General features: G+C 38.3%; 1 protein-coding gene across 2 annotated transcripts; it reads right to left on the bottom strand.

Moving 5' to 3' along the window:
• Positions 1 to 41216: 41216 nt before the first annotated feature.
• On the bottom strand, positions 41217 to 118988 carry BBOX1 (gamma-butyrobetaine hydroxylase 1). Of its 2 annotated transcripts, none has more exons than XM_033862647.2 (8): positions 118476 to 118988; positions 111987 to 112243; positions 110659 to 110773; positions 92435 to 92633; positions 66326 to 66431; positions 61132 to 61328; positions 43457 to 43623; positions 41217 to 41724 (listed from the first exon to the last, which is right to left on the bottom strand). In XM_033862647.2, exons 2-8 carry the CDS (start codon positions 112203 to 112205, stop codon positions 41564 to 41566), a joined length of 1164 nt encoding a protein of 387 aa, XP_033718538.1. In that variant the 5' UTR covers positions 112206 to 112243; positions 118476 to 118988; the 3' UTR covers positions 41217 to 41563. The 2 variants fall into 2 exon arrangements, with proteins under 2 accessions (XP_033718538.1, XP_033718539.1); XM_033862648.2 differs by having other exon boundaries at positions 111987 to 112240.
• Positions 118989 to 144179: the final 25191 nt, after the last annotated feature.

Here is a 144179-nt window from a genome sequence, read left to right as displayed (position 1 = left end):
AATTAGTGAATGGGCTAACAATATGAGTTGTATAAAACAATTTGCTCCCACTAGTTTTTTAAAGATAATACCTGATACTTGTTCCTCATGATATGGTTTTCAAAGGATGTTTGCCTCCATGATCTCATCCGATCCTCCCAGCACCGTGTGTGTCAAGTCAGGGCCTCCTGGAAGCAGAGGTTAAGATGAAATGAAAAGTGCAAGAGATTTATTGAGGGAAATGTCTGTGAAAGGGCTTGGATAGGAAGAGCCTCAGACTGCAGTGTAGCTCTGAGTAGGTCTCTATGGGCTGACGGGGACCTCCACGGAGGAATCCTGTGACAAGCAGAAATGGTCTGGCTCTAGTTCACTGCCTTACTCAGTCACTAGCTAGAAGCAGCCTGGGGAGGGTGTGGCCCTGGCGTGAATACTATCACAGATGCTCAAGGTGCAGCTGCCGGAAGTTGCTGGCTAATTGTACTCCTCCTGGAAGTTTTTCTTCTTTAAGGAAGATCTTAGCAGCAATGCTCCGTGGCTGCGACACCCTGTGAAGTAGGCAGAGTAGGTACTACTAGCCCTATTTTAAAAAGGTTTCAGATAATTAAAGACATTCAGTGTGATAATGGCAGATTCCCAGGTTTCATGGTTGTCTTGTTAAGCGGATTTTTAAAGTATTTTTCAAAACCCTGTTGTGATAGATGGTCTTTAAAGATGGCCACCATCTATTACTTCCATTGCTGTAGGTCAATCAGCTCCTTGCATCCAGCTCCTCTCCTTGAATCTGGGATGGCTCTATGCCTTGTTTTGAATGCAGCGAAGTGTTGCTGGGCAGGTTTTAAGAGGACAGTCAGCTTCTCTCTTCCCTCTTAGAAGCCAGATATCATGTATACAGTTTGACGGTAACCTCATTCCAATTATGAGGAAACATCAGACAAAACCAAATTGCGGGACGTTCTACAAAATAACTGACTAGTACTTGTCAAAAAGGTGTGAAGAGCATGAAAGACAAGGCTGATGCACTGTTACAGGTTGGAAGAGACTAAGGAGAAATAATAATTAAATATAACGTGGGATCCTGGATAGGATTCTGGGATAGAAAAAGATCATTAGTAGGTCAACTGACAAAGTTTAATAGTGTCTGTAGTTTAGTCAGTAGCATTGTACCACATTAGCTTAGCTGTGGTCATGTATTAAGGTTAGGGGAACCTGGGTGATGGGTGTGTAGGAACCCTCTATACTATTTTTGTAACAGTGTCAGAGTGATCTGTAATGTATCAGTAGATACCTGAAACACCAGAACAGAGGCAGCAGCTCAGATCACTCCAGCAGGGTTCTTCTTGAGTTGCGGATCTTGGAAAAAAAGTACTGAACTCAAGATTGGGTAGTCGGTGGCTTTTCTGTAATGTCCTCTGAGGGGGGCAAATGATGTTTGGTTTACAAATAACCTCTTCACTGGTCTATTTTGAAGCTGAATTTCCTATTCTTCTGGTAACCCACTAATTTAAGGCAAGTATCATAAAAGGCATCTTGTGTGACCTCAGTTCTTGGAGATTCATCACAAAAGAAAAATGTTTGGTTAAATGTTTGGAAAATAATTGCACAGTTTACTACTTCTTGAAGATTATCTATGAATATTAGTATGTGAAAGGCTCTGAGAAATTCTGCAGTAAAGAAATCTATGCAACTATTTAACTTAGCAGTTATTCTCCAAATGTAACCAACCACGGGATCCTAAATGTGTACATTCAAAAATTTTCTTATGGAAGACATTTTAGGGATGCCAGATGAAAGCATTGTGTACTGCGAAGGATTTCAAGCAGCAAAAGTGAATCCCCTTTTCCTAGAAGGAATAAAAAGGAGGCTGAATGTCAAGATTACTCTAAAAAGTTCTCTCACATTAAGAGATAGTTCAAATTTAGTAACCTATAAATATTCTTTCCCACTTCAAAAGTCTGTCAGTCAGTGGAAGCATGTGCGTTAGTCAACAATCTTAGTAATAAAAAGCAGAATCCACTCTGGGAATGGGATTTGTTATAAGACATTAATAAGTTTCTTACATTTACATGAGGGCCAGGAAACTTGTTTTAATGTTACACAGCTGGAAGAACATAGCAAGGAGAAACTCCCGGCTGCAAAATGAAGTCATCTAGAAGAAATTCCATTCCCAGTGATGTCTGGCTCTTATCATCTGAGATGCCAGAACCTTAATTATAGCTACCCAGAAGGACCAAGTACCCCAGATATGGTCTCATGGAGTGTGATGACTACACAATGTTACTCTACCTTGTGTCTCTTCTGCTTTCCAAGGACTGAGTGGATGTATTTCTTCATAGACTATGTCATATGAGTACCCTAGCTGCAAAGAATTCTGGGAAATGTAGTTTCCTCCACTTTCTGCAGTTATTGTACAGGAAGGCATATGGGAAAGGTTTTTGAACACGTATTGGGTAAACCAACTTGCAGTGCGCTAGATTTACTCATTCTTCGTTTGGCATATGCAAACATGAGATTGGTTTCATACCGTGATTGTCATTATTTTCCATTTCTACTCAGGCCATAAAACTATTAATAAATTCACAGATATAGAGAACAGACTCGTGGTTGCCAAGGAAGAGGAGGGTGGGGGAGGGAAGGATTGGGAGTTTGGGATTAGCAGATGCAAACTACTATGTAGAGGATGGATAAACAACAAGGTCCTACTGTATAGCACAGGGAACTATATTCAATATCCTCCGATAAACCATAGTGGAAAAGAATATGAAAAAGAATATATATATATATATATATATATGTATAACTCAATCACTTTGCTGTATAGCAGAAATTAACACATTGTAAATCAACTATATTTCAATAAAATTTTAAAAAACTATTACTAAAACATGAAACATGGTAGCAATAATAAAGTCTAGAACTGTAAAAATGATAATTATTGTCATAAAACTAAAATAATAGTACTAAAATAATACATATAATATAGTATTAATAACAAGGCGAGTATTGTAGTTGTACTAAAATTCAAAACTATGGTAATAAAACTCAATGCTAATAAAATTTATTACTAGAGTAAAATAAAATTCAGTATTGTAATGGCAATAAAACTTAATATTCTTAATAGACTACATAATATGGATCAAACCTCAGTATTTGAACCTTGTTTTTTTCCTCTTAGTGATTAAGAACTTGGATTCTGGAAACACAGTACCTGGCTCTTCCCTGACTTTCTGACATTAGGTTAGTTAGGTAAGCAATTTAGTTCTCAGTTTCTCATTATGAATCGGAGGTAAGGAGAATTGAATGAGAAAAAGCAGGAAAGTATCCTGCCCACAGTAAGCACTCAATAAAAGTGTTAGGTTATAAGGGGAGAACTCGAGGATATGCAAATGAAACTCATTCTCTACTTCCCCAGAGACAGGAAACCTGCCTCTGTAATCTAGCCTTCTATGATTCCCTGATTATCTCCCAATTGGCTATCTCCTGCTGAGTTACCCACCATAATTTAAGAGGATGTTATCATCTACTACCCAGTTGTGGACTGACCCTTACTTTCAAACATGGAGTTTGGGGCCTGCATTTGGTCACAGAGCCACGAGGTCCTTTCTGGGGCTTTGTCTTTAGGAATTAGCCTTCCCTCAAGCTTGGGGGTCTGCCTGTACCTTTAACTACCCTTCCTTGGTTGTGGTTTTACAAAGAGAAACAAAGGCTTTGGAGCCACTCTTGGTTGGATTCAAATACTCTCTTCATCTCTTTTTAGCTGTGTCACCTTAGGCAAATTATTATTATTTTTTTATAGAATCTAATTTGTTTTATAGATAGATAGGTATGCTTCTCAAATAAGCTTTGCTGCCTGGTAAAGGAAGCAGCCCCATTGCTCTTAACAGAATTGTGCCATCACTGGGTGTTTTCCTGTCTAGTTTTACCACGTTTCGTGCTCACTGTGAAATGTGCTTCTGACGCTTCCTTCCACATAGTGTGGGCAGAAACTGTTAGAGTTTGGAATTTCAAATCATGGATGTTCATGGGGGGTAGGTGGTGTGATAAGAGAATTATTTCTTTAAAAAAAAACTAAACTCAAACTTCTACAAGTAAGAAGGGAAGAGTTCTGAGAAGGAATCACTGGAAGAGGAAGGACAATTTTCCAAGGGGGTTTTGCCTTTGATGAACACATCCCACTTTTAATCCTGAAGGCAAATTATTTTACCTCTCTGAACCTTGGGTTCACATGTAAAATGGTGTTAATAAAACTCTTCTCAAAAGCTTGTTATGAGAAACAATAAAGGACGCTGGATGATATCTGGCACAGTTCTTAGCACAAAGCAGGTACTTTGTAGCCAGCATCCCACCCCTCTCCAAGTCCTGCTCTCTGCTCTGCCCCACAGAGCCATTATTCTTTGTTCTACTACAGTAATATGCATGCGGTGGGAGGGGCTGGAGGCTGGACCTTGACTTTGTTCTGGCCCCGGAAGACCTCTGGATGTTGTTGTGATTGTTGTTTTAGTTCAAGAGAAAAAAAGTCAGATTGTTCCCTGTGTGTTTCTCCTCCAAGAGGTGGAACTCAGCTAAAATTCTGGGAACAGAGCGTTCAGGTCAACGGGGTTCTGCTTGAGAGGTTTCTCTGTGTTTCTACATTGAGTGGGTTGTTCCGGGTCTCTTGTTTGGGCAGATATATACTGTCTCTTTACTTAACAGATTATTAACAACATTTTCCTCAGGGCCCTAGACTTCATAGAACTTCTGAGACTCTACATTGCAGCTTAGTAAAACTGTATCATCTTCATATAATCTCAATATAAGTATTATCACAGTGTTGGCATTTACTATTTTGGTTGTATGGCAGAGAACTCAAGAGATTGCATTTTGTTGTTAGACGGAGACATCTAGGTTTAAGTCCTAGGCCGATATTGAAAAAATTATATCAGAGCCACTTGGTATGACTTGAAAGGGTACGCTAATACCCCCAGCTCTTGGGTGGCTGGACGGCCTAGGGTGCCAGGACCCAGGGATAGTTTCTTATGGCTGCCAGTACCTACAATGTGCGGTACTAATTGTATCCTTTTCTATTTGTTCATTGATGTGATGAACCTTGGGTTCCTCATCTGTAAAAATGATGATAATAATATCTACCTGACAGGATGCTGTAAGGATTAACATAATTAATATTTAAAAGTGTTTAAGGACAGGATCTGCCACATAGTAAGTAATATATGTAAGCAATTATTGTTATTAATAACAATATAGTTATAATATAGTTATGTAACTGTTATCTATAAGAGGGGTATTCATGAATACGTATTTTGTACTTCGGGTAATAATCTAATACTATGTTATTTTGATGAAATTGGTCCAGCTTTGGCCATTGCAAGCTCTTTCAGTTTGACTTCTGTTTTTTTTTTTTAATATTTTTAAAAATTTTTTAAATTGAAGTATAGTTAATTTACAATGTTTCAAGTGTACAGCAAAGTGATTCAGTTATACACACACACACACACACACATATATACATATATATATATATATATATATATATATATATTCTTTTTCAGATTCTTTTCCCTTATAGGTTATCACAAGATATTGAGTATAGTTCCCTGTGCTATACAGGAGGTCCTTGTTTATCTACTTTATATATAGTAGTGTGCATCTGTTATCCCAAACTCCTAAATTTTGACATGCCTCCCCCCCCCCCCACCCCTTTTGGGTTTTTTTTTTGAGCGCTTATTTACTTTCTGCCACTGCAAGATTCTCCAGACCCACTTTGTATTTCCCCTGCCCCACCTCTGGAATTGGCCGTTCCACCGAGGAGCCCTTGTTCTTTTACTGAAGAATGGTATTTGAAACCAAGGTGTGAGGGCTGGAGGAGCCACTGGATTTTGATGCAAATATTTCTGCTCTCCTGTTAATGTCCGTTAAATGAAACACTAAGTTGAGTTGGTCTGAGAGGCCCTGTAGGGCAGGATATAGGCTAATAATATCAAGCCAGGGTCCAAGAAAGAGTATTTACTGGAGCTTGAGTATCTTCCAAAGCGGACGCTGCTGAGGGGAGTCTGTGGAAGAAATCGAGCATGTTTTTGTGGCCAGTGTGAGGCATGATGGTTGTGTAGCAGTGACCACCTTCTAATGATTCCTCACTTGTTCAGTATTGGTCCACGTCTTTCATTCTCTTCCAACCACCTGCTGCTGTACAGTAAATTACTCCAAAAGTTAGTGGTTTTAAACAACGATTATTTGATGATGTCTCTTGGTCTCTGTGGGTTCATGATTTGGGGAAAGGCTCTGTTGGATGGTTCTGGAGCCTTTCCTTAGGTTTCAGTCACTTGGCAGCTGCCGCTGGAACAGGGGCCTGAAGCGGCTGGGGACCACTCAGGTATCTCTCGTCCTTGTATCCCTCCTTCTTGAGAAGTCTCGGGGCTTCTCCATGTGGTCTCTTCACATGAACTAGTTTGGCTTCCTCACAGCATGGGAGCTTCAGAACAGTCGGGCTGCTTGCACACTGACTAACAGCCCTAGTGCAGGTACTTCAGTGGACAAGGCAGAGGGAGCCTCACCTTTTCTGAGCCAGCTTTGGATTTACTATCATTGCATCCTATTGGTTCTGAGTCACAGACGACGCAGATTCAAGGGCAGGGGACGTAGACCCACTTTCATTGGGTGAAGTCACATTTTAAGAAGAGTCTGTGGAATGACATGGTTTTGGTCATCTTTGCAAAAAAAAATTCTGCCACACATTCACCTCAGCTATGCTGCCAAAAACTCTAGCATTTGTAAATGCCATAAACTCACAAAAGCTGAAAGTTGCTGCCCTAAAATCGACGGGTTTTTATCTGATGCCTTTCTGTATTTCTCTCCCTCTATTTTCACACCTTCACGGCTTCTTAGAACTCCTTCCACACCTACTATCATTCATCTTCTTTCCCATGTCGTGTTTTCTGATTCTCCCTTAGTGGGCATAAAGATTTCCTTTAAAAACACTTCTGCTTTTCGTGTGGCTAAAAGGAGGCATGTCAAATAAAGGAAGCACATAAATGGAGGGGAAAGACACAAATGAATAATGGGAAACACAAGTAGAAACAATGATGGGGAAAACAGAGTCAGTGATGTTGAATGATACGTGAGAGCACACGAAGAAGACACTGAAAAACACTGAAGGGTGGAAGTAAGGAAATACTAAAGAACAGGGAAAACTGCACCAGTGCTAAGAATTGTCACAGGCATGTTATTTATAGAAGAGTGAACCTAGAGATCTGGGATGGTTTGGGGGGGAATCCTGAAACCATCAAAATTGTGTACCAAATTTTATACACACACACACACACACACACACACATAGAAGAAGAGGGTCCATAGCACTTGGAACGGCGAAGTGGTATGTGGCCAAAGAATCTTTGAAATACACTGATAGAATGTCAGAAGCTCAGGCAGAGAAGGACGTGATCACAGTCACATGCAGGTAGGAGGGGGGCGGCTCTGGAAACCTGAGGTCACTTGTTCAGGGCTATGAATCACATACGTCCAATATGGTCGCCTTTTGGCCACACTCTGCTTCGCAGTCCTGCGAGGCACCATGCTGACCCTACCCTGAGTGTTTGTGTATCTACTTGTATCTCATTGCCCATTCATTCATTCTCATTCATTCCTTCTCCTGTCTTCCTTACTGATCTGTATCCTACATCCCCACCTTTAGCAATTGCCATAGCCCACTCTGTTCCGCAACTGAACTTGTCCTCGGCACACCCCAACCCAACACACACACACACACACACACACACACACACACACACACACACACTACATACTACAAACACAATACACACTCTCACAGCTTTGCTCCTCTAGGTCGTTAGAAATCACTTTTCTTCTATGTGCAAAGAGGTAAACTGGATGACATTGCCGTGCATGGACAGGGTATGACAAAATCGAGAGGTTAAGAAATCTTCATTTCTTGGGGATGGAGGGACAGGGTCCAGTGGGTTCAAGGGGAACCCTTCCAGGCAACAAGAGAGAAATCTATTTTTCTATTTTCAACAAGTTTGTGCAAGGAAATTGTGTGTGTGTGTGTGTGTGTGTGTGTGTGTGTTTGGGTGTGTGTGAGATCAAGGCTGTGGGACAATTTCCAGGGCAAACCACTAGATGGAGGTCCTGCCTAAAGAACACACTCGAAGGCCCAGGCACTGCAATCTGCAGGCTTCCTCCTCTAGATGGAAACGTGAGTTGGGGGCACCGGGTGAAACCCTAGTCTACCCAAAGGGCCCTGTGATCTTGTTTCATCGTGGAACACACTTCCTCTCAATCTGCTTCAGCAAGTCTCCATTTTCTTACTCAGAAATTGCTCCAAATATGGGTCATTTGGTGCCACATGGTTCATTACACTTAGACAACCATAAGAATGTTTACTTTTTCCATGCTTTATTCCTCTGAATGTCAGAAAGGCCAGTTTTGTCTTTTATTCTCCATTTTATGAGCTTTAAGTGCCGCCTGTGTAGCGTTCTTTGTTCCTTGAAAGGAAACCTTGCAAACGGAGGTAATTCTCTCAATATGAGAATTTTGAGTGCAAGCAAGGCAGTAAAGGAACTCAGATAAATCTGAAGGTAGCTAACCTCTCTTTCTGGGGGTTGAGTTGAGTTTTCATGACTGACGCCAATTACCCCATAGCTAAGGAACTCGGGACAGACTTTATTTTTATTGCGAGGATTACTAGAAGCAAGTGCACATTTATTCTGCAAATAAAAACTCCATGAATTTAAACATACTATAGATCGATTTAATGAGCTATAAATTCAGAAATATTTGACACTTTTTCCAACAAAAAGCTTCACACTTGAGATTTATGAGTGAACTGACAATTCACAGGGTCTGCCTGTTTCCCTTTTGTGTGTCAGGAGGTGACAACTTTGCACTTGACAAAGAGTGATTTGTTTTCTTGCTTAGCCTGATGGAGAACTAGGCTACATTAATGTTAGCCTGGGGAAATACTAGACCAAATGGCCTCTGAATCCCTCCTTGCTGGGCTGACCAAGGTCAAGGTGGTTGAAAGACAACTGCGGGCTGAAGATGTTTCTTTCCAATGTCCTCGGTGCTCAGGTAGGGTGTCTGCCACTGATCTGTCTCTCTTTATCTCGTTACTTCCTGCAGGTCAGCAGCAGGGGACATGGTTGTCAGTTGCATGCTCACCCCATTCCCTGTCCGAGACTGGGAAGAGGGCAGCAGTATCCTACCATCCCAGCCAACTAGACCAGGGCAATACCACCAGGATCTACCAGGATAACTTAAGCTACTCTGAGTTCATATTTAAAACATAGGAAACAATGCAGGTAATTGGTTACACAAGTGATGAAAGAGCTATGATGCCTAAGAGGGCAGTAAGGCAACCCAGAGATCAACAATAACAAGAAGTCATTACTATCCCCAGGCTGGAAGAGACAAAGAGAGAAGGTGGTACCCGATCCCAAGGGCTAGGATCACCATTCAGAACCTGGAGCCAGAGAAGGCTGACAACAGGAGCCTGAGCCGTGGGGAAGAGGCATACTCATCTGAGATGATACCCAAGGCAGAGCAGGATGGAGAAATACCCTGGCTTTTTCCTTCATTGGCTCTTCAGTCTCCCAGTAATGCCTCCCATTGGCTGAACTCACCATACGCCAGAAGTTGGCAAACATTTTCTGTAAAGGTCTGATAGTAAACATATTTGGCTTTGTGGGTCTTCTATCTGTACAGAGGTCTTCTACCCCTGTAAGCTCGTAGACAATTTTATGAAAAAATTCAAACTAAGATTATGCAAAACAAAGTGTTCAGTAGCATACTGTGTGACACAGGATTAGACCCAGGTGCATATTCTTAGAATAGTCTGTTCATTTTTTTTTAAAGTTTCACATTATCAGTTTAAAGAAGATTTAACAATTGTTGCATGTACACATAGGGTTAATTTATTTGCTTCTTTAGATATTTTCTCTCCTCCCCTCACCCCCCGCCCCTGCAAAAAAGATTTGCATCACCGTGTGATAAGGAAATATGTGTCTGCTCTGCTACATAGTTGCAGGCTCTCGGAGGACATGGCACCTGTGACAGGGCTCGTTTTCTGGTCCCTCCATCTGTCCACTGCCTCTGCCTCTGGACCTAGTCTCACTGAGGATTTGATATTCTATAAACACTTCTGGCTCCTTGCATGACCCTAAATATTAGTGTTTCCTTGAGTTCTCTACTAGGTTACCTTCTTTTCTCTTCCCCATCTTCTGACACAGGGTCAGTGTTCAGTAATACTTGTAGAATAAAGAGGGGACAATAGAATCCTCTTGTTTGTAGAACCTGAAATTCTTGTTGCCTTCCTAAAGGTGAGCAGCTATGGGGTCATGGAAATAGTCTTGGACCTGGAGTCTGGAGATCCAAGTTTTTATTCCCATTCTACTGCTTATCAGCTGCGTGATCTAGGCAAGTAGTTATATCATTTTGGATCTCAAGTTCCTCATCTGTTGTAGGGGGTTGATAACTGGAGTTGTTGTGAGGACTAGTTGAGGGACTGCTCCTAGCATAGTGGCAGCTGACCTTGAAAAGACTCTTCTCTTTTCAAGAGTACTGCTCTTCTGTTAAAAAAGCCTCAGTGTTACTTGAACAGGCCTCATGCTCTCATGGGGCCTCTAGAAGTCTCAGTGCTCAGACCCATATACCTAAGCTGTAATAGGATATACTCCTCCAGTACTGTGTGCTTTCCTGTCTCACCACCTGTGCTTAAGCACTTCCCTTGTCTTCAATCTCTGCTGATCAGAAATGCATGCCTTTATCCCAGATCTAAGTCCATTTCTTTTAGGCTGTGTTGGGTTTGCTTACAACAGACCAACTCCCTACAGAAAAATACTAGAAAGGGTGGAAGATGTTTTAAAAATCTGTTTTAAGGGGGCTTCCCTGGTGGCACAGTGGTTGAGAGTCCGCCTGCCGATGCAGGGGACGCGGATTCGTGCCCCGGTCCGGGAAGATCCCACATGCCGCGGAGCGGCTGGGCCCGCGAGCCATGGCCGCTGAGCCTGCGCGTCCGGAGCCTGTGCTCCGCAACGGGAGAGGCCACAGCAGTGAGAGGCCCGCGTACTGCCAAAAAATAAAAAATAAATAAATAAAAATAAAAATCTGTTTTAAGGGATCAGATTGTTACTAAAGTAGTCAGGACTCAAGGAGCCAAGATCCCAGAGAGAAAGGAAGCCCATGGAGGTGGTGAAGCATTCTAAATTGCCTTTCCCCTGGAGGTCTTCACTGATTTCTAAGTGGCCAGATAGAGAGGCAGAGAAGGCAAGAGAAACATGCATCTAAGGGGATGAGGGGAGAAGCAACAGCTGTTGGCAATCTTACAGTGCTGGTGCTGGGGAGATAAAAATTAGAAACAGAGTTTGCCATGGACTAAATGCTCCAAATAAAAGACAAAATCATAGGAGAAACTGAATGGCGCTTGGTAATATCTTGACTTTGGGAAGAATATTTTTGAAGGAGATTCTAAATTTTAATGGGGTATGTTTGTATTCTGTTCCAGAATGGAGTAAAAACAAGAAGGCCTATAAGTTTGTAGAATCTAAATTTGGTGACACATTCAAAAGAATCAGAGACAAGCTTTTTGATAACGGTTGCCTTATAATAAAATATTTATCAAATAAAGATGATTTAAATAGAGGCAAAAATAAAGTGCCTTTTGTCACATTTGGGCTGAACTTTTATACATTTAATAAAACATAAAATGTTGACGTTCTCTGTTTAGTAGATTTTGCCCTGAGTTTGCTAAGAACCTTAGCACCTGTAGAAAAAAAGTATTTTCAAATTAAATATATAACGACCTCCTGAGAAGAGTCAGTTAAAACTGTTATCAATTTAATAACCATAAAATGCTACTTTGAAGTTTTCAGACAATTTTATGAAAAAATTCAAACTAAGATTATGCAAAACAAAGTGTTCAGTAGCATATTGTGTGACACACGATTAGACCCAGGTGCATATTCCTAGAATATTCTGTTCATTTTTTTAAGTTTCACATTATCAGTTTAAAGATTTAACAATTGTTGCATGCACACAGACGAATGTCATGTTAACTTTTTAAAATGAATTTAAATATAGTTTTAAAATTAATCTATTTTATAGATCCAGTCATGCAATAAAACCAATTTGTTGATCAATCAATAAGTATTAAAAAATAATCAGACTCACTTTTCCCAAGAAGGCCTTTGTGGCAGTCAGGCTGAGAAGTGCGCTTTGTTGACTCTGAGCTCCTGACAGCACCCGCAGGGGAAGGTCATAGTCTCTCATCTCATTGTCCCCTTAATTCTAACCACTTATGGACAGTTAATCTCCACAGGAAGGGGATTCAAGCTCCTGGTTCTCAGAGAGAGACTCTGTATTGCACTTTATTTTAGTTTTCCACACTGAGAGCAGACAGCTAGTAATTCTTACTAACATCTCAGAAATTACCCACAGAACAGATTGGCAGGTCCCTGGAGGAGAAAATAGATTCCACTTTTCTTGCTTGGACTATGGGTTATTCCTGCAGATGTCAGTCTTATGCTTTCCAATTATGTAACTTAGAAAACCAGAAAGGATAAAACACAAAATAAATTGACTAGAAAACCAAAAAGAATACATTAAAACTACGACGAAAACAGACAGGAGAGAAGAATAAAATAACATTGAATCATGATAAGGTCTTAAAAAGAATGAAGATAAGGAAGCAGTATAAATAATAATAAAAACACAAAGTAGACCAAGGACAATGGAAACACAGTAAAGAGTTAAAATGAAAGGAATAAAAGAGTCAAAGACTAAATCAAGCTAAGCAGAGATAAAAGCAAGGACAGGTTTAGGTTTATAAAAAAGAAATCAATTTAAGATTGGATGTGAACTTGGCACCATAAGAGTTCTTTGTCTAGCCCTGCCATGTGAAAACAACCTTGGCCTTACTGGCTAAGCCAGACCTGTAAACTCGAGAGGCCTTGAAGGACTCCTTGGAAAGAACTCTAGGGCAGAGGGTCCTCAGGGCTGTGAGGTGGATGCTGGAATGCAGCTTCAGTCTACTACGGAAACCCTTCTCTTCAAACCTACTTGACTGTGTAGGTCACAGATCGTGGTGTGGTAGATGGTTCCTAAGAAAACACATCTAGTCCAATCACCTGTCTATAGAGCTGTGCACTAAGGCCTATATTGAAGAAAGAGGTGTAATTCCAGAGACGGGGCTGACTAGGTGGAGGTGTAGGGAACATTTCTCGGCCACGCCATTTGGTTACAAGGCCTGTCCAACTAAAGATCGTACTCTCAGCACCTTCCTAAATGATCCTTTTCCTTGTACCTGAAATTTAGGAATTGACACAGCTTGTTTGATGTTCCTGGTGGATTGGTTGTAGCGAGCTGAGCTGCACAGCTGAGATGGGTCCAAGAACAGGATTTTCTCATCAAAGACACAGGAAGCCCTGCTGGCCTGGTGTGAGTCAAGGCTGATGGGGAGGTGAGGAGTGGGGAGGATAGTCCTGCAGAAGCCTCGGCTGGGCTGGGTTTGCTGGAGCAGATGGAGAACGTTCCCAAAGGGGAAGAAAGATGCAGAGCACAGCACGATCCTGGGCTGGCCCCCGCTTCGCCCAGCCTCTCTGGTGGTGCCCGGGCATCTCTGCATAGCTGCCTCCGGAGCAGGGGCCACAAGCACAGAGCTGGCGTGGTGGGTCCGGTCATCTACGGTAAGACCCCAAGGACCTGCAGGTGTCTTCAGAGTTGTGCCAGCTCTGGCGTGAGGGACCGTATTCATTTCCTATTACTGCTTTAACACATCGCCACAGGCTTAAAACAGCACAGATTTATTATTTCACAGGTCTGAAGGTCAGAAGTCTGAAATGAGTCTTATGGGGCTAAGATCAAGGTGTAGGGAGGGTGAGTTTCCTCTGGAGGTTCTAGGGGAGAATAACTTCCTTGCCTTTTCTAGCTTCTAGGGACTATCTATGCTCCTTGGCTCCTGGCCCCTTACTCCATCTTCAAGGCCAACAACATAACATCTTCAAATCTCCCTCCTGACCTTCCACCCCCTCCCCTTTTCTCTCTCCTACCTCTGCTCCCTACTTTGACCCTCTGGAACCCCTCTTAGAAGGGCCCTTATGATTAGATTGGGCCCACTTGGATCATCCAGGATAATCTCCCCATCTCACAATCCTTCATTTAATCACATCTGCAAAGTTCACAGGTTCAGGGGATTAAGACCTGGATAAATTTGGGGGTCTTTATCCAGCTTACCATAAAAGCATTTATCCCTTGTCATTTCAGCAGGTGGCACAGTGTTCTGGAGAATCACCCACACTGAGGATGGCTGTCCTCCAGCCCCCGGTCCTCACGACTCTCTTGGTGGGGGCTGAAGGCAGATACTGCCTTGTGGCTTCATTAAATGATGAGTGATTGAGCCAGCTGCTTTAGGGCCAGCTTGGGGATCCACTTCCTGTTAGAATTCTCAGCAGCTTAGGCCCCTGGCTGCTTAGGGATAGGGGCACTGAGGGTCGAGTGTAAACTTCCTAGTACCAAACGTGTTCATTGCATAAAAGTATTCTCAGTCCTTATGGGTACTGAATGCTAGGCCAGGAAGCTGAACCTCACTGGTCAACAAGACTGATTGCTCTCAGATTTTATTGATTTTTGCTTATTTACTCTCTCCCCATGTGTTAGAATCTAGGCTGCATTAGAGCACAGATTTTATCTTATTCACTACGAAACCCCGATGCTCAGCTTTTCAGGGATATTGATGGTAAATTCTCAATAAATTTTTGCTGAATTAGAAAAAGATACCATCTTTGACTTCAGTGAACTAATAGTTTAATATGCTGAACTGGGCGGTGGGGGGGGGGGGGCGTTGGAAAAATCGCCCTGGGCCAAACCTGGCTCACCACTTTTTGTCGTAAGTAAAGTTCTGTTGGAACAGGGTTACACCCATTATTTATTTATATTGTCTTTGGCTGTTTCATGCAACGTTAGTAGAATTGAATGGCTGCAACAGACTGCATAGATTGTGATTTGGGGCTAAAATATTTACTATTCAGCGCTTTACAAAGAAAGGTTGCCATCCACTGGGCTGACAAATAAATAGTAACTGCATTGAGAGTAAAAACAGTGAAAGGAAATATACTGTAGGATGCCTTAGGAGGGCATAAGAGAGGCAACACTTTAGATATTCTTGAAGCATCCCATGTTTGCAGGGTCATGCCATTAGTGAGGCCTCTTAGGGTGTCGGTCATCTGTCCACAGTGGTTGTCATGGAGAACCCATTGCTTCAGCCTTCATGGTTCCTGCGCGTATGCTGCTTTCCCGTCACCCAGGAGAATCTTTGTTGAGGTGGGAACTCTAGTGTCTAGGATCCGGATTCCCAGATTAAGCCGTTCTGCTTTCCTTCTCAAGGTCTTTCCACTTTCTTGCTTTACTGTTGAGGTGTAGGGCTTGGATCCCTACGGTTCATAAACTTCTCTCCTTCCCCCCCAGTGTCCTACAATTGTTTCCTGTGACTTTATCACTTCTCTCTTCCCCTAATCTTCCAGGCAGTCTAACATAATCTAATTTCTTTAAAAGGTTTAGACATTTACAAAACACTTCAGCTTCTAATTTTCTTCCTTGGGAATTCCCAAAGCAAGAAATTACAAAGCTTGGTTACCTGTTTGGAACAAGCATTAGGCGGAAATGGCAATAACAAACAACAAATTGATATTTTAGGAAATTATCTTGCCTTATTTGTATTGCTGAGCAGTTTGGACTATATCCTGAAGGCAATAAATCTTAGATAAGAGAATGGTTTTAAGGAAGAGAGTGATAGGATTATCAATCAGGCTGATATTCAGTATTTAACAACCGGTGAAATGCAATGACCACTCAGTCTTAAAGACCTGTTATGGCAATACGGCTACATAATAGCTAAGGATGAGCTGGATTTGTGTGTTGTAAGTCGACCACAGAATAGATGGGAGGCATCCCTACAAGATTCAAGGGAGGCTGGGGAGGAGAGTATTAGACTAGGAGAGAGATGATGGAACCTCTACTTGGGAAGTGACAAGGGGAATGTAGGAGGGTGTGCAGAGTTTAACTCCATTTTAAATGTAGAATCAAAGGGGTTTAGGTGAGTGAGTGGATGCTGAGATTGAGGGAGAGCGAGAGCCATGGATTGATTGCTCCCAGGGCTTGGGCAATGGGATGGATGATGGAGTTCTTCACTGAGTTAGGAGACAGGGTAAAGAAGCAGGTATGAAGTATGCAGGGAAGATGTAGAATTAACTTGGCTGGGGTATTAGACCTTCTGGCAGCCTCTGGGGGTCTTTCCTTTAATGGCTTAGTGAATAACTTAGGTACTCAAGGAAAGGGAAAAACCCTTATGCAGGAATGGAAAAGATCTCTGCATCAAGGGTACCATTTTGTGCCAGCCCAGCTTAGGGGGCTTGTAATTGTGCCTACTGTGATGGGGACATAACTGTTGACTAAGTCCCTTTTTGCTAGCCTGCCAGCACTTCTGTATGTAGGTTTTGTTTTATTAAATTTGGAGCCCTCTAGTCTAATCTCTTTCTCCTTTGTATTAGGTCCAGATAGTTCTTAGGTGGTATTTAAGATCAATTTTAAAAAAAACTTTCCATTATGATTCTATTAAGAGTTATGTTTTCTTTATTTTTTTCCTTCAAAATAAGTTTTTATAAACCCTATTAAATACAACATATGCTGGTTTCACTTGCTGTGATTCTACAGAGAGATTTCTTGACAGTACAGCACAGATAAGGCACCTGGCAAAATTGGAATTTGACCTATATTTTTTCTAAACCCAAATATTATGAAAAAACCCTTTTCCATAAGGACAGGATCCGACAATAGTAAAATGGTTATTTTTAGGCTATCAAATTATAATCTGTTGTAGAAGCCAAGGGCAAAGTTATAAATAGAGAGTACTTTTTTATTTTTTTCCAGTACGCGGGCCTCTCCCGTTGCGGAGCACAGGCTCCGGACACGCAGGCTCAGCGGCCATGGCCCCACGGGCCCATGGGCCCAGCCGCTCTGCGGCATGTGGGATCCTCCCAGACCGGGACACAAACCCGCGTCCCTGCATCGGCAGGCGGACTCTCAACCACTGCGCCACCTGGGAAACCCTAAAAAAAAGAGAGTACCTAAAACTACATTTTCCTTCTTTCTCTCCTTCCCTCCCTTCCCCACCCCGTCCTTCTCTTCCTCCCCGTCTTCTTTCTTCCTATATCAGTAGGCACTGATGACCATACAGTAGCCTAAACACCTTCTCTACCTAGAATTCCCCAAATAGAAAATCAGGGAGTGGTTAAGGGATGCATTTATAAAGAGTCAAATGATGGAAACTGTTCAAAACTTTTCCAAATAAAATTTAGTTTCTGATTCAGTCCAGATTCTTCTTCATTTAAGTGGTTGGATCAAAGTTAGGACCTCTTTAAATAAAATATTAAAAAGCAAAATCTTGGGAATTTAACAATACTAGAGCCTGCTGTTTTTGTATTTCCATTAGACCCATAGCTAGAGGAGGACAGATGTATTGAACATGTAAATGTGCTTTTAGAGTTTATGTTTATTTATTATTTTTTAAATTAGTAAACAATTTTTAAGAGTTCTAAGCTCACAGCACAATGGAGTGGAAAGGACAGATCATTCCTCCTCACCCACAGCCTCCTGCACCGCAGAGTGCATTTGTAATAATTGATGAACTAACATGGACTTGTCATTGTCACCCAAAGCCCATAGTGTACATTAGGGTTCACTCTTGGTGTTTTACATTCTATGGGTTTTGACAAACATATAATGACATATATCCACCCCTATCGTATCATACAGAAAACTTCCACTGTCCTAAAAATTCCAGAAACACCTTCACAGACTCACTCAGAGATATTGTCTTACCAGTTACCTGACATCTCATAGCTCAGTCAAGTTGACACAAAAAATTAAGTATCACAAGAATATTTGCCTTAAGTATTTATATGTATTTGGAGGACATTAAGAAAGAAAGCTTGGATTTTAATTTACTCAGTTTTTACTATTTTGGATGCTTTTTGCTCATTCTTAAAGAACTGTGTTTTCCTATGCCATCAAATCTGTTTAGTCTGAAGAATTTATTGTAGTACCTCTTTCACTGTAGATTTGCGAGCAATCAATTCTCTTAGTTAATGTTATAAAAAGGTGGCTTTTTTTCACTTTCATTGTTGAAAAATGTGTTCATTGGCTATAGAATTCTAGATTGACAGTTTTATTTCAGCAATTTAAAGATGTTGTTCTACTAGTTTCTGGTCCCCATAATTTTTGATAAGAAGTTCATGGTTATTTGCATCTTTGTTTCCTTTTATGAAATATATTTTTCTCTGGTTGCTTTCGATTTTTTCTCTTTATCTTTGGCTTCAGGTGTTTGACTATTATATGCCTAGATGTGATTTTATTCATACTTATCGTGTTTAGTGTTTGCTGAGGTTCTTGAAACTGTGGATCAGTACATATATCCTCAACTATGTTTGGGAATTTTTCAGTATTCTTTCTTCAAATAGGTTTTTCTTCTCCATTCTCTCTTTTCTTCATTTGGATTAAAATTATCCACATGCTAGGACATTTTGAGTTTTTCCTACAAGTTCCTAAAGCTCTGTGCATTTTTTTTTTTTTTTTTTGCGGTACGCGGGCCTCTCACTGTTGTGGCCTCTCCCGTTGCGGAGCACAGGCTCTGGACACGCAGGCTCAGCGGCCATGGCTCACGGGCCCAGCCGCTCTGCAGCATGTGGGATCTTCCCGGACCGGGGCACGAACCCGCGTCCCCTGCATCGGCAGGCGGACTCTCAACAACTGCGCCACCAGGGAAGCCCTCTGTGCATTTTTTGCCAATCTTTTTTTCTCTCTTCTTCAGCTGGCATAATTTCTATTAATTTATCTTTAAGTTTACTGAGTATTTTCTTTGTTATTACCATTATGATCATAAGCACATTCAGCTAATTTTATTTCAGATGTTGTATATTTTGGTTCTAAAATTTCAGTCTATTCCACTTAAAATTTTTCTATTTCTCTGATGAGATTTCCTCCTTTTCTTTTTTTTTTGCAAGAATAAAGATTTTTTTTTACTGAAGTACAGACTCTTTTTTTTTTACTGAAGTACAGAAGTATAGTTGCTGTACACTATTATATGTTATACAATATAGTGATTCAAAAATTTTATAGGTTATACTTCATTTATAGTTATTATAAAATATTGGCTCTATTCCCCATGTTGTACAATATATCCTTGTAGCTTATTTTATACCTAGTAGTTTGTACCTCTTACTCCCCTACCCCTATATTTCCCCTCCCCGCTTCCCTCTCTCCCCTGGTAACCATTAGTTTGTTCTCTATATCTGTGACTCTTTGTTTTTTCTTATATTCAGTAGTTTGTTGTAGTTTTTAGATTCCACATATAAGTGACATGATACAGTATTTGTCTTTCTCTGTCTGACTTATTTCACTCAGTGTAATGACCTCCAAGTCCATCCATGTTGCTGCAAATGGCATTTTTTCTTTTTTATGGTTGAGTAGTATTCCATTGCATGTATATACCACATCTTCTTTATCCATTCATCTATTGATGGACACAGGTTCCGTCCATATCTTGAGATTTCCTCATTTTTGATTTATTAAGGCATATTTTCTTTTATCTCTTGAGCATAGTCATAATCGCTTTTTGAAAATCATTGTTTGATAATCCCTGAATCTAGGTCATTTTGGGGTTGACTTTTTTTTCTTACAATTTTATTGAGATATAGTTGACAAACAGCACTGTATAAGTTTAAGGTGTACAGCATAATGATTTGACTTATATTCATCATGAAATGATTACCACAATAAGGTTAATAAACATCCATCATCTCATATAGACATAAAGTAAAAGAAAAAAAATTTCCTTGTGATGAGAACTCTTAGGATTTACTCTCTTAACAACTTTCATATATAACACACAGTAATGTTAATTATATTTATCATGTTGTACATTACATCCCTAGTACTTACGAAAGTATTTACTAAATCATGTAGCAAGTTCTGGGAACACCAAGAGGTACAAGGCCAAGGAGTTGAAATCTGGACTTTAGAGTAGAAAGACTGGGTTTCTCTAGCAACTCTCCACCTGAGTCACCCAACGACCATGGGCAAGCTACTTAGCATCTGTTTCCTTACCTGTTAAGGATAATTTAAAAACATAATGTGGAATGCTAAGCAGTGTTTTTCACATTAGATGTACTCAGTATATGCTCGTTTCTCTCACTTTGTATGGCTCCACCAATAAGGGGGATTACATATATCAGGTAAAATGAAATAGATTTTAACAAAGGGTTATACAGAGGAGCCATGAAGAAGGACTATCTCCCACAGTATGGAAAGAAATGGGAGCACTTCTTGGAGAAGATATGTCCAAGCTGAGGCTTAGAGGATGAGAAGGAAGGACAGACTCAAAAGCACAGAGGTTCCAAAGCATATGACATATCTGGGAGATTGGAAATTGTTATACGTAGAGTATAGGGGTCATAGGTGGTAGGGGAAGGAATAGAAAATGTGGCTTGGATGTTTATTCAGGATTTTAGACTTCATCTTGAATGTAATGAAAAATCAGAAAATTTTAAAATAGGGAGTTGACGTAACTGTTATTTTGGAAAGGAAATTTTGTCATAGTGAGACTAGATGGTGGTGAGATTAGAGGTAGGGAGGTCAGTTAGGAATTTCTTATAGTAACAATAGCTACCATATACTGAGCATTAAGTATGGTATATTAATATAAGTATTAAGTATTTGTACTATCGTAAGTATTCAGTGTTAAACATTTATATTAAGCATAAGGATTGAGACACTGGGCTAATTTTCAAACGTAATGTCATTTGTTTCTTGCATAATATCTAATCTGCACAATAATATCAAGAGGTAAATATAACAATATTAACCTCCGTTTACAAGTGAGGAAATTTAGGCTCAGGAAAGCTAAGTAACTTGCCCAATGTCACACAGCCAATAAGAAACCAGGGTAAAGAACTGAGTCAAGTTCCGACTGATTCCAACAGTTCAGGTGAGAAATGATGAGGGCATGAGTTAGGATGGAATCTTTCCTTCTTTGTTATTTGAATAAGATATGGTTTTCTTAGCCTCAGAATCATTCTTCCTTCTTTCTTTCAATTCATTATATGCCACAGAATTAAACTGCTGCTCTTTAGTAACAATTGCTTAAGAACCACTGTTGAAAGAGATGTACCATTTATGAGAATTCCCACCTTCCCACTTCCTTCTCCAGAGGAAACCTCTGGAACAATTTAGTTGTATCTTTTTAGTATATGTATATATTCATACACATATAATACATATATTGTTTATATATATGTATACAATGGTTACTAAGCATAACTCATAGATAATCATAGAGCAATTTTATTTGTATTCCCACTGGTCCTTATCTGGGGAGCTAGTTCTTCCCCTGCCCTGGATGAGAGCACATTTAGCTCTTGTGCCTTCTCTAGTCAATTCAAGTCACAAAATACCATCTCAGTGTACTAATTACCATGCTAAATTCCAAGTCATAATACAAAAATCTGGCTTTGATTTAAAGTTGAGGCTTCATCCCTATTTCATCTTGGCCTTGCTTCAGGAAAGGAGGCGTGGTTGTTTTTATTCATCTTTCCTCATCTAGAACTTCTGCTTGTCCTCCCACATCTCACCAGCCTTGTCTTTCTGACTCCTTTGGGTAAGACTATCCTTTTCCTCACTTCTGACTCATTATTTGATATTAGTCTTTTAAAAATATTCTGCCAATCTGATAGATATAAATATCTCACTGTTGTTTAATTTATAATTTCCCAATTACTAGTGAGATAGAGTATCGTTTATATATTTATTGGCCAATCACATTTCTTCTTCTGTGAGCTGCTTGTTCATGTCTTTTTTACCATTTCCTTATTAGTAACTTTTAAGAAATGATTTGCAATTTTTTATATTTTTCCTATAATGTCATTTGTTAAATATTTTGCAAATATTTGCTTTTAGTCCGTCATCTGATTTTTGTTTTTTTGTATGATGATGTTTCTTGTATAGACGTTTTACATTTGGGGGAAGTCCAATCTTTTCCTCTATTTTCCAGGCTATCTTGTCAAGGAAGATCTTTCCTCCTCCATGGTTATAAAATATTCTCCTATAGTTCTTATTATATGTTCATATTTTGTGCATTTATCTTAACCCCATAATGTATCTGGAGTTTAGTTTTGTATATAGAGTGAGGTGGGGGGGGGTGTCTAAATTTAATGCTTTCAAAGTGGATGGCCAATAGTTTTTGATGCTACTTATTGAAAAGAGCATATTTTCCCCATTGATATGAAATGTCACCTTTATCACAAATAAAATTATAGATATGTTTCTGGAATCTATCTTATACCATGAAAGAGCCTTCTTTTCTTGTGTCAATACCATTGTTTTTGTCAATACAACACAGTTTGCTTTGATATCTGGTAGGGAAGAATCCCCTTTCCTCCCCTTATACTATTTTTAATGTTCTTGGCTATACTTACACATTTTATCTTTACATAAATTTTAGAATTAACTTGTCACAGTTTATAGATGATCCAGTTGGAATTATGGTTCTAATTGCATTTTATTATGAATTTATTAACTGGAACAGAACTGACATTTTTATAATATTGAACTTTTATATCCAGGACCATGGTATCTCTACAGTGTTCAGGTCTTTAAAGCACTTTAGTGAAGTTAACATTGCTTTTTATCTAAATCTTTCATGTTTGTTGCTAGATTTATTTATTCCTATATAGGCTAGTTTCCTTTTAAATTGTCTTCTCTAAATGGTACTGCCAGTCTTGTTTCAGCAAGATTTTACTCACCTCAGAGGAACTAATTTGTTTGAGTTATATAATATTCTGTCATGCTGAACAATATGGTAACATTAATTCTAAGTAGAAGAAAACATGCTAGATTTAGAGTCATGAAACATGAGATTGCACCCACCATTTATTATATGTAAATCATTTACGTATAATATATAATCATAAGGTTTTTTTTGGTTAGATTCTTATCTGTAAAATGGGAGCAATAATTTTAACTACACACAGGGTCATTATGAGTATCCAGTGAGATGGTATTTGGGAATATGCATTATATAAATGTAAAGGACTGTCAGTAGAAATCTTTTCACTAAAACATTTGGGAAAATGGTGAGTGAGTACACATTTTTATGGACTTAATAAGCTCTGGAAGATTCCTATAATTCAAATATCCCTGTATGTTACAATATCCTTTTAAGTTAAAGAGAAGTAAACTTGTCAGAAACCTTTTTCAAAAGTCCATTAGAACCACTGCATAGGTATATTATGAGAGCTTCAGGCTGTAAAATAGCTGTCATTTATTGAGCATCTTCTAGATCCTAGTCACAGCACAAAGCACTTTACACATATTACTTAAATCTACAAGGTAGATATTATTATCTTCATTTCAAAGATTCCTTCCTTCTTTCCTTTCTCCTTTCAAATTTACTGAAAAGTTGCAAGAATAGTAAAAAGGAAATCTGTATGAAGTTTATAGCAATACAATCTTACCTCAAGGAGCAAGAAAAATCTCAAATAAACAATCTAACACTACACCTAAAGGAACTAGAGAAAGAAGAACAAACGAAATCCAACGTTAGTAGAAGTAAAGAAATCATTAAGATCAGAGCAGAGATAAATGAAATAGAAACAAAGAAAACAACAGCAAAGATCAATAAAACTAAAAGCTGGTTCCTTGAGAAGATAAACAAAATTGAGAAACCTTTAGCCAGACTCATTAAGAAAAAGAGGGAGAGGACTCAAATCAATAAAATTAGAAATGAAAAAGCAGAAGTTATAACGGACACCACAGAAATACAAAGCATCATTAAGAGACTACTACAAGCAACTCTATGCCAATAAAATGGACAGCCTAGAAGAATGGACAAATTCTTAGAAAGGTATGACCTTCCAAGACTGAACCAGGAAGAAATAGAAAATAGGATCAGACCATCACAAGTAATGAAATTGAAAATGTGATTAAAAATCTTCCAACATGGGGCTTTCCTGGTGGTGCAGTGGTTGAGAGTCTGCCTGCTGATGCAGGGGACACGGGTTCATGCCCCAGTCCAGGAAGAGCCCACATGTCGCAGAGCGGCTGGGCCCATGAGCCATGGCCACTGAGCCTGCATGTCCAGAGCCTGTGCTCGGCAATGGGAGAGGCCACAACAGTGAGAGGCCTGCGTACCGCAAAAACAAAACAAACAAAAAAAAACTTCCAACATGGGGAAGGGTAAGATGGGATGAAGTGAGAGAGTGGCTCACTTATGGACTTATATATACTACTAAATGTATGGACTTTAGTATGGGATGAAGTGAGAGAGTGGCTTACTTATGGATTTATATATGGACGTATATATGGACTTATATATACTACTAAATGTAAAATAGATAGCTAGTGGGAAGGAGCCACATAGCACAGGGAGATCAGCTTGGTGCTTTGTGACCACCTAGAGTAGTGGGATAGGGAGGGTGGGAGGGAGATGCAAGAGGGAGGGGATATGGGGATATATGTGTATGTATAGCTGATTCACTTTGTTATAAAGCAGAAACTAACACACCATTGTAAAGCAATTATACTCCAATAAAGATGTTAAAAAATAAAAAATCCAACAAACAAAACCCTGGACCAGATGGCTTCACAAGTGAATTCTATCAAACATTTAGAGAAGAGCTAACCCCCATGCTTCTCAAACTCTTCCAAAAAATTGCAGAGGAAGGAACACTCCCAAATTCATTCTATGAGGCCACCATCACCCTGATACCAAAGCCAGGCAAAGATACTACAAAAAAAGAAAATTACAGATCAATATGACTGATGAATATACATGCAAAAATCCTCAACAAAATACTAGCAAACACATTAAAGTCCAACAACACATTAAAAGAATCATACACCATGATCAAGTGGGATTTATCCCAGGGATGAAAGGATTCTTCAATATACACAAATCAATCAATGTGATACACCATATTAACAACTTGAAGAATGAAAACCATATGATCATCTCAATAGATGCATAAAAAGCTTTTGACAAAATTCAACATCCATTTATGTTAAAAACTCTCCAGAAAGTGTCCATAGAGGGAACCGGCCTCAACATAATAAAGGCCATATATGGCAAACCCACAGCAAACATCTTTCTCAATGGTGAAAAACTGAAAGCATTTCCTCTAAGATCAGGAACAAGACAAGGATGTCCACTCTTGTCGCTTTATTCAACATAGTTTTGGAAGTCCAAGCCATAGCAATCAGAGAAGAAAAAGAAGTAAAAGGAATACAAATTGGAAAAGAAGAAGTAAAAGTGTCACTGTTTGCAGGTGACATGATACTATACATAGATAATCCTAAAGATGCCAGCAGAAAACTATTAGAGCTAATCAATGAAACTGGTAAAGTTGTAGGATACAAACTTAATGCACAGAAATCTCTTGCATTCCTATACACTAACAATGAAAGATCAGAAAGAGAAATTAAGGAAACAATAAATTACCTAGTAATAAACCTACCTATGAAGGTAATAAAAGACCTGTACTCAGAAAACTGTAAGACACTGATGAAAGAAATCAAAGATGACACAAACTGATGGAGAGATATACCATGTTCTTGGATTGGAAAAATCAATATTGTGAAATGATTATACTACCCAAAGCAATCTACAGACTCAATGCAATCCTTATCAAAATACCAATGGCATTTTTTACAGAACTAGAACAAAAAATCTTAAAATTTGTATAGAGACACAAAAGACCCCAAAAGGCCAAAGAAGTCTTTAGGGAAATAAACGGAGCTGGAGGAATCAGACTCCTTGACTTCAGACTACACTACAAAGCTACAGTAATCAAGACAATATGGTACTGGCACAAAAAGAGAAATATTGATCAATGGAACAAGATAGAAAGCTCAGAGATAAACCTACTCACCTATGGTCAACTAATCTATGACAAAGGAGGCAAGGATATACAATGGAGAAAAGACAGTCTCTTCAATAGGTGGTGCTGGGAAAAATGGACAGATACATGTAAAAGAATGAAATTGGAACACTCCCTAACACCATACACAGAAATAAACTCAAAATGGATTAGAGACCTAAATGTAAGACTGGACACTATAAAACTCTTAGAGAGAAACATAGGGAGAAAACACTTTTACATAAATCACAGCAAGATCTTTTTTGACCCACCCACTAGAGTAATGGAATTTAAAACACCAAACAAATGGGACCTAATGAAACTGAAAAGATTTTGAATAGCAAAGGAAACTGTAAACACGATGAAAAGACAACGCTCAGAATGGGAAAAATATTTGCGAATGAATCAATGGACAAAGGATTAATCTCCTAAACATGTAAACAGCTCATACAGCTCAATATTAAAAAAACAAACAAGCCAATCAAAAAGTGGGCAGAAGACCTAAAAAAACATTTCTTCAAAAAACACATACAGATGGCCAAGAGGCACTTGAAAAGCTGCTCAACATCACTAATTATTAGAGAAATGCAAATCAAAAGTACAGTGAGGTAGTACCTCACACCAGTTAGAATGGGCATCATCAGAAAATCTACAAACAACAAATGCTGTAGAGGGTGCGCAGAAAAGGGAACCCTGTTGCACTGTTGGTGGGAATGTAAATTGGTACAGCCACTATGGAGAGAAGAATGGAGGTTCTTTAAAAAACTAAAAATAGAATTACCATATGACCCAGAAATCCCACTACTGGGCATATACTCTGAGAAAACCATAATTCAAAGAGATACATGCACCCCAATATTCACTGCAGCACTATTTACAATACCCAGCTCATGAAAGCAATCTAAATGTCCATTGACAAATGAATGGATAAAGAAGTTGTGGTACATATACACAATGGAATATTACTCAGCCATAAAAGAACAAAATTTGGTCATTTGTAGAGATGTGGATGGACCTAGAGACTGTCATACAGAGTGAAGCAAGTCAGAAAGAGAAAATCAAATATTGTATATTAACGCATATATGTGGAACCTAGAAAAATGGTACAGATGTACCAGTTTGCAAGGCAGAAATGAAACACAGATGTAGAGAACAAACATATAGAAACCAAGAGGGGAAAGTGGGGTGGTGGGGTGGTGGTGGTGGGATGAATTGGGAGATTGGGATTTATATGTATACACTAATATGTATAAAATAGGTAACTAACAAGAACCTGCTTTATAAAATAATAAAATAAAATTCAAAAATTTAAATAAATTCCCATTTGATTGTCCCTTTCTTTTAATTTGTGAGCTTAATCCATTTTTTGTTTATTCTAATTGCAGTTAAATTGGGACTGATTTTTGTCATTCTATTTCATTTAAAAATTTTACTATATTGTCTTTTTATTTCTATTTAATTGAATTGTCCTAATGATGAATTCCCTAGTTTATTTTTGACTGAATTCATTCTGCTGTTTGTCTCATATATTATGGTCTCAATTTTAAGTACTGTGTTTATTCATATCTGTTATTTTTCTTAATATCTTTTTATGAATATTATTATTACTCATATTACTACTATCTTTCCTTATCTCCCTAAATATATATTTTCATGTTTATTTTAAATTATTAGCCATTTGTTCTGGCTGTTTCTTTAGTGCTGCCTTTCTTTTATAATGACCATATCTTCATGTGACTTATTATTTTATCTTGTGAGATCACATTGACCTAGGGGTAACAATTACACTGGAAATGAATATTAATGAAGGGCCACCGGTCAGGCCCTAGTCTGTGTCCACCTCAGTGAGTTTGAGGAGAGGGGAAGAAAGAGGGCTTACAACATAGCACCATAAGATCGTTCTTGTTTAGTGCCACTCTACCAGGTAACTTCTCTTTTAACTCTTAGGAAAAAATAGTGTGGTGAGGTTGTCAACACTGTAGGTGGTAATATTGCCAATCCTGGGGTTTTTAGAGTAGAAGGATAGAATCTGGCAACTGTACCCATTTTCAATATTCTTCATCTCATTATGGCTACTGAGCTGCCATAAAATCAAGATTTTACCTAGCTGGCCCCTGTGGTTGTGCTATTGCTGTAGATTTGGGTGTTGAAGGGACAGGCCATGATTTTTTCAAAGTAACAGCCTGAGAACAAGAAGAGAACTTTAAAGATTTTCTCCAATTTATCTTCTCACTGCTTTTCAGACCATCTTTGGCCCCAGGCTGCATTGATCTGTTTCTTATACAATCGGCTCAAGACAGTCATCATGCTCGCCAGGGTTTCTCACGTTTTCTTGATGATTCTGGGAATCCATATTTCCTTCTTATGTCTATGATTCTATCAAGTTTGACATTTGGCAAGAAGCCAGCAACAACACCTGCTGGTTTTCTATTCAGACAAAAAACTTGTAAAAATTTTTCTACATAGTCAAATGGCTACAATTTCTATTTTATAACTTCTGGGTTTTCAATGCAGATTGTGCATGCAGTTTCCTAGGTTTATTTTCAAGATTTTATTCTTTTTAAAAAATTAAAGTCATTTATCCATCTATAATTTATTTTTGTGGATGATGTAAGATTAGGATAGGGATGACTCTATTTTATTTTTCCAGAAAGACAGTCAGTTGTTTTGTCATCACTTAATAAGGTACTCATCCTTTTATTTCTGTTTGGCTATTTCAGTAGCAATACCATAATAAATAAAGTGGCTTTGTTATTAAGCTCTTGAATCAGTAGTAAATTAGCTGCAGTTACTCTCAGGACAGTCCTATCACCAAGGATGGGACTCATATCCAGCGTCACTAATGCTGGCTATGGCTCCCGATTTTAATTGGATATACTTACTGAATCATTTTTTATATGCCAAAATATTTAAAATAAAACTTGCCAAAAATTAGCTTTTGATGTAAGGGTCATCTAGTCTGGTTGGCTTACTGATAAGTAAATCATACCTCTTTCTGTTTTTCTTTTTAAATACCACATTGTTTTTTAAAGTTAATTTAAAAAGCTACATTATTAGTGGTTGCTGCTAAGGGAAAGCAAATGGTATCTTTGATTGTCTTATTTAAGAGGCTTTCCAGTTGGATCCTGGTTCTTCAGCAGATAATCCCAGTGGGGAACACCTTGGTGATGGCTTCAGATGTGGACTTCTGTAAACTTGATATCAGGTGTTCCTTTGGTTCCTGGGAAAGAAGGTACATTATTTATCACCACCAATAGTTTCAGTGGTATCCAAGAAAGAGTGCAGGACTTTCCAGAAATCATTAAATGATAGCTTTCACAAGGGTTTCATCTTAATGCTGGTTGAATCCCACATTTCAAAGACACTGCCTAAAATTTGAAAGCAAATTGTATGGGGGAAAAACAAACCACTAAATACGGTTTCTTTTCATGTGCATATTTATATTCATTGCATCCTGTTTCCATCTGACCCTGACCCACCACTGGTCCAAGAATTAAATCTCTCTATGTATGTCTTAACTCAAAACAACTAGGACTGCAATTTTGCCCAAGTGTATTAAAAAGGAAATGCTTGATTTATGTCTTAAAATGAAAACATATCTATATGAATTGCATCTTCTGTACCCTGCTTCCTCACTACCTAGCTCCTTACGATGATTTAGGTTTCTCTGAATATGACTTAACCTAGAAAATCTCAGATGGTAAGATCTTTAATTTTGCATAAATGTATTAAAAGGCAAACCTTGTGATTTGTATCTTTAAATACATAATGAACACCAAGCAGCTGGGTCAGCACACTGCTATTTCCTGGAGAGAAACCATAGCAATATTTGGGCTCATCAAGCATCATAGACAGTGATATTTTCCATATGGTCTCCAGAGAATGTAAAGCTTAGCTCAGTGCCGCTGCTTACATCATACATAAACAAGCCAAAACACCATTTTTGCATGCATGGTAAATGTTTTTTCATTATATTGATTTCAACAATTTGAGAACGTCTATAACCAATATCTTCCAGGCCATATCACAGTATGACATTTGGAAATGTCACTTTCTCCAAAAAGAAAAGGAAGGGAAATTTTTCCTCTCTTCTACCTACAAAGTGTGAAATTTGGATCATTTTCAAAAGTTTGTATCCCAAAGTGATACTCTGCTTGTTTATTCAGCAACCCTTCATTGAGTGTCTCCTGGGTGCCATGTATACTGTGTATTATGAGTATAACAATGTCCAGGGAGAAAAATAAACCCAAATAATTAGTTATTCAGAAAACCGTTGTATTGCAGCTATAGTAAATGCTTCCAAGGAAATGTTCAGTTTATAAAGAAAATGTGTGGTAGACAAGAGGCTGAGGAAGAAATATGACTTCTTGGGGCTGACAGACAGATGTAGTTGCTGACCTCTACTAACATAGAATAGGGTAAGGAGACTCTCTGTGACACTTCTTTTGCTACTGGTATACCAAAGGAAAATAAGAGAAATCTTTGAGAGAGGACAGTGAAACAAGTGCAGACAATGTGTGGCTATTCAAAGTCCCAGAGGCCTTTTCAGTCAGGGTTGCAATACTTCCTTTGGGCCATGTGTTCAGAACAGTGTTTCTTAAAGTGTCATCCATGGACCACCTACAGCCAGTTCCCTGGTATGCTTGTTAAATATCAAGACTCCAAGACCTAGGTCCACTGAATTCAAATGGGGATGTATCGGGAGTCAGCATTTTACACAAGCTTCCCAGTGATTCTTATGTACTCCATAATTTGAGAATTTTGCACTGATTTAGATTCTCATGTTTATTAGACCCCCAAATGACCTTTGTGCCCTTTCACTTTTGTCTGTGAATCAATTCTGGGATTACTTCACAGGGAAAGTAAAGTGAAGCCATTGGTCAGAAATCTGGAAGCAGCAAGGAGCCAGCCTAATTCCACGTGAAACTGAAATCCTCACAATGTGAGAAAGAAAGAAACCTGAACGGGAAACCAAAATATGTGTTTGAATTCTGGCCCTGTCACTCACTATGTATAACCATGGAAAGTAATTTCTCCTCTCTCTTTCTGTTTGTTCATAAGATGATCCACATTTTCCCAACTTCAGTCAGTGGAGTATCACCTTGAAAATAGTATCACCTGTGCTATTAGAAATATTTTTCTTGGGCTTTCCTGGTGGCGCAGTGGTTAAAAATCCACCTGCAAATGCAGGGGCCATGGGTTTGAGCCCTGGTCTGGGAAGATCCCACATGCCGCAGAGCAACTAAGCCCGTGAGCCACAACTACTGAGCCTGCGTGCCACAACTACTGAAGCCCGCACGCCTAGAGCCTGTGCTCTGCAACAAGAGAAGCCACTGATATGAGAAGCCTGTGCACCACAATGAAGAGTAGCCCCTGCTTGCTGCAACCAGAGAAAAGCCTGTATGCAGGAACGAAGACGCAATGCAGCCAAAAATAACATAAATAAAATTTATAAAAAGAAAACACAAAAAAACAAAATCTCAATTCCAGTAACTTAAAAAAAAAGAAATATTTTTCTTTTATTGTTATTTAAGTTTAATTTGAAAAAGGAACTTCATATCATTACCATAAATGGAAAACCAATCATCACGATAATTAGAAAGTCATAAGTATAAAATATATAACAACTAAAAATTTAAAAAGTCTATCCCTGAAGTGCTAAAATAATCAAATCTACTTTTAATATTATTATTACCATACTTGGGGAAACAGCTAATTAAATAGTATTTAAGACCATTTTCTGTTTTATAAATCTAAGGACTTATTGGAGTGTCATGCCAATTATTTCATTATTTCTGGGAGGAAAAAAAGTTTAAACTTGAGAAACAGTTTCTGAAAAATCAACCTTGGATGATTATCAGGAAAAAGTATCATAACAAAAGCTATGAAAAAAATGACTTTTTTTTCCTCAAAATAAATGGCATTTAATGTTACTGTAATATTTAATTAAATGCTTATATTAAGTATACAGTATTTAAGCAAGAAATATTTTTCTTAATAACATCTTTTAACTGCATCTGTTTCTTTTTTCAAATGACTAAAACTAGAACAGAATTAGAAAAAAAATTACAGTTTTAGCATAAATGAAATTTGAAATCTGTCCACAGTATACTTATTGTGCATCATTTTTCAGCTTTATTGAGATATAATGGACATATTGTGTAAGTTTGAGGTGTACAACATGTTGATTTGATACACTTATATATTGCAATATGATTACACCATAGTGTTATCTAATGCTTCCATCACATCACATAATTAACATTTCTTTTTGTAATGAGAACATCTATGATCTAATCTTTTAACAACTTTCAAGTAAATATTAATAATACAGTATTGTTATCTATAATCACAGTGCTGTGCATTAGATGTGGTCTCTCTCTCTATATAGACCACATCTTTTTTATCCATTCATCTGTTGATGGACACTTAGGATGCTTCCATATCTTGGCTATTATAAATAATGTTGCTATGAACTTTGGGGTGCATGTATCTTTTCAAATTAGTGTTTTCATTTTCTTCAGATATATACCCAGGAGTGGAATTGCTGGGTCATATGGTAGTTCTATTTTTAGTTTTTTGAGGAGCCTTCATAACGTTTTCCACAGTGGATGCACCAATTTACAACCCACCAATAGGGTATGAGGGTTACCTTTTCTCCACATCTTCCCCAACATCTGTTATTTGTGGTCTTTTTGATGATAGCCATTCTGAGAGGTATGAGGTGATATCTTATTGTTGTTTTGATTTGCATTTCTCTAATAATTAGCAATGTTGAGTATCTTTTCATGTGCCTATTAGCCATTTGTGTGTCTTCTTTGGAAAAATGCCCATTTTTTGATTGGGTTGTTTATTTTTTTGATATTGAGTTGTATGAGCTGTTTATATATTTTGGATATTAACACCTTATTTGTTAGATCATTTGCAAATGCTTTCTCCCATTCAATAGCTTGCCTTTTCGTTTTGTCGATGGTTTTCTTTGCTGTGCAAAAGCTTTGAAGTTTAGTTAGGTGTTTATTCTTGCTTTTGTTTCCTTTGCCTTAGGAGACAGATCCCAAAAAATTGCTATAATTTATGTCAAAGAGTTCTGCCTATGTTTTTTTCTAGGTGTTTTATGGTTTCAGGTTTTACATTTAGGTATTTAATCCATTTTGATTTTATTTTTGTATATGGTATAAGAAAATTTATTCTTTTACATGTAGCTGTCCAGTTTGAAGAGACTATCTTTTCTCCATTGTATATTCTTGCCTCTTTTGTCATTGACTAATTGAGCATAAGTGTGTGGGTTTATTTCTGGGCTCTGTACTGTTCCATTGATCTATGTGTCTGTTTTTGTGCCAGTACCATAATGTTTTGATTACTATAGATTTGTAGTACAGTCTGAAGTCAGGGAGCGTGATTCCTCCAGCTTCATTCTTCTTTCTCAAGATTGTTTTGGCTACTCAGAGTCTTTTGTGTTTCCATACAGATTTTAAAATTATTTGTTCTAGTTCTGTGAAAAATGCCATTGGTATTGTGATAGGGATTGCACTGACTCTGTAGATTGCTTTGGGTAATATGGTCATTTTAACAATATTAATTCTTTCAGTCCAAGAACATGGTATATCATTCCATCTGTTTGTGTTGTGTTCAGTTTCTTTCATCAGAGTCTTATAGTTTTCCGAGTATAGGTCTTTTATATCCTTCATCAAAGGAATTCATTTTGGTTTTGTAATAACAAAACAATAACATAATAATTGGTTTCTTTAGTAAAAATAAAAAAGATAGTCAAAACTACCTATGGTAAAGACTAACAACTCTCTATGGGACTGATTTTTTTTTCTGTTAACTGGTAGTATTGAAAAAGTAAAGATGAACACAAACTCATCTCATTTGGATGTAGTGTTATACTAAATAAGATGAGAAGCCTGTATTATCTACTGGGAAAAAGGTAGAACAGTTTCTGCCTTTTTCAGAGAGCTGTTGGGGGGATAAGATAATAGATTGAAAGTATTTTCAAAAGTTGTAAAAGACTAATAGCCTAAGAGATTATATATTTTTTTCTTATAAGGACATAATGAGAATTTATAAGAATAGTTTCTTAATTTTTACATTGGATCTAAGTGAGCTATGAAAATCTGATAAAATTATGATCCTTTGACTCAGAAAAATGTGCACACATACTACACACATAAATACACCCAGACTTTTACATACACTTTCAGGGTATTCATGTAATTCTCAAAGTCAAATCACTGGACCTAGAAGTCCATGAAAGAGATAGTAAGATTCTTTGGTTTTACAATATAATGACTAGAGGCTGATATCAACAGGCTAATACTATAGCCCTGTATCAACATTATCAATATGGAAAGCACTCAGTGCTATCTACTTATATTAGATTCAAGAAAAATGTTTTGTGAGAAGATGATTGGATCAACTTGTTTCAGGTCCTGACTAAAAGAATCTAGTAAAAAGTGGACTCTCATCAGAGACAGAGGCTGAGGGATTAATTTAACCAAATACTTGAGGACCTACCTGTTGCTTCAGGTGCTGGAATATTTTATTTGACCTTCACTTATCCATTCTCCAGTGCTCTTCCTTTATTTCTGTAAAGCTGAGTGTCTGACATATCATTCTCCTTCTCTCTGGAGAACTTCTTAACATTCCTTGCAAGGCAGACTACTTGCAGCAAATCCCCTCAAATTTTGTTTGTCTGAGAAAGTCTTTATTTCTCCTTAATTTTTGAAAGAAAATTTTGCATTCTGTAGAATTTTAGTGTTTTTTTTTCTTTTCAACCCCTTAAATATTTCACCCTAATCTCTTGCTTTCATGGGTTCTGAGAAGTAGTTACATGTAATTCTTATCCTTACTGTTCTATACGTAAGTTGTTTCCTTCCTCTGGCTTCTTTCAAGATTTTTTCTTTTTCTTTGATTTTCTGAAGTTTGAATATGATATGACTGTGTGTAGTTTTTTGATATTTATCCTGCTTGGTGTTCTTTGAACTTCCTGGATTTGTGGTTTGATGTCCGACATTAATTTGGGAAAAATTCTTAGTCATTATTGCTTTAAATATTGTTTCTATTCCTTTCTCTCTTTTTTCTCCTATTTCCATTACATATATATTATATCTTTTGTAGTTGTATCACAGTTTTGGGATATTCTGTTCTCTTTTTATTCATTCCTTTTATTCTTTGATTAATAATCTTGGAAATTTCTATTTTCATATCCTCAAGTTCAGAGATTCTTTCCTCAGCTGTGGCCCCTCTACTAATGAGCCCATCAAAGATATTATTCATTTCCATTATAGTGTTTTTTTATCTCTAGTATTTATTTTTGATTGTTTCTTAGAATTTCCATCTCTGTGCTTATATTATCCATCTGTTCTTGCAAGTTTTCTCCTTTTTTCATTAAAGACCTTAGCATATTAATCATAACTTTAAAAAATTCCTGGTCTGATAATTCCAACTGCCATATCTGACTCTGTTTCTGATACTTGATCAGTCCCTTAAAACTGTGTTTTTGTCTTTTAGTATGCCTTGTAACTTTCTGTTGAAATGTGGTCATGATACACTAGGTAAAAGAAACTAGTAACTAGGCCTTTAATAATGTAGTGGTAAGATGGTGAGTGAGGAAAGTGTTCCTTAGTCTTATGATTAGGTCTCAGTCTTTTGGTGAACTTATGCCCCTGGACTGTGAACTTCACCAGTACATCTCAGTTTCACTCTCTCAGGTGAGACAGGGTGACTGGAGGGGTCTGGAGCTCTGTGTTTCCCTTCCTTCAGGTAGGTTAGGCTCTGATATAGCACCGACAGATTAGGCTCTGGTAACATAGTTTCCCCTGAGGGAAGGCCTTGTTAAGAACAGAATGATCTGGCACATTTTAAAATGGTTCCTTTCCCCTCCCCCTGCTGGAAGAGCAGGGGATTTTTCTCTGATATTCACTATGAGAACTTGTAAAGCTCCTGAAGATAAAACTCACAAAAATGTGAAGGCCTCCCTATGACTGGGGTCCCCTAGAGATTTTCCCTCTTAGATATGTCTACTCTGAGCCTCCAGCAATTTGTCAATTATAAATTAGGGTTTCCTACCCTGGTACTGGTCCTGTGGAAGTTTCTGCTCTGATAAGTTGTGATTTTCTGTACTTGCTTTTTTGTCTGTAGAGTTTGTCACAGCAGTTTACCCTGTGATCTCACTTGTTTGATGGATCTAGGAAGTGTTGTTGATTTTTCAGTTTGTTTTACTTTTTACTTGTTGTAAAGAGAGCAAGGGCTTTGAAGCTCCTTGCATGCTGGTCTGAAAACTGAAAGTTCCCTGCTGGGTTGTTTTAAATTGGTGAATGGACTGATCCTGGTAGAGAATGAAAAAGCTTCTGAGGCTAAAACTGGGTATGTGCATAGATAAAATGTGTTATACAAGTGGAAGAGGGAAAAGAAATGAGGTCCCACCTGACACAAAAACTGAGGTTTTTCTAGATGACTGAGGTTCTGGGGTTGTGACCTAGGATGTAAAATGGAGAGTACTAGTATGCCCTAGCTTCAATCATTTATTCCACATACTTAGGCACTGGGGATATACTAATGAAAATATCTCTGTCTAAAGAGTATATAATCTATTGGACACTGTTGGTTGGCTACTCAGCTTCTAGACTCATGGCGTTCATCTATTTCTTCAGAGGTACCATATTGCCTTCCATATCAGAGCACTTACTCTTTTTGGTCTGCCTGCTATGCTCTCCTTGCCTGTTTTTCTCCTTCACCTAGACAAGTCTCTCCTATCTAGAGCAGACACTGGTGGTTGCCTACACATCATCTAACCTTAATCTTCATCCTGATGTTTTAGTTATTTGCTCTTCTCCACACAACCACCTGCACCAGTGATAGAGACTACCTCCCCTGTCCAAGGGCAGATCCTGATTCATCTAAGCTAAACATGGAAATCTCATTTTCTTTTTCAGTCACTAGCTTAGGAGAGTGTATTTGACACAATTGTGGTTGAGAAGGCATGAGAGGAAGCCTGTAGGAGGGGTTCTAGGAAAAGTTTCTCTGCTTCCAAGAAAGAGAGCTTTCTAGGAATGTTTCTCTGCTTCCAAGAAAAATATCAGACTTTTTATTCCTTTTCACACAGCCGTGTCTTGATGTGATGCCTGGAACTTCTGTAGCCATTTTACCAACTTGAGGATGAAGCACACATATGAAGTAAAGCAGAAGCAAGAGAGATACAGAGGAGTGGGACTGACGAAATGTGATGTGGGGAGATTGCCTCATTCCTGGACTTCAAGTGTTGTGAGATAAAAATTTTCTTTATTGTTAGATTAAGAGTTTCTGTTGATGTCAAAAGTACCATTATATATATCATTCTTCATCAAACAACTCAAAAGTCAATTCCTCAAGGAAGGCTGAGCCCCACTCCCTTCAAATTAGTCCTATTCTCTTATTTTATGCTTTTGTAACTTCTTAGACTTTTCATCTATAGCGTTTACCACAATTTGTAATTAATTACCTCTGTGATTACTTGATCAATGCCTGATATTACCACTAGACCATTAGCTCTACGAGGGCCCTTATGTCTGTCTTCCTCACCACTGTGTTACCAATGCCTTGAATAGTGTCTGGCACATAGTAGGTGCTAATGAATATTGATAGAATAAATAGATGAATATACAAACATTTATTTAAAGCTCACTGGGAGCCAGAGGAAAGGGTGCTTAAGCCTGACTTGGAGAATCAGGGAAGGATTCACAAGAGAGGTGAAAGGAGGAAGACGAGTTTTCCTGGCATAAAAGGTGGTAGGGAAGAATAGTCCAGACAGTTGGAAAAGTATGTGCAGCGACACAGAGGTATGTTCTAAGCCATTTAGTCTGAACAGATCACATTTTCATTGCAAGAACTTTTGGTTCAAATCTATCCTCAAAATGATATTTAACATAAAAGGGTATTTTTGTTCATAAAGTGTCTCCTGTTTCTTAGCTTAAATTCTGAACAGAGAAATTACCCTCAGTGTTACTCAGCTTTTCCATGGATTTCCTTCTTTTGCATAAATTCCCTCTAATGAAATTCATTTATTTACCTTTTAATGGTCCATTAGGGGGAGAAATAGAGAACAACAAAGATACCTTGTGACATGTCATTCTGGTGACCTGTGAAGTTATTCTGATTAACCAGCCAAGAAGCTAATATTCTGCAATTCAAATTGGAGAAATAGAACAGACAGTAAGAGTCTGCGCTGCCAAATAGGGGTAAATTCTAATCCAAGTTGCATCAGATCTATTATGAGTTTGGAGGAAAGTCAAATCTTTAGACTATTATATCCAGGAAACCTAATCATCTTCAGTCAGCACCAGTTGTCGTAGCCCATAATATGTCATGTCCTATATAATACTTAAGAAATTGTTGCAATGGCATCCAATCCTTTTGTCCCTTCTTTCCAGGGCAGAAATAATTTTTCATCAGAGAAGGAAGCAGCCAGTCCATGGGGCGCTGGTTTGGAATGTTGTCATCTAGTGACTAAATATGATATGTAAGAGGTCTAGCTGATTTTGAATGTAAGCCACCGCTGATATGTTCAGGGTGTAACTGATTCCACAAACTAGGCCAATATCATTAGTTTATCATCATATCATGAGGCTTGTAATCTTGATCATGATCACTAAATGTCTCCAGGAAAACAAGTAATGATTTCATCCATCATTTATATACTTTCCACATGCAGATCTCCAATCCAGGTCTCTGTCCTGAGCTGTAGGTATATACAGAGCCAACTGCCAAATGGACTAGTCCAAGGACAATTCAAGTTCAGTCTGTTCAAAACTGGATTCGTTGTCTTGCCCACAAGCTTTCTTCTGCTCTTGTGGCTTCTCTTCCTAAGCATGGAATCACTGTTAATCCATTTTTCTTAACTAGAAATACAGCAGGCATCCTGGACATCTCATTCATTCTCTACATGCCGAGAGGCACCAAGTTCTCTAGATTCAGCCTTCTAATTATCTCTCTGTTCCCTCTCCCAGCATTCTGATTCAATCTTTCTTAATCTCTCATCTGGCTTCCTACAGTAAGTAGATTTATAACCTCATAAGTGGATGTACAGCTTCTAGCCTTGCTCATTTACAATTTCCTCCACAATGTAGCCAGGCGGATCTTTAAAAAAATGAATATCTGACCAAGGCACTTTATTGTTTAAAAACCTTTAAATGGCTCCTCATTGCTTTCAAGATAACATGTCAGCTCTTTAGTGCAACATACATTTTGACATTTCATGACTTGGTCCCTATCTCCATCTCTGGCATCATATATCTCTTTCCATCCTTATCTACCCTCTCCCTCTACAACCTCTGTTATTATAACTAATTATAGTTAACATCTACTGAGTGCTTACCCTCAGCTAAGAGCCATGCTAAATGCTTTACATTAATTTTTTCCAAACTTCTCTGTTGATGCCTATCACCTGGGATCTTTGCTCAAAATACAGTTCCTAGTTCTTAGCCCAGATCTACTGAGTCCTAGTCTTCAGGGACCGAGTCTGGGAAGTTGTATTAAACACACACACACACACATACACACACACGACTCTTATCATCTGAGAAGTTTGGGAAAACACTGCTCTACATGAACATTTACTTAATCCACATAAAAATATAATGAGATAAGAACTATTATTAGTCTCATTTATAGACAGAAATCTGAGGCTTAAGGGAAGAAGTCATTTGTCCAAAGGCACATAGTTAACAGATTATCATTATTACAATTTGAACCTAGGCATCCAATCCCAGGATTTACAGCCCTGCTATACTCTACTCTCTCAGTGCCTGCATTGTGATCACTTTCAATTCTCTGTGCTTCTTCTGCCCTTTGACTTGGAAAGTCATTTTCCCATCTTTGCCAGGAAAACTACTGTTAACACTCATTCAATTTACACTGAAGCTTTCATTAACCTCCCCAGTATTGGTTGTCTCCCTATGAACCGTTCTGTTAACATAACACATCGTCATCTACATCCTTATCTGTTCCTCTACCAGACTATAAGCAGGCACATCCCAAGTCCTTCTATGTCCTTAGTCTAGCACCGTGCCTGATATATACCAGGTATGTGATTAAATATCTGTCAAATGAATAAAAGTCTAACAAGTCACTTTAGTGTTGCAAGTGTTTGTGGTTTAGGTGCTGTAAATGGATGGAGCTAGGGTTAGTCCAGAAACTTATTTGTTTTCAGTTATTGAATGCAGCCTCTTCAAATCAAGCCATGCCCCCATTGAACTTAACCTGTTTTCATTCTAGGAGTCTCTTAGGAGAGGTGAGACTGAGAACACAACCCATTTCATTTGAAGTATAGAGGAATCAAACATGTGTGGTGTACTATAGTAGCCCCAGGCAAGACCAGATGATGGGAAAGGACAAAGAAGGCCCCAGAAAGGGGCAGTGTTCCAAGAGAAAGAGGAGCCTGGGCAGGCAACATGGACTTACTACCAGAGTTCAGAAAATAGAGGGGTGTGCTGACATAGGCCTAAGACACTTTTGATCCAGACTCCCAGTGCCTTGGGCACACTATGAGTGTGAAACAAAAGTTAAAGCATGGATGGAAGTAGTGTTTTCACTCGGTCTTAAGGTGACAGGTAGAGCGCTACAGTGGTGGCAGTGATTAAGACTTTTGAAATAGGAGGCTTGGTTAGGTCCCAAAATGTATGGACTAAAAATCTATGTACTACCAGGATTTCAGCAAATGGAAATGCTGAGACTCCCCTTTTCGGCAGAGGTAGGGAAGGGACTGGGCACAACCAGAGTGGAACTTTCATGGCTGGTGGTGACACCTGTGTTCCATCACTGGAAGCAAGGCAGTGGCCATATAAGAAGCCAAGACCAGCAAGTCAAGCTGTCCAGAGGTTAACAAACATCATGTCCACTTATGAGTGTTGCATGCATCTTGGTTCTACCTTTTCTAGTTATTAGTTGAAGGCAAGGAGTGAGGAGAACTGATCCACGGACAGGGGTAAGCTATGCTGGCAGTCCTTGGGAGTATTTCTTTGGGGCAAGAGCAACTTGGTGGGGGGTGGAACTAGATTTTCTTTTCATTTGGCATATTCTTGGGTTTGGTATCATAATTTAGGTATTAAAAGAAATGCTGAGATCACCAAGTTGGTGAGGTCTGGAAATTGGGGTCATGTAATTCTGTAATAAGAGTAAACAAAAGAGATCTTTGAAAATATGAAGTCTCTTTCCAAGCATGCTAAAGACAGTCATATGTAGTCATGAAAAATGAGACCCTCCAGGCAACAGAGCAGAAACATGTTTTGAGACAAGTTTATTTGAAACACAACCTTTATTTGAAACAAAAGCTTTATTTAGAAGAAGCCTTACTTGAAGAAAGACTTTGATACAAAACTATTTGAAGGTATTCTGGATACTCTCACAGATGTGCAAAAGAAATTAGATCATACATGCAATTGGACAGAAGAGATGCTTTATTTGAAAAAGAGAGTGCATGGCTACAACATCTAAAAAGTTGGCAGTGTATATGACTACAAAGAAAAGAGAACTCTTGTGTTAAAGAAATTAATGTGTTACTGACATGGCTCATGGCCTGTGAAGACAAATAACCTTGCCATATCTTATAAAATACACTCACTGGAATCTTATCGACAGGAGATTCAGTTTCTATTCCGGACACTCTGCCTTAAGATACGAAGCCTTGACATGACCACATCCCAGTCGGCATAAGCTCCTTCTAGATGGCGGGATATCTCAGTTCCTGCTTCATAGCTCCGTCGGCCATGAAGTAAGCGCCAGTTATCAAAGGTAATCACATCACCTAGACAAAAGATTTTGTTCAATATGAATATAATTCTATGTGTAAATGATTTTCTGAGCTAGAAAATGTAAACTGCAAAACAGCATTGCTACTTGGTTCACATCAAGACGCAATATGTTTATTTCTTTACATGAAACTGCACATTTGCTTTTTCACACAAATCAGGCCCACGGAATGGAGACTGCTTTAGACCTTTTGACATTTGAACTACATAGCTTGGGGGGCCCTTGTAGACACTTTTATAATTCTTACTTAAAGTATTATCTCTGTATAAAACCTTTGAATTGTTCTTCCTAATGGTTACTTATCTCTTACTCAGAAGTGTTTTTTTTTAAATTGAAGTATAGTTGATTTATAATATTGTGTTAATTTCTGCTGTACAGCAGAGTGATTCAGTTATATATACATTCTTTTTTATATTCTTTTCCATTATGGTTTATTACAGGATATTGAATATAATTCCCCGTGATATATAGTAGGACCTTGTTGTTCATCCATTCTATATATAATAGCTTTCATCTGCTAACCCCAAATGTCCAGTCCATCCCTTTCCCCAACCTTCTCCCCATTGACAACCACAAGGCTGTTCTCTATGTCTGTCAGTCTGTTTCATTTGTGTCATAGTTTAGATTCCACATATAAGTGGTATCATATGGTATTTGTTTTTCTCCTCCTGACTTAAGAAGTATTTATTTCTACTTTAACAGCTTCAAACAATTATAAGGGTAGTGACATTCTTGGTTTGTCTTTCATGTTCCTAGTATTTTATGTACATAATTTCTATGCCTCATAAAAATCTTGAAAGGAGAGTATTATCTCCTATTTTCATACATGAGAAAACTGAAGCTCTGAGCAGTTGAGGCACTTGCCAGGAGATACACTGCCATTGAATGGTGAAGGTTGAATTCCAACTCCTATTTTGGGGGTACTTTTCTCCCACGGTATTTCCATTGTACATGTTGCTGCTCTTAAACTCAACTTGGTGTTGACTTCATAGCAGCGGACTTATGGAGATTTCTAGTATTACCTTATTATACCAAAGATCAGTTCAAAAAATAATCACACACGTAAAGTATCTTCCACTTGGCCCAATCAATAGGAGGGAGAAATTATGCTTTTTATTTTAAATATCAAAAGCCTCAAGTTTGATGTCACTTTATTGAGTAGAGATGGTCCAGACAAACCATAGTGCTTTCTGCTCCTTTATCCAAGTGGCTGGAATACTTCAAGTACTACTTTATTTCAGGTAGCACCATGTTTGCCAGATCAGATAAGCGTAATGAGTAAATCCTACTCATGTACTTTAGAGTGAGACTCATGGAGATAATTTTATTTATTTACCAAGATAGGAAAATTAAGTACAGGTTTCAGTTTATATTGATTGGCTATCAAAATAGAAAATACAAGTCATCAGTCTTCATATCAGACATGAGATTTTATTTGGTCTGTAGCTTGTCTTTCAATATTTATTCTTTAGGTTAGAGGTTATTAAATTTTGGTGTGCTTAAGGATTACCTAGGGACTTATGAGTATTTTAAAGTCTGGAGAGTCAATTTAGAGGAAGGGTAGGGGCCAGGAGTCTGCTATTTAAGCAAGCTGGCTGCTCACCAAGACTCTGTTGTTAGTGTTCCACATGCCATGTTTGAGAAACACTGCTCTAGATATTGTGCTAAATGGTTAAGGTTGAAGAAAATCCATTCTTTCAGTTGTCTGAGAAAATGTGTTCACTGACCTGGATTCATCTTGAAAGTAAACTTGAATTCTTTACAATTCATGAGGTCAACAAACTCCTTCAGAGCAGCATAAAAAGGCTGAATTCTTTCAACAGGTACATCAAATATTGTGTCTCTAGTTGCATTATTGAAGTTGATGCGAACCACTTGGCCTTTATCGTCTAATCTATTTTTCAAAGAGAAAAAGTTAAAATATAGAAGTCATGAAATACCTATTTACATTTGTAAGGGTCATTTCATCTTGGAAGATATTTCTGAAATACAATATTAAAGAATCCAAACACATGTACAGAAGATATTAAGGTTATCTGTGGTACAATGTACTCATTTGTTTTTTTCACATATTCATTTAGCAAGAATTTTTTGAAATCTTACTACATAAGTTCCAGAATTGATTCAAATTAATTTAAAATAAATGTTTCTGAGAAATTCCAGTTAAAATTTGTTTAGGAAAATAAATTCATTCTTTATTCTTTAAAACAGTAGCTTTTACATATTAAAATATTTTTATGTTACAGTTCATAGGTCAATCACTTTATATGTTTCATCTATGGAAGTTTTAAATATGATTTTACTGGAACAATATTGGGAAGAAAAAATTGTTTTTTTTTTTTTTTTTTTTTTTTTTTTTTTTTGCGGCATGCGGGCCTCTCACTGTTGTGGCCTCTCCCGTTGCGGAGCACAGGCTCTGGACGCGCAGGCTCAGCGGCCATGGCTCACGGGCCCAGCCGCTCCGCGGCACGTGGGATCTTCCCGGACCGCGGCACGAACCCATGTCCCCTGCATTGGCAGGCGGACTCTCAACCACTGTACCACCAGGGGAGCCCCAAAAATTGTTTTTTAAAAATTGGAAATACTCTGTTCTATTTCAATCCCTAGTTTATAGATGGGGAAACTGAGGCACAGAGAAAGAAGAGTCTAGCCTGAGGCACATTCTTTGGATCTTTCCATCTATACTATGTATCTTAGTGTATAGGCTTCTAGAAGACTGATACTGAATGTCATTTAACGTTGTATTCCCAGCAATTAACATAGATCCTGGATATAACAGGCAGTTATTAAATATCTGTTGCATATGTAACTTTGTATATATTTTTTCAGTACCTTTAGAGAGTACCAAGGTCTTTTTAGTACCTTGAGAGAGCCTAATATTATGATCTCTATATTCTTTCTTAGAATATTGATCATGACAATGTAACATAATACTGTTTTCAATGTAACAAATGATAACATTATTTCTAAATTTAAGTTTGCTGGTTATAATTAGGAAGGCATGACCATTTAGACACAGAGACAAAAGGAAGAGACAAATTTTTTTTTAAGCTTATTCGGAAGGTGAACTTTTCTCCAGTTCTAAAACATCAGCCAACTTTACCTTTTCTTTAGGTACAGGAGTGATGGATAAAAACTGAAGGTGGGCAAGGATGGTGACAAAGTGCCAAGAATTACTCCTGGGCCAGCTTAGGAGGTGGTAATGTGAACCAACAGCTGACTGATGGGTCAAACCGAACAGACTGTCACATGTTCCAGGGGTTGGTGACACTAATTTGGGGTCTAGATTACACTTAGCTGGCTGCTCACACAGAGTGAACCATTATCAACAAGCTAGGTTATGGGAGGAAGGATGCAATGGCCTGTGGTATACAAAGTATGGCTATCTGGGCCCCTGTGCTTTGTACCTCAGATTAATAGTCAATCCTCTGAGCCAATGGCAAATGTAATGATAAACTCTAAGAAATAGTGACTAGCAGCAACTCTTTGCTTATTGAACAGTGACTGAAAACTACCTATTGAACCATATAGGGAAAGAATGTAAGAAAGGAACAGGTTTTCAAAAAAGGCTCTTAGAAATTGAATTTATATATATTGATAAAATACAAATATGACTGAATAGGCAGTGAAGGGCCCTCCCCTGTTGCCCCATCTTCTCCACATAGATAAAGGATGCTCTCTGGCCTGCAGGTTGTGGCTTTATGAACAAAGAATCAAGGAAGAGGACAGTCAGCAGAAGAGACTGTGGACCTCTGGGTTTGAGGGGTACAAAGGACAGTGCTTGGCCTTTCAATTGCCCCATTAGTGTTCATACTGCTGGTTTCAGACCCCTTTCACAGTTTCTGAGGGCATTTTGCCTTTTCATCTTATCTTTAAAATTCTAGCCTGACTGCTCCTGACCCACATTCCCTCCTCTCCCCCTGCATTATTTTCTGTACATATACCAATGACACCCTTTGTGTCATCCTCCATGATACTGACAAGTATGTCACGTCTTTGAAACTTCTTGGGGTCTTCCATCCCAGCCACTCTGGTGATGTTTTTTTTTTTTTTTTTCCACTAACACCGTAATTCTTGCATGGGAATGGTTATTCTAGTTATGAGCTCTCTCTTTTGGAGTCCATGTATGTATCCTCACATATCTTTGAAAGGAACTTCGTGATTCATTAATCTCATGAAATCAGGATTGTGTGTCCCATGGTACATTGTATTAAGTTTTCATTTCCCAGAGTTCACACATGTGGGCAAAAAGAAGCAATTTCTCTGTGTGTGTACGTGTGTGTAACACAGCCTCTGTCTCTTTTCACCTGGTATCTACTTTCTATATGAGAAAATAAGAAACAAATTTGTTATTTAGCATTCTCAGTAATGACCTGAGGAGAAATAGAAAGTAAATTTAGTTATGAGGTCTAGAGAAGATGTTATCCTGAGGATTGAAGAATGTTAGAGGAGATGAGTGGCTGGCATCTTGAAGATCAACCTAAAATGCAAAATTGAATCTTAGTAAGCAGGATATTCTGTGTGCAAAAACAGAATGAAAGGAAGGTCTTGATGCAGGATTATATGCTGAGGAAGGGTAAAAAGCCCCCAAAGATGAGGAATAACCAGCTATGTATTAGCTATGCATAAAGGACAAGCATTTAAACAGAAACAAGCAACATGATGACTGCAAATTAGTAAAAGCAAAACATCATCAGTGATGCCAATAAAAGAACCCAAGGGAAAGACTGTAGAATCATCTCCTACAATCCAGGTGGATGCTGTGGACACGCCTCGTTAGTTAAAATATTATTTCTCATTGAGAGAGGTGATGTGAATTTGTTGTGAGAATATCACTATGGTCTTGCCCACCACATCACATTTTATGCAAGAAAAATTTATTTCAGACTTTAAAAGCATCTCAAATCTTGCAAATGGATTATGTTCCCTCCTTGCTTTGGTCTTTAGAAACTCAGAGCTGAAATTAAAATCTATCACCAGTAAATGTGTTGGATTATGAAAACTATGGCTAGCTAAAATTTATTCTGCCCTTTCTGATCCAGACACTTTGACAGGGCTGTCTGTATATTATCTCTATAATTCCCACTACAATTATTATGTGGTAAGTATTAATATCACTTTTTTTTTTTTACTGAGAATTACTCCTTTTCGTGGCTTAGCAAGAATAAGTCACTTGACCAACAACTCACAGATAACAAGAGGCGTTGTGTTCATGTGACTGAATTTGTAACCAGTAGGATGCAACACTATAGCTTAATCTCACTATTATTTTCGTCCTAGTTACTTTGTTTTTTATTGTACTGCATGATACTTAACTTTCTCAGCAGCCTCCAAGATCTTTTTGTATTAGATAGGACATAAGCATCTCAAAAGACTTAAAAGATTTAACCACCAGGAAAATTAACCCAAACACTCAGGGGACCGAGGCCCTTGATTAACTGAAAACTCTCTTTGTTTCATCTCCTGTTGTTAAAAATACATTTTAAGTGAATTAATGTTAACCACTTGATATTCTTTATGGATATCCCTGAGACCTTGATAACGGCCAAATTCTAGAATGTTATTGCAAAAAATAACAAAAGCAAATTATGATGATAGATATTGTTAATCTCACTCAAGGAGACCTTCAAGATGGCGGAAGAGTAAGACGTGGAGATCACCTTCCTCCACACAGATACATCAGAAATACATCTATACGTGGAACAACTCCTACAGAACACCTACTGAACGCTGGCAGAAGACCTCAGACCTCCCAAAAGGCAAGAAACTCCCCACGTACCTGGGTAGGGCAAAAGAAAAAAGGAAGAACAGAGACAAAAGAATAGGGACGTGCACCAGTGGGAGGGAGCCGTGAAGGAGGAAAGGTTTCCACACACTAGGAAGCCCCTTACCGGGTGGAGACTGCGGGTGGCGGAGGGGGAAAGCTTTGGAGCCGCGGAGGAGAGCATAGCAACGGGTGCGGAGGGCAAAGCCGAGAGATTCCCGTACAGAGGATCAGGGCCAACCGGCACTCACCAGCCGGAGAGGCTTGTCTGCTCACCCGCCAGGGCGGGCGGGGTTGGAAGCTGAGGCTCGGGCTTCTGTCGGAGCGCAGGGAGAGGACTGGGGTTGGCGGCGTGAACACAGCCTGCAGGGGGTTAGTGCACCACGGCTAGCCAGGAGGGAGTCCGGGGAAAAGTCTGCACCTGCCTAAGAGGGAAGAGACTTTTTCTTTCCTCTTTGTTTCCTGGTGCGCGAGGAGAGGGGATTCAGAGCGCTGCTTAAAGGAGCTCCAGAGACGGGCGCGAGCCGCGGCTAAAAGCATGGACCCCAGAGACGGGCATGAGACGCTAAGGCTGCTGCTGCCACCAACAAGAAGCCTGTGTGTGAGCACAGGTCACTATCCACACCGCCCATCCCGGGAGCCTGTGCAGCCCACCACTGCCAGGGTCCCGTGATCCAGGGACAGCTTCCCCGGGAGAACACACGGCGCGCCTCAGGCTGGTGCAACGTCACTCTGGCCTCTGCCGCCGCAGACTCGCCCAGCACTCCGTGCCCCTCCCTCCCTCCGGCCTGAGTGAGCCAGAGCCCCTGAATCAGCAGCTCCTTTAACCCCGTCCTATCTGAGCAAAGAACAGACGCCCTCAGGCGACCTACACGCAGAGGCGGGTCCAAATCCAAAGCTGAACCCCGGGAGCTGTGCGAACAAAGAAGAGAAAGGGAAATCTCTGCCATCAGCCTCAGGAGCAGTGGATTAAATCTCCACAATCAACTTGCTGTACCCTGCATCTGTGGAATACCTGAATACACAACGAATCATCCCAAATTGAGGCAGTGGACTTTGGGAGCAACAATATATATATATTTTTTTCCTTTTTCTCTTTTCGTGAGTGTGTATGTGTATGCTTCTGTGTGTGATTTTGTCTTATAGCTTTGATTTGACCATTTGTCCTAGGCTTCTGTCTGTCCATTTTTTTTTTTTTAGTATAGTTTTTAGCACTTGTTATCATTGGTATATTTGTTTTTTCATTTGGTTGCTCTCTTCTTTCCTTCTTTTTTTTTCTTTTTTATTACTTTTTAATTATTTTATTTTTAATAATTATTTTATTTTATTTATTTTATTCCAATCTTTCTTTCTTTTTTTCTTCCTTTTCTTCTGAGCCGAGAAGGTGGGAGAGCTGAGGTCAGGACATTGGTCCACTAGAGACCTCCTGGCTCCACGTAATATCAAATGGTGAAAGCTCTCCCAGAGATCTCCATCTCAACACTAAGACCCAGCTCCACTCAACAAACAGCAAGCTACAGTGCTGAATATCCTATGCCAAAAAAATAGAAAGACAGGAACACAACCTCACCCATTAGCAGTGAGGCTGCCTAAAATCATAATAAGGTCACAGACACCCCAAAACACACCACTGGATGTGGACTTGCCCACCAGAAAGACAAATCCAGCCTCAACCACCAGAACACAGGCACTAGTCCCTTCCACCAGGAAGCCTACAGAACCCACTGAACCAACCTTAGCCACTGGGGGCAGACACCACAAACAACAGGAGCTATGAACCTGCAGCCTGCAAAAAGGAGACCACAAACACAGTAAGTTAAGCAAAATGAGAAGACAAAGAAACACACAACAGATGAAGGAGCAAGGTAAAAAGCCACCAGACCAAACAAATGAAGAGGAAATAGGCAGTCTACCTGAAAAAGAATTCAGAGTATTGATAATAAAGATGATCCAAAATCTTGGAAATAGAATGGAGAAAATACAAAAAACGTTTAACAAGGACCTAGAAGAACTAAAGAGCAAACAAACAATGATGAACAACACAATAAATGAAATTAAAAATTCTCTAGAAGGAAAGAGTAGCAGAATAACTGAGGCAGAAAAACGGATGACTGACCTGGAAGATAAAATAGGGGAAATAACTACTGCAGAGCAGAATAAAGACAAAAGAATAAAAAAATTGAGAATAAAAAAATTGAGGTCTCAGAGACCTCTGGGACAACATTAAACTTGCCAACATTCGAATTATAGGGGTCCCAGAAGAAGAAGAGAAAAAGAAAAGGATTGAGAAAATATTTGAAGAGATTATAGTTGAAAACTACCCTAATATGGGAAGGGAAATAGTTAAGTCTGGAAATCACAGAGAGTCAAATAAAGGATAAATCCAAGCAGAAACACACCAAGACACATATTAATCAAACTATCAAAAATTAAATACAAAGAAAAAATACTAGAAGCAGCAAGGGTAAAACAACAAATAACCTACAAGGGAATCCCCATCAGGTTAACAGCTGATCCTTCAGCAGAAACTCTGCAAGCCTGAAGGGAGTGGCAGGACATATTTAAAGTGATGAAAGGGAAAACCTACAACAAAGGTTACTCCACCTGGCAAGGATCTCATTCAGATTTGACAGAGAAATTAATACATTTACAGAGAAGCAAAAGCTAAGAGAATTCAGCACCACCAAACCAGCTTTACAACAAATGCTAAAGGAACTTCTCTAGGAAGGAAACACAAGAGAAGGAAAAGACCTACAATAACAAACACAAAACAATTAAGAAAATGGTACTAGGAACATACATATTGATAATTACCTTAAATGTAAATGGATTAAATGCTGCAACCAAAAGTCATAGACTGGCTGAATGGATACAAAAACAAGGCCTCTATATATGCTGTCTATAGGAGACCCACTTCAGACCTAGGGACACATACAGACTGAAAGTGAGGGGATGAAAAAAGATATTCCATGCAAATGGAAATCAAAAGAAAGCTGGAGTAGCAATTCTCATATCAGACAAAGTAGACTTTAAAATAAAGACTATTGCAAGAGACAAAGAAGGACACTACATAATGATCAAGGGATCAATCCAAGAAGAAGATATAATAATTGTAAATATTTATGCACCCAATATAGGAGCACCTCAATATATAAGGCAAATGCTAATAGCCACAAAAGGGGAAATTGACAGTAACAGAATCATAGTAGGGGACTTTAACACCCCACATTTACAAATGGACAGATCATCTAAAATGAAAATAAATAAGGAAACCAGCTTTAAATGATACATTAAACAAGATGCACTTAATTGACATTTATAAGACATTCCATCCCAAAATAACAGCATACACTTTCTTTTCAAGTGCTCAAGGACCATTCTCCAGGATAGATCATAACTTGGGTCACAAATCAAGCCTTGGTAAATTTAAGAAAATTGAAATCATATCAAGTATCATTTCCGACCACAACGCTATGAGACTAGATATCAATTACAGGAAAAAAATCTGTAAAATATACAAACACATGGAGACTAAACAATACACTACTAAATAACCAAGAGATCACTGAAGAAATCAAAGAGGAAATCAAAGAATACCTAGAAACAAATGACAATGAAAACATGACGACCCAAAACCCATGGGATGCAGCAAAAGCAGTTGTAAGAGGGAAGTTTATAGCAATACAATCCTACCACAAGAAACAAGAAACATCTCAAATTAACAACCTAACCTTACATCTAAAGCAATTAGAGAAAGAAGAACAAAAAAACCCCCAAAGTTAGCAGAAGGAAAGAAATCATAAAAATCAGATTGGAAAGAAATGAAAAAGAAATGAAGAAAACAGTAGCAAAGTTCGATAAAACTAAAAGCTGGTTATTTGAGAAGATAAACAAAATTGATAAACCATTAGGCAGACTCATCAAGAAAAAAAGGGAGAAGACTCAAATCAATAGAATTAGAAATGAAAAAGGAGAAGTAATAACTGACACTGCAGAAATACAAAGGATCATGAGAGATTAGTACAAGCAATTGTATGCCAGTAAAATGGACAGCCTGGAAGAAATGGACAAATTCTTAGAAAAGCACAACTTTCAGGGACTGAACCAGGAAGAAATAGAAAATATAAACAAACCAATCACAAGCAGTGAAATTGAGACTGTGATTAAAAATCTTCCAACACACAAAGCCAAGGACCAGATGGCTTCACAGGCGAACGCTATCAAACATTTAGAGACGAGCTAACACCTATTCTTCTCAAACTCTTCCAAAATATAGCAGAGGGAGGAACACTCCCACACTCATTCTATGAGGCCACCATCACCCTGATACCAACACCAGACAAGGATGTCACAAAGAAAGAAAACTACAGGCCAATATCACTGATGAACATAGATGCAAAACTCCTCAACAAAATACTCGCAAACAGAATCCAACAGCACATTAAAAGGATCATACACCATGATCAAGTGGGGTTTATCCCAGGAATGCAAGGATTCTTCAATATATGCAAATCAATCAATGTGATAAACCATATTAACAAACTGAAGGAGAAAAACCATATGATCATCTCAATAGAGGGAGAAAAATCTTTTGACAAAATTCAATACCCATTTATGATAAAACCCCTCCAGCAAGTAGGCATAGAAGAACTTACCTCAACATAATAAAGGCCATATATGACAAACTCACAGCCAACATCATTCTCAATGGTGAAAAACTGAAACCATTTCCACTAAGATCAGGAACAAGACAAGGTTGCCCACTCTCACCGTTATTATTCAACATAGGTTTGGAAGTTTTAGTGACAGCAATCAGAGAAGAAAAAGAAATAAAAGGAATCTAAACTGGAAAAGAAGAAGTAAAGTTGTCACTGTTTGTTTGCAGATGACAAGATACCATACATAGAAAATCCTAAAGATGGTACCAGAAAACTAGTAGAGGTAATCAATGAATTTGGAAAAGTAGCAGGCTACAAAATTAATGCACAGAAATCTCTTGCATTCCTATACACTAATGATGAAAAATCTGAAAGAGAAATTAAGAAAACACTCCCATTTACCATTGCAACCAAAAGAATAAAATAACTGGAATAAACCTACCTAAGGAGACAAAAGACCTGTATGCAGAAAACTATAAGACACTGATGAAAGAAATTAAAGATGGTACAAACAGATGGAGAGATATACCATATTCTTGGATTGGAAGAATCAAAGTTGTGAAAATGACTATACTACCCAAAGCAATCTACAGATTCAATACAATCCCTATCAAACTACCAATGACATTTTTCACAGAACTAGAACAAAAAATTTCACAATTTGTATGGAAACACAAAAGACCCTGAATAGACAAAGCAATATTGAAAAAGAAAAACAGAGCTGGAGGAATCAGGCTCCCTGACTTCAGACTATAGTACAAAGCTACAGTCATCATGACAGTATGGTACTGGCACAAAAACAGAAATATAGATCAATGGAACAGGATAGAAAGCCCAGAGATAAACCCATGTACATATGGTCACCTTATTTTTGATAAAGCAGGCAAGAATATACAATGGAGAAAAGACAGCCTCTTTAATAAGTGGTGCTGGGAAAACTGGACAGCCACATGTAAAAGAATGAAATTAGAACATTCCCTACACCGTACAGAAAAATACACTCAAAATGGATGAAAGACCTAAATTTAAGGCTAGACACTGTAAAACTGTTAGAGGAAAACATAGGCAGAACACTCTATGACATAAATCACAGCAAGATCCTTTTGGAACCACCTCCTAGAGAAATGGGAATGAAAATAAAAATAAACAAATGGGACCTAATGAAACTTCAAAGCTTTTGCACAGCAAAGGAAACCATAAAGAAGATGAAAAGACAGGCATCAGAATGGGAGAAAATATTTGCAAATGAAGCAACTGACAAACGATTAATCTCCAAGATATGCAAGAAGCTAAGGCAGCTCAATATCGAAAAAACAAACAACCCAATCCACAAATGGGTGGAAGACCTAAATAGACTTTTCTCCAAAGAAGATATACGGATTGCCCACAAACATATGAGAGGATGCTCAACATCACAAATCATTAGAGAAATGCAAATCAAAACTACAGTGAGGTATCACCTCACACCAGTTAGAATGGCCATCATCAAAAAATCTACAAACAATAAACGCTGGAGCAGGTGTGGAGAAAAGGGAACCCTCTTGCGCTGTTGGTGGGAATGTAAATTGATATAGCCACTGTGGAGAACAGTATGGAGGTTCCTTAGAAAACTAAAACTAGAACTACCATACGACCCAGCAATCCCACTACTGGGCATATACCCTGAGAAAACCATAATTCAAAAAGAGTCATGTACCACAATGTTCATTGCAGTTCTATTTACAATAGCCAGGACATGGAAGCAACCTAAGTGTCCACTGACAGATGAATGGATAAAGAAGATGTGGCCATATATACAATGGAATATTAGTCAGCCATAAAAAGAAACAAAATTGAGTTATTTGTAGTGAGGTGGATGGATCTAAAGTCTGTCATACAGAGTGAAGTAAGTCAGAAAGAGAAAAACAAACACCATATGCTAACACATATATATGGAATCTAAAAAAAAAAAAGTTTCTGAGAAACCTAGGGTCAGGACAGGAATAAAGATTCAGACATAGACAATGGACTTGAGGACAGGAGAAGGGGGAAGGGTAAGCTGGGATGAAGTGAGAGAGTGGCACGGACTTATATATACTACCAAATGTAAAATAGATAGCTAGTGGAAAGCAGCTGCATAGTACAGGTAGATAAACTTGGTGCTTTGTCACCATATAGAGGGGTGGGATAGGGAGGGAGGGAGGGAGACACAAGTGGGAGCGGATACGGGGATATATGTATATGTATAGCTGATTCACTTTGTAATAAAGCAGAAACTAATACACCATTGTAATGCAATTATACTCCAGTAAAGCTGTTAAAAAAAAAAATCACTCAATAGCTAAGTGTTGTTTTCTTTTCGTTTTTGTTTTTTTGCCTCTGTTCTCTAGCCCTGAAGAGTCTGCACCCATATTGTGTCACAACAAAATGGTAATTTGTCATAGGGTTTTAAGGTACCTTTTTTTTAAATTGTTGTATTTAGCCCATTTATATTTAATGTCATTATTGATAAGGTCATGATTAAATCTACAATCTTACCATTCATTTTCTCTTTTTTTCTTGAATTTTATTATATTTTATTTTTTATAAAGCAGGTTCTTATTAGTTATTCATCTTATACATATTAGTGTATGTATGTCAATCCCAAACCGCAATTCATCCCACCACCACCACCCACCCCCCTGCTTTTCCCTCTTTTTGTCCATACGTTTGTTCTCTACATCTGTGTCTCATTTCTGCATTTCAGACTAGTTCAGCTGTACCATTTATTTAGATTCCACATATATGCTTTAATATATATTTGTTTTTCTCTTTCTGACTTACTTCACTCTGTGCAAAAGCTTTTAAGTTTCATTTGTTTATTTTTGTTTTTATTCCCATTACTCCAGTGGGTGGGTCAGAAAAGAACTTGCTGTGATTTATGTCAAAGAGTGTTCTTCCTATGTTTTCCTCTAAGAGTTTTATAGTGTCTGGTCTTACATTTTGGTCTTTAATCCATTTTGAGCTTATTTTTGTGTATGGTGTTAGGGAGTGTTCCAATTTCATTCTTTTACATGTAGCTGTCCAGTTTTCCCAGCACCACTTATTGAAGAGACTCTCTTTTCTCCATTATATTTCCTTGCCTCCTTTGTCATAGTTTAGTTGAGCATAGGTGCGTGGGTTTATCTCTTGGGTTACTATCCTGTTCCATGGATCCATGTTTCTGTTTTTGTGCCAGTACCATAATGTCTTGATTACTGCAGCTTTGTAGTAAAGTCTGAAGTCAGGGAGTCTGATTCCTCCAGCTCCATTTATTTCCCTAAAAACTGCTTTGGCTATTCCGGTCATCTGTGTCTCCATACAAATTTTAAGATTTTTTGTTTGAATTCTGTAAAAAAATGCCATTGGTAATTTGATAGGGATTGCATTGGATCTGTAGATTGCTTTGGGTAGTATAATCATTTTCACAATATTGTTTTTTCCAATCCAAGAACATGGTATATCTCTCCATTGGTTTGTATCATCTTTGATTTCTTTCATCAGTGTCTTATAGTTTTCTGAGTACAGGTCTTTTACCTTAATAGGTAAGTTTATTCCTAGGTATTTTATTCTTTTTTTGCAATGGTGAATGGGATTGTTTCCTTAATTTCTCCCTCTGATCTTTCATTGTTAGTGTATAGGATTGCAAGAGATTTCTGTGCATTAATTTTGTATCCTGCAAATTTACCAAATTCATTGATTAGCTGTAGTGGTTTTCTGGTGGCACCTTTAGGATTATCGATGTGTAGTATCATGTCACCTGCAACAGTGACAGTTTTACTTCTTCTTTTCCAATTTGTATCCTTTATTTCTTTTTTTTCTCTGATTGCCATGGCTAGGACTTCCAAAACTCTGTTGAATAATAGTGACAAGAGTGAACATCCTTGTCTTCTTCCTGATCTAGAGAAATGCTTTCAGTTTTTCACAATTGAGAATGGTGTTTGCTGTGGGTTTGTCAAATATGGCCTTTATTATGTTGAGGCAGGTTCCCATGGTTTGCCCACTTTCTGGAGAGTTTTTATCATAAATGGGTGTTGAATTTTGTCAAAAGCTTTTATTGCACCTATTGAGATGATCATATGGTTTTTATTCTTCAAGTTGTTAATATGGTGTATCACATTGATTGATTTGCGTATATTGAAGAATCCTTGCATCCATGGGATAAATTCCACTTGGTTATGGTGTATGATTCTTTTAATGTGTTGTTGGATTCTGTTTGCTAGTATTTTGTTGAGGATTTTTGCATGTATATTTATGAGTGATATTGGTCTGTAATTTTCTTTTTTTGTAGTATCTTTGCCTGGTTTTGGTATGAGGGTGATGGTGGCCTCATAGAATGAATTTGGGAGTGTTCCTTCCTCGGCAATTTTTTGGAAGAGTTTGAGAAGGATTGGTGTTAGCTCTTTTCTAAATGTGTGATAGAATTCTCCTGTGAAGATATCTGGTCTGGGGCTTTTGTTTGTTGGAAGATTTTTAATCACAGTTTCAATTTCATTACTTGTGATTGGTGTGTTCCTATTTTCTCTTTCTTCCTGTTTCAGTCTTGTAAGGTTATACCTTTCTAAGAATTTGTCCAGTTCTTCCAGGTTGTCCATTTTATTGGCATAGAGTTGATTGTAGTAGTCTCTTAGGATGCTTTGTATTTCTGTGGTGTCCGTTGTAACTTCTCCTTTTTCATTCCTAAATTTATTGATTTGAGTCCTCTCCCTCTTTTTTTTTTTTTTTTTTTTTTTGTACGCGGGCCTCTCACTGCTGTGGCCTCTCCTGTTGTGGAGCACAGGCTCCGGACGTGCAGGCTCAGCGGCCATGGCTCATGGGCCCAGCCGCTCCACGGCATGTGGGATCTTCCCGCACCAGGGCACGAACCTGTGTCCCCTGCATTGGCAGGCGGACTCTGAACCACTGCACCACCAGGGAAGCCCAGTCCTCACCCTCTTTTTCTTGATGAGTCTGGCTAATGTTTTATCAATTTTGTTTATCTTCTCAAAGAACCAGCTTTTAGTTTTATTGATCTTTTCCATTGTTTTCTTTGTTTCTATTTCATTGATTTCTGCTCTTGCTATAAACTTCCCTGTTAGAACTGCTTTTGATGCATCCCAGAGGTTTTGAATCGTCGTATTTTCATTGTCATTTGTCTCTAGGTATTTTTTGATTTTCTCTTTGATTTTTTCACTGGTCTCTTTGTTATTTAGTAACGTGTTGTTTAGCCTCCATGTGTTTGTGTTTTTAACGTTTTTTCCCTGTAATTGATTTCTAATCTCTTAGTGTCATTGTCAGAAAATATGCTTGATATGATGTCAATTTTCTTAAATTTACCGAGGTTTGATTTGTGACCCAAGAAGTGACCCATACTGGAGAATGTGCCATGTGGAATTGTGAAGAAAGTGTAATCTGCTGTTTTTGGATGGAATGTCCCATAAATATCAATTAAATATATCTGTTCTATTGTGTCATTTAAAGCTTGTGTTTCCTTATTAATTTTGTGTCTGGATCATCTGGCCATTGGTGTAAGTGAGGTGTTAAAAGTCCCCCACTATTATTGTGTTACTGTTGATTTCCTCTTTTATAGCTGTTAACATTTGCCTTATGTAGTGAGGTGCTCCTGTGTTGGGTGCATATATACTTAGAATTGTTATGTCTTCTTCTTGGATTGATCCATTGACATTATGTAATGTCCTTCCTTGTCTCATGTAACATTCTTTATTTTAAAGTCGATTTTAACTGATATGAGTGTTGCTATTCCAGCTTTCTTTTGATTTCCATTTGCATTGAATATCTTTTTCCACCCCCTCACTTTCAGTGTGTATGTGTCCCTAGGTCTGAAGTGGGTCTCTTGTAGACAGCATATATATGTCTCTTGTTTTGGTATCCATTCAGCTAGCCTGTGTCTTTTGGTTGGAGCATTTAATGCATTCACATTTAAGGTAATTATTGATATCTCTGTTCCTATGACCATTTTCTTAATTGTTTTGTTTTTGTTTTTGTAGGTCCTTTTTTTGTCTTGTGTTTCCCACTTAGAAAAGTTCCTTTAGCATTTGTTGTAGAGCTGGTTTGGTGGTGCTGAATTCTCTTAGCTTTTGCTTGTCTGTAAAGCTTTTGATTTCTCCATCGAATCTGAATGAGTTCCTTGATGGATAGAGTAATGTTTGTTGTACGTTCTTTCCTTTCATCACTTTAAATATATGTGCCACTCCCTCTGGCTTGTAGAGTTTCTGCTGAAAAATTAGCTGTTAACCTTATGGGAGTTCCCTTGTATGTTATTTGTCATTTTTCCCTTTTTGCATTTAATAATTTTTCTTTGTCTTTAATTTTTTCAATTTGTTTACTATGTATCTCAGCGTGTTTCTCCTTGGGTTTTCCTGCCTGGGACTCTGTGCTTCCTGGATTTGGGTGGCTATTTCCTTTCCCATGTTAGGGAAGTTATTGACTACAATCTCTTCAAATATTTTCTCAGGTCCTTTCTCTCTCTGTTCTCCTTCTGAAACCCCTATAATGTGAATGTTGGTGTGTTTAATGTTGTCCCAGAGGTCCCTTATGGTGTCTTCATTTCTTTTCATTCATTTTTTTTTTTCTGTTTTGCAACAGTGGATTCCATAATTCTGTCTTCCAGGTCACTTATCTGTTGTTCTGCCTCAGTTATTCTGCTATTGATTCCTTCTGGTGTATTTTTCATTGCAGTTATTTTATTGTTCATCTCTGTTTGTTCTTTAATTTTTCTAGGTCTTTGTTCTTTAATTCTTGAAGGTCTTTGTTAAACATTTCTTGCATCTTCTCGATCTTTGCCTCCATTCTTTTTCTGAGGTCCTGGATCATCTTCACTATCATTATTCTGAATTCTTCTGGAAGTTTGCCTATCTCCACTTACTTTAGTTGTTTTTCTGGGGTTTTACCTTGTTCCTTCGTCTGGTACATAATTGTCTGCCTTTTCATTTGGTCTATCTTTCTGTGAATGTGGTTTTTGTTTCACAAGCTGCAGGACTGTAGTTCTTCTTGCTTCTGCTGTTTGCCCTCTAAGTTAACTTTTAAACAGTGAAATCTGTCCTGTTAAAACTGGGAATCTCAGGAGCTATTTTATCTTCTTCCCACCTCAATGACCTACCTCTCAGGGTATGTTATTATGAACTAGGATTTATTTTTCACATGTGTCTTTCTCTCACACCATCATTCAATTTGTCATGAAAATATGCTGTTTTGATATGCAAAATATATCCCCAAGCAGACCCTTCTCCATACTGCTGCTATCGCCACCTGGACCACTCATGTTCAAGTTACCCTCATCTCTGACCTCTGGTCGTGTAGGAGCTTCCAAGCTGGTCTTCCTGCTGCTGCCCTTGCTCTTGTACACTATATTCAGCACAGCAGCCATGGTGATCCACTTAAAATGTAAATGACTTTATATAAATATAGATGTCTCTCTTTTGGTCAAAATCTTCCAGCAAGCCCTTTTTTCACTAAGAATTAAAGCTAATGTTATTACGATGACTAGTAAGGCTCTATATAAACTTACCCCCAGCTGGCCTCCTTTTGTAATACCATCCCCCCATTGGCCTCATTGCTGTCCCTTGAACATACCCAGCATCTTCTTAGGGTTATCCTAGGAACTTTTCTCTAGCTGCTCATCTTCTGGAAAAACTCCCTCACTTCTTTAAATTTTTGCTGAAATATCACCTACTCAGTAAAGCTTATCCTTGACACACTATTTAATGATACAAATTTTATCCTCCCTAAGTCTTTGGCTCTACAGATTCCCCTATCCTGCCTTACTTTTCCTTTTTTCTTAAGCACTTAAAATATTTTAATATTCATTGCAATTTACTCATGTATTTTAAAATTCCTAATTCTCCCCTCCCCTATTAGAAAGTAAGCTACATGAAGGCAGGAATCTTTGTTTTGTCCACTGATGTATCCCAAGCACCAAGAAGAGTGACTGGCTTCAGAAAATATTTGTTGAATGAATAAATGAAGATCATATGTGTATATAATAAAGCTGAGTTAGTATACTGGGGATTTGATTATTTATTAAATGAGTTTATTTTCATATTATTTGGTTATTTCTCCTAAAAGAAGAATACAAACTCAGTTATAAAATTGGAAAACACCCCAGCATTCATTAACTGAGGTTGGATTAAATAAAACATGTCCTAGAAACACAATGTAGGATAATTCTCATATAAGAGAATAAATGTGTGGTCCTTGTAGATACTTGAAAAATTATTGTGAAATAATGTTAAATGAAAAAAGCACACAAAACATTCTGTGTAGGGAACATAAGAGTTTTTGGCATCAGTCTGAGGAGATGTCACTGTTTCATTCTCAGCCCTTGTAGTTCAGGTGAGCCTGACCTTACTCCAGAGGTGAACATGTGATCCAGGGACAGCCAGTCAAAATTCTCTGACTTCCTAGCCATGGTGATTGCTTCCAGTATAGACTTGAACACATGTTGAGCAGCGAATCTACATCTTTGTGTTAGCTATTGGGAAGTAAGTGTTTTCTGTGTGCTGTGATTATCAGCTCTAATAACAATGAAAACTTGGAGCTTCTATTGATTATCTTTGAAAATGAAGCGAACACAGAAGATATGTTGGCTAAGAGGTGAAGGAAAAAAAGAGATCAATATCAGATGATATTTTAAAACTCCTGGACCTACCTAATTTGAGTTATATTTTTTTCACTTCTGAAAGGGTCCTGATTAGCATACAATCACACTGATTATAACTCTGTAGAACTTATATTTTTAAAATGAAGTATACATGAAGTCTTATTTACTCTTCTTATATTGATTAAGAACAGGGAATTTGATAAAGAATTTTTTTAATGGTGATAGTGTTCTTTTTTCCTCTTTCATTCAAGAACTGGAGTAAACAGTTAATAAAAACTAAAGTTCGTGAGTTAACTGAATTTTTCTGTTGTTTAAGCTTTAGGTTAATGAAGCCTTTGCTGTCAACAGTTTTACTGCTCTGACAAATTTAGAAACAGTACTTACTCTATAATTTTGTGTTTCGATTGTACAGAGAAATCGCAGTAATCCACTCCAATGTCTGTAAAGTCCACAAAGGTGGAGGACAGAATCTGGAATGCCCAAGGATTTTTTTCCTTGAGCTTTTGGCATACGTTAAATCCATCTACAATTTCTGAATCACCCCCAGTGACTGTTTGCTTTATGCAGTGCAGAAGCTGAACCTATGAAAAGAAACAGAGAACTATGTTTTAAAATGGTATGCACTTAACATTTTTGACAGTTTTAAGAAAAGATTCATAAAAGTTACTGAATTAAAATCAGCAAACCTTTTATATCTGTCTCTTTGGTGACAACAGAGAAAGAGGTTAGGGAGAAAAAGTTGCTTGTAATCAATAATTTATAGTTCAAACATTGTTATAGTTGAAGACAAGGGCACAGGCATATAATGTTCATTAGTAAACAAAAGGCACAGATCACAAGAGCAGTGATCTTTTGAGTGGGCACTCTGTGTTGACTTTACAGAGGAGGTGGGATTTAACATGGGCAAAGGAGGATGGATAAAATTTTGGATACATAGAATGGAATGGCAAGAGCTAATCAGGTGGCAGTGTTGATGGGTATGCAAAAATGCATACTTCACTGGGTCTCAAAAAGTTTGGCTGTGGTAGAGGGTCACAACTGGGAATAGTAGATCCAGCTGGAAAGGTAATCTAGGATTTCATCAGGAGAGTCTGGAATGTCAGATGAAAGATATTGGACTTTCTTGTGCACAGAGGGGAATTGTTAAAATCTTTTGAATATGGAAGTAATGTAGTCAAGACTGAGTTGGAAATTATTAGTCTAGTGGTGTTGACAAGAGATACATTTTTTAAGGGGGGGGGAACTAGTGAGAGAGTAACTACTTGAGAATCTAATGCAGTAGTTCAAGCATAATGATAAGGGAATGAGGAAGGATGTGGCTATGAGGATGAATAAGCCCAAGGTACACTGGGAATGAGAAACCAAAAGGAATGTTAGTTACTTTTACTAAGAGTTAGGGAAAAATGTTTAACATTATTTCATTTTGAAAAACTAAATGTAGTAATATTTTAACAATATTCTTCTGAATGGAGTTGATTTGTTTTCCTCGGTTATATGATTCTTTTTGGTAAGTCAGCATGGGTGGGTGATTTTGAATACTTTTTTTTTTTTTTTTTTGCGGTACGCGGGCCTCTCACTGTTGTGGCCTCTCCTGTTGCGGAGCACAGGCTCCGGACGCGCAGGCTCAGCGGCCACGGCTCATGGGCCCAGCCGCTCTGCGGCATGTGGGATCTTCCCAGACCGGGGCACGAACCCGTGTCCCCTGCATCGGCAGGCGGACTCTCAACCACTGCGCCACCAGTGAAGCCCTGAATACCTAAATTTTTAATACCTAAATTTAGACAGTAATTTTTCTGCTTAAAGAAATTAACACTATTCAGCTTAAAGAAACTAATACTATAAACTAAAACTTCCTCTTTACTGAATAAAATAAAAATAAAAGCCAGTGTCTGACAGTTCTTGTAGAAAGGAAGAGGCAAATATGATCAAATACTCAGACTAGGGGGATATCAGTATAAGGGGGGAAAATATCTATTTGGCTTGGTTATCTCCGTAGATGGCTAGGGCAGTGCTGTCCATTAGAACTTTCTGTGTTGATGGAAATGTTCTTCCGTGCTGCCCAATATAGTAGTCCCTAGTCCTATACAACTACTGTGCACTTGAAATGTGGTTAGTGTGACTTAGTTAGCTTAAATTACAATGTAAACAATCATAGATGACTAGTGACTACTATATTGGATAGTGCAGATCTAGAACACAAATTCTGCCTCCTCCCGAGTCCACACAAAATTTCTCAATATTTAAAATTTTATACATACTTGATCTTAAATTATGATGTTATAATGCATATTTATTAATTCCTCACAACAGTCCTTAGAATTCGGTAATTTCATCTCCATTATATAGATGAAGAAACTGAGAGTCAGGTGTAAACACTGGCCAGCTGGTAAGAACTCTGCTAATACATGGCAAAGCTAATGTTCAAACCTCAGCCTATTTGCTTCAAAGTCCTCATACAGCAAGTTCCTTTCCTGTAATAGGAGAAGTCCCTTTATAGTACTCTTACTAATTTGGTATTATGTGGTGTGTGTGTTTATGTGTTTTGTAAACTTAAACTTCCATTACAGGTTGATAATACCTTATTTTCTGCTATTAGGAGATAACTGATCTAAATGAATAATGGTTCAGTCCTTAAACTTATGCCATTTTTTTTAAGCTTGAAAAAATATGTGCATAAGCTGACCAAGTCATTGTAGAGAATTATCTCATCGCCAGGGTAATGAGGGGTGAAACAGCATAATTAAAAAGAAGATGAAATGGAAATATCAAACTCAAGTCTTCCAAACTCCAAGAAGGCAAAGCAATAGCATAACTTTGTCTTTGGGAGGATCTGAGTGTTCTTTAAATCCTTTTATACTCTGCCATAATGAAGTCACAGAATATTGCAAATACAAATCTTAAAAAAAAAAAGGTCAGCTGATGTCTTTTACATGTGGCAAGGCCAACTAATAATCTTCTTTTGTACATTTACATTTTAATGCCATCTTATGAAAGAAAAAAGACGATGGAGCCAGACAATACTTTCATCATGAATTCAAAAGGTAAATATACGCCTGATGTGTATAAAACCAAATTTGATGTCATGTAAGTCATTCAGAACCAAAAATATTTTCTTTTTAAATGTTACTTTATGGCAGCATGTGACTTTTGGCCCAGACAAAGACAGTGAAGGAAGCAACATCTGTGTTTCATTAAAGATGTCTCCTTATCCTCCCCCACGTGATTGAAATTGATCAAACTGAACTCTCAACAGGTAACTCATTATCCAGATCATTTCATCTGTACTGAAAAGAGCATTGATTTATTTTATTTGTTATAAGAGAGCGCAAACTTTGGTTTAATCCCTGAGTAATTCAAAATGGAAATTTAAACAATAGCACAAGCAGGTGGCTACATTTTATTCATTATTTTTACCAGAATCTAGACATTTCAGGAATCATTTTTTATTTAAAAATCTCCTATCAGATCACTTAGATTTGGATATTGCACTTGCTGGTAGAGATTGGTACAATTTTGTGGCATTTTTAAACCTCTTTTTGGAATATTTATTAAGTCTCTATTACATGTAAGGTGCTGGGTTAAGTCTTGAAATTTATGGAAGTATGATTCAATTCCTGTATTTTGAGAGTTTGTAATATATGACAATGTCTATAAATAATCAACATTTTATAGAAATTATGGTAATTAGAAAGTCCAACTCAAGATCCCTATGGTGTGGTGAAAAACTTGATGGAGGCCTGGTTTCAAGTTCAAGTTCCCTATTAATCAGATGTCACCCTGTGAAAGTATTTAACCATGCTGGGTACCATTTCATCATTTAACATAAAAAGACATGATGTCTCCTGTCTACCTTAAAGGAATTCTAAGAGGCATCAAATAAAGCAATATAAGTAAAAATGCTTTGAAAGAATATAAAATGCAGAAAAAAAAAAATGCTATGAAAATGTCAAGCCTTATACTTCAGGGACATTTATGAAGTCTTTTAATTACTTTTCCATAGGCTTTCAATTTTAACCCAGAAACAAACATAAACTCATAAAAAGCAGACAATTTAAAAATTCAAATAGAATCTAGTTTTCTAGTCTAATTTTTAAAACTTTATTCCATTTAACTTCTCCAACCTGTCTTTGGCAGATGAACTGAGCTGATTAGTTTGGCTTTTAACCCTCAGGGTTTTAGAAAATTTCTGGACCACGTTTAAAAGAAATCACATTGTGTGCCTTCCCCTCAATCCCTACCCAAAAAGGTGACTATTGTGGGTCAACTTCACTGTCGTCATTTAGTTCAGAGAAATCATGTGGTGTTTTACAATCAGCAAAATAAAATATGTGAAGTCAAATACTAGACTAGCTTAGTTAATACTGATGAGGACAATGGGTAACAAAGGCACAGGGAAAATGTGTCCAGTCAATATGATGAAAAACACAGAAATTTTGATTTTCCCCCATTTCACCTTCATTAGCTAGGGAACTGCCCCAAATTTCCATTTACTGTTGAAGATATAAATTTCTGTGTGGCTATTTCATTTAGTCTCATTTAGCTCTAAAAATAGGAACAAAATATCTTTTCAAAGGTAGTTTCCTGACCATTTATTTCTTGGTTTAACAAAATGATGCTTTTGTAAAAATGTAGCTGGTTTAGTAAAATGGTAATTTTGTAACAATGTAGTGGAAGAGGAGGCTTCCAGAAAATCTGGAGGATTTGTGGTTCCATGGTGAACATCTCCCTGCTCAATGAAGTATCTGATAGCTGGGAGAGTAGATGATTTCCACAACCAGACAGGGTTATTCTGCTTCTTGTATTCATACTCCTTTGTAGTACATCTTTGCAGCTTCTCCCATAAAAGGTGGCCTCTATTTCCTCACCCCTTGAATCTGGGCTAAACTCATGACCTGCTTTGACCAATAAAACATGGCAGAGATGACATTCTGCTGATTGAGGGGAGAGGATGACAGATCAAATGGAGCAGGGGCAAGTCATCTCAGCTACCACCTAGGTCAACCAGTCCCTAGCAGACTTAGCAACCACAGAACTACCCAGCTGAACATAGCCCAAATTGTAAAGACATGAGCTAAGTAAATGGCTGTTCTTTTAAGCTGTGAAGTTATGGAGTGGGTTTTTTTTTGGGGGGGGGGGTTTGCAGCAATAGCTAACTGATATGAATGGTGGCCATGTGACTTTGTGGGAAAAACTCTACATTGTGTTCCCTGGTTTTATTTTCTCTTTTAACTCTCTTGGGAATGGTAAATGTTCAAAAAGACCTCAAGATGTACCACTGTGGTAAAATGTCTTGGCAAAGCAACAAATGCCAATAGTTATTTCCAGGGAGAAATGAAGAAATGTTAAAAAAACCCAAAACAAAACAAAACAAAACAAAAACATGAAAATCTTCTATTCCTTGGGAATATGAGGCTATTCAGGATTTAAATACAGAGATTTTCTGAGTTTGGATTGTGTTTGGAGAAAGATCTACATAAGACAAATTAGCTAGTGAAACATATAATCTTCTAGGCTCAAAATGTAGGAGGATATTAGTCCTTGGCCTGCCTTGTGGAAAATATGTTGAAGCTCACCTTACCCCAGGTGGATGATGGAGGGCTGGATAATCAGTGTGAAAGCTTAGCTTCCCAGTTGTGTAAGCCACATTGTTTGCGTCGATTTTGTCTTGCACTTGCCAAGTGTGTCTGTAAAATACAAGAAACGTGTTTAAACAGGCTGTCACTAAGTCAGAGGAAATGTGTGAGAATGAACTTGAGACATGGGGCAAATGGAAACTTCATTTTATGAAATAATTACCATAATGACTATGAGTCAGGAAAAGAGTCTGACCTTTCTTTGTCCAAAGTAACCGTTTCAGAATCAGCATCTCCTCATTTCTCTTCTCCTCTCCAAAAGAGAGTGCAGAATTTATAAAGAGGTGTATATGTGTGTAGGTTATGTTTTTTAGTAGCTTAATGCAGTTGAAAAAAATGATTCATTGAGGCAAAATTTACAGAACATAAAAGGAACCACTTTAAAGTGAACACTTCAGAAGCATTTAGAACATTTACAATGTGGGTAACCAACACCTCTTCCTATCTAGTTTCAAAACACTTCCATCACTCCAAACTAAAACCTCTTACCCATTAAGCAGTTTCTTCCCATTCTGTCCTCTTTCCAGTCTCTGGCAAACAACAATCTGCTTTCTATCTCTGTGGATTTACCTCTTTTGGCTATTTAATGTAAATAGAATCATACAATATGTGACTTCTTGTGTCTGGCTTCTTTGACTTAACATAATATTTTTGAGATTCATCCATGTTGTAGCATGTATCAGTACTTCATTCTCTTTTATGGTTGAATAATGTCCTATTGTATGGATATACCACAATGTTTCTATCCATTCATCATTTGATGGACATTTGCGCTGTTGCTACTCTTTGGTTATTGTGAATATTGCTGGTTTGAACATGTGAACATGTTCAAGAACATGCATTTATTTGAATAACTGTTCTCAAATTTTTTTGGGGGGGTAATACTTAGGAGTGGAATTATGGGATTATGTCATAATTATATCTTTAACTTTTTGAGGAAACACCAAATTGTTTGCCACAACAGCTGAACCATTTTACATTCTCACCAGCAATGTGTGAGGGTTCCAATTTCTCCACATCCTCACTACACTTGTTGTCTGTTGTTTTTTTAAAATTATTTATAGCCATCTTAGTCGGTGTGAAGTGGTAGCTTGTGGGTTTGATTTGTGAGAACCTAATGACTAAAGATGTTGAGCATTTGTGCTTGTTGGGCATTTGTATATCTACTTTAAAGAAATGTATTCAAGTATTTTTCCCATTTTAAAATTGTCTCTCTTTTTTTTGTTAAGTTGTAAGAGTTCTTTATATATCTGAGATACTAGACCCTTAGATACATGATTTGCAAATATTTTTGCCTCTTCTGTAGGTTGTCTTTTCATTTTCTTGGAATGTCCTTTGATGTTCAAAGTTTTTAATTTTGATGAAGTCCTATTAATTTATATTTGTTGCTGTTTTTGGTGTTATATGTATGAATCCACTGCCTAATTCAAGGTCATGAATATTTACCCCTATGTTTTCTCTTAAGAATTTAATGATTTTAGCTCTATAATTGATCCACTTGGAATTACTTTTTTATAAGTGGTGTGAGTAAGAGGTCCCAGTTCATTCTTTTGCATGTGGGTATACAGTTGTCCTAGTACCATTTGTTGAAGAGAGTATTCTTTCCCCATTGAATGGTTTCAGCACCCTTGTTAAAAATCAATCAGCTATAGATGTACGGGTTTATTTCTGCACTTTCACTTATATTCCATTAGTCTATATGTCTATCCTTATCCCAGTACCACAATATTTTGATTACTGTTGATTTGTAGTAAGTTTTAAAATCAGGAAGGGTAAGTCCTCCAACTTTATTCTTTTCAATATTGTTTTGGCTATTCTGAACCCCTTGCAATTTCCTATCAATTTGAGGATTGGGTTTTCCATTTATGCCAAAAGGCCATTGGAATTTTGGCAAGGACTGCATTGACTCTGTAGCCCACTTTGGTTAGTATTGATATCTTTAACTATATTATGTCTTATAATTCATGAATATAGGATGTCCTTCCATTTATTAGATCTTTAATTTCATTCAGCAACATTTTGTAGTTTTCATTTTACAAGTCTTTCACCTCCTTGGTTAAATTTATTCATAAGTATTTTATTCTTCTAGATGCTACTGTAAATGGAATTGTTTTCTTAATTTCCTTTTCAGATTGTTCATTGCTGATATACATATAACAACTGACTTTTCTGCATGGATCTTGTATCCTCCAACTTTGTTGCATTCATTTATTAGCTCCAGTAACTTTTTTGTGCATTCTTTTGGGTTTTTTACATACAGGATCATGCCATCTGAGAAAAGAGATAGATTTACTTCTTCTTTTATCATTTGGATGCCTTTATTTCTATTTTTTGCCTAATTGCTCTTGTCGAAACTTCTAGTACAATGTTGAATATAAGTGGTAAAAAACAGCATTCTGTCTTATTCCTGATCTTAGGGAGAACTTAATGAAGTTTTAATTACACTCTTGTAACTTCACTCAGATCAAGAAACAGAACTTTAAGCTCAAACATATGCCCTGTCCCAGTCACCATCCTTTCTTCTCTAGAATAACCATGACTGTGACTTCTATATTTATCATTTCTTTGCATTTCTTTACATTTTTATTCCCTGAACATGTATCCTAAGACACTATGTTTAATCTTGCCCATTAAAAACAATTGTTATGTCTTTTAAGTCTCTTAATCTATATGTTTCTCTTCCAGCCTATACTTCTTACAATTTATTATTTGAAGAAATTAGTGAATTTGCCCTATAGAGTTCCTCACAGCCTGGACTTTGCAGATTGTATACTCATGGCGTACTTCAACATGTTCCCTGTCCTCTGTGTTTCTGGAAAATTGGCAGCTAAATGCAGAGGCTTGGGCAGACTCTCTCTTCTCTCTTGGACAAAACTGTAGATGTGATTGTGTTCTTTTATTACAAGGCACAGAATATCTAGATGTCTTTCTTTTTGTGATATTTGTTGCTCGTGCTCAATAGCTAGACCCACTAATTCACTGGGGATTCCAAATAGTGAAATACCAAATTAATAATTTCTTTTTTATTTATCAGTTGGAATACTTTTAAAAAGATTCATTTTCCCTCATCTACTATTTGTTTACCCCATATAATAGCTTAAATAGGGATGATGAGATAAATGCTTGATTCTTTCCTTTATTTACCATTTTGCTATGTAATGGGTTAGTTTTCTACCACTCCAAGATGAATAATAAGTTTTCTAAAAAGTAACATCATTGATGAAAATGGATTAAAATTAAATAGAGGTAATGGTTTCAAACATTGCCAATGTACTAAATGACAGAGAAATGCACATGTTAAAATGGTTAATTTTATGTTATGTCAATTTTACCTCTATTACCAGAGAATAGCTTGACTTAAACGTTATAAAAAGTTAATTAAAAAAATAACTAGAGATTACTTGCAACTCTGTGGCAAGAGAAGCAACCGTTATTCAGATTTTGTAAGGCTTTTCCTTGGAAGATTGAAACAATGGGTAATTGGAAGGAAGCTGTGTCTCAAAATAAACCAAAGCTGATTTGAAAAGATGTCACTATACATGCATACCATTTTATTGCTGTTATAATGTCTATTTGTTAATTTATGTTCATATTAAGTCATTTTCAATAAATATATATTGAAAAAACCTATTCTATTCCAGGTATTGTTTTAGCATTAGTAATATAGTAGGGAACAAAAAGGACAAACAAGTAATCACCAAATCTAATATCAGATAGAGGTAAGTGCTATAAAGAAAATAAAGCAAGGCAAGGAGATAAGGCTTGGGGTCAGGAGAACATCATGGTGGAAATGATGCTTTGGGAAATATCTAGAAAGAGCTGAAATTTTTCATAGAAACCTGAATTAAATAAGGGAAGGAGAAATGTGAATGTCTGAGAGATGTATTTGAGGCAGAGGACTCTGAAATGAAAAGATTGGGCTTTTTCCCCATTCTCTGGGACTGAGAATGAAACTAGCTATTTTGCTCTGTTTTTTTTTTTTTTTTCTCATTTAAATTTGGGGTGGAAAGCCTGGTATAACTTTCATTAAAATTAAAGAGCCATCCATATGTGGGCATAAACTGGAAAGAGTCATAGTGAAAGGAGAAAAGGGTATGTATAGCCTGCTGCAACTCAAGTATGAGTCAGGCAATCCATTATATTGTTGTGACTATAGCCAAGAAATACATGTTCTCTATGAAGTTCGTGTCACTCCATGGTCCATATATAATACAGATTCAGATTATTGTCAACATCAGCATTCCAAGAACAATCTACATATAGGAAGGGATTTAGGTACAAAAAGAGTAATTTCATCAAATTATAGAATATATAATGTCTTCTAAGAAGATGATGCTGTCGACACTGTCAGGAGGAAATGACTTTATTTAGATTTTCTGTCCAAGAGTGATGATCGTTTTGCTTTGATCCATCTACATTCTCTTTCCTGGTTCCTCCTACGATCAAGGGTAAATGAACTGAGTTTTGCTGTGGCCAAGAGCTGGCTGAGATTCAAGGTGCAAGCTTTAGGCAGGGAACAGATCTTTTCTTTGACACTAACTGGCTTCTACAGGGATGGGGCTTGTGACTTGACTTCTTCAAAGCAGTTCTCCAGCCCTCTGAGCTAACTGGCAGGGGATGGTAAACATTTTATAGCCCTAAAGTGTCTTAGGCACGGTATGGGATGTATAGCCTAAAAGTCTATGCTCACACATAATGATAAATCCCAGGAAAGTAGTTTACCAGTTCCAATCATAAAACCTTCTCTTAATAGTTATAGCATAAGTCTGGAAAAATCTTAGAAATGTCATTTGATTTACCTTTCTACCTCCTTATAGAAATGAGTCATGCCAGGAAGGCTTCTATGACTCTAAGCTTTCACTTATCCTTCTCAAATCCAAACCTCCAATGAAACATAGCAGAAATAAATGCAAGTATGATCCATTGGCCTGTGTAGAAAGCATTTTTAAAAAGTCCGCTTGTGGAGCCTTAGTGAGATTAGGGTGTACTTACATGCACCTCTTATTAGTGACATATTCTTAGGTTGTTCTAAGAAAGGAAACAACTCAAGCAGATTATCAGGAGCTGTCATGCAATAGAGGTGCAGGACCAGATTGTTCTAAAGAGGAAGAAGCAGGCTCAGTGTAGCATCTAAATCTGATGGTGTAGACTTGCTTGTAATTGTACTTGGGGCAGGTAATTGTCACTGTACAAATAATACTGCTTTTGCCAAAGATGTTATTAAACAAGCCTAAGTATTTTTACTGAGCTATTCATGTCATTCTCAACATTTAATTAGAACTTTCCCTATTTTTCCTCATCTATTCAAGAATTTTGTCAAAATCTTCTGTACATTAAAATCATGATGTTAAGGTAGCACTGTATTTCATGGAATTGGTTTGAATGCTAATTTACTAGATTCACCCTAATCTAGATGGCCAGTCATAGATACCATGGCATTTCATGATATTAATAGTGTTTTGTGACAAATTTGAATCCTTCAGTATTTATGGAATGCTGAAATTTTGTTTTCACTAGATTTTTTCTTTATAACCTGGGTGATAGATTTTATACTCTTTTGGTTAGTGGCTCACACTTGGAAAATCATGCTGAATTTATTTGTAATCTTTTTCTTTTTTGAAGTACTATTTTATGAAAAGATGTTCTAAACCTGCAACCTGGATTTATTGTTCCCAGCAGCTACAACCTCCAATGTTGACCTGCTGCAAACTCTTATTGTCAGATATAAGAAAGAATGCCTTTTTGAACATCATTACTTATCCCATTGTATCAAAAACATAATGTTCATATCTTATTTTTATTTTTTAAGTTTTAACATGGAAAACACTCTCCTAGCTAAAATAAACCAAAAAAATTTATAGTTAACCATCTAAAGGAATACATATTGCTTATTATTTCTAACTATAGTTGTGATGCTTCCACATGTGACTTGCTAGATGCAGTCACTCATCAGACATCCAGATATTTATTTTTCCATTATCATTTATTAGACACATACAATGGGCCAGGAACTGAGGATGCAGAAGTGAATAGAATAGTCATGGTACTTGCACTTCATGGAACTTACAGTCTATGCAGAAGACATATTAGTGTGATTTATCTTCCAAAGCTAACGTACAAGGTGTTATGAGAGTAAAGATGTGACAGTCAGGTGGAGAACTGAAGATTGAGTAGGATTTACTTAGAAGGCTAAAGGACATTGCAGGCAGAAAAAAATACCTTGTGAGAAGGCCTAGTGGAGGGAAAGAATATGATCTATCAGAGGATGTGAGAGATGAGCAAGGAAGATTTGCTCAATGGCTATTCTTGGCTTCTCTTCAACTTTCTGCTTCCCTATAGTCCTGTAGAGTCTTACAAAAAAAAAAAATCTCATTACAGCAGGGAACTGAACAGCTCCATAAAACATAAAGATATGAAGTAAACAAGGAGGATTCTGGAATGTTGGTGGTGACAAAGTTTTTAATCTCTCTGAATTCTCTCTGCAAGACATCTAGAGTACAAACCCCAAAACTCAGTGACAATATCTAATTAAAATTAGGTGACAAGTTATTTCCATGAACCCCCAAAATGAGTGAGTATAGAGATGGGCCTTCCAAAGCAACTGTGTAGGAGGAAGCAGAGGGAAGCAACTAGATGTCTGATGGACCAGAAAAATTCCCAAATTACTGACAGATATTCACTGGAAAGTGCAGTAGGGCAACTTGAGAATGGTAATTAAATCTGGGAGGGGATTTTGACATTCCACTATAGCTGAATACAAGAGGTCTATAGTAAGGAGTTGGAATAGTCTGAGCACCATGAACTCTAAAATCTTACTAAATTCCCTTCCATGATAAAGCTTCCTTCTGAGAAAAAGATCCTATGTTGAGCATTACAGGGACAAAGGAAAAACGTCTAGATGAAAGTAAAGGAGAAGGACTGGGAGGTCTTAGAATGTTATTGCCCATAATTTTGAAATATAGCTTAAAACCATAACTTATAAAAGGTTTCTGAATCACATCTCCCTTTAATAGTTAAGAAAACACATTTTATATAAAGATAAGCAACATACAAATGATTAAGTTTTAGTCTCATAGTTAATTTATAAAAGAGAAAGAAAAAATAGTGAAATAGCACACCTACAGAAAATACATCATTGATAGAAGGATATGCCCCTAAAAGATGAAAAATATATTTTTTTCTGTTTCTAACTTCTATTTTCTACTTATAGCTACTTCTAATGAATCCAGAAGACTTTGGTACAATATATGAAAGAATAACTTACATAAGAAGCAGAAACTCAAAAATGGGATGACATACTCAGAAAAGAAAAAAAAATTAAAAATAATTAGAAAATGAAAACTAAATTAGAAGAAATACAAGATCAAATAAGCATAACAAATAATGCCTTTGGATGACTACAGGATGAAAGGGAGGAAAATTTAAATGTCAAAAAAAAAAAAAGAGAAAGAGATAGGGGACCTTCAAGGTGGCCTGAGGAGTAAGATGTGATCACCTTCCCCTCCAAAAATACATCAAAAATACATCTACACGTGGAACAGCTCCTACAGAACACCTACTGAACGCTGGCTGAAGACCTCAGACTTCCCAAAAGGCAAGAAACTCCCCACGTACCTGGGTGGGGCAAAAGAAAAAACAGACACAAAAGAATAGGGACGGGACCTGCACATCTGGGAGGGAGCTATGAAGGAAGAAAAGTTTCTACACACGAGGAAGCCCCTTCACTAGCAGAGACAGGGGGTGGGTGGGAGGGAAGCTTCAGAACCATGGAGGAGAGCACAGCAATGGGGGTGCAGAGGGCAAAGTGGAGAGATTCCTCCACAGAGGATCGGTGCTGACCAGCACTCACCAGCCCGAGAGGCTTGTCTGCTCACCTGCCGGGGTGGGCAGGGGCTGGGAGCTGAGGTTCGGGCTTTGGAGGTCAGATCCCAGGGAGAGGACTGGGGTTGGCTGCGTGAACACAGCCTGAAGGGGGCTCGTGTGCCACAGCTAGCTGGGAGGGAGTCCGAGAAAACGTCTGGAACCGCCTAAGGGTCAAGAGACCATTGTTTTGGGGTGTGTGAGGTGAGGGCATTCCTTCCCCGAGTGCCCACAGAAGGCAGAGCACTGCCTAAACGAGCTCCAGTGATGGGTGCGAGATGCTGCTATCAGCGCGGACACCAGAGACGGGCATGAAACGCGAAGGTTTCTGCTGCAGCCACCAAGAATCCTGTGTGCAAGCACAGGTCACTATGCACACCTCCCCACCTGGGAGCCTGTGCAGCCCACCCCTGCCAGGGTCCCGTGATTCAGGGACAACTTCCCTGGGAGAACACACAGCGCGCCTCACGCTGTTGCAATATCATGTTGGCCTCTGCTGCCGCAGGCTCGCCCCGCATTCTGTACCCTTCCCTCCCCACTGGCCTGAGTAAGCCAGAGCCCCCAAATCAGGTGGTCCTTTAACCTTCTCCTGTCTGGGCGAAGAAGATATGCCAGAGGGCGACCTACATGCAGAGGCAGGGCCAAATCCAAAGCTGAACTTCCAGAGCTGTGCGAACAAAGAAGAGAGAGGGAAATCTCTCCCAGCAGCCTCAGAAGCAGGGGATTAAATCTCTACAATCAACTTGAGGTACCCTACAACTGTGGAATACCTGAACAGACAACAAATCATCCCAAAATTGAGGTGGTGGACTTTGGGAGCAACTGTAGACTTGGGGTTTGCTTTCTGCATCTAATTTGTTTCTGGTTTTATGTTTATCTTAGTTTAGTATTTAGAGCTTATTATCATGGGTAGATTTATTTATTGATTTGGTTGCTCTCTTCCTTTTATATATATATATATATATATATATATATATATGTATATATTTTTCCTTTTTCTCTTTTTGTGAATGTGTATCTGTATGCTTCTTTGTGTGATTTTGTCTGTGTAGGTTTGCTTTTACCATTTGTCCTAAGGTTATGTCTGTCTGTTTCTTTTAGTATAGTTTCTAGCACTTGTTATCATTGATGGATTTGTTTATTGGTTTGGTTGCTCTCTTTTTAAACTTACTTTTTCATTTTTACAATTTTAATTATATAATTTTTAATTTTAATAACTTTATTTATTTTATTATTTTTTCTTTCTTTTTTTCCCTCACTTTTGTTCTGAGCCCTGTGGCTGAGAGGGTCTTGGTGCTCCAGCCAGGTGTCAGGTCTGAACCTCTGAGGTGGGAGAGCAGACTCCAGGACATTGGATCACCAGAGACCTCCCAGCCCCATGTAATATCAATCGGCAAGAGCTCTCCCAGAGATCTCCATCTCAATGCAAAGACCCAGCTCCAATCAACCATCAGCAAGCTACAGTGCTGGACACCCCATGCCAAACAACTAGCAAGACAGGAACACAACCTGACCCATTAGCAGAGAGGCTGCCTAAAATCATACTAAGTTCACAGACACCACAAAACACACCACCGGGGACAGTCCTGCCCACCAGAAAGACAAGATCCAGCCTCATTCACCAGAACACAGGCACTAACTAGTCCCCTCCACCAGGAAGCCTACACAACCCACTGAACCAACCTTACCCACTGAGGGCAGACACCAAAAACAATGGGAACTACAAACCTGCAACCTGCCAAAAGTAGACCCAAACACAGTAAGTTAAGCAAAATGAGAAGACAGAGAAACAAACAGCAGATGAAGGAGCAAGGTAAAAACCCACCAGACCAAACAAATGAAGAGGAAATAGGCAGTCTACCTGAAAAGAAAGAGTATTACAAGAGACAAAGAAGGACACTACATAATGATCAAGGGATCAATCCAAGAAGAAGATATAACAATTGTAAATATTTATGCACCCAACATAGGAGCACCTCACTACATAAGGCAAATACTAACAGCCATAAAAGGGGAAATCTACAGTAACACAATAAGAGTAGGGGACTTTAACACCCCATGTTCACCAATGGACAGATCATTCAAAATGAAAATAAATAAGGAAACACAAGCTTTAAATGACACATTAAACAAGATGCACTTAATTGATATTTATAAGACATTCCATCCCAAAACAACAGAATAAACTTTCTTCTCAAGTGCTCATGGAACATTCTCCAGGATAGATCATATCTTGGGTCACAAATCAAGTCTTGGTAAACTTAAGAAAATTGAAATCATATCAATTGTCTTTTCTGACCACAACACTATAAGATTAGATATGAATTAGAGGAAAAAATACACACACAGAAGCTAAAAAATACGTTACTAAATAACCAAGAGATCACTGAAGAAATCGAAGAGGAAATCAAAAAATACCTAGAAACAAATGACAATGAAAACATGATGTCACAAAACCCATGGGATGCTGCAAAAGCAGTCTAAGAGGGAAGTTTATAGCAATAAAATTTTACCTAAAGAAAGAAGAAACACCTCAAATAAACAACCTAAACTTACACCTAAAGCAAATAGAGAAAGAAGAACAGAAAAAATCCAAAGTAGCAGAAGGAAAGAAATCATAAAGACCAGATCGAAATAAATGAAAAAGAAATGAAGGAAACCATACTAAAGATCAATAAAACTAAAAGGTAGTTCTTTAAGAAGATAAATGAAATTGATAAACCATTAGCCAGACTTATCAACAAAAAAAGGGAGAAGACTCAAATCAATAGAATTAGACACGAAAAAGGTGAAATAACAACTGACACTGCAGAAATACAAAGAATCATGAGAGATTACTATAAGAAATGATATGCCAATAAAATGGACAGCCTGGAAGAAATGGACAAATTCGCAGAAAAACACAACCTTCTGAGACTGAACCCAGAAGAAATAGAAAATATAAACAGACGAATCACAAGCACTGAAATTGAAACTGTGATTAAAAATCTTCCAACAAACAAAAGCCCAGGACCAGAGGCTGCACAGACGAATTCTATCAAACATTTAGAGAAGAGCTAACACCTATCCTTCTCAAACTCTTCCAAAATATAGCAGAGGGAGGAACACTCCCAAACTCATTCTACGAGGCCACCATCACCCTGATACCAAAGCCAGACAAAGATGTCACAAAAAAAGAAAACTACAGACCAATATCACTGATGAATATAGATGCTAAAATCCTCCACAAAATACTAGCAAAGAGAATCCAACAGCCCATTAAAAGGATCATACAGCATAATCAAGTGGGGTATATCCCAGGAATGCAAGAATTCTTCAATATACACAAATCAATCAATGTGATAAACCATATTAGCAAATTGAAGGGTAAAAAACATATGATCTTCTCAATAGATGTAGAAAAAGCTTTTGACAAAGTTCAACACCCATTTATGATAAAAACCCTCCAGAAAGTAGGCATAGGGGGAACTTACCTCAATGTAATAAAGACCATATATGACAAACCCATAGCCAACATCGTTCTTAATGGTAAAAAACTGAAAACATTTCCACTAAGACCAGGAGCAAGACAAGGTTGCTCACTCTCACCATTATTATTCAACATAGGTTTGGAAGTTTTAGAGACAGCAACCAGAGAAGAAAAAGAAATAAAAGGAATCCAAATTGGAAAAGAAGAAGCAAAAGTGTCACTCTTTGCAGATGACATAATACTATACATAGAGAATCCTAAAAATGCTACCAGAGAACTACTAGAGCTACTCAATGAATTTGGTAAAGTAACAGGATACAAAATTAATGCACAGAACTCTCTTCCATTCCTAAACACTAATGATGAAAATTCTGAAAGAGAAATTAAGGAAACACTACCATTTACCATTGCAACAAAAAGAACAAAATACTTAGGAATAAACCTACCTAAGGAGGTAAAAGACCTGTACTCTGAAAACTATAAGACACTGATGAAAGAAATCAAAGATAACACAAACAGATGGAGAGATATACCATGTTCTTGGATTGGAAAAATCAACAATGTGAAAATGACTATACTACTCAAAGCAATCTACAGAGTCAATGCAATCCCTATCAAACTACCAATGGCATTTTTCACAGAGCTAGAACAAAAAATTTTACAGTTTGTATGGAAACACAAAAGACACTGAATAGCTAAAGCAACTTTGAGAAAGAAAAATGGAGCTGGAGGAATCAGGCTCCCAGACTTTAGACTATACTACAAAGCTACAGTAATCAATACAGTACAGTACTGGCACAAAAACAGAAGTATAGATCAATGGAACAGGATAGAAAGCCCAGAGATAAACCCACACACATATGGTCACCTTATCTTAGATAAGGGAGGCAAGAGTATACAATGGAGAAAAGACAGCCTCTTCAATAAGTGGTGCTGGAAAAATTGGACAGCTACATGTAAAAGAATGAAATTAGAACACTCTTTAACACCATACAGAAAAATAAACTCAAAATTTATTAAAGACCTAAATGTAAGGCCAGACACTATCAGACTCTCAGAGGAAAACATAGGCAGAACACTCTATTACATAAATCACAACAAGATCCTTTTTGACCCACCTCCTAGAGTAATGGAAATAAAAGCAAAAATAAAGAAATGGGACCTAATGAAACGTAAAAGCTTTTGCACAGCAAAGGATACCATAAACAAGATGAAAAGACAACCCTCAGAATGGGAAATAATATTTGCAAACGAAGGAACTGACAAAGGATTAGTCACCAAAATATATAGGCAGCTCATGCAGCTCAATATCAAACAAACCAGCAACGCAATCCTAAAATGGGCAGAAGACCTAAATAAACATTTCTGTCAAGAAGATATACAGATTGCCAACAAACACATGAAAATATGCTCAACACCACCAATCATTAGAGAAATGCAAATTAAAACTACAATGAGGTATCACCTCATACCAGTCAGGATGGCCATCCTCAAAATGTCTATAAACAATAAATGCTGGAGAGGGTGTGGAGAAAAGGGAACCTTGCTGCACTGTTGGTGGGAATGTAAACTGATACAGCCACTATGCAGAACAGTATGGAGGTTCCTTAAAAAACTAAAAATAGAACTACCATACAACCCAGCAATCCCATTACTGGGTATATACCGTGAGAAAACCATAATTCAAAAAGAGTCATGTATCACAATGTTCATTGCAGCACTATTTACAGTAGACAGGACATGGAAACAACCTTTGTGTCCATCGACAGATGAATGGATAAAGAAGATGCACATATATACAATGGAATATTACTCAGCCATAAATAGAAACAAAGCTGAGTTATTTGTAGTGAGGTGGATGGACCTAGAGTCTGTCATACAGAGTGAAGTAAGTCAGAAAGAGAAAAATAAATACTGTATGCTAACACATATATATAGATTATAAAAAATAAATGGTTCTGAAGAACCTAGAGGCAGGACACAAATAAAGACACAGACGTAGAGAATGGCCTTGAGGACACGGGGAGGGGGAAGGGTAAGCTAGGATGAAGTGAGAGTGACATGAACATATGTACACTGGAAAATGGAAAATAGATAGTTAGTGGGGAGCAGCAGCATTACAGTGGGAGATTAGCTTGGTGCTTTGTGACCACCTAGAGGGTGGGATAGGGAGGGTGGGACAGAGATGCAAGTGGGAGGGGATATGGGGGTATATGTATATATATATAGCTGATTCACTTTGTTATACAGCAGAAACTAACACACCATTTTAAAGTAATTATACTCCAATAGAGATGTTAAAAAAAAGAGAGATCTGTATCAAATTACCCATTATATTTTTCACAGAACTAGAATAAATTATCCTAAAATTTATATGGAACTATAAAAGACCCAGAATTGCCAAAGCAATCCTAAGGAAAAATAACAAAGCAGGAGGCAAAACCCTCCTACACTCAGACAATACTACAAAGCTACAGTAATCAAAACAATGTGGTATTGTCACAGAAACATACATATGCATAAATTTTACAGAACAGAGAGCCCCGAAATAAACCCACACTCCTACGGTCAATTAATCTTCAACAAAGGAGGGAAGAATATAAAATGGGAGAAAGACTCAAAGCAAGTGGTGCTGGGGAAGTTGAACAGGAGTATGTAAATCAATGAAGTTACAATACATCCTCACACCATACACAAAAATAAACTCAAAATGACATAAGATATGACACCATAAAACTCCTAGAAGAGATCATAGGGAAAACATTCTCTGACATAAATCATATCAATGTTTTCTTAGGTCAGTCTTCCAAGGCAATAGAAATAAAAACAAAAATAAAGAAATGGGACCTAATCAAACTTACAAGCTTTTGCACAGCAAAGGAAACCATAAATGAAACAAAAAGGCAACCTACGGAATGGGAAATAATATTTTCAAATCATGACCCACAAGGGCTTAATTTCCAAATTATACAAATGACTCATGCAATTCAACAACAAAAAAGCAAACAACCCAATCAGAAAATGGGCAGAGGCCTAAATAGACATTTCTCCAAAAAAGATGTACAGATGGCCAAGAGGCACATGAAAAGCTGCTGAACACCCTTAATTATTAGAGAAATGCAAATCAAAACTACAATGAGGTATCACCTCATGCCAGTCAGAATGGGCATCATCAGAAAATCTACAAACAATAAATGCTGGAGAGGGTGTGGAGAAAAGGGAGCCCTCCTACACTGTTGGTGGGAATGTACACTGGTGCAGCCACTATGGAAAACAGTATGGAGGTTTCTTAGAAAACTAAAAGTAGAATTACCATATGATCCAGCAATCCCACTCCTGGGCATATATCCGGACCAAACTATAATTCAAAAAGTTACATGCCCCCCTATGTTCATGTTGGCACTGTTCACAATAGCCAAGACATGGAAACAACCTTAATGTCCACTGACAGATGAATGGATAAAGAAGATGTGGTACATATATACAATGGAATACTATTCAGCCATAAAAAAGAAAAAAATAGTGCCATTTGCAGCAACATGGATGCAACTAGAGATTATCATACTAAGTAAAGTAAGTCAGAAAGAGAAAGACAAATACCGTATGATATCACTTATATGTGGATTCTGAAATATGGCAGAAATGAACTTATATATGAAACAGAAACAGAGTCACAGACATAGAGAACAGACTTGTATAATTACCTGGCAGGGAAGATACCATGATCATGAGAAGAGACTTGTGGCTGCCAAGGGGGAGGGGGTTGGAGGAAGGATGGATTGGAAGTTTGGGGTAAGGAGATGCAAACTATTACATATAGAATGGATTAACAATGAGGTCCTACTGTATAGGACAGGAAACTATATTCAATATCTGGGATAAACCATAATGGAAAAGAATATAAAAAAGTATATATGTGTATTACTGAGTCACTTTGCTGTATAGCAGAAATTAACACAACATTCTAAATCAGCTATACTTCAATTTAAAAAATTTTTAAAAAAGGTAAGAACATTTGAGAGAAAGTAACAAATTAAGAGGATAGGCAAAGATGGTTTAATATATACATAATAGGTGTCCTCAAGAGAAGAAACTCAAAGTAAAGAACAGAACAAATACTAAAATCTACAACTCAAAAGAATTCTTGAAATTAAAAAAATGAGCTTTGAAACTGCACACTGAAAGATCAACCCATATACTCCCTGAAAAAGTTACCCCAGAGCAACCAACATGAAGAAATAGTCTATAAAATTATTGGTCTTTAAAGAAAATAAAATCTTTTGAGAATCTAGGTAAAAATATCAAATTATTTATAAGGAAAAGAAAATTAGATTACCAATAAAACCATACTGACATCTTAGAGATGCTGTGAGACAAGAATTTGATATTTAGCCAAGCTGATTTTCAAGTATAAAGGTCTTAAGTTGCTTTCAATATGCAAGAATTCAGAGAGTATTGGTCCCATGAGTTCTTCCTGAGGAATTTATGAGAGAATGGGCTTCAGGCAAGCGAAGTGAATAGAAATACATTGACATAGCACTGGTGCTGATTAATAAATTTATGTTTACAAATAGAACTGATTGTAGGTAAGGAAAAATATATCAGAAAACTAAAAAGTTGGGAAACCAAACTGTAGTGCTAAGGAAGTCACACTTGGGTGCTAATACTTTAAACTAGAAAACCATGTAAGTGAATATGATAGTGAATACCTTAAAGTTCAGGGGCGCTATTACATGTGGGGAGAAAAGAGAGGTTTGTGATTGGTTAGGACTTGTGGATGGGCTGTAGAGGGGCTGGCAATGTTCCATTTCTTGACCATTTCTTGACCTTAAATGGTATTTAAGGGTGTTTGCCTTAGTAATTCTTTAAGCTATACATTTGTTTTATGTGATTTTTCTGTATCTATATTCTACCATGAGAAGTATTTTTTGAAAATTTATTTTTAAAGGTTAATAATACCCCCAACAATAAAAATGAAGACAGGTAATGATAGAAAGATGGCAGCTGCCTCTAAAAACATAAAGAAAAATGTTACAGCAATTTGCTCCAAAGTTCCAAAGGCCTTCATTAGGAAAAACTTAGAATGTAGTACATTGCAAAAAAAACCAAACAAAACTATAAGATTTCCACATTTACCATATTTAATAGTTTTTCGGGGGGTGAAAGGAAAACTGTGCTTAATTTATTTCATCAGAACAAGAATTGGATGCTAGTTTAGATTATTAATGTGAAACATTAAAATATAAACTTTAGAAGCAAGAAAAACTACAATCCTGCAGCCTGTGGAATCAAAACTACAATGAGGTATCACCTCACACCAGTTAGAATGGGCATCATCAGAAAAATCTACAAACAACAAATGCTGGAGAGGGTGTGGAGAAGAGGAAACCCTCTTGCACTGTTGGTGGGAATGTAAATTGATACAGCCACTATGGAGAACAGTATGGAGGTTCCTTAAAAAACTAAAAATAGAATTACCATATGATCCAGCAATCCCACTACTGTGCATATACCCAGAGAAAACCATAATTCAAAAAGAGACATGCACCCCAATGTTCATTGCAGCACTATTTACAATAGCCAGGTCATGGAAGCAACCTAAATGCCCATCGACAGACGAATGGATAAAGAAGATGTGGTACATATATACAATGGAATATTAGTCAGCCATAAAAAGGAACGAAATTGGGTCATTTGTTGAGACATGGATGGATCTAGAGACTGTCATACAGAGTGAAGCATGTCAGAAAGAGAAAAACAAATATTTTAACGCCTATATGTGGAACCTAGAAAAATGGTACAGATGAACCGGTTTGCAGGGCAGAAATTGAGACACAGATCTAGAGAACAAACATATGGACACTGAGGGGAGAAAGTGGCGGGGTGGTTGTGGTGGTGGTGTGATATATTGGGTGATTGGAATTGACATGTATACACTGATGTATATAAAATTGATGACTAAAATTAATAAGAACGTGCTGTATAAAAAAATAAATAAAATAAAATTTAAAAAATTTTAAAAAAAGAAAAATAAATACAAACTTTATCTTCTCTTGTGACAAGTGATCTGTTTGTCAACTGTCATTTTCCCTTTGCATAAACAGTTGGCTATAATTTGAATTTAATAGAGGGGAAGGGAATGAATAGTCTGGTACTGTCATTATGGTTTAGTTTGAGAACTTTCCACATAATCCTGTCAAATTATACCCTTGCATCTGGACTAGCAGTATGAGTTGAAGACACATTTGATAGTCAACAATTATTATGGCATTAGGGATTATGGGAAAATGTTAATATCAACAAACCACCGCAGTGGTGTGTTGTAAAGGAAAGATTACAGACTGTTGAGTCAAGTAAACCACAGTTTGCAGCTGATTCTTCTGCCTCAGTTTCTTTACTTTTAAAATGGGGATAATGATTCTTATCAAAATCGTCAAGATTCAAGATCATGATGGTAAAGCATGGAGCTCAATACTTAGCACATAAAAAGTGCTTAATAGAAAATTATTTTCTCCCATCTCAATAACAGCAGCTGCCTGTCTTGGCTGCACAGAGTATAACCAAAGAGGTAATGGGGATCAGAGGGCTTGTGGAAAAGCAACTGCCTTAGTAGGGTAGCCTGTAAATTTCCTCAAGTGATTTCTAGAGGAGCATGAGATACAGAAATTATTTTTCCTTTCATTCATGAGATGACCTCATACTCAAGTGTTTTTGGTTGGCAGCTACTTTACCGTGAAACCCAAGATAACAAACGGAACTCCAGAGACTGGCTCTTGGCTGATAACGTAAACTGGGATTCACAATGGCCGAAAGAACACAGCTTGTTACTCTGCTTGGGAAACCCTAATACTCAGGAGAATACACGTTTTAAAGCTCCCCCAACCCAATCCTCAAATACTGTGATCAGTACTAAATCTAAAACAGCTCATTAAGAAATTTCAGGGTAGATTTTTCACAAAGTAGGATGAAATTACAACTCAATTCAGAACTCAGACAAGTTTTCTTCCCAAGTCTGAATTGCTTCTAGGTTAGTTTTTATTTTATAGCCATTTTTATTCAAGAAGGGCTGTGTGGTTTTCTCAAGCAATTGCTTGGCTAGAAACTTCAGCAAAATGGGTAAACTTGTTTTTTCTTCCCCTCTTCAGTCCCCACACTTCACAAATGTTTTCTAGTAACATGTATATCAAGCAAGTAGCTGTTTCAAAGTCAGATTTGGAGGAAGTACTAATGGTAGGAGCAATTTCTAAGGGGCCAGATGCCAAAGAATAATCATATTTTTCACTCATACATCCTCAATCTCTAATACAAGCTAATGTGTGAAGTGCTGCTGGGCTGGCTTACAGAAATGCTAGCAGAAATCCAGTGAATGCTGGAAAGGAGATATGTTTGTTCTCCCCAGAGGCTATTTCAATAATGTTAATTTTTAACTGGCTTGGCTGGTGCATTTGACAAACAGCCCAATAGAAACATTTGCTGTTTGACATTATTTTATTCATCTCATGAAGCCTGCACGCAAGGTACTCATGCAGATGCAAAACTCAGCAGTAATAGTAGCATTTTTAGATTTTTTCCAGCAAATTTTCATCCAAAGGCCTCAAAGGGCATGATAGGTATTAAAACACTCCTTTAGAAAGAGAAACAAGGCCTCAGTAGAGGAGAATCATAGAACTCTGGGAAACTAAAAGTTTAGACCAACTTCTCACCTACAAATAGCTGGTGGTGAAGCCATGATTAAGCTCTGCTTCCCTACTGGTCCCATGGGCAGCTCTCTGGGTAGTAAGGCAATACAGATGCTCTGGGGCATTGGGTCCTCAATTCTTCCCTAAACTTTATGGAAGGAAGTGTTTCAAAGTATTTATTTATTTTCCACTACAATTTGTGGCCTTATAAGTTTAATTTAGCATTTACATAGCTTTCATGCTGTCTCCACAAGATAAAATTTGACTACCACCAAGATTCATAAATTTCTTTGCTTTTACACCTATTCCTCATTGTCTTTCATCATCTTTATTTTATTCCTGATGTTAGTGTTTCAGAAAAATATATTTTTAAATTTTCACCTGATTATTCTTCTTAGTCTAATCCTTGTTACATGTGTTACTGCATCTTGCTTGTGCTAGAAAATAAAATATTCTTAGAAAGAAGAAGGAAGAAGAAAGAACTGAACTTCTGGGCTCTGATCTGGAAAAGAGGAGTTTTGTTAGCTAAGGTTGAAATTTGTATTTTTCTTCCTCTTGACTTTCTGATGAGTTGTTCATGAGGTTAATTTTCTAAGGACTGATAAATGTCGACAATGCTAGGAAAGAATTTTTGATGTCTTGATCAAATGGAATTTCTCAATATCATAGCATACATTCCCTTTCATTAACGTTTCCTGAGAGATAAGTGTGTGTGGGACACCAAGCTAGTATTGAGCAGGCCACTGTTTCTGCCTGCAAAGAGCTCAATATGACGGTGGCAATGGCAATGAGATACACATGCCTTATTTTCAAAGGTTATCCTGGCTAGTAGTCACAAGAAAGGTAACTAGTTAATACACAATATTAATGGTAAACACTAAAAAATACGATGTCGAACCCTCCTCTCCCACCCCATCTCTGTGTCTAACACACACACACACACACACACACGCACACACACACACACACACACAAGTATATATAAATAGTAATACCCTGACCACACCAGTTAATTTAGTTGTCCAACTAATTAGAGAAGAAATTCTCAGGTTATGCTTTTGCCTTTTTAGGGAAGAGCATGTGAACTTCTCATTGTTGTCTTAATTACAGTCTCAAAATATGATGACTAGCAAATATTACTACAACCCAGCAAACTAACAGTAGTGATATCTTACAACACAGTAGTTTATTTTCTTTCACACTGTATGCATTATCCCTAAAAGTGGAATCTTCCACAAGAAACAGAAATTGCCTAACTAGATATTAGGAATATATGGGAGAGAAGGGAATTTCCACCCCTCTTTCTGGATGGGCGGTTCAGAATGCAAAACTGGCTCCTAGGATGAGTAGTAAAGTACTTATTTTGTTTTCTTGTAATGCCTGGGCATGGGGATGTGGCGCTGGTAGTGATCTCACAGAGCTGAGGCTGGGAGAGGGGTTCTCTCCCTTAAAACTGCAGAGGCTACCAGATCAAGGGAGGATGTAGCAGGGATGGTGGTTGGAACACAGGAGGAGAAAGATTAATAGGTCAAGCAATTAGGGCACGAAAGGCCAAAAAGCAGCCAAAATCAGAGGAGGACTTGGAACATGTTGTTTGTAGACAGGATAAAGGAGATGGAAAAGCGAGGGAGATGCATGCAAGAAAGAAGGTGTTAAGTTGGAAGGGAGGAAAGCAACCTGAGCAACGTGAGAAAGGAGCTATGGCTGTAGTTGTTCCCCACCAACTCTCTTTGGTGGATAAAATGGTTTGCATCTAGGGCTTCCCTGGTGGCGCAGTGGTTGAGAGTCCGCCTGCCACTGCAGGGGACACGGGTTCGTGCCCCGGTCCGGGAGGATCCCACATGCTGCGGAGCGGCTGGGCCCGTGAGCCATGGCCGCTGAGCCTGCGCGTCCGGAGCCTGTGCTCCGCAACGGGAGAGGCCACAACGGTGAGAGGCCCGCATACCGCAAAAAAAAAAAAAAAAAAAAAAAATGGTTTGCATCTAAGTTGGGCTAGCTGGAGATGGAGAGGAGAAGTATAGAATTATATAGTCGTAATCAAATGTGTATGTAGTAATGTCACACCTGTTTATACAGTGGTAGCCTGTGTAAGTTCGAGGAGTCTGGCTTCATTCTCTCTAGCTGCCATATTGATAGCTGAATATCACCCCATCTTCACCTTGCTTTCACCAGGCTGGGAGAGTATCACCCTTGAGCTATGTGCTACCTTTTAATTACTGTTGGCATGTATTGACTATCTTGTTCCCTCATTTATAATGCCAAAAGTCCAGGGGTACTTTACAGTTTGTTCCTTGGTTTTATGGAATATTTATTGTTCCAGATTATCTAGATGAAGTCAACTCAACTCTTTATATTCACCCATATACAGCAATCACCAAAGATAGTTTTGCGTAAAGTAGAAACCCAGATCTAGTTCAGAACAAAATGCCTGGCATGGTGCCTTGCATGTGGTAAAGTATTCAAGGAATGGTTGTTGTATGGATGAGTAAGACGACAATACCACTGACCAGGACATTCTCTTTCATTGACAGTGACTGTACTTTCTTTAAGATTTACTCTGTGGGATGCATTGTCGAATGCATTATTCTAACTTGCATTCAGTCATTGAAGATGGCAGTGGAGTGTAGTTTACAATGACTATTTCCCATTGGGTTAAATTATGTCATAAAATTCAGATATTTTGTTCAATAAAGAAAGAAATGATCCAGAAAGCTATTTTCATTCCTTTTGTGAGGGTGGGGTGTGGTCAGGGACATGGGATGAGGCTTTTGGCCTCATTCTGTAAAAACTACATTGTTCCAAGTCAAAGGTTTAAATCCTCCTGAAAAGGTCATCTTTTTACATACTGCTCCACATGTATATGTATTTGACAAAATTGACAATGGGGGTTTCTTTACCAACTCTTATTCTTTTCTCCCAGGAAAGATTTCATCATTAAGGCAGTAAGGTTACTGAGCATTTCATATGGCTGCATGAAAAAATATTGCCTAGATGATGCACTGTCAAAAAATGTCAAGTATCTGAGAAAATACAGCTGTGGAAAATGATGTAAACATATATCCTCAAAGCTATTGCCATTTTGATAGGTGGACATAATTTTATAACATGAAATGCTCTAATAATTATTGCATTCGTCAGCTGCTTTATAGTCTTTTAAAAACTCGGTGTGAATTTATTCATTATATATTTATTCCTTGCCTACCCTATGCTAAAAATACAGAAAGTTCTGGAATCTACTGTTTTTGTTTATCCAACCAACAATCTAACAATGTAGATGACAGCCAAAACCCCAAAATAGACATTATAATTCTCACTTTAGACCCACACAGTTTAAATTCTCTAAACTAGTAACCCTATTTGAATGGAAAAGTACTAGGTTAGTTTCCCAAGGCAAGCACATGTGAAGTAGCATCAAGTTATTATTGTTTTTGGCAGCTAAGCAAGAGCGGAAACCAGGCTCCTTGAAAAATCTACCCGGAAAGCAAAGTTTACCTTTAACATTCCCCACTTTGCTTTCTCTGTCTCTTTCCTATTTCTGGCATTATTATTATTGCCTTCATTATTTATTGCCTTCATTTATTCTTTCTGTTCACTCAATCACCAACCAGTTATTTTTCAAACAAGAGTAAGGCCAGGGCTTCCCTGGTGGCGCAGTGGTTGAGAATCTGCCTGCCAATGCAGGGACACGGATTAGAGCCCTGGTCTGGGAAGATCCCACATGCCGTGGAGCAACTGGGCCCGTGAGCCACAACTACTTAGCCTGTACGTCTGGAGCCTGTGCTCCACAACAAGAGAGGCCGCGACAGTGAGAGGCCCGCGTACCGCGATGAAGAGTGGCCCCCACTTGCCGCAACTAGAGAAAGCCCTCGCACAGAAACGAAGATAAAACACAGCCAAAAATAAATAAATAAATAAATAAATAAATAAATAAATAAATAAATAAATAAAAAGAGTAAGGCCAGTGGAGAAACAAAGATATGAAAGGGAGAGACCCTGTCTAAGGCAGCTACTGATTCTGTTCTAAAGTCACGTCCAGGCATTACCACAGTACAAAGAAGAACATGACAAGTGCCATTTAGTCTACATAATTGTGAGAGTTCAGAGGATGTAAAGAAACCAAGCTCCACACCTCCTGTGACCTGCCTTCTCTTGAACTACCCTTCCTCTCAACCAGAGGCTTATGACCTTTGCTGCAAATGAGCATCTCCTGAAGTGTTTCTAAAATTCCTGATACCCAGGCCAAATCCAAGTCCTGTTAAAAAAAAAAATTTCTGGAGATGGGACCCAGATGTCAGTATTTTTTAAATTGGTTATTCCACTGTGCAGCCTAGGTTGAGAAACATTGTCCTAAATATCTCCCTTTTTTAAAAATCTCATGTTACCCTGACTTCAGTATAGAAAAGGCAAGTAACTTCGGGGAAAATATTCACTTTTCTCATTCTGTTGACAAAATCCCCCCAAACAAGTAAGCAAATAAACAAAATCAAAGCTACTACAACAACAACAACAACAAAACTGTTCTCTTCGTTAAGTTCTTGAGGTAGGGAATTCGAAATTACCAAAAAAAAAAAAAAAAATTAAAAATTAAAAAAAGAGATCTTGGCAATTATTGGTGGAAGAAGCAGTAAGGTGGAAAGAAAGGCATTTTCTGGAGTGTAGTATAGTTTGAGAGATTTAGGGAAGAAATGTGATCAACTGCTGAAGGTGAAATTGTGTAGGTAAACTCTGTGGTCAGATGCAAAGATCTGGGACAAAGGGAATGGAAGAGTAGTAGGAAGTCTGATTTGTTTTGACGACAAACCTTTAGTATTCATTCCAACAAATTTCACAATATTAGATCAGTGGCCAAATTATTAAGCCTTTTCTTAGGATTTGTAACAACAAAACAAAATAAAACACAAGTTATAAATCAGGACTAAGAATCTGACCCTTAATGCGATGGATGGGGGTGGAAATTAGGGAGCCATAACAAAGAGCCCCAAATTTGGCCACTGTAATGAAACTGTGAAATGTGTTGGCCTCAGTGCAAAAAGTCTGTTGTCAGCAAATAAAAATGAAGTAAAAAGAACTTAGAAGATATTTGAAGTGTTCTGTTTACCTCCAGTGCCCTAAGGCATCTTTTCAATGTGCTTCCTTCATACTATGATTGATAGTGAGGTAGATTAGAAAGCCCAGGGATGGGACAGACACAGATTCCAACTCTGGTTCCTTGTTTACTATCTGTGGAAACTTGGGTTTATACTTTAATTCTCTGGGCTTCAGCTTCCTCATTAGTGAACTCAGGGATAATATCTATTCCAGAAAGTTGTGAAAAATAGAGAGAAAATAATACAGTTGGGGCTCTTAATAATTTCAAAACTCTTCCTCTTTCCTTTGTCTGTTGTTGCTGCTGTAATCTGTTAAAGCAGCTTAAATTCTTACAGATGTAGGGGAGATAAAAATTTTGTATGACACAAACTCGCTAATGGTAAAAGTTTGTTCTTGGGATGGGGGTGGGGACTGGGTCATCCAAGCCTAAACATGATAGAGTCTTCTACCATGAATAAACATGCTCAAATCATTGAAGGCAAGTGACTGAATATTTTTGACCTTCTGTTTACCTACAGATGAGGTCTTACTCTAGATTAACAAACCTAAGGGCAAAGTCAAAGGCTAGCAGGTCTCTTGCAGGTCTGAGGTGGGAGTTGGGGGCAGAATTCGTGAAATTGGAGAGTGAGAATATGCTGTCTTCCGGGCTCAGCCTTTTCTTACCTCCAGCAGGTTGCTGGCAAGCAGGGGTTTAAGCTCAGTTGTTGCTACATTTGATTTTTCAAGAAAAGTCAGCTCCATATTTAATGTAAAATCTTCCAGTTTTTAAGTGTTGATCCCATTTTTTTTCAATATCATGTGAGCCAAACAAAACACATCTGAATACTGCCCGTGTGCTACCAGTTTGCAAACTTTGCATTTTGCAGGTCCTTTTCACTTTTAGTGCCCTCTACTCTGAGCCCAAGAATAAGTGTCTCCATCGCAAATGACAGGCTCACCCTAAAGATTAGAAATACAGTCATACCCCCACTTCCAGGTAGTGTTTCCTGTTGCTAGTGTTTTCTTTATCCGTAATTAATGTTACCTCCCAGGCAATTCTTATGCAAACAGCCTCTTGTTCCAAAGTTAAAATCAATTGTATTTCCTGTTACTTGTTAAAGTGCGTAGACTTAATTTTCTGCATGTTAGCTTTATTTAAAACATCTGGTGGCTGGTTTCATTTCCCCAGGGCCCAACCTAATTTTGTGCCAACTCTTGGGAGGTAAAACTTTAATGAACGTTCACATTTGTAAAGCTGAATATTTTTAAAAAGCCTTAGAGAAACAGTCTTCTATCCCACTTGGTATGGACTGAATTGTGTCCTCCCCAAATTCATATGATGAAACACTAACCTTCAATGTGACTACATTCGGAGAAAGGGCCTTTAAGGAGGTGATTAGGGTTAAATGACATCTTTTTTTTTTTTTTTTTTTTGAACAGGGATTGAACCCAGGCCCTCTCCAGTGAGAGCGTGGAGTCCTAACCACTGGACTGCCAGGGAGTTCCCGATTACATGAAATCTTAAGGGCAGGGCCCTAATCCAGTAGGACTGGTGTCCTTATAAGAAGAGGAAGAGATACCAGGAGTGCTGGTACCCTGAGGAAAGGCCATGTGAAGATACAGTGAGAAAGTGGCCAACTGCAAGTCAGGAAGAGAGCGCTCCCCAAGAACCAACCCTGCCAGCACCTTGATCTTGGACTTCTGGCCTTCAGAACTGTGAGGAAATAAACTTGTATTGTTTAAGCCACCCAGTCTACGGTATTCTGTTGTGCGGCCCTAGCAAACTAATCCTCAACCTTTAACTATCCTGTCTTTGGCGTCTGACGTCATTCTCAGAGAAATTCCACTTTTAGATTCTCATCTGACTTCCTGTCAAGACATTGTGGAAATTTCTATGTCATCAATCAAAAGAGTCCCTGTCTGGAAAGTATATCAAACCCTATATATGATGGCAGAACACCAGCTATTGGGTGACTTACCCATAAAATGTGAGATAAAGGAAACCAATCCTTTTCCCAAGTTTTAAAACTTCTCCTCGTTTGTCAGATGCTCCTGTGAGTCGCACTATGCCGACTTTCTTGAGCCTGGAGAGCCACCTGTATGCATGTTCATCATCTTTTAAAACATCTTCAAAATCCAGAGTAGGTAGCTGGAACTCTGAGCCCCAGTACTGACATTCTGTGAATTAAGAAAAAGAAGAAACCAGATGGGATTGCACTGTTTTTAACATACAATGAGAACCTCAGAGAAGGGACTAGTTCATGGAAGCTGACCTTTGTTCTATCATGGAATTGATTAAATTTCAGTCATATTAGAAATGCCTAAGTTACCAGCTCTTCTTCCCTGGACCCAAGCCAGTCTACTCTATGCTTTCTGCCTACAGCTGTGGAAGACCCATGACAGGTATTCACTATAGCACATTTGCCAAGAGAATGTTGTTTAGCTTGTGATGGCTCTTGATACGTAGGTCCTTAGGGCTTCTTTGCCTGGACATTGCTTAGAAATAGCCTTGAAATAGTGTGTATTTTAACAGCTAAGTTATATTGTTCAATTCCAAATAGAGATAAAATCAGAATCATGTGCTAGAACAGCGTATGCCTATCCCTGGGGGTCGGGGTGAGAAGTGTTTGCCATGGTAGGAATTGCTCCTTCTTCCTCTTGTTTTACCTGATAAGAAGCTTGCTCTAGGGTCAACTTGTTCACAGGAGTCAGCAAAAGCTGTCCATGGGGAGGAAAAGATGAAAGCTGTGCTCATGGCACGCACAAACACTTTGGTGACAATGCCACATGAGATAAAGTCAAATGCCTTTCTTTGTTTTCTGATTCCTCATGATTTATGGCTCATAAAAATGTTTACTTGAAAAAACAGAAAGGAAAACAAATGTAGAAAATAATTTGCTTACAAACCAGGCTCTCTCAAAGGAAGTAGAACATGGAGGAAACATAGTTTTGCCAAGGAAAATAACTCAGATATTAACAATTGCATTCAGCAAAGACCACTCTAGCTAATCCACTTGATTTCTTCATTTTGGGGGAAAGAATTTACCTTAGGAAGGCAAGCCTTCCTAACAAGTGACAGAATGAGGTCTTATGATCTCAAAATCATCCTGTGCAATGCCTCCCTTTTCTAACTGGGAAATATATGTCATGTTACAGAAAACAACCCCAGAGCCTCCAATTTAAGACAAAAGATTGGGTCAGTGTTCCATTGTAGTAGTTGTAGATTGGGAATCATTTCTTCTTTGATGTCAGCATGGCTGTTTCTGCAGAACCAAGGATTTCTCAGGAGTCAGATGTTGGTTTAGTAGTAGCAAAGATACTTACAGGTGCAGGAAGCCACTTCCTGATCTCCCATCAGCGAGTTGCATGAGGACATTCACAGAGATGAGCAGGTGTGTGTCGGGGCGGGGAGAGGGGGGGAGAACTAATCAGATTATAAACACATATATTGCCAAAGTTTGCATAATATTGCATAATGCATAATGAGGCAGAATTTTCAGGGCCTAAATTGCAAACTCTAAATGAGTCCTCCCTAGTGGTTGCATTCATTATTTTGGACAATGTTAATATTCTTCAGTATTGAATACATTCCAGGTGACTTACTGTATCTTCTCAGGAAGTCAAGTTTATATTCAGCCACTGGTTCCTAATTTTTGTTTTAACTCTTCTCTTTGTGGGACTAACCGTAACTGAAAGAACTATAGCCGTTCCTGTTCCTTTTTTTTTCAGTGTTTCTTATCAAGTGCTTTTAGAGAAAGACCTTAGAATTTACTATTAAACCAAGTCAGCTTGGCAAAGAGAAGCAGCTCAGCACATGGGCCAGAGCAAGTTGGCTAAAGCGATAACAATGGGGTGTGAAGGGTTTGGGATATAATCATAATTTTTTTTGGAGGGTGGATGGTGTAAAATACATATTTTACCATGTCGTGAGACACAGTGATAGGCAGTAGGTTTTCAGGAACTCATAGTCTATGGGAGACTTGGACACGGAAACTGACAATTAAAACATAATATGGTAGATGCTATAGTTGAAGTACGTTCAGGATACCATGGAGATATCAGATCTTCTGATCCCTTACCTAAGTCTCCTTCTACGATGCCAGCTGCTCTTTTATATGCATGAAGTTCCTCAGGTCTGTCCCTCATGCCTCAACTATTTCTTCTGAAGTCAAAGTTGGTTTTATGGGCCCAGCGCGGTTCTGCTGCACCACTCTGCTCTCTAACAAGAGTTGGCTTTATATGAAAGAGCTTTTGTTCAAAGAGGCAATCTATTTGACTTTGTTTTGAATATTGGATTATATGGTTGTTTGCTTTGCCACTCCCATTTGCCCTTCGCATTTACAGTCTCCAGATTGTAATATCTGATACTAATCAAAAAGGTCTGTGAAAAGAAGGTGATAAATATCATCAATATTACTTATTGGCTACCACGCTAGAAAAGTCATTTGGCTTCCAGTGAAGAGAAAAATTTCCTGGGCAGAATATCATTGTTAACGACATAATAAATCACTATCTCCTCTTTCCAAAGCTTACACCTAAGTAGACTACACCCAGAAACTTAAAAAATATTGAAAACAGCTTTAAGCTTGTTGAGCCCCAAATGAAAGTTATAGGTCCATAGAGTATTAGAGGTAGATGAGAGGTGGAGACTCATCTTGCATTTTCACATTGGCTTTAGGATTTCCCATCCCCATGGGTTCTTATTATTGAATAAAAAGATCATCTAGACTACAGCGGAGGATTCTCCTAGTTCTTGGGCACTGTGATGATCTGGCCAAGGGCAAATTTTTCATTCCTGTGTAGACTGTTAGATGGATTAGCTACAATCTACATGGCCATCTATAGCAATGTGTTGTCTTTATTACAAAGGGTTAAGTCATTAATTGATGAGCCTTTGTTATAATATTTAAAAGAAAAAATTTGTTGTCCTATTGAGAGCAAACCAGCCTGGAGAGATAGTATGGTCTAGACTGCAATATTGTCAAATAGAACAGATGAAGGAAATATTCTCTCTCTGTACCATCCAGTATCATAGCTACTAATAACATGTGCCTATCGAGACTTGGCATATGGCTAGTGGAACGAAGGAACTAAATTTTTTCCTTCATTTAATTCAAACTGATTTAAATTTAAACTTAAGTAGCCGCATATCACTGGTACTGTATGAAACAGGACATGAACAGAATAAAGAACATGGAGCTAAAGAGGCCTGGGTTTGAGTCATTGTCTTGCTTCTTACCAGTTTGTTTCCTTATTTTTTCTCTGATCCTCCAGATAAGTACGGTTATAAAATAACCATACTTATATTTACCTTGCAGGTCATATGTTGACCATGCAATGAGATTATGCAAGGAGCTTGGTACAGTGCCTGGCACATAGTAGACTAATAATAATAATATAATAGTTAATATTTGCTGAATACTTTCTAGGTGTCAGGTACAGTGCTAGGTGCTCTCCATACCTTATTTCTTTTAATGTCCATAATAAATATATGCGATAGATGCTTTCAGTATTCCCATGTTACAGAGAAGGGAACAGAGATCCAAGTCTTTCAGCTAATGATTTGCAGAGCTAGTTAGGCCAATTCAGGTGACTAATTCCAAAGTCTGTAATTTCAACAACTACACAGAAAATAAACATTTAATGCCTTGAAATACTGTTGTTACATGTATTCTTAAGTCCTATGTCTGAATGTCCACGGCTTATTCTATCCCTTACAAAGGAAATCTACTTTCTAGATGAAAAAGAAAGCAGGGCAAGTTACAATTAGGAACACTCTGTCTGGACATGTTCAAGCATGAGTGTTTAAAGATAAACCTTGGCTCCCAGTCAGGATTTTAAATGCAGAAAAGGCTTTATGACTAGGCACAGCTCTTTGACAGCATTGTTATTCATTGTTTTTGTGAAATGAACCAAGGCTTAAAAATCAGCTAGCTTCGTTTTTTAAATTTATGCCAGTATATGTCAGTGATCCATGCCAGTCTGGTTTTACTTAAGGCCTTTATCACTTTCCAGAGAGTTTTGGTGACTGTGTAGCAGGGAAATGTAATAAATAGAGATGGAAAAAACACTTTCACAAGATGTAAATATTTTCAAAACTTTTGTATTTTGAGCATTTTGTGGATTCAAGAAGGCTCTGCTAAGGGCACACACTATATACATCTATATATAATTATAGCATATTTTAATGAATTTTTGTTCCTACATGAGTCATTTTCCCATTAGAGAATAACACACACACACACAAACACATGCTCTCAAACACACACGCACATACACACCAGATATTCTTTGTTTTAAAATGACAAAATGAGTTAGATTCTTTGAATAAATTTGTTACTCTTTACATGTGTAAAATTAACCATATTCACACAAAGACTCAGTATGAAACTCAGTATGAGGCTGTTCATATCATACATAGCATAGTCTGTACTATACATAATTTCAAGTTCATAGGATTTTACAATCAGGGGTTGGTCACAATACCTTTTACGTTCTACAGAGTTTATAGTTTTCCAACTATAGCTCCTATTTTGGTGTGCCTTGGCAGGAGCTTTGAAAAAGTCAGTGACCAAGGGCCGCAACCCATCACAGGATCTGTTTCCTAATACGAGCCACTCACAGACTCAGTTATGCCAGTTGTGACTTTCAGAGACAGCACTATGACTAGCCAGTTTCCAAATTCATCAAAACATCCCCGATATAAAATACTCCAATCTTCCGGGAGAAATAAACTACATCTTCTTAATAAATCCACCAGTAAGATCATTCTATGATTTCTGTGCAGAAACTTTGACATTGAAAAAGTTATTTAGAAGCATTTTCCCTGTCTCCCCACAACTGCAAAACACCACTACTGGGGACCGTAAGAAAACATGCTGGCCTAGAGTAAATCATTTTTTAGGTGAATACATTAAAAGAAAATTTAAATTTCACACTTGGGTCTGGAAACATAAACAGTGTGGAAAATGACGGAATAGTTAAGGCATGAACCACCCTTTCTAATTTAACTTACGGACTTACTAATAAATGCTTCCTTGAACATGTGCTTCACACATCATAAAATTTATGAACAGGCTACATGCTGGCTTTCAAGACACCATTTGTACAAGGCTTCCTTTTCAGGATTAAGCCTCACATTCCTGGATCCTGAGTTGTATTTCAAAAAAGGAAAAGACACAAAGAAGCTCTTCAGTTAAAGATTCATGAGTACGGCATGCAGGGTTGCAATGTGTTATTTCAAGAGTTTAGGACCTTCTGTCTACCTGCACGGAACTGTGCTGTTGGCTCTGAAACAGCTCATCTCATGTGCTGATGATCAGCTGATTGCTTACTGTCTTTTCCTATAAATATCTTGCAGGGGCCCAGCCATAATCAAAATCTGACCCCCAGATTTTGGGACCCTGATTCTCTTCTCTGCACTAAGGAAATCCTGCCCTCTTTGGAAATTCTTTTACCTCTTGCCTAGTGAACTCGACATGCCTTTCAAGATTCTGGTCACTTGTCCTTTTTTAGATTGAGATCTTCCAGAAGCTGACCTTGAGATGAGGATTTGAATGCAAGCAATTTACTAAGGAGGTCTCCCTGGAGGCACCAATAGGAGGTGGGGAAGTGAGAAAGGGAAGGGGGCCTCTGGAAGGTGTTTTAATGAACGGGTTACTTCTTTTGCAGCTGGGGCTCAGCACTGCTGGACCTCATGGCAACACTGTAGACTATACTCAGATACAGAGTTGTCCCACCCAGGGGCAAGGAAGTTGAGATGCAGAGGCCACCCACACCTACCCCTTATTGGTTGAGAGCTGCTTCTGGGTGTTCACTCCTTGGTCTTTCTGGCCTTCCCTGTGTGTTGGTCAAGCATGCTCCCTCAGGCAGAGAGAACCCTCCAGGAGCTTGGCAATCTCGCAATAGCAAGCTGTTGGCAAGTATGGGAAGAGTGCTGAGGAGGTCTGATGGGGCAGTGACAGCCTCTGCAATGCCCACCTTCAGGATCTCCAAGACTGGGTTAGATGGCGATCTTCTGTGATCCCCAGCACCAGTGCACACCTCAGCCCCTGTGCTCACCACCTTAGGCCGAAAGGATCTTTCACTTACTGCACACGTATTTGCTGAAAGTCTGGCTATGCGAAAGAGGTTGCATTGGTGAATAAAAATAGATGTGGGGCTTCCCTGGTGGCGCAGTGGTTGAGAGTCCGCCTGCCGATGCAGGGGACACGGGTTCGTGCCCCGGTCCGGGAGGATCCCACATGCCGCGGAGCGGCTGAGCCCGTGAGCCATGGCCGCTGGGCCTGCGCGTCCGGAGCCTGTGCTCCGCAATGGGAGAGGCCACAGCAGTGAGAGGCCCGCGTACCGCAAAAAAAAAAAAAAAAAAAAGATAGATGTGATTGTTGCCTTTGGGATGAAAAAGTGAATAAACAACCAAGCAAGCAAATAAATACATAAAAATAAACGTTGTAGTAAGTGCTGTGGGCGTAACGAATGGGGTATATTGACAAATAATCATTGGGAGTGGGATGGAGAACTTATTTGCTTAGACATGGCGGATAAGAAAGCTGTAACTGAAAAGAAGCTTTTTAAGCCACATCCTGAGAGGTGAGAGAAGCCAGTCTCGCAAAGGGCAGGGAAAGTGTCTAAAAAGGAAAGACAGTAGGAAGAGGGGTGATCTCTTAGCTTGTTGGAGGAACTCAAAGTCACTGAAGCTAGGACCCACGAGACAAAGAGGTGGATGTCGCAGATGAAGGGAAAAAGCAAGCAAGTGTGGGTCAGGCAGGTCCTTATCTTTTTCCCTCTGCCACTGGACTGTACGGTCCTTGCAAACTATAGAGATCCTGTTGCTTATCTTTATTTCCTCACCACTGTTGCCCCCTTACTCTTCCTCCCCCTGGTATATAGCCCAGGGCTTGCACCCAGTAGATTTTCAGAAAACTGCTATGTTCTGTATCCTAAACAAATCTTTGTTTATTTCCTAATGATGACTGGAAACAAGAAGCAACCCCTGAAAAAGTAGTGTCTGAGCACACTTTAGTATTTTAAAAGATGGAGAAATCCATAAAACCTCTCCTGTAGGTGATAATCCCCCCAAATTTGAAAAGTCTCCCTGAGAATGTACAAAAGATGCTTCTAAACAAGTGTACGTTGCTTGAAAGAAGAGAAACACATTTTTGTTTTGAACTATTAAGTACCCGGTAATATATATATGCTCAGCCCCATATATATAATAGATATATGACAAGAGTGACGATTTAGTTGGAAAAAACAAGAACTCATGAAATAATGAAGCAGCACTAAAGGGGAGTGTGTGAAAAACACTTGAAAAAATGAGAGTGAACACTTATTGGGCATTTATAATTCCAGGCACCCTTCTGAGCACTTTACATGGAGTGATGCCTGTAATCCTGACAACAACCCCATAATAGAGGTTCTGTATTATTCCCCCTTTATAGATTAGACAGGCATCAGGATCATACCTAAGTTAGGCAACGTCACACAGCTAATACATGTCAGGGCTGGGATACCCACACGAAGAGCTAGACTCTGGATATTCTGAAAAAAATTTGTCAAAGGATAACAAGCACCAAAGGATGTTGATAAGGGAGATTATTATCTCAGACTCCATTGGAATCGGCAGGACTAACAGAAAATTCAGTTTTACCCTCTGTCCTTGTTGTGACTATCCCCTCTGACATCTCTCAAAAGGTTATAGAACACCCTCTCGATGGCTTTTAATTCCAGAGCACACATCTCTCTACGGCACAGCCTATCCTGGTTCCAGACGGCTCCAATCAACACTATCTTCTTCCTTATGCAGAGGCACATCTACGTCTGTCACCTTCTTTTAGGCACTAATTCTGTGCTCCAGAATCACGCAGAATATGGCAGTCTTGGAGATGTGTATAAAGACAGGCCCTGAGCTGAGTTTTTCTTTCCAAGGCTAAATAGTCTCTTTCTCTCCTATATTTTTCATGTTTTATGGCTCCCAAACCCTGCACTACTCTCTCTGCTCTCCTCTGGGTGATGCTTTCAAGTTTGCTGATGTCCCACAGCAGCCTGGGCATCTCAGATCAGACATAATACTACAGGCGTGCCGGCACGGTGGGCTCGCTACTACATTTTTATTCAGGCCGCCTAAATCTAATTAACTTTTTTTGGCAGTCTCAAGTCTGTTGACGCATACTAACTTTTCGGTCAACCAGAATGTGTACGAATTCCTCCTCAGCCAGGTTTCTGAAGCTAGTTCACTGAGAACATACTAAGCACATACAGAGTTGAGGATGCGGGTCCAATGTGATAGGGACTTTGTGTCAAAATTCATCACTCAAGGTTTGAAGGTGACAGATGTGGATTCAAATCTGAATTCTGATACTTCCGTCTACGTGACCTTCAGAAAGTGATGCATTCTCTCAGTTCAATTTCTTCATCTGGAAAATACAGAGTTAAACAACCCGCAGGGTTGTTGGGAAATTTAAATGAGATGATACCTCGAAAGAACTTGACATTGTATACTTAATTAAATCTGCACTTGACCCAGAGCAGCTGAACATGGCTGGAGGAAAACATACCATGATGAGTGATGTTATTGCACATCCGTTAGTCTATAGTTAACTCTATCTCGTGCTCCCCTAGCTGACTGTTTCTCACGTTCCCTGTCCTCAAACTTCCCACGCTTCCTCCTCCTATTCATGCTTAGCTGATAACTTTGCTTCCTATTTCAGTAAAAAATTAGGACTCAGAAGAGACTTCCATACACCCCATCGCCACATCGACCAACCTGCCTGTGTCCAAGTCCTTATGGTCACTTGATGTAATGTAGATAAATTGGTAAATTTCACGATCTCTTTCTCTACCAAAATGTAAACTCCTTACAGATAAAGTCTACCTCTGTTTTGTTCATCGATGCATTCCCAGTTCCTAGAACAGCGGCTGGTACATAGCTGACACTCATTAAGTACTTGCTGAATAAATATAATGCATGGAAGATGTTCAATAAATGGTACCTGTTATTAATATTAGCTATTTCACTGGATTCCAATTGTCTAGTGGGGATGACAGTCAAATACACCGACATTGACCCTTCAGTGCAATAATTGCAGCGACACAAGAAGAGTAGCCGGCACCAATTGCTGCAAGCACAGAGAAGAGGTGGATGACAGAAAGGCATTCAGTAAAGCAGATGTTCTTCAGTCAAATCTTGGCTCTGTTACTTCTTTGCCTCTTTGATTTTGGGCTAGTTACTTACTTTTATCAGCCTTATTTTCCTCATGTGTAAACTGGTTACAGTGATGTTGCCTTTGTAAAGTTGTTGCTAGGATTAAATAGAGTAATACACATCAAGCATTGAGCTCTGTGCCTGGCAGATAGCAATGCTTTAAAAATATGAAGAAGGAAGACTGGGAAAGGAGTAGGGGAAGAGGGAGGGGAGGAAGAGGGCGTATGCTGTTGGTAGTTCAGATGGAGGGTTGGTGGTGGAGGTAGTGAGATGTGGATGGATTCTGGATTGTTTTGGTAATAGGGCTAGTAGATTTTCTTGACACATTGGGTGTGTGGTATAAGGGATAATGAGGAGTCTAGGGTGGTCCTGCTGCCTGAGAGATGGAGTTCCCATCAACTGAGATGGGAAAAACTGTGTGTGTGAAACAGGACCATCTGCTCCCATCAGAGGATTCACCTTTTCTCTGGTTTTCTTCATTTTTTCTTATTGCTCCAAGTAAATCACTTTATAAATCTCCTTTTTGTTTGTCCATCATATATTGTGCTTGACCAATTTATTCTGGGCTAGAAACTTCCATCATGTCTCAGTGAAGTTAGAGTTGAGAGACTCTGCTTCCTCCTTGCATGAGCAATTGTTCTCTTTAGATACCTTTCCTCTATCTTCCTTATTCATATTGTCTGTTTTCTATATGGTGATGAGACTGTATTTAGATGGGTCTGGAATTTTTTTCATCCAAGTATCTAGGTTTGTACATGAAATATATCTACTGAGTGCTGGTATTTTCATCTGTAGTGATCCTTGACTAACTAGTAGATAACTCACCACTTTTCCCCAAGTTTCCTGATCATCCCAGCTTCAGTAAACATTTTTACAACACTGATTGGAATTAGGGTCATAGTTGACCAGTCTTTTCATTGCCTTCCTTAGTATTATTTAAAGGAAACTATCTGTCAGGTAGGCAAAAATTTGGCCCAGAACTCAAACCAATGTCTGAATAACTAAAATCCTTTTCATGGCAATAATTCACCTCTGAGTCACTCTCAAGTGTTTAATCGGATTATAACATGATTGTTCGTCAAGTAAGGGGAACTCACGCATAAGAGGTGATCATGCCACTGTTGTTTCTCTCTCCTGCCCTTACCTGAATGCTCTTTACTATGCCTCTGCTATGTTCATGGCTCTCTAAGTAGAAGGAGAAGGGGAGGGAAAGGACCTAACAGGGTTTGAGCATCCACAGTGTGGCAGGCAAAGTACTTACATTTTTCCATTTATTCTTCACATCCTGGAGCTGAGAGGCATTGCCTCTTTTACATATGGAAAAAGTGAGAGTCAGATCATTTATGACACTAGGTCAGGTTCACAGAGCAGAAAGTCAAAGCCCCTCTGCTGACTCCAAAGCTGTTCTCCTTTCAAAACACTGTGTTGTTTCACGGGGGGAAGCGCTTTCCTAGCAGACCACATTCTTTCACTTCTTCTCCTAACAAATTCTAACAAAATTCTTTTAGAAAAATATATATGCTTCCATTGTTACATTATAGCTTTGCATTTTAGTGTTACCAGTGAAATTATGTCCATTTCCTGGGCTTGCTTTCTTTCTGGTCTCTATTTTGTAGTTTGACTTGGGGATAAATATAAATATAAATATAGGGTAGGTTGGTAAAGGGCTTCTTTGGGATGTGAGTTACACCTTGCAAGATGGAAAGGTGAAGTTTGGCCAGACAGAAAGAATAGAATAAGTGATCTGAGAAACTAGGAGTTTGGACAAAAGGAAGAATCCACATGCTTGCTGAGGGGGCACTACATTGTGGGATGATTAGAAAGTCCCAGGGAAGACTTTGGACTTTATTGTGCTGCAGTGAAACACCAGAGCCAGGGGGGAAGAAAGATGATGGTGGGCATCGGGAAGATTACCCTGCAGAGTTGTGCAAGCTGGGAGTGAACACAGAGGATTCAAGTGTGAGATAATAAAAGGCTTCAACTAAGTTGTTGGCAAGAAGGACAACCTATACAACCTTTTCCCCCTAAAACCTTTTGAATGTCAGTCTTCTCTGGGCAAACAGACGATGTGCATGGAAGCTTGACAGCTAATGGAAAAAAGGAGAAAGAATTTTACTAATAGGATTCTACGTTTTTTCGTTTCATATGTTTCATTGAACAGTAAACACATACTGTTCAAGAAGCCTCTCAAGGCTGTTCTCTGTAGTTATTTACAACTGCTTTCAAGGGAAACTTGTGAAGATGAAGTGAGTTAATATGTAAAGTGAGACATTGTTTTTCTTTCAACATGGCGCTACTCAAGGTGATAAGTAGGTACCATCATGCAGTTAAAGATTTAGGGGCGTAGACAGGTTAAGTACATTGCTCAAGATCACAGACCTAGAAAGACCTAAGTTCAAGAGCACTTTTAATTTCAGTGCTACACTGCTCTTTTGATTAAGAGCAAAGTTACAGATTGAGAAATATGCGGAATTTTGAGGAAAAGAATAAAGTTAGAGAATTCATTCAATGGAGCAGTGATTAAAAATTATTTACCTAATTTGCTCAGCTAGATATTAGGCAAATACACAGAATGGGTAAATAGCAACATCAAGATTCTTTTTAAAAATCAAATTTTTCCTACAGGGATAGAAAACTTTAAAAAGAAATTAAAAATCAATTTTTTCCATGGGCATATTTGAAAGTTTGGGACTGGAATCTTAAGGAAGAAATTTAAGTAAGATGAAGATATCTACTATCCCAAAACTATAGTTGTTCTGCTGTGTTCTGTCATCTTGAAGAACAAAGTAGAACCAGAAGTGAGAATAATTGTTTATAACTTATGTGTAGGTTTGGTAAAAGTGAAGCTAGCATATAAAGCAATCCAACTTTACTTCTTGAAATTGCCACACTTTGGAATTTTCTAAATTTATCAATCCTAAATTTGCAGTCCAATTGCCAATGTTATAAAACTTATTCCTGGGCTGCAAGAAGAAGTAAGTCTTGTTTGTGAGAAATGGAAGTTCTTCACTCACTGAAAAAAGCCCACTCTACCCTGTTTGAGAAGAAAAAGGAAGGAAAAGAAATAAATTTACTTTAGTGTAACTCTAGAAAATTACTTTTCCAAGAATAAAAAAGTTAGTATATTTTTCTTAATTTTTGATGTGGTAAGTATACTGAAAAAATATGAAAAGGGAATACAACGTAATAATTCTTCCTTAAAATGGATTTGTTTTAGATTCTCAAAAATATCCTCAAACTTTTTCAAGTCTTTTAAAGATATCAGCTTTTGAAGACACCAGCTTTTCAAAATACTATTTCGCACTAACATTGGATGATGACACGATTCTTTGTTTTATGAAGTTGTTGAGTAATAAAAAATGATTTTTTAAAAAGAATATAATGTTTATTACCTAAAAATTTAAAAAAGTAATAGATATAGTACACAGGCCTTTTTTCCCCAGTATTTCTGTAATGTATCTAGTTGTAAAATAGACATCTTTAATATTCGGTTGGACAAAAATTTCGTTCGGGTTTTCCATAACATCTTACAAAAATCCGAACAAACTTTTTGATCAACCCAATACTTATCTCTGAGTATGTGGTTATGTATTTTCTAATTGGAGGTATGGATGGAGATGAGAAAAGGCAAAAGAAAAAGGATCTGACCTAGAGTTTACAAGTGGAATCAAAAACTAGGCAGATGGCTGTGGGAACAACCCGCAGATTTGGGGCCTCTGCTGGGTACACAGCACTGCAGGGTACTTCCCAGTCTTGGAATCTTGAATCTCCCATCTTGAACTCACTGACTCACAGCCCATGGAGGGATATTAGACCCTTTACATATTACGCCCACATTTACCAAGTACAATGCAGAAACTGAGTGGGATAAATGATATGTAATTCAGAAAAGAACAAGACACGTTGGAAGACATCACTATGGCACAGAGAAAAAGTGAAGCAAAATATGCATTTGTAAACTCACAAGCATTTAAGATACCTGTATTCGTTTCATCAAAACCCCAAAGACATTTCTCTGAAAGTCAGTAGGTTCATTTCACATATGGCAGGCAAAGTAGAATAGAGACTATCTTCTTAAACTTACGAAGACTTTGAACCATTCTCCCACCTGTGCATCAGACAATGTGAGCCTGGATGACCTCAGGGAAGGAATTTTTATAAGGTCTTTCTTGGGAAGGGAATGTATTTTGGTACATAACATGGTGAATTGATTGCTCTAATGCAACTGATTTAACAGAGCTCTTCTGAAGCCATTCTGACCTGGCAGTTCTGATACAATTGGAACGTTCTAAGGCAGCTTGAAACAAACAAACTCCCAGTCCTTTTTATAATTACCAAGTAATATGTGAAAAAAATGCCCTCACCCATCCGCGACATGCACTGCAGATTCCTACCTGTAGGGGTTTAAGAAAGGGGGAAGGATGGGGCAAAGCTTAGGGACATGGGTGAAATATTACATGGGAGTTAGGCATGTTTATTGTGTACATTACTTGTCAATTTTTTTTAAAAGATAGTGATTTTTTCTCTTTTGGAAAGTTTCTGTAAAAGTAGCCTGGGTACCAAACCAATTCTGTTCTTTGCACTATAATAGAAAGCTTCATCTTCAAGGAAACACATGCCCTCTGTAAGAAAGGGGGAGCTCTGTTTTTTCGGTTGTTTTTGTCACCATGTGCAAGGCACAGAGATCTTAGAGGGACCTTATATCTCCTTGAGATTTTTCACTCCTCTTGTGGCATATTCCTTTTGAAACAAAGGAGGGAGTCATAGCTATGTACCGAAGGGTTGTAGTCTGATAACGTACACAGGTGAAGACTTGCTCTGCTAAAGTGGAGCATATTGAAACAAGGGGAAATATCCTTTTCTGACAGTGCAGTGTACTCACTCCCTGCACTGCTGAGAAAACTGAGCAGACTGCTTCCATAGAACAAAAGATTTTCTTCAAATTACCACATTTTAAATCTCAATTTGCAATGACAAATACTACTGATGTCAGAGAATAATATACAAACATTTCAGTACCAGTTCAAGGAGATAGATAGGAAAACAAGCATTCATTCTGCCTCTGAGTGTTAATAAGAAGAACAGATATTTAGGTTCATATATATATAAGATCATGCTATGTATTGATTTTTTTCCCCATTTTAGTCTTATCAATTTTATTTTGGGAATTTTGCATCATGAAGTTAGTCACAAAAAATGAGTGTATAATTATGTCAGTTTCACATGGAGGTTAAAAAACAATTACATTTAAAAATCTTCATATTTCCAATGTTTTATTAAAGTCTTCCATTTCATCCACCTATCTGGAAACACTCACATGCAAGGCTTCAACAGTCTGGTTTTAAATTGGTAGAGATTAGAGGGCCAGCAACCTCCTGTCCTCCAGGTCAATGATATGTTTCTCTTGAGTACAAATTCTACCCCCATCCTCTCTGCTACTTCCCTAGTTTAAGTTCTTAATGGCTCTTACAGGACAATTTCTAGGCCATGCTATGGTTACCTTGCTCCCAGGCACTACCCACGCCAATCCATCCAGCACAGATGACCATGCCCAAGACCTTTCTACAACACAGAACTGATCACTTCACCATCTTTAGTAAGATAAGTACAAACCAAGAACCAAAGGGGTACACTGGAGGGGGAGAGAATGCATCAAGAGACAAAGGAAGCTAAGAAGACATTCACAACCTTGTAGGCATTTACGAAATTACATGCATTTGGTAAAAATCAGAAAGATACAACTCTGAAAATATAAAATGCATCCTAAAGAAAATAAGTAAAGCAATCTTCTTAAACTTATAAAGACCTTAAACTCATTTCTCTGGAATTTTAGGAAGAGAATCAGCCTGGGAAACTAATGGAAGGAAACATACTTGACCTCTGTGCTGGGCAAACTTCCTTGCCTAAGGGTTTAGGGCTGAGCTTCTTAGTAGGGTACTTAAGCCACTTCCTTCCTTGTTGCCTAACAAGTTTAACTTCACCCATATTTTAAACTAATTGCAGTTTCCCGCACCTACCCTGCCCTTTTATGCTTCTCTGATTTTCTCCATGCCCTTTTCTCTGTTGAGAATTTCCTTTCCTTCTATCTTTGTCTGACAGATCCTTCAAAACCCAGCTCAAGTATTAGTATTTCAAGTATTTCTTCAGAGTCCTTCTACATTCTAATTAACCTTCTATGCACACTTTCATGTACTTAAAATGATGTACTATACTTATTTGTTTCCATGCCTAGTGTCCCCTCCTCGACTGGATAAATCCTCTAGGGCAGAATCCATGTCTTTTTAAAACCTGGTATTTCCTTACAGCTTCCCACACGAGATAGGTGTGCGATATACGTGCAGTTGAATAGAAATTTATGACGGAATGATCGTTACCCATGCCTTCTTTCCAGCTGTGGCTGTCCCATGACAAGAGTTTTTTCTGGCTGATGTTTTTTTCATTTTTGAGTTCAACATCTAGTGCCAAGCAAAGATCAAGGAAAAGTGATCTTCATCTTGACGCCAGATTTTAAAAGTGTTTCCTCACTCTAAGGAAAGAGCAGTAGAGGAAACATTGCCACTGAGGACTAAAAACAAAATTCTTTGACAAATGTAACTGAGTTTGTTTACTTGTTCTGAGTATGAATGTTTGAAAATATGCAATGGCAGGGAAATAAGGTGTCAAATTCTACAGGCAAAAAGCCATAGAAGCGATATTTCAAAAATGGTCCATTAATTTCTTCTTTCACCTACCAATTGCACAGCTTGAGAATATATTTTCAAAATCTGATCTTGTTTTAAACCATTAAAATAGTTTCCGTTGTCTAACTAGCAGCCAGTCCTCCTTATATTATTCATGATTGCAGCCTGTCAGTGTGACTAGTTTTTTCCACTGTGTAACTGAATGTAGTATCATTTCCATCCTGCTACTGCCTGATAGTACTGAGAAATGTAAGCTATAAAACTGAACCCGTCAAGAAATATTAATGGAGGGGGTGGCCATATACTTTCACAATGCTTAAAAGCATAAGCTGTAATAATAAAAAGTTGGCTTTTATTCCCTGAAAATAATCAAAAGAAGAACTCGAAGGAAATTAGAGTAAAATCCAACGGGATTACAAAATCAGGGCAGAGTTAAGGAAAAATATTTTGAGTACCAGAAGAAATCTAAAATAAATAAAAAATAATAATATACTTGTGATATTGCTATTTGACCCAGACAGTTGCCACTCAGTTTTGTAATTGAAGACTCTTTGAAGAATCTAGCAAAGCACTCACTGGGGGGAAGGCAGGAAAAACATCTTTCCCTTGATATCCATCTGGATTCCACCAGCTAGCTGGACTAGATAAAGAGGAAAATGGATTCCTGGTGGTTTAGACAGAAAGCACTAGAGCAAAACATTGTCAGGTGTCAGAATGTTGAGATTAAGAGAATGGAGGAAGCTAGCTCTTGATAAGACTGGACTATGCTCGAACAGGAAGGGGACCACGTCGTACCCTATTGATAACCATGGGACAAGGTGAAGCTGTGGGGTTCAAGTTGGCTATTTAGTAACATCTCCACACCCAGTAAACTGCTGTAAGTCTAACATTGAAAACCATGCAGTTACCACACATGTTTGAGAATTTCAGATTCAAAAGGAGTAAGGTAAAATCTCTATCTTGGTGTATGACCCAGAAATCCCAGAAGAGGTGTGTATAAAATCCAACAAGGCTGGTCAGTTGCCCAAAGGGACAGTGGTCCAATATATCTGGTAAACAGCAGAAAAGAATGTTCAGGGAAAGTTGGCTTGTTAGTGTGTTTGTAGAAGTCAAGGTTCTAGTAAATACATATGAATCAGCATGTTTTCAGAATTTGAAAACATGAATTTGTGGGCCTTTGACCCACATCATCTTATGACACAAATCTTCAAAATACACAGAGAGTAAAGTATTAATACTTCCCACTTCTCCCCAGCACCTCTGTTTGAGCTGTATTACTGTGTATCTCCAAAAATCGTATTTAAAAAATAACTTTTTATCTATATTAAGTATTTACTTTGTCTCTCAGATCAAAAATTAAGTCTTCTTCATAGAGAACAGACTCATAGTTGCCAAAGGGGAAGTGGAGGAAGGATGGAGTGAGTTTGGGGTTAGCAGATGCAAACTATTCTATATAGGATGGATAAGCAACAAGGCCCTTCTGTATAGCACAGGGAACTATATTCAATATCCTGTGATAAACCATAATGGAAAAGAATATAAAGAAGAATGTATATATATATATATATATATATATATATATATGTATAACTGAATCACTTTGCTGTACAGCAGAAATTAACACAACATTGTAAATCAACTATACTTCAATAAAAAAAGAAAAAAGACTGAAAGCAAATTTTAAAAAAACCAACAAAGAATAAAGTCTTCCTTTTCCACCGAATCTTTTTACTGGAGATTTTCTGAACGTTTCTGTGTTCACAGATTCCCTTGGGATTCATATAAACTCTCCCCAAGCAATTTGCTGTGCACAAGCCTGACACACATACACACACACACACACACACACACACACACACACACATGCTCACATGCACACTCAGTGTTGTCAATGTTGTGTATATCATTTCATGAGGTTCATAGATCACATAGTTTTATCTGATGCCAGGTTAGGAATTTCTGCCTTATTGATTCTGTGTGGTTCTGGCCTTAGATAAAATTCTTAAGGGCAAGTCTGCCTCTGGTTCATCCTGCTGCTTTGCAGGGAACACTTATGGATATCTACGGTGTGCCAGTTTTTGTGTTAGATGACAAGGATAAATATTTGCTGCATTTCTTTTCTTTCTTTCTCTTTAGAATGTCTAGAACTCCTCTATGTTTCTTTCCATCTCTACCTACATGATCTGTGTTGGTAAATCATTAAACGTTCCACATAAATTACAATAATACTTTAACCAAAGCACAAGGGTTTTAATTTGCTTCTGAGCAAATTTCTTACCAGACAAGTTTTAAAGGACATTGAAGACCATAGCAAGGTTACCTGGCAAAAATAATTCTCTCTGGAGCTTTTCTCTGGCCTGCTGTGAAAAGCATCTTTTCTTCAGCCAATCAGCTTCATATTCACTGTAGTGGTCGTTTGGCCACGTGATATGAACCTTATAATACAGGAAGCAAATATCACTTAAACGTTTATTATGCTTCTATGTACTTTGGTTCTCCACTCTTGCTGTTTCTGAATGTTATTTAAGGTTATCAGGGAATCGAATGAGCTCTTGCTCTTTTTTCTTTCTGTTTTTTAACTTATATACTCACAGGCATAGAATAAGCTTTTGGAAAACAAGGAAACTGAAAGCCAAGGGGATACAGCTGAGATCTGAGGCCCTTTAAATATCACAAAGAAATATAAACCTGGCTAGATCTGAGTTCTTGTTCTATATTCTGAAAACCTGTGGTCCCTAAACTTTCTGTGATGGTTAGAGATCAATTAATATTCCTGCCAAGAGTGTCAGAAATAGTAATGAGGATGATGAGGCAGATAATAATAGTAAGAATAACACCATTTTGAGTGTATACTGTACAATGAGCGCTATAAACATAACCCACTTAGTCCTCATACAACTTGAGGGAGAAGCGATAACTAATACTCACATTTTTCAGGTGAGCAAAGTAAGAGGAAATAACATGTCTAAGGTCCCACAGCTAGCAAGCACTGAACCCTGGGGGTAAAGTCCTTAATTTGAGATGGAGACAAGAGTGGGAGAGGATGACCTTGCTGGTCACACTTGCTCTTCTGATAACTATCTTAGCAAATTTGGAAGAGAGAAACACAGGGTGAGGCCACATCTAGTTTGTGGTTTTGAGAGCTATGCTCTCAGGAATCCCATACAAAGCCTTACACATTTACTCACGAATTTGACTAAAAATATTCATCAATACAAGTTTTTGAGCGCTCACCATATGCCAGCCACATGCTAAGAGTTTTACTCATATTAGCTCATTGAATCTTCACATCATCTCTAGGAACAAATTTTGTTAGTATCCCTCATTTCTAGATGAGCAAACTGAAGCCCAGGGGCATTCCTTTTATTACAGACATAGTTTGATTGTGTCTTCAAGGCTGCCACTCACTGAAGGAATAATGAGCAACACTGTACATTTTATTAAAATAATAGCAGTAGTAATAAAAATAGTAATAATAGCAGAAGCTTCCATTTAGTAAGCATGTGGACTTCGCACCAAGGACTATGCAATCACGGCTTTATTTATAAAATATGATCTAATAAAATATAATTCATTATGTAAATTATTGGAGACTAGTTCCTTCATTTAAGTTGAGAGAGAAGGCAGAGATAATTTAGAGATAGTTACCTTTTTCCTGTCAAACGTCAAGCCTTTGATACCGATGTTCACATCAAGAGCTTCGATGAGAAGTTTCCGTGCTTTTGCAGAATCCAGGTAGCAGTCGGGACACTGACAGTTGTCCCTCAGCCACACAGCGGGGTAGACAGACTCTACACCATCCTGCCAGAGGATTCGCATCAAATGAGCCCCATCCAGCGCTTCTGCCTTTTGGATGGCACAGTGCATGTTTCTGGTCCTTGAGGGTAAATCTTGTCAGCTACCTGCTATGACAAATCAATGTTAAAAGGACTCTCAGGAAGATCGGCTCTGAACTTGACTTCAATTCAAATGGACTCTGGCTTCTGCTATTTGCTTGAGTTTGTGGTTTCACTTATCAACGCTAGGACCTTTGTTCTGATGAGAGTATTTCATGAGCTGTAAACAGAAACACAGTGACTGAAAGTAAACAAGATAAACGTGCTGAGTCAGGATCCAGATGAAAAGAATTCCTTGTTTTTCTCACAGTAATTTTAGATCATAAGTTCAGAACCAAAGACACAGGCACTTTTATGTTTGCATAAAAGCTCTGGAAATGTTTTAAGGGAGAAAAATACTCCACAAATTGAAAGTGTAATAATCATACCTGTGCTATTTTAACTGATGCCCAAGTACACTGGCTCCAGCCAAACTAAATATTTTCTATCGTTCAACCTCCATACTTTCAAATCTCAGTTCCTCAGCTCATTCTGCCCCCATTGCTTGGGATGACCTTTCACAAACTTTTTTGTGAAAGGGATGACCTTTCACAAACAGATAGAGCCAACCTATCTGTATCCAGATGATCTGACAAATAAAGGCTTAAATAAGCAAGGAGTTTATTTTTCTTGTGTGAAAAGAAGTCCTAACATGACTGTCCAGTGATGGTAATGTGATTTCACAGAACCATGGGAAGCCCAGGCTACTGGTAGATTTTCTCCTTCTACTTCTTGCCTCATGTTTGCAAAATGACTGCTGCATCACCGATACCACATCTACATTCCAGAGAGGAAGAAGGGAAAAGGAAAAACGTCATGTGGCAGCTAAGTCTACCTCATTTTAAAACATTTCGCCATCTAGCAACTTCCAAGTATATTTCATTGACCAGAATTATATCACAATCTAACCTTAGCTACAAGGGAAGCTGGGAAACATAGCTGTTTACTAGTCACATGCTTGCTCTGCAGAAATCAATGTTTTATTAGTGAGGAAGGAGAATAAGATAGAGTTAATATGCATTCAGCAGCATTGATCACACCCTTTAAAACTTACTCATATAGACATCTTTAAGGAGGCATTTTGGAGCCTTTCAGACAACTATCAATGCCATTTGTGCCCAGTCTTCCTTATTTTTTGTTTACTTTCATAATTATCTCACTTTTTTTTGAGGTCTGAAACTTCATGGTGATCTTTGTATCCTCTAGTGCAGCAGACACATAGAAGATATTTAATATATATTTGAATGATAACTCTAGCTTTACATATGAGGAGGAAAAATAGAACTCTATTCTGTATTTAAGTAAGATTGTATCTACTGAAGTAAAAGCATGACTTACATAACTTGATCAAGGACAGGCAAAGTACCGCCTGTGGGCCAGAAGTTTTTGTACAGCTCATGAGGTAAGAGTAGTTTTTACATTCTCATAAAGTTTGAAAAAATAAAACAAGAACATGTGACAGGGAATGTATACAGCCTGCAGAGCCAAAAAATATAATATTTGCCCTTTTACAGAAAATATTTGCCAACCTCTGAGCTAGAGAAAAGTTTACTATGTTTATTCTTTTTGTTCTTATGTGTTGTATGCTATTTAAGGGTCTGGTTATATTATCCCAAATTAACTGGAAACATCCCTGCCCAGTGAAAAATCTATGGCAATTACCCAAGTAAACAGCAGGAGAAAGAGGTTGGGGAATACCAGAATACAGATGATACCATCTTAAGTTCTCCCAAGGAGTAAGACAATTAAGGAAAAAAACCTTCTTATTTTTATCGTTAAACTTTCATGTGTATCAGTGTATATTCTAAGCTTAACTCATTGTCAATAAAGTGTTTATTAATGAGCTTGAAAATGTCTTGGTAGAAAGGGTTTTTATAAATTTCACACATTGAATTTTTTTTAAACATTTTTATTGGGGTATAATTGCTTTACAATGGTGTGTTAGTTTCTGCTTTACAAAGCGAATCAGCTATACATATACATATATCCCCATACCCCCTCCCTCTTGCATCTCCCTCCCACCCTCCCTATCCCACCCCTCTAGGTGGTCACAAAGCACCGAGCTGATCTCCCTGTGCTATGCGGCTGCTTCCCACTAGCTATCTATTTTATATTTGTTAGTGTATATATGTCCATGCCACTCTCTCACTTCATCCTAGCTTACCCTTCCCCCTCCCCTTGTCCTCAAGTCCATTCTCTACGTCTGTTTTTTCATTCCTGTCCTGCCCCTAGGTTCTTCAGAACCATTTTTATTTTTTTTTAATTCCATATATATGTGTTAGCATATGGTATTTGTTTTTCTCTTTCTGACTTACTTCACTCTGTATGACAGACTCTAGGTCCATCCACCTTACTACAAATAACTCAATTTCGTTTCTTTTTATGGCTGAGTAATATTCCATTGTATATATGTGCCACATCTCCTTTATCCATTCATCTGTTGATGGACACTTAGGTTGCTTCCATGTCCTGGCCATTGTAAATAGTGCTGCAATGAACATTGTGGTACAAGACTCTTTTTGAATTATGGTTTTCTCAGGGTATATGCCCAGTTGTGGGATTGCTGGGTCATAACACATTGAATTCTGAATGGATACATTGTTTGAAGGGTGCATCCCCTACCACAATAAATACTGTTCTGTACTTAACTTGGCACTGTGCCAAGTCACACTAACTGTTGAACTGATCACACCGATAGATGTATCTGCACTAACAGACACTAGTTACAATCCAACCTTCCTTTTTAGGCTTTCTCTCTTTTTTTTCTTTATTTTTCTTCTTCTGCTTAGCAAATTTGAACTGGAGAGGGAAAGTGCATTCCCAGGTATTAGGGGAACCTGAGACTCTTCCCCCCCGCCCTCCTGAAATGGCTGTTCTGAGGAGGGTATTTCGAGAGCAGTGGCCACATCAGGAGGGTGGTTGATGGAGGCTGCCTGAGGCACCTGGGAGAGGGTGGAAGAACTGGAAAGACCTGGGTGTTGCTGAAGTTAAATTGTTTGGGTATCTATGAAGGAACTTGGTGGGTTACTTCTACACTTCACAATTCCTTTCTCAACTTCATGACAAATGTGAATGGTCATCCAAACAAAAGCAGGGAGCAATGGGAAAACAGTTTCCCTCTTCAACTTTTCTTGATTTATTTAAAACTGTATTGGGGCAAATGGGCTGAAAATTTAAACAGGGAGAAACCATCAAGGATCATCAGAACTTGAAAACAGATTCTTCATGAAAATGAATAGGCTTGTACGTGTGTGTGATTTGTTGAAATCTGTTTTTCAATTTGACTTGTTAAAATTGAGCCCTGTTATGGAGATCAGCTCAGAGCTTTGTGTCCACCTAGAGGGGTGGGGTAGCGAGGCTGAGAGGGAGATGCAAGAGGGAGGGGATATGGGGATATAGGTGTAAATATAGCGGATTCACTTTGTTATACAGCAGAAACTAACACACCATTGTAAAGCAATTATACTCCATAAAGATGTTAAAAAAAACCTGAGCCCTGTTGAAGCATAATGACCATTTAGTTATTTGATAAACTATTGTGTTTCTCTGAAGAAAAGAGAAAAAAAGAAAAAGTTTGATGCTCCTAGATATGTATGTATATATATCTATATCTGTATCTCTCTCTCTTTATATCTATCTCAGTGTGACCTTTTTGCTGAATTAAAGAGGTCCTATAAAATGAAAATGTTTATTTATTTTATACTTAACTATTCTGCTTCTTATTCACAAGTATAATTTAGTTTATGAAATATCAGCTTGACTTTTGTGGGAGGAAGTAGTTTTACCTGTCCTGGAAAATAGACCTTGGATTCAGGTCGGGGGGATTACTATCTGATGGGACAGATTTCTTTTAACTTCATCCCATCACTTGATGTGTATGTGTTGCTGTTTTTGTTGTTTTCCTTCCTAACTCACATATTTTTCCCCTTCAGAGTTATGGAAGTGTGTTTGGCACTCCTGTTTTGCACAACTAAATTGTTTCAGAGATCATCTTACTTAAGCCATGGGTGTGATTTTTGTCATCTTTAAAATTTTATAAACTCAAATTTTGTCAGCTGGTTTGGAAAATCAAGAAAGTAGCTCTGAAAGTTATCTTATGTATTGATCTTGGAAATAAAAGAAACTTAGAACTAGAAATCTCAGAGCTGGAAAGAAACAGTCTTCAATATCACTGGGTTAAGTGCCCTCTATTTTTATGCAAGGAAAGTGGAAGCTCAGAGATGTTGGGTATGATTTGTCCAAGCACATACTGCTGGCTAGAGGGAGAGGTTGCCCCAAACCTGGATTTGCCAGTCCAGTACACACATAGAAAGTGAACAACTTCTGGTTCTATACAAAAGAGTGCAAAAATTCCTCAAATGCGAATTACAGCTAATTTGAATCAGAGGTTTTAGTTAGGATTCTCAGGAAGTTGATGTAGAAACTACATAGTTACTATATTTAAAATTAAAATTGCTGGAGATTAATAATATGCACCTGAGAAGGCTGATTCATCTGCTAGATTACTCACCCTCCAAAATAAAAGGCCGTCATTTTTGGACTGATTTTTATAATGGAAGACCAGACAGAGTGGACTCATGTTATCAAATGTCAGGATCTGTTAATATCTATTTTCTCTTCCTCTGGTAAGTCATCAGACTTGCTGTCATAGAACAGGATTCTCTGTGTTTGACCTCCTGCTTTTAGGTATTAGGATCAAAAAAATGATCAAAATGCAAGAAACATGCAAATCATATGAGTAGGTGTGCGAGGTGTATCACAAAACCATGTATTTAGCGCTTTTTATGTTCTAGCTGCTCTAATGATGCTTTCGACTGCACAAACCTTATTTAATCCTCCAGAAAACACTGTGAGATCCGTTCCATCACTTCCCTTTTACAGATGATCTTAAGCTTCAAGAGGTAAAGAAACTGATTTGAAGGCAGAGGAAATAGAAATTGTGACCACTACACAGGACTACCTCATGGAGAATCTGTGGTTGAATAATTTTCCAGGCAATAACTTCAATTTACCAAAAAGGTACTGTTAAAATAGTAGCTAACTCTCATGATTATTGGTTGTTGATTGACCTCACCATCCGACATTTCATCATTGAAAGGAGAGGACAGGAAGAAGTTTTCAGACATTACACCATAAAGGCTTAAAATATTATTATTCCTTTATACACAACCTTTAAATCATAAAACTCAGTTTCCACTTGGTAAGGTAGAAGTTGACCAAACTGCATTTGTAGTGTGTGAACTTTAATATGGTTTGAATACATACATACTCTACTCATTACATTTGCTACCTAAGTCCTTTTAACTTTTAGAAGTTATTGCTTTTTTTTCTCTACCTTGATTTAATAAGTGGCTGAGTTACTTAATAATTCATGAATATACTCTCATGGGAATAATGAATTCTATGAAGCCATTAGTAAAACTGGACCATTCTCTTGAGTAGGTTTACCCTTCTGACTGCTCCCTTATTTAAAGTACCAGATTTTTTTTAAGGTATCACATTTTATGCAAACACTTCCTTCCTAAATTATAAAAAGGAAAATTTTAGCTTCAGTCTGGTGGCATTACTACATTCAGATTGAAACTCAAATTATCAATTCATTTGTTTACCAAGGTAAAGCAGAGTGCTGGGTCTAGATTTTAAGAAGGTTTCTAAATCTTTGCAACAGAACATATATTCATTATGAGAAATTCTATGTTTTCAAATAAAATCAATTCAAAATACCTGTCCTATGTCTTCTTGAGCTATATTCAGGAAGCAAAATAATTGAAAGAGGGCACAAGAGCCTTAATTGACCAATATTCTAAAAAAGCATGTTACATTCAGTTTGGGGGCTTAACAAAGGGCCAAGGTGTAATATACAGTCACTTTCTTTGGGCTGGGTGGTGGATTAGTTAGTGAACATTTCCAGTTTCCAGCCAGAACCCCCCCTCCCCCTTCACCCAGTCTACTTTTTAGACAGTATCCTCTCTGTGCCCGCTGTATGCTTCCTGGATCAGCTTAGGGACTGCAAAGTAATTTGACTACGAGACTAAGCCAAACATAATTGGGAAAAGGAAGCTGCCAAGAAGCAATCAGATCCACTGCATTCCAAAATCAAGCCTATTCCTAATGCCGGATGGACCATCCCCATCTCAGCCCACATGGCCGTGAGATGCATGTGACTGGATTTCCAATCGGATACTCCCCCCACCCCACCCCCAATCCGTAGACCCGAATCCACAAGCCCTTCAAAATAAGGGAAAGTTGAGCTCAGTTATACCTGTTCTCAGATGTGCGTTGTGTGCCAAGTCATGCAAAATTTACCAAGGAAAGAAAACAGCAGCTTTGATCTTCAATGTCCTTTGGGCAGGTAGCCTCCTGATGCCCGTCACCTTCCAGATGTATCTGCCCCCAGTTTCCCTACGTCTGATGTACTGCTCTGACTTGGAAGCCTTTCTTCCTGTTCCTGGCAGCACCACCGCTGCCCTGCCCCCAGACACAGCTGAGGTTTGCAAATGAGGAAGGATGTCCCAATCTGAAGGTGTAGCAACTCCTGACGGGAGCTTGGAGATTTAAAAAAAAAAAAAAAAAAAAAAAGTGAAGAGCTTTTATGGCCTAGAGGAGAAGGAGTTAGAAAGAGAAAATACTTTAACTTCTACTAGTGCCTAAAACCACAAAACCCCAGGACTCACTGCAATGCATTGCAGTAGTTAGAATCTTTCCTGGTAAAAGCAGAACAGTTCTCACCTGTCTTATCTCCTGCCCCTGCGCCAGCAGCAGCAAGTGAAGGAACTCCGTTACTCCTGTCCCACCTGTTCTCGGCAATAGCTTTATTGTTGAAAAACGCACTTGGAGAAAAGACATTGAGATGCACATTTAACAGGGAGGAGCTACTAGCTCCCACCTGAGCAGAGATGAGGTGGTACCTCCGTGCCCATAGAATATTCCATATGAGTCTCTTTGGAGGGAGCTTGACTAGTTCTCAGGGGCTAGTAGGAAGGCTGGGATGGCCCCCCCTGAGCCGGATGCCCTCCTTTCTCTGCCGCTTTGGCTGGAGTGAACAGTAGTGGCCAGAGGGCATGGGGCTTTTCTGCAGGCACCTGGTTGCCAAGTGACTTGACTCCCAACACACAGCCCTTAGGGCAACAAAAGGGAAAGACCAGGGTGGGCAGCCTGCCAGGGACCCAGAGCCTGGCTGCCGGGCCTTCAGTAGGTGCGTGCCCCGTGCAGGGGGAGGGCTGGTGGGCAAGTCTCAGGTCCTAGTTCTTAACGGGGGTCCAGATTCCATTAAAAGAAAGTGTGCAGGTGGCAACTGAAGTCCAGGAAAGTGACCTATGAGCCCTCTGCCCTCCTCTCACCAAACACCACCCTTCCCAGGAAGACACCCAAACAGCCTCAGCCCACAACTTGTTGATTCTTGCCTGAAGGACTCCACAGCTGTGAGACTCAGACAGGCAGCCACAAAAGAGTTAATGAGAGAGAGAAGGAGAGAGAGAGAGACAAGGAGAGAGAGAGGAGAGAGAGAAGGAGAGAGAGAAGGAGAGAGAAAGAGAGAGAGAGGGAGGGAGACAGGGAGGGAGGGAGACAGGGAGGGAGGGAGGGAGGGAGAGAGGGAGGGAGGGAGGGAGAGAGGGAGGGAGGGAGGGAGGGAGAGAGAGAGGGAGGGAGGGAGAGAGAGAGAGAGAGAGAAAATGCAGATCCACTCTCCGTGGCCTCTTCTAAGGTCTCCTGCCCAGGATAACTCCCTCCTTCCAGAACTGCAGCATCCCCTCCATTAATGATGCCCTGTCAGCTCTTTCACAGTAAAATTTAAACTGTGTCCTTTCATCAGTGGTCTCCTCCTCCATCTTCCTTCTTCCCTCCCCCAAGTTTCCAGGTCAAAAGACTGACACGCAGGAATCCAGTGAAAATCAGGCAGGTTTTGTTTCCCACATATGGGAGGAGAAGGTGTGTGGACATGGGGGTCCTCCATCAGTGTTGCCAGCACTTTAAACCCACAGTAACTGAGATGATAGGTATGCCAGAAGCAATCAGTTAATTATATTTTAAACATTAAGATGACATAATAGTGTAGAAATACACTCCACTGACTTTTTAAAATTTAACTTAATTTAATTTACTTTTTTATACAGCAGGTTCTTATTAGTGATCCATTGTCTACACATCAGTTTATACATGTCAATCCTAATCTCCCAATTCATCACACCACCACCGCCGCCCCCTGCCGCTTTCCCCCCTTGGTGTCCATACACTCCACTGACTTTTATTTCACACTTTGTGCTTTAGTAACAATTACTGGAATAAATTAGGTAAATTCTGTTCCAGCCTTCAGAACATTGTTGAAAAACTGGGTTGCATGAACACGGTTTCTAACAGAAGAGTGAAAGAAAACAAAACGACAACAATAAACAAACCTGTTAAGGTTAAAGTTTAAACACCTGCACATAAAGAATTAATTCCCACATTGAAAGCAAACAGACAAATCCTACTCTTGACTGTGAGAAGCCTCTTTAAGATTGAAACAAAAATAAAAAATAAGCGTTTCCCTGAGGCCTCTCTTCTATCTGTATTAACCCTTTACAGTTTTCAGCTTGCTTTCATATGTGGTCTCTCAGTGTACTATCCTGGCAGTGGCAAACAATGTTAAAATTCTGGGTTTCAGATAGAGAAAATGAGACTGTAGAGGTTCATGGACTACAGAAGGTCACAAAACGCGCAAGAGGTGACATCCGTACCAGAGCCAGAAATGTTGATATTTTGCCCATGTGTTTCTTTTAGGTTTAGGCTGAAGAAAAATTTATTTTAAAAGTTAATTCCATGTTAAGTACAGCTAATTGAACTTAAGTACAGCCAATGAGTTAGACATTAGAAACACATTGTAACTCCGTTTTTATTTTAAACAGAAATAGAATGAATGATGCCCTCATTTCAGTGAGCATGCACAAATGAAAGATGGTCTTGATTACGTGAAAGGCTTCTTTGGTGTCGTCCAAGTGGCAGAATTTGATGAGACTGAGCAAGATCTCACTTGCAGATTTGAAGGTGGGCGGTGTTTCCAGAGGAGGAAAGCCACTGGAGCCTGGAGACTCCAGTGGCAACATACCTGTATCATATGTAGCATCTGGTGATGCTAAAGAGGGTGACTTGGGCTTAAGAAAACATTGCTAACTGGCAGGACTCTTTAGTTTCAGTGAAATCTAGTGCCTATGGAAAGATTCTGCTGTTTACACCATTTCCACTTTTGAAGGAGGAAAAACTAACAGGATTTGCACATGATACTTCCTATACAGTCAATAGATAGTAGCATTCTTTCTGTTTAAATTTTAGTCATTTCATAAAGGTTGAAAACACACACACAAAAATTAATGATATTAAAAAGACTATAATTTATACATACTTCTCTATAAAGAAGAAAACCAAAATGACCCATAATCCCACTGACCTCATATTATTATTCAGAAAAATATGGAAATACAATCAATGAAAAGCCTTCCTTCTCTTTCTTTTGAATTACTTTTCCCAAAAGTAATAGCTGTTAAAAATTTTTTTTAGTCTACACTGAAGTATTTACCATACATATGTGTAACCCAGTGGTATGCTGGTAAGCACTGAAAAACTAGCTCTCTGTGCCCACAAGTTTCTAATTTTCAGGTAAATAACAAAAATACTTTCATTATCTAGGGTGATGGGACCCATGAGCAAGGAGCAAGCCCAGCCCAGAATCTGCAAAAGGACTCATTCAGGTAGGTAGAAGGAACACTTATATTGAGTGGGAAGCTGTCCTGAGTCCTTCCTCAGACATCATAACAAATACTGTGATGAAAAGTAAATATTGGTAATCATTTTGTGAACTAAAATCAATAGCCAAGCTCTGAATTTTTAGTCAGTCTCCAAGAACTTAGTAATTTCTGAAAAAATGATCTGTCCATAAATAGTCACCATTAATCTTATGATTAATAGTCACTACTAATCTTAAAGAGGGGTGGTAATATAACCAATTTGATCTTGAAAATAATTTTTTTAAAAATATTTAAATATTTGATATTTAAACTAGTATATGTCCTCTTAGTGAAATATGAGCTCCATGAGGACTTTGAGACTTCTGTATTTAGTATCATTCTTAGAACAAACAATAGAGGACTCTATGCTGTGCCCTGTGTTTTAGGGGGCTCTACTCTGGCCCCTCTCCATCCATACCACTCCCCATAGATGACTTCACATGGGACCAGGGGACCCACCTGGAGCCTGTACCATCCCTCCATTCTAGATGATGCTCTGTGAACCCAGACCCTGACATTTCAGACCTGCAAAGACTTGTGTCTGCTACCAGGGTCTGTAACCATTCTCTTCTCTTCTGCTAGGCCACTGAGGTTGTACAGCACCCCTGATGTGAAAAACCCTAGGCCCAAGGGGTGGTCCAGGGGCAGCTCTGCATGTGTGTGTGGTGTACAGATAGATGAGCTTACATGTGGAGTGTCCACATGATCTTCCTCCCAGTGAAGGGTGAAACTTGAGATTGATGAGAAGTGGACAGAGCTGTGGCCTCAGGTTGCCGGCCGAGGGCTAGAGTCTATGGGCTGGCTCTCCCTTCCCCGTCAAAATCTGGTGCAGAACAACAGGAATCTGGGAATTATAAATTCAAACTTGGCCTCCTAGATTATTTTGAAGGTATATTTTTCAAGGTTGGGGGATAGAACATATTTTATTCAACAGTTAGGTTGTCACAAGCAGTGGTATGTTGGTCAATGTTTAACAAGAGGCTCTCTGAAAACAACAGCAGCAACAACAACAATGAACCAATTTGTAGTGTTTTCCATTTGCCATGGTGTAAATTCTCCCACCACGGCCAAATTCAAACTGCCAATGCAACATTACTGAATGTGAATTTGGGAGGAGATGCATACAGCTGGCTGTATGCAGGACCCACCCATTCTTCTTGCATGGCCCTGCAATAAATCTTTCTCTGCTCCAAACTCTGATGTTTCAGTTTGTTTGGCCTCATTGTGCATAGGTAACATTTATATTTTAAATATTTGGCTTTGTAGTATAGGAGCCTCAATTTGTACTCCCATTCTTGGACACCCCCCCCACAGCCGAATGTTACTGATGCACCCTAGTGCATAGAAAAGTGCTGGAATATAGTAAACCTTAATAACTATCTCTTGGATAAGAGGCTTTATAGGTGCATGACTTTAGGTAAGCCATTCAGCTATAAATTCATCTGTACTTTACAGAGCTCTTGACCAAATGATACAGTTCATGTGAAAACATCTAGCACAGTTCTTGGCACCTTATATACAATCAATAAATGTTGTTGAAAGAATGAATAATAGACTTTCAATAAATTTTCATATGTTTTTTATTATCATATTTGGGAAAAATTCAAGTTTTTTAGTTTAAGCTGTTCTTAGGTTTTTGTAATTTTCTGCAGTTGTCTATAGGTCAAGACAAATGCCCATTTCTTTGAGGGTTTTTCTTGGAGAATCCTTTGTGATAGACATCTCATTTTCATACAGTTCCCAAGGGAACAGTGCTCACACAATGTTACTCATTTTAGAAAGTTTGGTAAAATTCCATTTGGCTACAAGTCTGTTATTCGAGCTCAGGGGAGGAAAGGCTGTGTTTTATGCTCTAACTTTGTTCTCAGCTGTATTTTGTATCCTGGGATAGTGAAGAGAAAAAGGGCTTTGAATTAGTAGTTGAGATTTAGTCATTCCATATACTATCCTCAGTGAGGAATTCAAGATGAACATGTGAGAAATAAGGAAGATTCAGCAGAGGCATTCTCCCTCTCATTTGCTTGGCTAACTGAATAAATCTTAATGATGAGTAATCACTTCTGCTGAGAGAGTTGTTACCTGTGAAACATAGTCCATTGACTGGTTGTTGATACACTTAGTTTAAGCGTTGCTTTTTCTCAATCATTCCTAATAGCAGATATTTTACTTTTCATGAGGGTGTTTTCTTCCTCCCAAAGTATTTCAGTATTTCTCCCATGTGCTCAATGAACCATTATTTCCCTCCTCAATATTTTTTAGCCGATAGTCATGTTTTCTTTCTTTTTTTTTAGGTGTAATTTTTCTTCCTTTCCTTTTTTTTTTTTTTTTTTAGCCATGTTTTCTTTTCATAGTGTCACCAATAGCTTTTTGTTTTACCTCCCAATTTCTATGAAAAAAGTTGAGTGAGCTCTGTTTCTATTATCTCAAAACTCTGGGAAAGAAATCTCTTGTAAATAGCAAAAATATGTCTGGGAATCTTCCTTTACACTATCAAAAAAACAACACAGTTCTTTCTCCAAAATATCTCCAAAAAAGAATATCCTAGGATCAGACCACAAAAGTGTTGAAAACTCATCTGAACAGGCTGCTGAATGGAAACACAAATGGATCCATGCGCACATGAACCTAAAGGTAGCACTCAGGAAAATCATCAGTAAATGGAGAAGTACAATTGAAGTTGGGAAGAACCTTAGACATCTTCTGATCTAAAATCTTAATTTATAGATGGTGAATCTGGACTACTTCTGCAGGAAAGAAAAACCAGATAACATCAAGAGTGATATCATCTAGGTGTTCACTCTAGAGATTTTCATTTCTATGTTAGTGAAGATAGCTTGGGTTATGGTGCATAAATAAATAACTGCAAAAGCTGAATGGCTTAAAGCAACTGTGAGGTATTTCTCACACACATGACATGCCCATCATGTGTGGGCAGTGGGATCTTCTCCATGAACTTGGGGATCAAGGCTGATGAAGTCTCTACTACCTGGCATATCACCAGATGCTGTAGCAGAGGGACAGTAAGCATGGCTAATTATGCCTGGAATTTAAAGACTCCTATCTGTAAGTGTCACATACCACTTTCACTCATTTTATTAGTTAAGCAAGTCAATCATCACACATCCCTTCAAGGAGGTAAAGAACTGCAATCCAACCGTGTTATTGGGAGGACGAAAATGGAATACTTTTGAACTGTCCCAATGTCTGCAAATCCTTATCACTCCTACAGTCACTGACAATTTTCAAATGTGTGAACTCACAGACATAGATTGTAAACATAATATATACTAAGGCATAATAAGACCCTAACAATAAGATGTTTTGAGAATACAATTATAGAAAATTAATTCTAGGAAATTAGCATAGAACTGAGTGGCTGAAACATTTCTTCCAACTCTCACCTGTCTGAATTAGTAAGACCCAAGCAGTTGCAAGATAAGTGATATTAAGATTATCTAAGGAAAGTGACAATCGAAGGCGAGGAAACATTAAAAACCAGGAGTTAGAAGAAGAAAGCTGATGGCACCCCTCCAGCACCACCAAAGGATTTGGCAATGCAGATGGATGCATCAGTGTCTGACAGCATATATCCAGTAACATTTGAGACCCACAAATAGTTCTCCTTGCCCACCAACATATTTTTATATCAAAATTTGGCTTTCACAGATTTTTTTTTCATAGAGGGGGAAAATGGACAGCTTAGGCTAATAGGAATATTTTCCATCTCAAAGTTAAGAGTTCTTGTTCTAATTCAACAAATTGGTCTCTAGTTTATATGCTTCAGTGTGGACATTGCAAGGCAGTCTCACTTAGTGTTATCAACTCCGAGAAACTGACATTTTTTGGGTCTACAAGGCCAATACTTGATTAAGATAAAGTCACCCAGGAAACGCTGCTGGATAAGACCTTCTCCTCACCAATATCTGACCTCCCGTCTCACCCTCTAAAAGACAGTTCTTTCTTCTCCATTGGAAACACTGTCTTCAAACTATGATGTGCAGGGTGCTAGTTAACTTTCTTTCTTAACATGATCTCTTTTCTGCCAAAAGAAACTACACTAGTAATAGGCATCCCATTGATTGAAAGGCAAGCATCTTCTCATTAAGATTTAGTCTCTTCCTGAGATCTTTTCAAATGCAAATATCCTTTGAGAGAAGCACTACTTTGTCACTAATGTTTACTGAGCATTTCTTGTGGAGCAGACACTTTAATCAGTGTTTGATGCTCTATTTTGTTCAACCTTCACAAAACCCAATGAGGTAGACATTATTATTCTTACTTTACAGGTGAGTAAACTGGAGTTCAGAGAAGGTTGTTAACTTGCAAAAGTTTATTCAGCTGGTAATTATCAAGGCTGGAATTCAAATACAGTTCTGACTTCAAAACCAGAGCTCCCCATCACTATGTAGCAATGAAGAGACTAAAAGTAATTGCAATATTCATTTACTCACTTCTTCAACAAGCATGTTTAAGAGCCCACCATAAACACGTCGAGATGCTCCTCAGGGAGCTATTATTCCACTGAGGAACATAGACAATAAGGAGGAAATAAATTAATGAGATAATTTCATAATGAGATAATTTCACCAGTTAGTGGTAAGTGCTGTAAAAAATACTAAACAGGGAAATGAGGTGGAGAGAAATTTGAGTGAAAATATATTAGTTGTGGTGGTCAGGGAAAGCTATTTTTTTAAATGCAGAAAATGCTCAAGCTAAGAAGCGAATGATGAGAGAGCCAGCCTTTGGGAGAGGATGAAAAACATTGCAGGCAGAGAGAACAGAGGACAGGAGAGTATAAGAACATTCCAGGCAGGGAGAAGAGCAATGGAAAATGGTTTGAGAGAAGGGTCAGTCTGGTGCCCTTGAGGAAAAGACGGGCCACTGCAGATGCACATGGTGATAAGGGGAAGAACTGGAGGAGATGAGGTTAGACAGATGAGCGGGAATCATTTAGGGCAGAAGATGGGAGGCAGGGAGCAGCATCTGCTCTTGGATGAGAGTGAAAGACACGAGAGGGAAAAATTGAGGAGTCTTGGAAGACAGAGGTTTAAAAAAATATTTCTTTCAAGGGACCAATCTTACTCCCAGAGAGTCTTACTTTGTACCCGCCCTGCCAAGACCTAGTGACATGCACTACAGATTTGGATATAGCTATGCAAACCATTGCATTCCTTCAAGCACCTGTTGAACACAAGACACAAGATTGCCTATAACATTGAGCACAGTTAGGTCAAGCATGCATTATTACAAACAGCTGTTTGTAATTAAGACTGTCACATTTAGAAAGATGTGTAACACACTGATGGTGGTTGAGGTTAACACAAATAGCTGGAAATGGGACTAAATAAATGATACCCATGGATTTGAGGACATAAACTGATAAACATGCCTTCCTAAGATTATCAAATGGTTCCCAAATCAGCACTGTAACATGGGTCTGAATCCTATAGGTTCACCTTGAAATTAGGGGGTTTCTAAGGCAAAGGTTCAAGTGATCTCAAAGATGGAACATGTTTCTTATTCTGTGGCTAAATTCTAGGAGACCCAGGGGGATCCAAGGGAACTTTCCTTGTTGTTTTCTTGTGAGTGTATCTCCTGCATAAACCTTTTTCTGCAAGCCAGCAATCAAATTCAACAAAGTAACAGATAGTTCTGTTTTCTGATTTGTTGTTTAACAAATGAAGTGCTCTCCAGCCTGTTTGGATACCTCAACAAAAGACTTAAACATATGTGTGGGTAAATGGATTTAGGGTTTGATAATATACTGTGGAAGATGAATTTAGAATGTGACTGGAAGAAAATATATACTACACTGAAATGTCTTAAAGAACCTCGTCCAGTGTGTGCAATCTGTGGGCAGACTTGCACTTGAGAAAGTATATTAAGTGTCTTTTGTTCCCTTAACACTAGATCCTAAATCTCACATTCCTTTCTTATCCAGATGTATTTACAATACTTTAAATTTTTTCTTAGCTTTGTAGGGTTCTATAACATTCTTTGTTTTTCTTTCATGATCATTTTTCCAATTAGCTCACAAGGCTCTGATGGCATTTTTGGCAGAAAGAGGGTAACTCCTCACTCACTACATGATTTGAACAGTGGGAAACGAGAGTTAACACACCATTTATATAAAACATTTGGGAAACAATGATTTGTGGGTTCATTATTTGTCTAGCCAAATTTCAATTTCTCAAAATACTCTATTTTTTCCTACTTCAGAGAATGTCATCTTGAGTATAAAGAGTCACTAAAAATGCTTCATCCAGACATGTGTCCTTGATTTGCAAACGTAGGAGTGAGTTTTAACTTTGAGATGTTTTTAGACAGATAGACTAGAGCTATAAAAACATCTCAATGGAAAGGCTTTACTCTTCTAATAAATTACTTAAAAGGGTTGGGCTGGCCCATTAATGGCTTTAAAAAAATTAATAAACACAGAGCTCTGAGACTGAAATACAAATGGAAATCTGGAATTCATTTGTTTTATAGTACACTAACATTCCAAATATTTTTATTATAACTTACCATATTTGATATATTACTAAGTTAAAAAACATTAATGATAAATACCAGGCACAAAAGAATTGTGACATGTCATATGAGTATACTAATTTATTGATTTCTTAGTGAGTTTGGAAATAAAAGAAATCATTAATGGAGATTATGGCTGTATAATTCTGGATAATGAAGATCTTTGTTTTATATTTAAGGAAATATTTTTATCTGTTTCACTTTCTTTTCTTATAAAATCTTACATGATCATAAAATTTTAAACAACATGGAACTATATAAAGTACAGGACTGAAGTTCTCTCCTTACTCTCTTGTCCCCAAATTAATTTGCCAGAGAGAATCATGGTAACAGTTTGGAGAATACTTTTCCAGATTTTTAATGTTTATATAGATTTACATAAAGGTATGCCTACACACACAGTTACATACATACATACATTTATACAAGAGACATGTATAAGTTCATACATGTATATAAGAAATGAGATTATACTATATACGTAGTTCTACAACTTGCTTTTTCACTTGGATTGTGGAAAACTTTCCCTATGAGCACATGGAGTAATGCCTTACTATCTTCAACCATTGATATTGAAAAAAATGAGACTTTGTTTTTTCCTCTCGGCTTGGTAAAATCGGAAAAGATTGTTAAGGCCTGTCTTTAGGAGGGCATGGAGAAACAGGCCCTCCTAGGTCCAGTGGGTGGGAATGTAAATAGTGATGATATGAAGAGCTCTAACAGCTTTCCAGGGAATTTAAGCAGTATATAACAAAGTTCTAGTGTGCAATGTCTTTGGCTCAGAAATTCCTCTTTAGTTTTCTAGCATATAGAAATAATTTTCATATGTAAAATGACATATTCAAAGAGATATTTATTGCAGCACTCTCTGAATTTAAAAAATTTGAGAAGGTAAACAACCTAATGCCTATAAATATGGTGGAATGGCTACATTAATTCATATCCATCCTTTTTTTTTTTTTTTTTTGCAGTGGGTGGGCCTCTCACTGTTGTGGCCTCTCACTGTTGTGGCCTCTCCCGTTGCAGAGCACAGGCTCTGGACGTGCAGGCTTAGCGGCCATGGCTCATGGGCCCAGCCCCTCCACGGCATGTGGGATCTTCCCGGACTGGGGCACGAACCCGTGTCCCCTGCATCAGCAGGCGGACTCTCAACCACTGCGCCACCAGGGAAGCCCATATCCATCCTTTTATTTCTCACATTGTGCCAGTTGGTTGGGCTACAGCAGTTCTAGACTGGGCTTGGCTGTAGTTCATGAGTTGGGTTCATGTCCTCTCCATGGGTCTCCCATCCTCTTTGGACCAGTGACCACCTGAGACATGTTCTTCTCATGGAAAAAAGCAGAGTGCAAAAGGGCCAGCCAATCCATGTAGTGCTATTTGAGTTCTTGCCAACAATCCATATGCCAAAGCAGGTGCCATAGCTGAGCCCAACATGAATGCAGGATTCATGCCATTATCTTCCAGTCTATGGAGGAGGTCAAGGGGGAGGGAGTGACCATTTGCAAACAATCTAATGAAATCGAATAATCTAAACAATTTTAAACAGACCCCACAGGTTTCCAATAAATTTTAGGTACAAAGAAGTCCAATCCAGTCTAGTTGAATTTAAAGCTTCAATGTCATATTCAATTTACTGCTTATGTTCTACTCTTCTACATCCAACTTCAGCTTGATTTAGGGCTGGGGCACCTGTTAGATCTCTCTCTTCTTTATCTTCCTTTTCTTGTTCTCTCTAGTATGGAAAAAGACGGAATAGTACAAGCATCGCTAACTGAGCAGGTCTCAGCAATTCTCCATGTCTCTGGGCAATCTCTGAGTCGCTGGCTAAGATGGACTGGCTGCTGATGCCCCTGTAAGGCAAACATGCCGACTCTATTGTGGGGTACAAGAGGCCCCTTTGAGCTTTCCTTACTGCCTAGTTTTTTATTATGGGATTCTTTCTAGCTTAACTGTTTTGAACCCATGCACCGTGTGCTCCTGGCCGTTTATCCCACAGCTTCTTGATGCTCTTGATATCTCACTGGGTGCCCAGCCCTCTTGGGTGTGTTACCAGCAAGATATTTCCTGTTCAACCACCTTTTGACATGCCCACTTAACCTTGGAAATTTCACACACCTTTGCCAAATCTCACCGTTGAAGTCCCTCTCTCCATACTGCCATCTCTCTCCAGTCCCTTTGCCTTGCTCAAATAGGCAGATTAGCATGATTATTGCCTAAGCAAAGGTCCAACCAGGGAATGAGATAACAATTTCATGTTGCTGTGGACACCCTCAGGCTCTCAGATTGTCTTCTATGTGCCCTCCTCATTAGCTTTGGGGTGGGGTAAAGTTAGGAGGCACCTTTTCTTTCTCCAAAAGAAGCTGGAGCTGGGGAGTCAATGACTCTCTACTCCCACACACCGCTAGCTCTCTGTCTTTTTATTTAGGCTGGTTGTTGTGGCAGGGAAGAGAGGAAGATGACTCAGGTAGCTGAGATATGGTTGGGTTTGGAAGAGCCAGATCTACTGCTTCTAAATAAGCCTTGGAGAGAATTTGGCTCACCTTTGTTTTTTGCTCTTTTTAAAATGTGGGGTACTTGTCACTTCTTTGTCATCAGCAGAGGCTCCCAAGAGTCAATTCTAAGGAAATGGGAAAAGTTCATTCAATTTCATATTACTTAGTATATGTGAAACTGGGATTTCCAGTCAAGAGCAGCCATGCTACTAGGGAAAGTATTATACCTTCAGGATATAATTTCAGTGCCCTGGAAATATCCTGTCTTGGATAAAAATGCTCCATCTTAAAATTCTTAGTTGGTGGGATCCTAGGGATAAGCATTGCTTCCAAAATGACTAAACCAAGAGAACATCTTAATCTCTTCTATCCTCAGTTCAGCTGTCTGGCACCCTATGTCTGAGTGGGTCAGAATTGGGTGGCTAATTGGAACCATCCTGAGAGGCAAGATGCAAGGATATCACTTAAACTTACCATATATAGTACCAGCTGTAGCCTTCCCAGTAGAAACACTCTAATCAAAATAAGGAAATCATCATTCTTTTTGACACCTTGTGAATAACATTATTGACTCTGAGCTGGTCTTCTGGCTACTGATCATGATGGGGTAGAAGAAGGGTGTTGGAATCAGAGAGATCTACATTCTAATTCTGATCTACTCCTTCCTAGCTGTGTGACCTTAAGCAGTTAAACCAAGTTCAGTGTCTTCATCTGAAAACTGGGAATCCTAACAACGACCTGATAGCATTATTGTAGTTAAATGATCTAATGTATATAAAGCTATTAGCACACAGTATGTGCTTAATAAATGGCTACTCTTATTTAGAAAAGCATGAAAGCAGATAACTGATTGAGTTAGTATGACATATACATGCTTACTTAGAGAATATCTGCTACTGCCTTCTAATAACTTAGGCACACTCTATAGAAATTTTTAATTTTGTTTGAAAAACTCTCTCTTTTTTACAAGTCCTAATTCTGAAGAACCTATAAATAATATTGGTAATTCTTTAATATATCGGTCTCTAATGGACTAGCCAAAATTAAAAACAAATTTAAAATATGTTATATTTTATGAAGTAAAGCCCCAAAAAATGGTCTTGGATGACAACCAACATATACTGATTTTCAACATTATGATTGTTTACATTTTTCATTACTTCCTTGTATTCATGCCAATGCACACATACCCACTACATTAGTCAGTGCAGTTTCTCTCCTATAGTTACCAACTGAAGGATGGCCAACTCTATGTATAATGCAGTTGTTTAATATGCATTATACAGGCATTTATGCTTAAATCCATGGATTTAAGCATAAAGAGGAAGCACCTCACACAGCTTCGCTTGGGATATGTTTCTTTTATACTCTAGTAAAATGAATACATTTGTTCAGGGAGCACATGTGCCCTAGCATCACAGAACTTGTGGCTCATGGCCTGCCATTGTCTTCAAGGGAAGCAACCTGTTACATTGGAAAGATTGGAAAGAGCATGAGATCTGGAGCCTGTGGTGGAAGTTGCCATCTGTCCACCCAAATTCACTCTTCCCACATTTCCCAGCCCCCCTCACAGTTAAGTGTGCTCATGTGACTTCATTTTTGCTAACACAGTTTGAATAGGAATAATGAGTATCCTTCTAAAGCTGGCCTATACGACTTCCCCAATCTGTTCTTTCATGTTCTTTCCTGTACACGATGATGAAGATTTAAAGGGTTATAGAGCCACAAGACAGAGAGGTTTAGTCCATTGATGACCACATAAAGGAGAGCTGCCCCACTGACTCAACTGATGCTCCTGGGACACTTATGTGAATGGGAGGCTTCTATTGTGTTAAGCCACTGAAAGTCTGGGGACTAGTATCACTGCAGCTTAATCAAACTAATATATAATCAGGTAGACTTAAGTCCAAATCTGATACTTACTTTTATTAGATATTTGGTGTTGGACTCTTCACTTATCCTCTCTGATCCTCTCACTTTGTATGAAATATGGATACAAAAATAGCTACATTACAAATTCTTATTAAGATTTTAGAGAAAGTAGGTAAACCATCTAAGGTAAAGCTTTAAAACCATTTTTTCCTTCTATTTTAGACCCAGGAGCACAGGATTGGATTAATCATAGTCTTTAGCTACGAAGCACTCTCATCACTGGCTCATGAATGGTTGCATTTGTTTTGTTGTTTGTTTATAATTATTCATTTATTTTCAATAATACAATAAACACTTGAGGACTCACCACAATTCAATATAAGAACTAGAATACTGCTTGAAACTACCCTTTGCTCACCCATTATGGGATAGATTACAGTTATTTGGCATAACCAGATGTTGGACTATAGAAGACCCTGGTTCTTGGGTTGTGGGGCTTTTAATCTCTATGGTTAAGGGTGCTCCAGCTCCTCTGCCAATGTGATCAGATTCCAGAATAAAATAGCAAAACTTTTAGTCCAGCCCTATCTTGCTAGTTGAGTCTTCTCAGTAGAGGGTACCATTAGCCTTTCCCTTGCAGTGATCGGGAGGTCAGGGTCCCAATCTATCAGTTGCAGCTGTATGATGATGTGAGTGAATGGAAGAATTTGTCACCTGGCAAGAGTATTCATGTTCACAGAAGCACCAGTCCATCATGGGGCATCATCAGTGTGCTGGGGTCTAAGCCTTGAGGTTAACTGGGATTGATGTCACCTTAAGTATTTGACCAATGCTGGTTTCTATGAAGTTTTGCAGGAAGTCATCCTTTTTTCTGGGAGATCAGCCTGCAGTGGATTGGTCTCAGAGAGTTAATATGTACCTCTCGAACTTATTATCTAAATTCTTTTCAACACTTGGCACTTGTCAAAAATTATTACTACTATTATTATTTTGCCAATCAAAAGGGTCTAAAATGGCATCTTATGTTGTGATTTCCAGATATCTGATGATACTAGATCTTTCTCTGTGTGTATATTGGCAACACACATTTCCTTAACCTCGAGGTGTGTGCTCATGCCTTTGACAATTTGTTAGTGTGTTACTTGTCCTTTCCTTATGATTTCCAAAAGTTTTTTATATGTTGTTATCAATTTTTTATTGGTTATACATGTTGAAAATATCTTCTTCCAGTTCATAACATGTATTTTCACTTTCTTTAATGTGTCTTCTGATTAGCAAGTGGCCTTAATTTTAATATAGTTAAATTCATCCATTTTTTCACTTACATCAGCACATTTTGTATTTTAAGAAATCCTTTCTACATTGAGGTCAGAAAGAAATTCACTTATACTTCCCACTAAAATCTTTACTTTTGACATTTAGTTCTCTAATCCATCTGGAATTGATTTTTATGGGGCAGGCAGAAATCCAATTTTATTTTTCGCTATATGGATAACCAATTTGCGGTGGTCTTTCTATTACATCATTTGTACTTCAGGGATTTGAGTTTGACATTCTACCTGGGTTAACATCATGCATGATATAGAATGGGCCTCATTATTTCTTCCCTTAGATAAATTCTCCCCAACATAACTGAGTGGGAAAAGGTTCTGTCCTCACCAAGGCTAATTTTTTATTTTTTAGTGAAGCTGATCAAACTGTTTTTTATATTTTTCTTAGTGGCAAAATTATTTGATCTGATTTGCTCTAAACCATTTCTCTTAAGTTCTTCCAACTGGGCCATATTATTGCCTCCAAATCCTCCCTCCCTGATCACAATCAGCGATGAAAGATGAAGCATGTGTGCCTTGAGTGTCTGGTCTCCTTCGGTAGAGGTTTCATCCAGGGTATTCAAGGATCACTTTGAAGAAAGTATAGGTTTGAGTGTTCTGAAAAGCTTGGGAAAGACACACTGGTTCAAAAGTGAAAAACTGTTGAGATGGTATGTTCTGCATGGCATATATGCACCCAGTATAAGTGTGTGGTGGTGTTTAGTGAGTTCCGTGGCCTCATTGATGAAATCCAGATCTCTGTGGTCAGCAAGATCTGGTGGTTTCCAATGATGGTTCTCTCCAGGGAGAGAGGTTCATTTTCAGGAAAAAGTAAAAATACTGGTTGACAAAGTTAGCATATAGTCTTGTTTTGGTAAACTTTTGAGCCACATAAATATGGACCACTTTTTAAAAAAATCAAAGTCTATTCTTATTATTTTAAAAAGTGTCCTATTGAATAGGTTGCTTAAGAAGAAGTGTTCCCCATGAGCATAACTTTGATCTCTCATTTTTCTTTAACAATCTTTTGCACAACTGCCAAATAGCATTGATCTAACGCTGGATAAGGGACGTACTATAGAAACCCAGTAACAGAGAGAGAAAACTTTTTTTTTTCTGAGCTTCAGGAGGAAAAAACCCAATCCATGTGCTGTTATCTGCAATTCCTATTCAGCATACATTACTCCATTTGATTCTGCAAACCAGTGTTGCCGTTGAGTCAGAGTCTGTGGTTAAACCAGAGCCCCAAACTGCACTGCAGTCTGTTATGGCCACTTCACGATGACACACCACCTACAAACACAGGTAGTTGCTTTGGAAAAACATTTTACTTGGAAATCCTTGCCAGAAATCCTAGTAATGTAGTGCGACACGTAATTTGTCTGAGAAGTGTTTAAATAAGGGGTTCCTGAAACCTTATCTGTCAAGATTCCTGTGAGCACAATTTTCTGAATGGTGGTCAAATAATCTAGTTTTATAGTTACTGTGGGTCTGAGAAAAAGCCTGTCCATTCATTTCAATTTGATTTGATTCAGGGCAATTCAATTCAATTCAACTATAGTTGCTGAATAACACATAATAGTTCAATTATGTGGACTTTATTGAGAACCTATTATATACAAGGCAGTGTGCTGGGGGAGGTGAAGAGAGACCATTTTGCTGTATTCATTTTACACGAGGAGACTAAAAGCTCCTTGGTAGCAAGCAATACAAATCTCTCTGTCTACTTTAAGCAAAAGGATTTAGTGGAAGTGTTCAGGGGTCATAGAACACAGAATTATTATATCTGGCCATATACAGCACTCATATAAGCAAATAGCCATATAAGCAAAATTCATACGACCACGGATGACTTAAATGTACACTTATCATTGTACATTTGTCCTTATCTCCAGATATTCATTTTTGTGAGGTATACAACAAAATAAACATCAAAAGTTTATAAAAATGGCTCTGACTATACAGATCCTTGTTTATGCCTTTTAGAATATAGATTAAAAATTTTGAGAAAATCACGGGTAGTGATGCATAAATGTTATTATCCTTGAAACTTTTTTTTTTTTTTTTTTTTTTTTTTTTTTTTTTTTTTTTTTTTTTTGGTGGTACGCGGGCCTCTCACTGTTGTGGCCTCTCCCGTTGCGGAGCACAGGCTCCGGACGCGCAGGCTCAGCGGCCATGGCTCACGGACCCAGCCGCTCCGCGGCATGTGGGACCTTCCCGGACCGGGGCATGAACCTGTGTCCCCTGCATCGGCAGTCGGACTCTCAACCACTGCGCCACCAGGGAAGCCCCTTGAAACAATTTAAATACTATTACTGAAGGACTAGAGAATAGGGGGCATGTAGAAAGTTAGTCTTTTATTGTTCTCTTCTATGTATTAAGAATTTCATTGGTTTGTCTTGTAGCTAATGAGATAGTTCAATATGAAAAACTGAGTACAATATTGAAATAGTCAATGTGCTTGAGCTTGTGGTTTTGATTAATCCCATAGCTGGCCATGGTGTTATGTCAGAGAAACCTGACTTCTCATGCAAAGGGATTACCTAGCCAAGACCTCAAACTCAAGATTTTTATTGAAAATGTCCTTAAATGCAATAAAATGGTAGTAAGTAGACTAGGCTCAGGAACAATAGGAACCAATGTATAATATAATATAATATATAAATGTATTATGTAATAATAATGTTATATATTATATACTGTATACATTATATAAAAATATGTGTATAATATATTTATCAATCCAGAGGCCGAAAAAATGCAGGAAGATTGGACCATTTAACAAATATCTCCAGCAAGACCAAGAATCTTGCATGCTGGTGATGTTGTAGTCATTGCCACTTCATCCTCCCCGTGATGAGAGTAATTGCCCCTCAAAGTTCCCAAATCATCTGATTAGCTGAGATTTGGTCACAGACCTATCATGGCTGAACCAGAGTCTGGTCCATAATTGGAGGTGTGCATTTGCAAGCCAGGAATTACCCTTCTATCAACTTCAAAACCAATGGGGGGAAGCTAATTCCTCCCAAAGAAGCTGGGTACTATTGAGAAAAGGGATGATGCTGGGAAATTCCTAGTGCAGGCAAGGTGGACTTTGTCACATTGCTTAGAGAGGAAGGAGAAGGAGGACGGAGAAGGAGGACCAAAAAGGGGCCGTTTAGTTTGAAGGTGTATTAGAAGGTCATTATTGTTGGTGATAAATGGGGCAACAATGAAGTGCCCTCTAAAAACACACACAAAATGAAATAAGATGGCCACGTGAGAATTAAACTATAACATGAACACTTCAGGTTTGATCCATCAGAGATGGTCAAAGCTACGTAAAGAAGAGAGAGTGCCTTTCAGGCCAGTAAGACAGGACTGAAACTTGATTGAAGGAATTACCTTATCTAAGGAAAGAATGTGTCATTTCAGAAGGGATTTTGACCAGCAAAGAGAAGCAGAGAGACACAAGCCAGAGGGGAGAGTGCTCTGATTAGATGGTATAAACATCCATTTCTCACAGGCAGATGCATCCTTATCCTGGAAGCAGACATGCTGGTGTCATTAAACATTCCAGTCACCAGAGTTGACTGCAAGACAGCCAGTTCTTGGCTGATCAAGGTACCTCCTGATAAACTGGCTTCACATGGCTTTTCTACAGGGAGAGAATGTACAACAGAAAGAGAGTGTCCAACTGTTCTATTTCTTTTTTAACACATACCCTGGTTTAGATATCCAAATCAGTACAAGTTGTCATCCCAAATATAATTAACTCTGAAAGACTGCTAAAGCCAACTTTCTGGGTAATTTTTGAGAAATGAATCTCAATAAAGAGATGGTTAGATGAAGCCAGACTGCAGGGGATTAGAGCATGAAAGTGTCTTAATAATAACACTCCTCTATATTTGTGTAGTGTCTTGTAGTTTTCGGAGCACTTTCCCTTATATTATCTCATTTCACTATTTTGTGAGGGAAGCAAAGATTTCAAAACCTACTTGAAAGTAAGGATGCTAGTATTTAGAGATGAAATGATTCACAGGTGAGAACTGGCAGAGAGAGAACTATTTCTCCTACCAGTCCAGTGTTTTCCCATTGGTCTACGCTTTCTATCATTTCTTTTTTTTTTTTTTGTGGTACGCAGGCCTCTCACTGTTGTGGCCTCTCCCATTGTGGAGCACAGGCTCCAGACGCTCAGGCTCAGCGGCCATGGCTCACGGGCCCAGCCGCTCCGCGGCATGTGGGATCCTCCTGGACCAGGGCACGAACCCGTGTCCCCCGCATCGGCAGGTGGACTCTCAACCAGTGCGCCACCAGGGAAGCCCCTATCATTTCTTCAACATTGTGCTACTCACCATGGACTTGGAAAAGGTAAGTGAGACACTGTCTGGCTTTCAAAGAACAGGCAGTGCTGCAAAGCTACACACTTACATAATGTATTTTGTATTTAAGCTTTAAGAGGTATCAATTCAGTCATTCATTAATCCAATCTAAGCATTAGAACTATGGTGAACAATAGGCAACTATGATCTTTGCTCCCATCAACCTTTCAAATCTGGAAGATATTGGTTGTCTACTTTCTGTTTGCTTCAAGGCCCAGGGACTTGGAACTCAAAATTATTGAATGTCTATGATGTGACAAGCACGATCCTGGAAACCTTATAAGTATTATTTTACAAAATCCTCTCAACTACATTACAAGGGAACTTTTCTTAAAGATTTTTGAGGAGATTCCCAGATCATTTATAATTTACTTTCCAGATGTCTCTTTCTCTGGTTAAAATCTAAACTCCATGAGGGCAACAGCTAGCTCTCTTGCTCCCTGCTGTAGTGTCAGAACCTAGCATAGAGGGTTCTTCAAGCATAGAATATTTCTTGAACTGAATAGAAAGAACTTGTCCTTTATTTATTTTTTTTCCTGACATTAAAATTTTATATTATAGACATTTCAAACATATACTCAAGTAAGGAGAATAGAACAAAAAAGTCATCTATATCCAGTTTCAAAGACTGCTAACTCATGGCCAATTTTATTTCACCTCTACCCACATCCCCTCCCACCTCATGACCTTTCCTATTAGATTATTTTAAACCCAGTCTCAGACATCATATTATTTCATGCATAAATACCTCAAAACATTGAAAGAACCTGTCCTTTAGAGATAAAAGGTTAAGTAGTGCTCTCAGTTTCTAGAGATTGTAAGTGGTGGATCAAAGATTCAGACAATGGTCCAAATAAAGCCAGAGTCTCTGTTTACCTGTTGATCTGGATCTCGTTGTCTTTCTGTGCACTGAATTGATAGTATTTTTCTTTTCAAACTAATCTCAGAGTCTTATAACCATGAATTTCTCTTCCTTTCATGCTGTTTATCTTTTTCCATTAAAACAACCCAAACCAAGCTTTAAACAAAGATCAAAACAGTACTTAAAAAAATTTAAAAACAGATAGAAACTCAAGATACATGTATATATTTATAGATATGCATGCATGTATATGTGTGTGTGTATAAAACTAACATTTATAAAATACATACAACTATAAGGAAGAAAATAGGTTTAATTCTACCACACACTCCATATATATTTTACACACATAGCAAAATTGCTATCAGCTCCATCATTTCCTAACTGTTTTCATTTTTATCCTTTTCTCTTTCTGATCTTTTCTTATCTTCATCTTTTGGCTTTGAAGGAAGGGTCTCAGCTGCTTACTCACCAACTCACTCACAGCCCTGGAACTATGTGTCTACAGCATTCTGGTTTTTGGTTCATGCAACTCCAGAGTTCTTCTGATTTCCTTTTTCCCAGCAAGGAAACATTTTCCAGGAAGAAGGAGAAAAAAGATCTTTCCATGTTTCTCTCTCACTGATTCTCTTCTTTAAGAACTCTTTCTTTCTTCCTGTAAATTTTCTCAAATGGACTCTACACTTAGGAAACACAAAATATACCTCAAAATTTCCTCACATTTAGAAAGAGGTACTTTCTCAAATTGAGGAAGAAGAATTTTCCCTTTCATTCAGATTTCTAGCAGAGGACTAGAGAAGATTCCACATCTTTTCTTGAGCAGTTTTTGTAAAATTAAATTTTTTATATAATTCAGGAGATTACTTACCTATTTAATATCTGAATCCTCAGAAGGTTGCTCTAAAAATATTTTGAAAAAATTTCTATGCTCTGCCACCATGAGAAGTTTAAAGTGATAATGTCACTTATAAGAGAATGATTAATTGAACAGTAACTAGAAAGAAAATAGCTCCTCTCCCACTCTCCTCCTGAACAAATCATGTGAAGGTTTTATCAGAACAAATCTCATCCTTGACTTCCCTGTCCAGGTCTAATTCCCTTATTACAAACTGTTTTAGCAACATCTACTTCTCAGTTATCTCATCTATCATAGTTGCAACTGTCCATCTATTCATTTAATCTACAACGCTTACTGAACATTCTGCTCTGTGTCAGGCATTGTTTTAGGCACAGAAGTTATCACAGGAAACAGTATAGACAAGGTCCCTGCTCTCACAGTTTTCTCTTGCTGGGGGAGACAGACAACAGAAACCTGAATGGAATAATTTTAGGCAGTGATAAGAGCTATAAAGAAAACAGGGTAATGTGATAGAAAAAGAATGTGGTGGAAGTCTATCTCAGATATGATGTGTTTTAGCTAGCTATTGCTGCATAACAAATGACCTCCATGTTTCTTGGCTTAAAATGATGACAATTTAAATTTTGTGCAATTCTTTTGGTTGACTGTGTTCAGCTGGGTGGTTTTTCTATTCCATATTCTGTGATGAGGTCATTCATGTGGCTGCATTCAGTTGGGGGCTCAGTTGGCCCTGTCATGTCCATCATGGCCTCTCACCTTCCCTGGTCTCTCTCCATGTGGGCTCCTTCATGCAGTAGTCTAGCCCAATGTTCTTCACACCTTTGTAGCTAGATTCCAGGGGGAAAGAGTGGAAGCTGCTCTTGGCCTTTTAAAGTTTGGGCCCAAAACTGGCACAGTGTCACTTACACCACATTCTATTAGTCAAAGCAAGTCACATTGCCATCCAGATTCAAGGGGAGGAACGTAAAATGCCACCTCCTGATGAAGGAAGCAGCAAAGAATTGGGACTGTCTCTAATTCATCAGAAGGTAAATGATTATTTGATTAGTGATACTTTCCACTAGACTTTAAGCTCTGAGAATGCAGGGATAATATCTACTGTTGCTCACTATTGTTATATTAATGTCTATAATGGGTACCAAAATGAATGATAATGTCAGTAAATGTCAGGAAAGGAGGAAGAAAGAAAATACTTGATTTACATATTACCTCCTCCCCATCTTGTAATTTTAAAAGGTGCTGTTAATAGATCATAGAATTCTTTCTCCTTATATTGATAAACCTTTAATATCCTACCTGACACAGTGATCCAGGTAGTCTTTATTAATCACAGTTGTTATGCATTATATCACCATCGACAGGAACCCTAGAGAAGGCTTTAGGGAGGTAGTATGAGCTGGGCTTGGAAAGATATGTAAGAACTGGAAAAGCAGGAAAAAGGGACCACATTCTTCACTGGTTTATATTGTTCCTTTAGATGAATTAGAACAAGGTGTCACCTCTTGGTAGATGAATAAAAAAGAAACTAAAAAGCAAACAAAAATACAATGTTCCCCTTCTGGGTGGATGCATTCACTTGAGTTTGTGAGCAGACAGTAACTTGTGCATGAAGAAAAAGGAGCCCTGTTCTCCAGGCAGATATATTCCTTGTCCAGGGAACATGGCTTGATCTAATGCTTTGGTGGATTACACAAACTTCCCAGGAGTACATTGAGAGTGTATTTGGAGATGAGCAATCACAGGGCGACATAAATGAGGGTTATGCTTGAGTTCTTCCTTTTCAACTCTAGAGCTCCTCTTTCTTATAAGCAATGGTCTTTCAGGTTGAAGATTCATACCTACAATTCTTTATTTTAGGACCAGTTGAGTACCCTGCCATCAGCTAGGTTTACAATGATGACTAGCCAACATCCAACAATGATTATGTTTCCTCCATATCAAAACCACCAAGTGCAAAATGAAAGTGCCAATCAACCAGATGTTTTGTCTACATCATGCCAAACTATTATTTAGAAAAATCAACATCGCTCATCCCTTTTAATTGTCTTGCCAGAGTGTAGAGGAAGCCCTAATCAATGGAAGGGCCAGAAATCCAGTTGTCTTTTGAAGCCAAGGAGATAAAATTAGCCTCTTGATAGATGCTTTCACTTTTCAGCCAGATGTTAGGGCATTATAACCATGATACTATATAAAATATGTGAATTTGCATCAGGATGCCTGAAAGTCTCTAGTATCTCTGAGTGCTAATATGTTAGACAAACCTTTGTAATACAAATATTCCGAAATTTGTACTTTCTTTGTGCCTTGAATTCTATAATACACCCATTACGTCTGGGAAGAATTTTAACCTGATATTCAAGATCCTCAATCTAACTATCACATCCCTATTGTCTCCCTGCTGCCTTATGTCTTACATATTATAGACCAGGGTTTCTCGACCTTGGCACTACTGACACTGCAGGCCAGATAATTCTTTGTCGTGGGGGTTGTCCCGTGCACTGTAGGATGCAGATCAGCATCCCTGGCTTCTATCCCTTTCCTTTCATGTCACACTCTATCCCCCTAATGCATGTGGTTCTTCCTCCTTCAAAACGTTTGTGTTGGGAAATGGGGTGGATCATGTGTCAGTGTGGTTTTTTCCTTTTGCCAAGAGCCAGGAAGGAGATAGGAGGAGAGGAGGGGCCAAACAGGTAAGGGACAGGAAAAAGAGTGTGGACTCTACCTTTATTACACAGCAGAAACGAACACAACATTGTAAGGCAATTATACTCCAATAAAGATGTTAAAAAAAAAAGAGTGTGGACTCTAGGTGTTAATCATTTTGATCCCATCGTGTTCATGGGACGAAGACTGCTTGCTCTTTGTCCTTTTAAACTTAATGAAATAGTGTAACATACATGCCAGACCATATACCAAGCTGGAGTCTCTCATTTGGTTCTCTTCAAAATACTAGGAGATAAGGACCATAATATCCATTTATAGAGAAGGAAACAGGCCCAGGGGGTGTAGTCATTCGCCACAGATAACCCAGATGACAAAGGAAGAGCCATGATTCAATGCAAGGCAGTCTGTGCCCAAGAGCCCCTTCTTAACACTCTGTTGAAGTTTATATGCTTTAAAAGATATTATCCTTGGGCTTCCCTGGTGGCGCAGTGGTTGAGAGTCCGCCTGCCGATGCAGGGGACACGGGTTCGTGCCCCGGTCCAGGAAGATCCCACATGCCGCGGAGCGGCTGGGCTCGTGAGCCATGGCCACTGAGCCTGCGCGTCCGGAGCCTGTGCTCCGCAACGGGAGCGGCCACAAGAGTAAGAGGCCCGCATACTGCAAAAAAAAAAAAAAAAAATGATATTATCCTTGAGACAGTTTGCTTTGGTTTCATCTTCCTGTTACTGAGAGATGGATCACCTGGGAGAGAAAGCCAACTGAATTCCCATCTTCCTTGTGTATAGAAATTCCAGGGCTTTCATTTGCCTTTAATGACTTTCTCAGGTCTTTCTCTTGAGAGTGAGACCTTCCAGGGCTGAGCTCAGCCCAAACATGAAAGTTTTGGGAAAGAGTTAGGAAAGTCTGTTCAGCTGTTTTTGTAGCTGGTAAGGGGGTGGGGAGGGATACGATAGAAAGTACCTTTTCTCCCATTCCCAAAATAACTTAGTGTTTGGACTTTCAAATTAGCATGTGGTCAGACGTTTATGAGAAAGTCCAGAATTAGCTGAAAAAGATTTGAATTCAAGACTCCTCTTGTCCCCTTACTGAGCACAGCCATGAGCATGAACTACACGGCTTATCACGTGGTTGGTGAACTTGTGAGAGAAGAGCTGAGGATGTCCTGCACGGAAAGCTCACCAGTCGTAAGCCGTGGCAGCTTTGGGGTAATCATTCGGGCCTCTCCCCTTCATTCCTCCTTTGGCCTTCTCCCCA

This window comes from Tursiops truncatus, chromosome 8, assembly GCF_011762595.2.
Source record: "Tursiops truncatus isolate mTurTru1 chromosome 8, mTurTru1.mat.Y, whole genome shotgun sequence".
Taxonomy (NCBI): domain Eukaryota; kingdom Metazoa; phylum Chordata; class Mammalia; order Artiodactyla; family Delphinidae; genus Tursiops; species Tursiops truncatus.
The sequence above is the reverse complement of the archived record's forward strand: the minus strand, read 5'-3'. Positions and strand labels throughout refer to the sequence as shown.

Bases quoted from the DNA above. Each gene is read 5' to 3' on its own strand.
- BBOX1 (XM_033862647.2), bottom strand. From the start codon at position 112,205: ATGCACTGTGCCATCCAAAAGGCAGAAGCGCTGGATGGGGCTCATTTG. The intron at 110,774-111,986 runs GTAACTATCTCT...CTGTATTATAAG, and splicing joins TGACGTTTGACAGGAAAAAG to GTTCATATCACGTGGCCAAA. The intron at 66,432-92,434 runs GTAAGTCACCCA...TGTATTTTACAG, and splicing joins CTTTATCTCACATTTTATGG to ACACACTTGGCAAGTGCAAG.